The sequence below is a fragment of the Desmodus rotundus genome, chromosome 10 (assembly GCF_022682495.2).
Source record: "Desmodus rotundus isolate HL8 chromosome 10, HLdesRot8A.1, whole genome shotgun sequence".
Taxonomy (NCBI): domain Eukaryota; kingdom Metazoa; phylum Chordata; class Mammalia; order Chiroptera; family Phyllostomidae; genus Desmodus; species Desmodus rotundus.
The window spans coordinates 44972172-45112266 of NC_071396.1; the positions used below are offsets into that span (position 1 = coordinate 44972172).

General features: G+C 52.3%; 2 protein-coding genes, 1 long non-coding RNA gene and 3 pseudogenes across 9 annotated transcripts; 4 read left to right on the top strand and 2 right to left on the bottom strand.

The window, feature by feature from the left end:
• The first annotated feature begins 3599 nt into the window (after window positions 1-3599).
• On the top strand, window positions 3600-4740 carry LOC123478150 (large ribosomal subunit protein eL21-like; annotated as a pseudogene).
• LOC112318063 (E2F-associated phosphoprotein pseudogene) lies at window positions 4730-6117 on the bottom strand (annotated as a pseudogene).
• A 208-nt stretch (window positions 6118-6325) lies between these two features.
• LOC112318086 (organic cation/carnitine transporter 2) lies at window positions 6326-29593 on the top strand. 3 transcript variants are annotated; one of them, XM_045183916.3, is made up of 11 exons: window positions 6326-7012; window positions 13280-13383; window positions 18883-19037; window positions 20016-20034; window positions 20125-20187; window positions 21367-21493; window positions 23157-23257; window positions 24863-25077; window positions 26506-26688; window positions 27700-27835; window positions 28188-29593. In XM_045183916.3, exons 1-11 carry the CDS (start codon window positions 6620-6622, stop codon window positions 28273-28275), a joined length of 1584 nt encoding a protein of 527 aa, XP_045039851.1. In that variant the 5' UTR covers window positions 6326-6619; the 3' UTR covers window positions 28276-29593. The 3 variants fall into 3 exon arrangements, with proteins under 3 accessions (XP_045039851.1, XP_053768968.1, XP_024430911.1); XM_024575143.4 differs by having other exon boundaries at window positions 6328-7012; window positions 20016-20187; XM_053912993.2 differs by lacking the exons at window positions 18883-19037; window positions 20016-20034 and having other exon boundaries at window positions 6327-7012.
• Window positions 29594-37878: 8285 nt separating this feature from the next.
• Window positions 37879-90180, top strand: LOC123478162 (uncharacterized). Of its 5 annotated transcripts, none has more exons than XR_011650460.1 (5): window positions 37879-37989; window positions 76328-76670; window positions 76769-76800; window positions 77956-78344; window positions 90045-90180. It is a non-coding gene; the product is annotated as an uncharacterized lncRNA (long non-coding RNA). The 5 variants fall into 5 exon arrangements; XR_011650459.1 differs by lacking the exon at window positions 90045-90180 and adding an exon at window positions 79179-79748; XR_008425365.2 differs by lacking the exon at window positions 90045-90180 and having other exon boundaries at window positions 77956-79085.
• A 17604-nt stretch (window positions 90181-107784) lies between these two features.
• On the bottom strand, window positions 107785-115406 carry IRF1 (interferon regulatory factor 1). Its single transcript, XM_024575232.4, has 11 exons — window positions 115242-115406; window positions 114454-114657; window positions 113327-113418; window positions 112058-112157; window positions 111187-111363; window positions 110991-111040; window positions 110755-110887; window positions 110453-110575; window positions 109922-109971; window positions 109027-109162; window positions 107785-108735 (listed from the first exon to the last, which is right to left on the bottom strand). Exons 3-11 carry the CDS (start codon window positions 113411-113413, stop codon window positions 108611-108613), a joined length of 981 nt encoding a protein of 326 aa, XP_024431000.3. The 5' UTR covers window positions 113414-113418; window positions 114454-114657; window positions 115242-115406; the 3' UTR covers window positions 107785-108610.
• Window positions 115407-133494: 18088 nt separating this feature from the next.
• Window positions 133495-140095, top strand: part of LOC112318061 (cell cycle progression protein 1-like) — a 19299-nt pseudogene continuing 12698 nt past the window's right edge.

Genomic DNA, 140095 nt, shown 5'->3' on the forward strand with positions numbered 1-140095 from the left:
ACGCGAACAAAAACCAAACAAACAAAAAAGCCCTTCCACAGTCGACAAGACGTTGGATGATCTAGTCTGCCGAAGTCTCCCTGACCTTTCGTCCCATCGCTCTCCGGTCACTGTGTTCCAGGCACACTGGTCTCTCCTCTGCAGCCTGGCCATCCCCTGCGCTTGCCCTTACCCCACAGCCTCTGCACTTACAGCTCCTCCGCTTGGTACACTCTTTTCCCAGCTTTTCAAGTGATAGGATTCTCACCAAGCCTTGCCTCTCAACAAAGATACCACTTTCTTAGACAAGTATCCACTTGTCTTGCATCTCAGTTAGCCACCCTCGGTCGTTCTTTATATCATCATCCTCTTTTCTCTCTTCTCGGCCCTTACCACCACAAGCATACCTTGTTTCATTGCGTTTTGCTTTAGTGCTCTGCACAGATGTTGCATTTTTTTACAAATGGAAGGCAGGACCCGCCACCAGCAAAAAGGTCACAGCTCACTCTATTTCACTACTCGCTGTAATGGCAGTGGTCTGGAACTGCAATATCTCTGAGTTATGCCTGTATTTAAAATTCCTATTTATTTTTTCAAGTTTATTGTCGGCTTCTCCATCCCCCAACTAAAATGTGAGCTTCAGAAGAACGAAGAGTCTCTTTCCTCAATTCCTAGAACCCAGAACAGTCTGGAGCAGATAACAGTCTATGCAAATATTTACTGAATGAATGAAAAGTAAGTAACATTAGTAACCCAGTTTTCCTTCTACGTCACGTAAATATATAAAGCCCTTTTGGGAAAACATATCTCTAACATTAGCTATTTCTAACATATCGGGAAAACATATCTCTAACATTAGCCACCTCGCATGTCTTTTCCATCCACTCCAGAATGTGATAACCAGTCTCGAAAAGGCAGGCAGCATATTGTATTTCGCGTCTCACCGAATGTGGACACACTTGAAGGACTCACTCCCTTCTAGGTACGCATTCCCGCTGCCGCTCAAGTCGGTAGCGATGTGTAATTATTTATATGGAATTTAAAAACTCTCTCCTGTGTCTCTTGAAGCCAAACTGTGGGTTTCCACATTGGAAATTGCACATATTCAAAGTAAAAGTCTGGACATCTGAGTCCTTAAAAAATTGCTCGGAGTATTTGATTACCTAACTTTTCTAGTCTGCAGAAAGTTTCGAGGTCCACTCTGCATGTGTCCAGGACCAGACAGACTGCAGCTCCAATGCAGGATCACATAACATTACAAGCGTGATTTCTCTGGTCGACCCCTATCTCCCTCCAAGTCAAACCCAAAACCACAGCTGGGCTCATGAATACAGACCTTTCTGTCCTTTTTTTTTTTTTTGAGATATATCTGCAGTGGACACGTGGGAAAGAGCGAATGCCCACTGAGGGGAAGTCCTGCTGTGCCGAGGTTGGCTGCAGCTGCTCTGCTGTGCCCCCTTTTTTTTGAGTGCTATTGGGCACGGGTGATGACCACATGCCACTAGAAATGTTGTCGAATGAGGGGGATAGACTCTGGTTCCTCCACGCTGGGGCCGTGCTCCAATGTTCTGGGGCCAAGACAAACAGTGTCTCGCAGAGATCCTAGCAAAAATAGCTATTTCAGATTGTACCCAAGGTTCCCTTTCCATAAAATCTGTGAGGTCAACAGCAGGGACTGGGCAGACCAGACCCTCGGCATCGTCCTCCACTCTGATGCTGAAGCTATAATATTGGACTTAGTCTGGACCCTCTACCCTTCTCCCAAAGGAGGAGTTCTTCCTGTGCAGAAGTTTTCTCTTCCTCAGGCAAGTAGGTGCTGACTGTTCCAGCCCACATAACCTACAGGCACATCCAAATCTATGAAGAACACTTAGTTCATACGGTGCTCCTTTAGGGTCAATAATCAAAATAAAACTAATAATTACAGCTAATATTAATTCAACATATTGTTTAACAATCTGTATATTAGTGATTTATTGCTGCATAAAGAAATCAGCTCCAAATTTAGTAGCGTAGGACAACAAACATTTATTATCCCTCACAATTCCTGAGGGCCAGGAGTCGGGGAGCCTCTTAGCTGGTGGCTGTGGCTCAGGGGCTCTCATGAGGTCGCAGTCAAGCTGCTGGCTGGTCATCTAAGGACTCGACTGATGCTGAAGCGGCCACCGACAGTCTCGCCTACTTGATGGGCAACTCAGCTCCTCAGTGACTGTTGGCAGGATTCTTCATTTCTTGTCGCCGCCTGGGCCTCTTACGACAGAGCAGCTTACTTCTCCCAAAGAAACAGGAAGAGAAGAGTGTGGGGGGGCATTCAAGATGGAAATCTTGTAAAATATAATCACTAAAGTGACAAAACATCCCTTCTGCTATATGCCAGTGCTCACCAGTCCTGGTACAAATGGGGAGAACCTACAACAGGGTGTGAACAGCAGGAGGCAGGGATCACCGGGTGCTATATTGAAAATCAGCTACCACATCTGCGGAGTTTTACTCCATTTATTCTAGGGTTCTAACCCTGAATCTGCTCTCTGCCGTATACATGTTTTATTTTCTCTTATATATAAAATAAAAGCATCCTAATTCAGAATCTTGAAGGTTAAAGGGCCTCAGGGAACCCGATTCTCTCAGATTCAGAGTTCAATCTCTCTTTTAAAAGGTGTGATTTAAATAACAATACCACTCAGATATGTAGTAATTACTGCCCCACCAAGAACCGGAAGGCACCTTCCCAGAGTGCTCTGTTCTGTGCTTGGGGACAAGCCATCTATGACAGTTTTCATTTCTTTTCCTTAAGATCTGCTTTTTTGGCAGACTGTTGAATTATTTTCGAACCCTTTCAGGAGTGTTTTCTGATGCCCAACTTGTATTTCTTAAAATAAGGTTTTTGGGGTTTTTTTTTCAACTTGTTCGATTTTGTCAAAGGAACTCAAAAAGAACCTGGAGGCTTTGGCTAGAAATAAATGATGTTTACTCAAAAGTCCTAGGTTTTGGAAATGGTAACACAGCGAGGCAAAAAGCCCAGACGTGCTCCAAAGAAGAAAGAAATGTTAAAAGTTCTTGTAGTAAAAAGTACATTATTAAGAACTACTGGTTGATTCAGGATTGGCCCAGGATGGTTATCAGTCGGGGGGTCAGGAGAATGGATGTCGGATGGTCTGGTCAGGAGGCCTTCAGAGGGTTACCTGGAGGTCTGTCAGACGTCCAGAGGTGTATCCAGGCATTGACTCAGGACTGGAACAAGTTCAAAACCTTTCAGTCCCCAGGCTGTCAGAACAAGAATAGAATCATTGCCTCATAGCTCAACCTGCTTGGTTTCAGTAATTTAGCAGGACTGACTGTATTTCTTCACTGTCTTCCTGGGCCTGGACCCAGCTCAGCAGTCTTCTCCTAGAAGCTCTCACTTATTTTGAAATACTAAGACAACTTTGAGAGCTGCTACAAGGAACGTGTTTATGTTTAAGAAGCTTGGTTTTCCTTTTCAGTTAGTTCCAGAAAAGGACTGTTCCTTGAGATAAGGTGGTAGAAAGAATTGAGTACGTTTCTGAAGACACAGCACACCCTCTTCAGGAAGCAGGAATACTGAGCAGCGAGTGCACACGAAATCACCAACGCCCGTGTTAACATTTTTATCCTAAGGTTTTAACATTTTCCTCGGCTTTATGGGAATGTTATATTTCCTGGTGTAAAACGTGCCGGCAAAGCTAGCTTCCCATGCTCTTTCTAGTTTCAATTTAGAATGTAATCCCCACTGAAGTGCTTTATCCAACAGATTACATTTTTAAATGTACCGTTAGTTCTCTTTCTATCGCTAAGCCTCTATTACTATTAAAAGGAATATGCTGCAATGTTAAGTTTAGCAGCATTAATTCTTAAAGGCCTTAGAACAGGGCTGCCCAACAAGACAGCCTGTAGCTACATGTGGCTTCTGGGAGCTGAGAGTGTGGTTAACCAAACTGAAATGTGCTGTGTGCTCACACACTGGCTTCCTAAGACTTTACATACACATATGAGATAATTTAAATATATATCAATGATTTTTTTAAAGTGTAGGAATGTAAAATGTCTCCACTTTTATATTGACTACATGATAAAATGATAATGTTCTGGATATATTGAATTAAATAAATATATTATTAAAATTCATTTCACCCATTTCTTTTTTTTTTTTTAATTCTAAAGAGCTTTAATTGATAAAAAGCCCCAAGTTTGCCAAGTCCATCAAAAAGAGAATGAATAGCTTTTTTTCCCGCTGGAACCATCTTCCAGTAATTCACCAAAATGACTAACACAAAGGGAAAGAGGAGAGGTGCCCGTTACATGCTGTCTAAGCCTTTTAGAAAACACGGAGTTGCTCCTTTGGCTACATACATGCGAATCTACGAGAAAGGTGGTATTGCAGATATTGAGGGAATGGGCACCGTTCAGAAAGGACTGCCCCACAAATGTTACCAGGGATAAACTGGAACAGTCTACAATGTCACCCAGCATGCGGTGGGCATTGTCGTAAATAAACAAGTTAAAGGCAAGATTCTTGCCAAGAGAATTAATGTACGAATTGAGCATATTAAGCACTCTAAGAGACAAGATAGCTTCCTGAAATGTGTGAAGGAAAATGATCAGAAAAAGAAGGAAGCCAAAGAGAAAGGTGCCTGGGTTCAGCTGAAATGTCAGCCTGCTCCACCCAGAGAAGCACACTTTGTGAGAACGAATGGAAAGGAGCCTGAGCTGTTGGAGCTCATTCCCTATGAATTCATGGCATGACAAGTGTGAAAAAAATAAAAGACTTCTATACTGATTTAAAAAGGCGGGGGGAATGAATAATCAGTCCCAACAGAGCTAGGGGAAATTTTTTTTTTTTAAAGAAGGAGGGATGAAACTTGGTAACTATTGTCTTTCAAAAAGAATAAAACACTGCTTCCTCAACTAACCCCTCGGAATGTTACTTAATGTGAACGGGCAGGAGGAAAATAACTGTCCATATTTGCCTTGTATACAGTATTGGGCAATTAAATGCCAACTCAGCTATGTAGGAACGGCTTGCTAAAACGCTGGAAAAGTGAAAGATGGCATCCTTGTTGCAGCCTGCCACGTCAGTGGAACATTCGGTGCACGTCATGGGAGACAGGGTTCTCCTACTTCTGTCTCTGCCTGCTCTGGCAGCATCTTCGCGATTAGACCTCATCTTCTTACGGCCTTGCTTTTTCTCCTGTTCTCTGGGGTTTTGTGTCTTAGAACCTCCTCTTGCTTGACAGAACAGGTTCATCACACTCTGTGTTGAGTTTTGTATGCTTCATGCCTTTGACAATCAAGACACAGTGGGGTCACATGGGCAGGGCAGTTCAAGACAGCATCTCCTTTTGGAACAGGCTGCTGTTGTTGTTGGCGTGGCCTCTGTTTTCCAAAACCAGGCTAAGCGTCTTCTCCGTGCATCAACCCTGGCCTGACCTGTTATCTTTTTCAGGGTCATGTAGCAATTCATTTGTTGGAATCTTGTGTCATTTATTCTTTCTTTTTTTTCTTGGCTACCTGTGCTGCTTTGCCTTCAAGCTCAGAATCAAAATAGATATCATCTTAGTACTTTGTCAGAGCTGCTCCACCTTTCCCATTTCCTAAGGAAGACCCTGTTTCCAGGGAGGATAATTTGTCCTCCATTGTTGAATGGTGGAATCACAAATGTAGCTACTTACTCTATTGCAGAGTGAAGCTTTAGAATCATCTAGCTGCTTTTTAAAAAATTATTCTTTTATTGCAAGTCAACTCCTGAGTTAAGGCATGGGCAGAAACAACTAATCTGAGAATAGTTAATCCTGGGCTGGGATCATCAATAATCTTGCAGTTAAAAATTTACATTTGTTCTCACACGTTAAAGGACAACAAAAGGGCTTGCTTGTTCCAGAGCAAAACATGGAAAGGGCACTTGAATTAGAATTCAAAGTCATTGCTCCCAGCCCCTTCGTTGAGGTAGTTAACGGTTTCCGTTTGAAAATAATCCCTGTCTCTCTGACGTGGATGGGCGGCGATACGAGTCCTAACCACTGTGAGACCCTGGGCCTGTTCCAGTACCCGCGTTGGCCTCGGCAAAATGTTGGGAGACGGAGGCGTTATTTTTAATACTGTAATTGAGCCTCGCCGCCCGCTCGCCAGTGCGTCCCGGCCACCCCCCCCCCCCGCCCCGGCCCCCCGGTTCCGGGCTGGGGCAGCGAATTTGGCAAGATCTCAGACACCAGGAGCTACGATGCCCTCTGAGCCCGAGCCAGGGCTCCTCCGGCTGGAACCTCAAGGCTGAGCCCCAGGTGCACTCAGCGGCAGGGCCCGCCCACCTGCTGTCACGTGCCGCCCCAGCTCCGCCCCTGTCGGCCCCGCACTGCGGGGTGCGAGGGCTGGCGTTGCTGCCCAGCCCACTACCCTCCTCGGCCTCACCCTCTATGTAAGGCTGGAGGCTGCGGCCCGGCTGCTACAGCGGCGGGAGTTCCCGGTCAGGCTAGCTCTGTGGACAGTCACCAGCCTCGTCCCTCGCTTGGCCGCCGAGTGAAGGCCCGGCGCGCACGCGCACACGTGCGCACGCCCTCCGCGCCCGCGTCTGCGCGCGCCACCGAGTCCCCCAGCTCCGCGCCCGGCGCTGGAGGCAGCGGAGGTTGGCATGCGGGACTACGACGAGGTGACCGCCTTCCTGGGCGAGTGGGGGCCCTTCCAGCGCCTCGTCTTCTTCCTGCTCAGCGCCAGCATCATCCCCAATGGCTTCAACGGCTTGTCTTCCGTGTTTTTGACGGCGGCGCCGGAGCACCGCTGCCGGGTGCCGGACAGCGCGAACCTGAGCAGCGCCTGGCGCAACCACAGTGTCCCGCTGCAGCTGCAGGACGGCCGTCAGGTGCCTCACAGCTGCCGGCGCTACCGGCTCGCAGCGATTGCCAACTTCTCGGCGCTGGGGCTGGAGCCGGGGCGCGACGTGGACCTGGATCAGCTGGAGCAGGAGAGCTGCCTGGATGGCTGGGAGTTCAGCCAGGACATCTACCTGTCCACCATCGTGACCGAGGTGGGTACTAGTCCCGCGCCGGGGCCGATGACCGGGGTGTGGGGAGGGCCTTCGCAGTCCTTGAGGTCACACGGTCCACCCCGCGCAAGGTGCTTACCGATGTTGCCAATCCTGTTCCCCCAACACACTGGCGGTGATCATGCATCCTCCAGCCAGGTGGCTCAGAACGCTTTGCGCGTTGACTTCCAGCCAGAGATGCCCTCTGACAGCAGGGTGTCAACCTGGCCATCTATCCTGATGGCCATCGCGGAGAGGGAACCAAGAAGGCCCTGCGAGGTGCTCCAAGGCCCTGGGTGGTCAGACTTCCTCCAGTTGGGGTGAGAGTGTTGAGCTGAGCCAGAGCCAGGACTGAGGGACTGTTGCCATTATTCTTCTAGCCTCTTGGCATCTGTCAGAGAGAAAGGAAATTCACCTTTTCTTTCCTGAACTTTTAAAATTAAGGGAAGCATGTATATAAAACTGTTTCTTGCTTCTTTTTCCAGTTACTCCTTCCCCACCCACCCTCACCCCAAAATGACAGTCTCATCATGCCCTCTAAGGAACTGTTTACTTTCTGCTCATGGTTAGTTATCAACCTGTTAGGATCCCTGCACCTGAAGATCTGTTCAGGGTGACTTGTTGACCTGAAATGCTGTAGCTAAAGCGTACAACCTTCGTTCACAGGAAGTGGGGAGAAAGTGAGTTTCTCACTCCCCAGCCCCTCAGGGTTTTGTTTTGGGTGGCTTTGCCTATCCCCTGCTGAGAGTCGTTAGAGCTGGATGTGTTGTTAATGGGTGAGTGTGGGTGTGCTTTGCTTCTTACGCACTGGCTCGCTCGAGTCTCAGCAGAACTCAGCAGGCAGGGCAGTGAAAGAGCCTCCTCGATAGGCACCAGGGCGTACAGAGTGTTCGGATCAGGGATTTGCAGATTAGGGAAGGCTTCCTGGAAGAGGAGGCCTCTCAATGAGGCCCCAGGGTGTTCAGCTCAGCAGATGCCAAGTCTGGAACAGCTAGAAACAACCTAGATGGAGGTCAGAGTTCAGAGGGAGGGGGCTGAAGGAGAAGCCCCACAGGGATCTCACAGGTAGTGACATCATTCCAGTGTCCTGAGGTGTTGACTAAAGAGGCACTGAATGGAGGTAGCTGACTGTGCTTTGTGGCCCAAGAGACCACAGACGATTTCCTGTTATCACAAATCCTCAGTCCCAGACCCAAGCCAGTCACCTTCTTGAAAGCCAGGAAGAGCTGTGGAAGCAGAGACTGTCCCTCTGATGGCAGGCAGAGGTGGCAGAGGGAAGCCATACTCCAGGACACAGGAGTCCCTGCAAATGCTGCTTCTGGCTGCTCGTGGAAGGAGGAAGTCAGAAGAAGCACGTGGCATCTCTAGGTTTCACCCTGACCCCTGGGATCCCTTGGCTTACTGTCGCCATCTGCTCTTGCTTTGCTGCCTTCACCCTGCCCTCGGCTGAGGGTGGTGGCCGCGCCAAGGAGTTCCCAAAGGCTGGCTGTGCCAGAGGGTCCTTGAGCTGTGTTGCTACCAATGTCAGCTTTTCCATTTTTATATATAGCCTATTTATTTCACCGTCTTAGCAGTTTCGTAAGAGCTGTGTGCCCTTTCACCTACTGACAGGTTGTCAGTCTTTCCTGGGAGGCCAGATTAATACCTTACTTAGCCCTTTGTCTGGAGATGCTGGAATGCCTGAGCTGACATTCAGTAAACAGTCACTGTTGGAAGCTGTTGCATTGACATTCCGACTCCGTTTTTCTAAGGCTCGTTTTCTTTCAACCCAGGCCTGGCGTGCTGACCACTGCAGCTAGTCCCACGCCTGCTAAACGTCCCCAGGCCTGCTGTCTGCCCCACAGCGTGTGTGGAAGTGTTACAAGGACGCTGGTATTGAATTCCTAGTCGCATTTTTCAACAGGAGACGAAAAAACCTTGTGTCCCCTGTGTGATTTCTGCCTTTGTTGAGATTAAAGTGTGGGCTTGTAAGTACTAAAGCTGGTGGTACATTTATACCTTTGCATTTCCTGCAGGTCCCTTTCTGATACTGGCTACAGAGGCTGGGTACGCAGGACAATTTTTGTTGAATGGATTAATGAATAATTGAAGAAATTTTGTCTAAAGTTTGAGAACCGAAAAAGAAAAGGACAGTTTCATTTATGGAAGGGAAACTTGAGGGAGGTTGGAAAGCATTGACTGAAATATTTTAAAGGCAACGTAATCTCCCATCCCAGGGACTGAGGCTTGCCCCTACGTGGGTCTGTGACAAAGGCTTTGGGACTGGCAGAAAGAAGGGGGAGCTATTTAGGAAATGAAAGAGGTTGTTCCTCCACATTCTAGGACCAGTTGGGGGCCCCCCCCACTCCCCCGTGCTTCTAGGCTGGCCCCTTTTCTGACTTCTCCGTCATCCCTGCAGTGGGGGATCAGCCACCCCACCTCGCGGTGCTGCTCCAGTCCACAAGTGCTTCTTGGCCCAGCACTGCCCCTGCTCTGGGAGCCTGAGCGATTTCTCAGCCTACCTGGCCCACCTGCTTTTTGGTGTCTCCATAGCCCAGCCTGCAGAAAAGAAAGGTTCCTTTGCACCCACGAGTTGGGGTCTCTTCGGCCAAGTCCTGGCAGTCCTCTTTGTCCCCTTAACCCCTGCCTGTCTCTGCTTCCCAGAAGCCAACCCCCTACTCCCCAGCCCTTGCCAGAATGCTGACTCACCCCCTGTTGTCCTAGAAAGCCTCTTTCTCCAGACTCACTTTTCTGGCTGCTTTATGTCATACACAGATAGTCTTGTGAGGTAGGCGAGCCCCCACTGTTGTCCACAGCCCATATCACCTGAAGGCAAGGCCGCGTCAGCCGGGGAGGTGGGGCTGGGCTGACTCTGGGGGGGACAAGTCGGAACAGACCTGCAGTTTGTACGGCACTGCTGTGCCCTTGCCGACTTCTCGAACCCGAGGGGAGCGCAGACCCTTCGCAGCTCGTGGTAAGCCAGAGCGGCCCCTCGCTGGGCACGTGCAGTCCCGACAGGCCCGTCTGGTCACGAGGAGTCAGACTGAGCCTTTCTCTGGGTGTCTGAGAACCCCGATCCTGGGTCAAAGTCCTGACAGCTGACTCAGGGAAGGGGCTGAGGAAGCAAAGCAAATCTGTACTAGATCGAGATCGAAGGTCAGGGTTCATCTCGGCTGTGGGCAGGCAAGCCCAAGACTGTACTGTGGTGTTGAAGATTCACAGCCCTTTGCTCTTTCGGCTGCTCGCTCACTGCATACCAAACAGCTACTGAGCCTCACCCCCGCCGGGCTCTGCCAGGCATTGGGGTGGTTATGGTGGCAGATACCGCTTCCCCTTGCCTTGACAGCCTTGGGGCGGGGATCGGCCGTTCCCTGCAGCCGGAAGCAGAATGAACTTGGGTAGGGTCGACAGCATCCAGCAACAGTGGTGCCGACCAGTGTGTTTGACCACTGAAGCGCTCAGGCTGGGAACATCCCAGGGAAGGGCTGCTGCCCAGTGGGGACAGCCCGTCTCTTTACCCTTCCAGCCAGCTCCCAGGTAAGAACATTTAGTTCCAGAAAACGACATCATCGCTCTACTTCCCATAACCAGGAAGCATCACTGATTGCATACTGTGTACAAGATACACACTTCTCTCTCTCTCTCTCTCTCTCTCTCTCTAAAAACTTCAACAACTGTATGGAGGTAGAAATGATATAAAATAAACCGCACGCAACTAAAGTGTGCACTATGAAAAGCTTCCACGGATATGAAAGTCACACTTCTTGCGAAGAAGGGGCACCCTGTCTAGGCCTCTTGTCAGAATCGCTCCCAGATTCTTTCAGGCGGGGTCCTCACAGTGCCCCCAGCTGAGGGGTCACGATGCTAGACTCGTGGCCTGAATCTTAAACCCACAGACTTGGTTCTAACGTTGATGCCTGTGATCATCAGCCTGTACAGCTCATCCCGTGCACCAGGTGGAGGCATCGTGAGCTGGGCTGGAGCTGCTTTAGTCACGGCTGGGGAGCTAGGAGCTCAGTGTAGGAACTCTGGGTTCCTTTGTAAGCACAACTGGCCCAGGGTACATAGCCTGCACTCTGGGCTTCTCATCCCACCCCTCCTAAGGAGGGTTCCGGCCAAGTGCCGGAGCCCACTGCAGTCCATCTGGTGGTTGACAGGTAAGTGGATAGGCTGGCCAGGAGGGACCTGGTTTGTGTCTGCCTCTGTGTTCATTTTTTGAGACCTATTACTTTTCCTGATCCTACACACAGCCCACCCCCTCCCCGGTGGCCAGTAGGAAGTGTTAGCCCACGTTTGCTTTTGGAGGACCCAAAACCAGGCCCCGAGAGCCGTCAAGAATTGTCAGTGGTGGGTGGAGAGACCAGGCACCCCAGGGAGTGGCACACTGGCCCAGAGTAGGGGCGGGTTGGACCAGGTGGCAGGGCTGAAGTGGTGGGAGCTGGGGGTGGGATCTGAGAGCCTGTCCCAACTCGAGCGCTGGTCACCTGATCTCCTTGTCAGCCCGGATTTCTCTAAAAGCCTGTATCGGGAGACCTGACGTGGGTTGGGGGGACTGCACCCCCAAACTCACTGTAGGATTTCTAGTCTAGCCCAGCTATATTATTCCGAACCCTCATGAGAGAGCTATTGAGAAACAGCTGCTGAGTCCTTACTCATTTTTGTAGAAAAACCTCTTGCCACAAAAGCAGCGTGTGCTAGCTGGGAATAGATCCCATCGCACGCAGGAGCCGCAGCGGCTGTGGCCCGGGCCCGCGAAGCTCCGCCTGCCACCCTACCCAACACCCAGAGGCCAGCACCCATCCCAGAGTCCCTCAGCTCTGACATCCCGCCACTCCTGTCCTGGCTTTACCAGCCACATCGCAAGGGGCTGGCTGGGCTCTGGCACCACTGAGGCCGCGGAGGGAGCAAGGCTGCCATCACCAAGCATTCAGGCCTTAGTGCTGAGATTCTGGCCTCCTGCTGGCCTGGACTTCCCCTAGATGGAGGCGTTGGAGACCCTCTATTCTTCCCTGGGGTAGGCCTCCCTCCCTGTTCTCAGCCTGGGTGATCCTTATCATTGGCTACAGGAATTTCCATGTCCAGCCTGAGGGCTGCCCCACCCCACCCCTCTGAGGTGCCCAGGGGCTCTGTGCCCACACTGCCCAGCTGGGCAGAGAAGCAGGCTTGTTTTCCTTCTGCACTAGCCTGGAAGAGATGCCTTGCTCTTAGAAGCCACACACTCCCCTGTTTCTCTGTGTTACTGGGGAGCCTGCAGACTCCATGGAGGGCAGGCCAGCAGCTTGGCGCCAGGCAAGCAAGGGTCTGAATTCCCTGGCGGGTGGCCCTCTTGGTTACTGCTGAGCGCCATGCCATCTCTCTGTTCTGAGAAACATTTTTCTGGGAACCACCTTTCCTGCTCTTGGCCCCTTGTTCGGCAGGAGCGACCTCACATCTGAGTTGTCCAGCTGCTCCACCACGCCCGCGGACCTCTTTGTATGGTAACCGTAGATGAAACTGTGCATCGGGTGCGGGGGCACTCCAGCTGTGCAGCCTGTTCCCTACCCCACCCCTGTTTTACCAATGAGGAGACCGAGGCACAATGTGGGGGGGACTCTTGTCTGGGGGTGGATAACCAGTTAACAGTAGAATAGAGGCTCAAACCCAGTTTCTTAACTCCCAGCTCAGAGCTCTTGGCTGTCGCTGGGCCTGGTGTTAACGCAGCTTCAGGAGCCCCAGCTCTAAATATTACCAGAAGGACCCAGAAGTCATAGGCCCGTGGTGGGGGCCTGAGCAGAGCCGAAGGAACAGCTGCAGATGTGTGTCTCAGGCCTCTGGCCTCAGTTCCTTGCTGGATGCCTTGACCCTGGGAGCCCCAGAGCCCTGCCCCCAAACCACTCCTGTGCGGTCCTGGCTATGACCTGACCCCACGGGAGGGGCGCTTTGCCCGTCCACAGCCCTGCGCCCACCCGGGTTCTTCAGAGTGACCGTGAGAGGCCTCGCCTTCTCCTGGACTGGAATGTGGGCAGAGCACTTGCTCCCTGCCTCCCTCTTCCTCAGAGAAGAAGCAAAACAATGGGACTAACAGCCATGAAAAGCCGGATGGGGAGGGAGCCCAGCCTCCCTGCGAGGGGGTGCCTGCCCCTGAACGGCTGCCCAGATCTGCCACGGCTGCCTGAACGAACTCACACAGCCACGTGGTCATGTGAACAGAGCGCAGGCTTGCAGGATGTTCTCATTTCATTTTCCAAGAAAGCTTGAATCTCAAACATGTTTAAAAGGAGTGAGTGATACATCCCTTTGCTCCTCTTACAGTGGAACCTGGTGTGTGAGGACGACTGGAAGGCCCCACTCACGATCTCCTTGTTTTTCGGGGGTGTGCTGGTGGGCTCCTTCATTTCGGGGCAGCTCTCAGACAGGTAAGGTGGGTGTCAGTCTGCTGCAGCTGTGGGGGACCCCGGTGCCGAGCAAGGAGTGTGCATGTGCCTGGCGCCCGACTTCAAATGGTAGCGTCCTTTCAGGGCCTTGTGTTTTAAAAGAAAGGGAAGCCCAATCTACAGTCCAGACGCCACACCAAGTAAAGAGAGCCGACACCCTCCTCTCCCTAATTCCTGCTGAACAGAACAGCCCGAGCTGAGTGTGCGCAGGCGGCATCAGCTGGGTCTGACCAGGACATAGGCCATGGTTCACCTCCACGCCAGCCAGGCTGGCCCTCCCCAGGTGAGCACGACTCTTTCATGTCCCCAGGCGTGGGAGAGCTGGACACCACACACGCCGTATCGTAGATCTTAAGGCGCACTACGATGGCCGCCGCCGTGTTCCCAAAGCCACTCACTGCTGTCTGCGAGCTGGGAGGAGACGTCAGGAGCCAGCAGTGGCAGCAGGGTGGGCAGGACTCGGGCCCACAGGGCCGATGCCCCTTCGCTCAGCCCATGGTTAAGGCACTTATTTCACAACAAGCAGGAAATGTGCTGTTTTCACCCATAAGTAGGTTATTTATAGAATTCCAAGGCTGTTAACTCATGGTCCATTCATGACATAGGGAGTTCATGCGCTCTTGAAATTATAGGCAAAATTTTAGAGATTGTACGTGAGCATTTTTCTGGAGAGAGGTACGGGGTTTCCATGACATTCTCAGAGGGGTCTGTTATCTTGTTATCTCTCTACCCCCGAGCTGCAGGGTCTGTCGGAGAAGCTTGTGGTGAGAAGAGTGACCTTCAGCAAGGTCCTTGGCCACACCGTCACCCAGTGGGGAGGAGTCCCAGCTTTGCCCCGGCTGGTTCGGGTCTCTAATAGAGAAGTTCGGGACGGGATTGTCGTGCTGCATGAGAACAAAGCCATCCTACCCTGTAGCACGGATTCAGGGTGATGCTCGGCTTATTGTCCTCACCTGAGAGTCTTTCCTCGTGAGAAACACGTGCATTTCTCCCTAGATGGTTTTTCTCCAGAGTATCACCCAGCAATTAAAAAAAGGAGGGACAACTTCCTATTGTCACCAGTAAACACTGAGTTAAGTAGTCTGTGACCACTGATTAGTGAGTCTAGACGAGCCGTAGACGCTTGCCCCTTCCCTGGAAAGGCCTGTGCGTGCCCAGATCCTTAACCTGGAAGCACGTATCAGCAGATCACTGATACTTATTAACACACACACAGCACCTAATATGTGCCAGGCACTCTGAGAAGCACTGTACAAATCAAATAATAATTGAACCTTCGGAACCCTGTGAAGGAAGAAGTATTAGTATTCTCATTTTATAAATGGGGAAAATGAGACCCAGAGGAGCTCAGTGACTCGCCCAGCGTCACAGAGCCGGCGGGGGCAGAGCTGGCACTTGGGCCCAGAGAGTCTTGGTCCTCTGTTTTGTTCTAGGGCCCCGCTCTCCCAGACCTCGCCTTCCAGCAAGGCAGAATGCGTTAAACAGCTGATTGAGGGGAGCACTTGTTATCCTCCGCAGCAGTAAGTGACACAGCAAGGTGCAGGTGCTAAGAGAGGGTCTGACAGAGGAGGCCAGGAGAGGCTGCCCCGAGGAGGGGAAGCATGTGCCGGGAGCTGAAAGACAAGTACAAGTTCACCAGCTACCGGGGTGGAGAGAGGGAAGAGCGTTCCAGGGGCAGAGAGCAGCACAAACTCAAGCCTAGACTCAAGAAGAGGCACGGCGCAGGTCAGGTCTGCAAAAATGTCCTCCGTGGAGGTGTGGCGAGTTGTCGGAGGCGAAGCGTCGGGGCAGGCAGAGGCCCGCGCACACGAGCAGACGGGCTTAGCGCATGAGAGTTAGCTACGGCTCCAGTCGTAGAGCCTTGGGGAGCCACTGAGAGTTTTTTAAAGCAGGAGTGTGACGTAATCAGATTTGCGATATTTGAAAGGTTATTCGATAACTTTGTGGAGGGAGGATCGACAGAGGAAGCCAGAAGGATTGTGGAGAGACTAATGAGGAGATCATCACAATGACTTATGCAGGAAATGGTGGTGGCTTGGAGCAGACTGCAGGTGGTAGCGACCGAGTGGAATGGTGGCAGGCAAAGCCAGCGGGATGTGGCTGTGGGCTGGATGCAGGAGGTGAGGAGAGGGAGGGTTCCAGCCTGTACAACCGGGTAGGTGACAACACCCTTCTCTAAGCACAGAACTCTGAAGAGGACCGAGATTGTGGGAGAAGGGTGAGGTCAGTGTGAACATACTGAGTTGGGAGGACTGCGAGACTCCTGAGTGGGGGGATTGAGTATGCAGTTGGAGGTGTGGGTTTGGTGCTCCGTGAGAGGTTTGGGCTGCAGAAGCAGACTTGGGAACCATCAGCTCACAGAACCCTCATCACAGCCCCAAACGGGGACGAGATTGCCTGGGGAGAGTGGAGAGTGAGGAGGGGGTGCCCGTCCAGGCGAGTGGCTCGAAGTCCCCTCCCTCGGGGCTGAGTGGCAGCTGGGACTCAGGAGTTACTTTGCGGGCAAGAACAAGGAGGAGTTAGCCCAGGGTCAGACTCGAGTCTCCGCAAATTTTTCTGGGCCAGCTGTTTCATGGGTTAGGTGGTCTCCAGGGCTAGCCTGAGACCCTGGCGACCTCAGGAAAGTGTTCAAGTTCCAGAGATCTCCCAAGGAGACGGAAACAAAATTAACGAGTATGTGAAGGACTACATTAGCCTTCAGAAGTGCTAGTTTAGTGTCTTTTCCAAACTTTAAAAACATTTTCTCAGCAGATTGCTTTTCAGTAGGATCTTTTGAGCCCAGTAAAGAAAGAGCTGTAAGTACGGCGGTTCTGGCTGTAGCCCCTGCTGCCAGCTCCCAGTGCCAACCCCTCTAGCTTGTCTGCACCCCCCGCGGGAGGCCCCGGGCTGTGTGTGGGGGGACAGTTTCCCTTCTCATTACCTCTAAGTAAGCCAGTCCAAAACCTAAGACAAACAAATTACCTAAGAGCAATAGATTCATTACCTTCACCTGTTGTCTAGGATACCAACAGTGACTTGTTATACAGGACAAAGGTTTCGCCTTCATTCTGGCATATGAGTAAGGCTGAAATTCAAGAGCCATAAAATAACCCTGGGTTGTCAAAGCCTTTTATGTGATATCGAGTTACCTTTACGTGCAGGAATTATGAGAGGCACAGCCCTGGGAAGAAGTACACTGATTATTTCCTGGTTTTGCAGGCATGTGTATTTGTGATGTTTGTTGACATACTTTAAGAGTGAGTGTTTCTGGCCCCAGCCCTGGACTGCAAAGGGGCTGGGGCTGTGTCAACGTTCCCTGGTCTTTCTCTTCGCCACCATCCCAGGGAGCCCGTGGGTGGGGAAGGCAGGGGTAGAGGTTACAGCTGGCTGCCTGCAGCAAGGGACTGCCCTTGGGTGGCTTGTGGGGTGCTCCTGTAACAGGAAAATGCCAGCGGGGGCGGGGGAGGACACGGTCTCCACCTAGACCAGGGCTTCTCCACCTTGACACTACTGATATTTTGAGCCAGAGAATTCTTTGTTGTGGGGGTGGGGGGGCTATCCTGGGCATTTTAGGGTATCTAGAACATCTCTGGCCTCTGCCTAGTAGATGCAAAAAAAAAAAAAAAAAAAAAAAGCTCCCAAAACTAAAACAACCGCACTGCACAGAGTAAAAGCACCAAACTCTTCGCCTTGGCTGCAAGGCCGGTGCAGGGTGGCTCCCACCTACCCCTGCAGTCTCCTGGTGACCAGCCGACACCAGTCACGCCGGCCCCTGGTGTTTGTCATGCTCCTCCCACACACACTTTGTGCTCCTCTCAGTCTGAAGCATCCCCCACCCCGCCCAGTGGCCTTCCTGGACCCCCTGCAGGATGACCCAGGGCCCCCGGATTACATCCCTCTGGTTCCTTGCACCTTTCCTCCAGAGCACCCGTCAGAAATGGCGATGTGGTTAACCAATGTTGATCTCCCCGCTGTACTGGGAATATTGTTGAAAGTTTGGTACCCTACTCCCTCTTGTCCACAGGTACTTTTTTTGGACCTCATTTCAGTGTCCCATCATCAGGGAGACCTCCCCTAAATCCCTGCACCCCTAGCCCCTACCACGGTCCAGGGCAGCTTCCTTTGTTGTGTCCTTGTGGACCTGGGCGTTGCCCCTTCATGTCCACGCCTTCGCGTGCACCTGAGCGTTCAGTAACGGGCTGTTCAGTTGAGATGCGAGTGCTGCCTGTCTCGCCACCTATAGACTGTAAGCTCCTTGAGGGCAGAAACAGCATCTTTCTTCTAACTCAGATGTATCCCCAGTGCCTAGGATATAATAGATGTTCAAATAAACATTCATCAAATGAAAATGGGTGTCGCTGCCCTGGCCAGATTCAAGCTGAATCTGGTAGGTTGAATGAACTAGGCTGACTTGTTCTTCCCCATTTGTGTGTGGCACTGTCTTTAAAACCAAAAAAACAAAAACAAAAACAAAAAACCCCCAACAAAACCCCAACATTTAAAAAAAATTTAAATTAAGCACAGATACAGAAAACCACATAGAACAAATGCGTGGCTTGATGACTTATTCCAGGAGAATAACCTCGTAACTTCCACCAAATTAAGAAATAGACCTTTGCTGGCCACCAGGAAGCCCTGTCCATGTGTCCTAACCCCACACGTAACCAACCACCAGCCTGACTTTTATCATAACCGCTTCCCTGTGGGTTTTAGTCTCCTTTAACTTAGGGACTCGCCCGCCATCCCTGCCTTTGCCTCCTAGTTGGTGTTTGAAGAACACTTCCCCCGGCTGGACTCACTGATCGCAAGCTCACGGTGCGGTTCAGCAGATTCCCTTCCCTCTGTATTGCTTGCAAGTTGGCAGCTAGACCTATAGACGCGATCAGACGCGGGTTCAGTCCCTTGGCAAGGCTGGAGGAGTCCTGCAGTGTCAGTTGTCTCTGGATGGAGCGACAGTCACTAAAACACAGTGCCCGCATCTGTCCACTGGTTGGGGCTGTACAATGCGACGTTCTGGTTTGATCACTTCTGTTTCATGCAGCGGTTGGAATACTTTTATGAAATGCTGCTTGTGCTCGTCTGTGGTCGGTTATTCACGTAGTTGGCACCGGAAAGCCAGGACAAACGTTTCATCCCCTTTATTTACCAGTTTTCATTTATCATGAATCGTCTCTCCATCACCCTCCAAAGTAAACTGGTTCTTTTTTTTTTTTAATGCACTCTAAGTGTATGGTTTTAAGCAGCATAAGTGTGTTGTGATCCTTTGCGATCGCGAACATAACTGTGGCACTGCCTTTGGGGGCACCCCGGCGCCCAGGCTCCATGTTGGTCCTGAGGGTGGGTAACAGCATAGGGACTGGGAGACTGGGGCTGTCCCTGCGCCAGAGGCCCTGGCAGCCCTGGCCCGCCCCTCCCTGAGTGGTCCTGGGGAAAGCCCCTCTCGGTGGAGTGCATTCCTACCACCTCCTCCCAGCCGGTTCTGTCGCTCCCCTTTCCTCCCAGGTTCGGTCGGAAGAACGTGCTGTTCGTGACCATGGGCATGCAGACGGGCTTCAGCTTCCTGCAGGTCTTCTCCAAGAACTTCGAGATGTATTCCGTGCTGTTTTTCCTCGTAGGCATGGGCCAGATCTCCAACTATGTGGCTGCATTTGTCCTGGGTACGGCCATCAGGTTGGAGCTGAGTACTTGGTCCTGTGTTTGACCAGCATCCAAACACCCACTTCCAGGAGACAGCTGTGCTGTCCCCCAAGGGGAAGTGGCCTCTAGCAACACTGACCAGGGCTTCTGGGAGAACCCAGCTTGTAGGCAGGGAAACCTTGTCCACCCGTTACCCAGCCTTGGGCCCCACAGCACAGCAGCCTAACCGCTGCATCCCAGTTCTTTCCTGGCCTCTGAGGTGTGGCGCCTTGGTCTCATTGGTACTTGATGGCCATTTTACTAGAACTCACCCATGATCCTCCATCAGAAAAGGGCCTGCCACTGCCCAGGGGCTGAGGTAGCCAAGGAAAAGAGAGCCGTGCATGAGGAGCAAGGGCCAAGGAAGAAAACTGCCTCTTCTACAAAACACCGTGGCCAGTGGACTTCACTGGCAAGAACGATCGATAGGAGTAGGCTTCGCGCGTGGGGCCTCTGGGCTTCAGCACAGAGCTCAGGCTGCAGGGCTCTGGGCTGTTCCCGTGGAAGAATGGCCAGTCTCCCTGTTGGCAGGAATCTGACTCCAGCTTACTGGCCTTTGGGTTCCCTGGGTCGTATTTCCAAAAGGATTCTTTCTTTCTCTTCACATTTGACAGAATGTTTTTCCTTCGAGGACAACAGTTAGCATGGGCAGCCTTAGCAATGACCTCCCTTTTGATGAATTCCTCCTCGTGCGAGGATTAAATTTTGAGGCCTAACGTGCCATTTTTAGCATGTGGCTTCAGGGAGCGTTGACATTTTCAGGAGCCAACAGTCACTGACAGGTCACAACGAGGCACCCCCGGCAGGTTGGGTCACCCTGGGTTCAGAATCCCGTCCGTCATGAGGGCTTTGAAACTTAGAGATAATTCTGGCCGCTTTCTTGTTGTTATATAAAAGATGATTTACAAGGAAACAACCTCAATTAAATACTAACACGACACCTCCCTTGTTTTGAACAGGCACAGAAATTCTTGGCAAGTCAGTGCGTATCATATTCTCTACGTTAGGAGTGTGCATATTTTACGCCTTTGGCTACATGCTGCTGCCACTGTTTGCTTACTTCATCAGAGACTGGCGGATGCTGCTGCTGGCGCTGACCGTGCCGGGGGTGCTGTGCGCTCTGCTCTGGTGGTGAGTGTGGCTCCGTGCCCCGGGGTGACCACCCACAGGACGTCTTCCCTCTAACCTTCACTAGGGGGCGGCAGCAACCCACAAATCCCCATTTGCGCTCTCTGAGACAGGAAATGTAAATTATTTGTAAGTTGTTTCAGAATGTTTTCTCCACACCCAGAAAAGCCAAAGACAAAACAAAATCCCAAGACATCAACAGACCTGTGTCCGGCCCTGTGCTGGGGCGATCGGAGTTCAGGGAGAGGAAGGATCAGGAGCTGCCAGACCGTGGGGTCCTCCTTGGCTGCCAGGAAGTTAGCAGAACGCAGGGCAAGGCAGCTTAAGCCTCTGCTGGCTGGGTGCTGCCGCCGGGCCTCCTGACAGGCGCTGGGAAAAGAGGAAGAGTAAGGGAAACAAGAGTCCCCAGGGTGGCCGGCCACACAGGGAAGCCAGGCCCTGCCTGAGCCTCCAACACAGAGCAGTTGGACCAGTAGAGAGGACGCCACTCCTTACCAGGGAGGGGGTGTGCCAGAGGTGCTGAGGCGGGAGTGGCCCCCTGTAGGTGGGGTGGTGAAGGCACTGCCCCACGTGTGGCGGGCAACACTTCAGAGCACAAGCGTGGGGCCTGGTCGTGACCGAAGGGTGGGAGCTACCTGGTGAGGCTGAAACTTAGCTCCACACAGTCTCCAAAGCACCCAGGTGCCTTGTCAGTGTAGGCAGAGTCTGACGAGTCAATCGGATGAATCTGGTGGGAATGAGGAAAAACTGGGGGCTAAGAGTCCTGTGCAGAAACTTCTGCGGATGCCAGGGACAAGCAGGGATACAGGTGGGCAAGGGTCTGGGCCGGCCGGAGCCTATGGCAGGAGCCAGGCTCCAGGAGCCCATCTTGGTCTGGTCTCCTTAGTGCCCAGCAGGTGGCACCACCGTTCCTTGGAAATGGAGGTGGCCAGCCAGGGTCCCAATCCCATTGTGGTGGGCAGGCCCCTCCGAAACCCATGCACTCCAGCGTACTCTGAAGCTCACCCTTCAGGTCATCACCGGGTGTGGTAGGGACCATCTCTTTGGTTCTGGCTGGGAAACACCAAATACGCCCCCCCCAAAGCTAGCTCTGGTTCTGAGCCTCCATTTCCCACCTCCACTTAGGCTGCACCTGCTCTATTGGGCAGGAATGCCTCAGTGAGATTGTTCCTTGCACTTCAGGTTCATCCCTGAGTCCCCCCGATGGCTCATCTCTCAGGGACGATTTAAAGAGGCAGAGGTGATCATCCACAGGGCGGCCAAAATCAACGGGATCGTCGCCCCTTCCACCATCTTTGAACCAAGTGAGGTAAACACCGCCCGGGAGCGGGTGGGAGGGTCCCGGTGACCGTGATCTGAGGCCAGCACCACAAAGGCTGGAAGCCCTCCCCTCACACGGGAGCCCAGCCCTCTCCCTGCCCGAGCCACAGCCGCCCCGGGCAGGCCTTGTCACATTTCAGAAGCCGAGAAGGCGCCCACTGCCTAAATCTCTGCACCTTTCCCGTGGGTTTTAGGTTTTCACACTTCTGCACTTCTTTTCCAGGCAGGTGTATGGTCATACCGTTACTTTTAACAATAAGCATCCTTTATGAGCAATATCCTTCCACAAAGCTGGCATTTTGGGAAATCGCTATTTCTCATACTGTAGGCAGTTTCTCATCATAAAAAGATAATGCAAATAAAATACGAAGCAAACACAGATTTGGAGTTAGAAGTGCTCTGTCTCCTCCCCCCACCTCCACCCTGTGGTTAGCTGTTGCATGACCTCGGAGCCAGGCCTTTGCGCCGTCCAGCCCTTCGCCCTTCCCCACCCCTCCCTGAAAACCCTGTTCTCACGCCACGAGCAACCTCCGGCTCTGCCTACAGCCTGGGTCTTGCTTCCCCTTCTGTCTCAGCTTCCACCCAGAGCAGCCGGCAGTTCTCTTCAGTCTCGTGACAGCGCAAAGAGGTCAGACACTGTCACTGCCGGCTGCCACAGCCCTGGAGCGTGTGTCTGGTCTGGCAGGAAGACAGGGGACTGGCTGCGAGAACGGCCGCCAGCCTTCCTGCTGGAGTGTGCAAAAGGCATGTTAGAGGCACTTGAGACTCAAGATGCAGGCCCGGGGCTGGGGGAGAAGAGGGGCCAGATACACGCAGCAGAGAAGCCGCTGGCCAAGGCCAGCCCTGCCGACCTCCCGGAACGGATTGGAAAGAGCTCCAGGCACGAAGGTCCGGGTGGGAGCAGATGGCAGAGAGGGCTCTGAAGTGAGACAGCTTTCAGTGGAGGGTCCGTCAGGTGAGCCCGTGAGTCCCGCTGGCAATCTTGAGGAAATGAGGCTATTTCAAGGGATCCATTAAGTCTAAAGCTGACCTTTTGTTGAACTGCTAACTCGGGGAAAACAGGCTCCAAAGCTGGGTTTGCTTAAGAAAGAAACATCAGTGTGTTTAGACGTGTGGTTTATTAATGTCCTTGGCTGTGCTGAGTTTCATAGGAAGCTACTCCGGGTGAAGCTGAGGTCAATTTTCCTGTTTTTCTATCTGAAATGTTTTTGCTTTTGGAAGTAGACCAGTAACTACATGGTATGAAGACTGGAAACATGAATTCTTTTAATACAGCAGATCAGTAGACTCCATAGCCCCGTCTCTCTCTGACCCAGAGGGCAGGGACCCAGCTGCAGGAAGGGATGCTCGAGGCCTCCCTGGAACGTGGCCACCCTCAGGTGCTGCCTGACGGAGCTGTCAGCTTGGGCCTCACCTGGGCTGCGTCCCCTGAGGGGACTGGTCACCTGTTTTTCCTCTTCACCCTTGATCACTAATTTGTTATTGACAAGGCCAGGGGAAGTCTTCCGCTGCCCGAGGCTCAGCCAGTGGACTTACTCTTCTTTTCAAGAAAGACACACAATCTCCCCAGCCCAGAGGCACAGACAGCGAAGCTGCCAGGGTTTCAGGCATGTCGTTGGCTCTCTGAGTCTCCCTCCTTCTCCCTCCCGCAGCTCCAAGACCTCAGGTCCCAGAAGCAGCAGTCCCACAGCATTCTGGACCTGCTGCGGACCCGGAACATCCGAGCGGTCACCGTCATGTCCATAATCCTCTGGTGCGTGAGTGAGACCCGCCCGAGGCTCCGGGCACAGCCCGTGTCGGTGGCTGGCCCGCCTCGAGTTGGCAGGCATGTCTCAGACCAGCACCGAAAGCCCATGTCACCCACAAGTGAAAGGGATGTGTCTTGCCATCAAAGAAATGGGCAGGACACAATTCTGGGTAGAACTTCAGAAAAGGGGAATGGAATCTGCTGTGGGGACTTTGGGGAGGAAGTAGGGGACCGCTGGGGATCATTCCAGGTCCTGAGGCAAACCCTTGCTCACTCTGGGTCCTGGCTGAGTTGTTCCTGTCCCCCTGGGCCTCTGACGGTGGCTGAGGACGACAGGCGAGGCCTTCCAGAAGGCTCTAAGACCCCGTGTTCTTTGAGCTACAGAGGCTGTAAGTACTTCCTGGGATTGTATGTGGAAGTGCAGGATCCCTCCTTCCGGGGTGTTTGGAGACTGTCCTGGAAGCGGGGCTGCGGCCTGGATGTCCTCGTCAGGTTCCTTCTGACGAGCGAGGCATTTCGCCGAGTGTGTCAGAGAGGGGGTTGAGTTGGCAGAGAGAGGGGACACAGCCAAGTATCGGAGAGCGCTTGCTCAGTGACTGGACTCTTGGGATTAGGGGCCTCTACCTGATGCTGCTCGGTGAGGAAGGCAGACTTCACCTCAGAGCCCTTATTGCTAGTCAGCCCGTCTTTGGGCAGCCAGCCATCTGGCCCCTAGGGACTACAATGAGTCACCTATTTCCAAGGAATGGCCCAGGATCCCGCAGGGCAGTGCCCCGCCCGGGAGCCGCCCACAGACAGGGCAGCATTCAGCCCGTGCCCGACTCGCCAGTGTCCCACTCTGTGGTTGCCCCAGGCACTGCCCTGGTTCCGATTTCTCAGGAACTCCTGCACGCGCCCTTTCCCCTGCTTGTGCAGCCGTGGTTTCAGCCTGCAGAGGAGTCCAGTCTAACCACAGAGGTCCAGTCTGCAGAGAGAATGCCTACTGGGCACGGGCCAGCCAGGCACCCCGGGGTGGGGTGTGCAGATGAGCGACCGTGCGGCTGTGCGACGGGGCGCTCCCCTCCCCTCTGAGAGTGTGGAGTCGGCGGCCTCTGGCCGGCCTCTCCCTGGCCGGGTGCCACGGAGGGTCTGCTCTGGCTCTTCCTCCAAGTGTTCTAATGCACGACTGTTCCTTGTCCGATCCTGTCCCTCCAGCCCTGCCCCTCCCCACCTGCTGTCTGCTCCCTGACTCATTCCCCAGCTGCTCTGCAGTTACTGGGTTTGCGGATGTCCAGAGAGTCGGGAAGTAGGTGTCGTGAGAACTTCAGCTTAGGGTTTCTAGAGCCGATAGGTTGGAGCTGAATTTTTCGTTTGTTTGCTTTGTTTTTTCCCAAGTCTGTCTGACTTGTACGTGTCTCTTTGCTGTTTGGGACGCACTGAAAGTGCTCTGGCCTGGAGCCCACACCAGGCTGGGGGGGTTATCTTTGTTCTCGGAAGTGAGACTCGCTTCAACCTGCTGTCCTCCTGAAGGAATCGTTCTGAATTTCCTGCGATAATCATATCTGAAAAGTCGTCCCGGGTGGGAGGCACCCAGGTGGACGCTGCTCCTCCAGCTTCTGCTCTCTGTTTCAGGATGACCATATCGGTGGGCTATTTCGGGCTCTCCCTGGACACACCTAACTTGCACGGTGACGTCTACGTGAACTGCTTCCTGTCGGCGGTGGTGGAAGTCCCGGCGTATGTGGTGGCCTGGCTGCTGCTGCAGCACGTGCCTCGCCGCTACTCCATGGCCACCGCCCTCTTCCTGGGCGGCAGCGTGCTCCTCTTTGTGCAGCTGGTGCCCCCAGGTAGGGGCCGTGTGCGTCTGCGGTCTCCGCTGAGTCACTCAGTCTCTAGCAGGCTGTCTCCCCCAGCCCATAAAAGGAACAAAATCATGCCATCATCGCTCACCGGCATATCTTCCTTCTTGGCCAAAAGATCAAGAGACAGTGTCTCCTGAGACCAGACAGCCCTTCTGGCCTGGGCCTGGGGGAAGCGGGCGCAGCAACCAGGTGGGGAGGGTGGTTAGTTTTACCGTTGACCCAAGTTGGTGTGGGCGTATTTGTTTTTCTCTGCAGGGTCAGAGGGAGCAAAGACAGCCGTCCCCATTACTTATTAACCTGGCCCTTAATTTACTCCACGAGGAACTAGGGAATGAGTGGGCGGGCCCTGCGCTGGACCAGTGACAGGGGAATGAAAGGACCTGCGGAGCCCAGGGCGCTCCTGCAGCTGCCACACTGGTTGAGAACACGGGCAACAGACAAGGAAGTAGAGCTTCGTGCAGTGCAAATCGTGTTACTTTTATAACGAGGAGGACTGGGAGAGCTGGTGTATGCAGGGCGGTCACGGACAGCGGTCCTGGGGAGGGCCGGCGATCGGAAACACTGGAGACCGCTGTGGAAAAGTCTAGGGACAGAGCCTGTGGGCCAAAGAGACAGCAAAGGCAGCGACCCTGAGGGGGCAGGGAGCCTGGCGTGTGTTCGAAGGCAGAGAAAGAGCTGGAAAGAGATGAAGAGTGGGGAGAAAGGAGCGGCCAGGTCACAGAGTGGGTCGCCTAGGCCATTAACAGACTTGATTCTTCAAACTGTCTTGGTACGGCAGGTGGGGGAGACAGCCCAGTTGACAGTGACAGAACAGTGCATGGACTCCCTGTGGCACCCAGCGTTGTCACTGTACTCATGCGATCGGTGGCCTTAGAATCATTCGTGGGTCCCTGAGGCTGGCAGCATAGCCCAGGAACAACCCCCACTGTGGCATGGCGGGGGAGCCCAGGACTGTGTGCAGGTTCACGGCCAAGCCCGGGCGACCCACAGGCCACTTGCAGCCAGCAGGCAGAGCGTTTCCAGGATCCGCAGGCCTGAACTGTCAGGTCTAAGCAGGACGGAAGCTTGAAGTGAGTGAGAACGGAGCTCCCCATTCGTGCACAAGCTGCTGTTAGCCCCACAGCGCCCGCTGCTCACGATCCCCTGATCGCGGTGTGTCGTGGCTTCTGGCCAGGGATGCAGGCTTGCTGGGGCTTGAGGGGCTCACTCCACTGGTCCTCGGGCAGAGGGAAAGCGCATGTCCCCACACAGCTGCAGGTCCCAGCCTCCTCTCAGGAGTAACCACCTGGAGGGACACGTTGGCTGTAGCAATTTCAAGTTATAGAAATTGCCTGCCCCCCAAAATTGCAGCTCCCAGTTGCAGTGTGCCCTGGGTTGGTGCCTTCACCTACTCTCTTCCCTTTGCCTCCCCAGAATGGTACTACCTGTCCACTGTCCTGGTGATGGTGGGCAAGTTCGGAATCACTGCCGCCTTCGCCATGGTCTATGTGTACACAGCCGAGCTGTACCCCACCGTGGTCAGAAACATGGGCATGGGGGTCAGCTCCACGGCGTCCCGCCTGGGCAGCATCCTGTCTCCCTACTTCATCTACCTCGGTGAGTCCCGTGGGGCGGGGGTGGGTGGAGGCGCCGACGAGCTTCCCTGCAGGCTGGGAAGGGCCTGGTACCAGGACGGCAGGTGCACACGGCAGGTGGGACCCATCTGACTCTGGGTCTGTGCCTGGGGAAGGTTCTTGTCCAGGTGCGGGGGCTGCGGGGGCAGCACGCACTTGCACATGGAAAACAACCCATAGGCTAGCTAGCAACTGGTGAGAGAAGGAGCCTTGTTCCTGGTTTAGCACCCCCAGGCCTTCTGTCGGAGAATAGGAGCCCCCCATCCTAAGGAACTGTAGAGCCGCTGAGGGAGGCAGTGTGCGTACCTGGAGAACTCTCTTCTCAGAATCAGAGTGTAAAAGGAACGGGAAGAGGGACAGAGGTCCATTCAAGACGTCTGATGACCTGAGACTTCTTGTGACTCGGAGCACGTGGCCCAATGGTTCGGGCCATGTGAAGATGGGCCTCGTGCCATTTTCTGTAGCAGGGCGCCACTTCCTCTCCCTCCAAGCTCTCTTGTCCTGGCAGCTGCCGTCCCCCGCACACCCCTCACTGGCACATCTCTGGGGAGGGGCGCACCCAGCTTCAGAGTACCCAGAATGCTTGGCGAGCATCCTCCATAGACCTGACAAGCAGAAACATCTTGCTTGGCCTGTAGGCAAATCGAATGGGTTGTAACATACCTGGGGAGGTGGAGGAGCTATTTCTGTCCCTGGACGGGTATCTGGAGTTCTTTGGAAACCCAGCGTTGGGAAACAGGAACGGTAATCACTGTGGCTCCGTGCCCTCCCCTGCGCCGTGAGGCAGTGCTGGACCTCTGGGCATGTCGGTGCCGACCCAGGTGCTGAGACCTGTCTGGGTGCCAGATTCCAGGCTGGCACCTCAGACTGTGGGACACGTGGAGGTTGAGAGGGCAGGTGACCCCCCCTTTAGAGAGTCCTGGCAGAGCAAAGGGCCAGAGGGCGACCAGATCTGACTGCACCCTGGCTTCAGCCTGTGTCTATTTTGCCCTAGGTGCCTACGACCGCTTCCTACCCTACATTCTCATGGGAAGCCTGACCATCCTGACAGCCATCCTCACCTTGTTCCTCCCAGAGAGCTTCGGCACCCCCCTGCCAGACACCATTGACCAGATGCTCAGGGTCAAGGGGTAAGGCCTCCTTCCGCACCACACTGATGTTCTGGGGCTGGGCCTGGCAGGGAGTTCCCCGAGAACTCTCAGAAATGCCATGGACCATTTTAGCCGTGGGAGGTTTGGCAATGGCGAGGAAGTGGAGCTCTGCCCCCTCGGGTTGGGCACAGACCACCACGTCCCCACAGCCGTCCCCACAGCAACAGCGGCTCTGGGGCAGTGTGGGGACAGGAGAGACCCTCAGGACCTGCTGCCTGACTTTTCCCCGTCTGCAAGATATCCTCGGTTCTAGGTGTGGTTTATTTGTTTTGAGACTGGAGGATGTCTCTTTAAGATTTGTTACTACCATGTGTTTTGCTTGTTTTTATAGAATAAAGTACAGGCAAACTCCAAGCCACACGAGGATATTAAAAGATGGTGAAGAAAGCCCCACGGTCCTTAAAAGCACAGCCTTCTAGTGCCCTCCCGGGAGTGAGCCAGTGAGGAGGGAGGACCGCGTCCTGTCAGAAGTGGTTTGCGTGGACACGGGGCCCTTCAGGGACGAAGGTCCTTGCTGTTCATCCTGGTGGCCCTGTGTCTGACCTGCTGGCAGACGGGCACCTGGACTCGGAGGCCTCGTGGGGTCCTGGAGTGCCACCTTCCCTCCAGCCACGCTGTGGCTGTCCACAGACAGCTTCAGGGACGTCCTAACACAGTGAGGGGCAGGGCACCGCCCAAGAAGTGAACTCGAACCAGTGGGATTCAGAAGAACCTGAGAGGCACCTGCTAAATTTACATTTTAACTTCAGACTTCCTGAAAAGGCCCCCCCCCCAATAAGACAGGAGGTCTACATCCAACCCCCCAGATCTTTCCCTCTGAAGGTGCACTTTAAAGGAAAAGATGTCATTTCACAGGGAGCTGGATTTTCACACTTCCTGGGTAACTGGGGGGGCCGCTGCTCCGGGGCAGGGCCTGGGGAAACCTGCAGGGAGTTAACGCGGAGGGGCTGAGGGGCCCGAGCAGGCACAGAGCACAGGCCAGCACGCGGCTGTGGGAGCGCCTGGGCCACTCGGAGGGACTGCTGGGTAGACTTGTTTACATCGGATCAAAGCACCGGGCCTGTCCAGGCCCGTAACAGATGCCCCACGGAACCTACCGTTCTCGTTTTCACTCCGGTGAGTCAAACCCAGCTGTCACGGTCTCCACGCATGCTCTGAAGGAAGTGCATCGGTGAGAAAGAGACAAGCCAACTGGTCTCTTCTCTCAAAACTATAATGAGGTTTTGTTGGTTCGTGTGTCGTCTGTTCGTTGTTGGTTTGTTATGCTTTCTTCTCCTTAAGTTATTTACCCTTCAGAATAGACTTGGGGAAGACTGGCGCCACGGTCTCCTGGTCCGCGTCTTTTTTTGTTAACCCAGAATCACTCTGGTAATGGTCTGCAGCTGCCACCCGGGCAAGGCCTTAGCACTCTCAGCCACCAGCGCTTCTCGGAGTCCCCGGAGTCCCAAGACAGACGTCGTCGTGTGGCTTCCTTCTGTGACACCTAATCACGGGGAAAATTACGAAGAAGAAAGGTAAATCATGTTCACAGTTTTTCGGAGTTGCTCGCTTCAGTCACGTGACATTGGGAGCTATTTGAGTTCAGTGGAACCGCCTTCGCTTTTCCGTTACCATGGTTACCGTGGTACTCCTGCAGCATATGCTTCACCTGGTTCAAAACCACATGTTTGGGAAAGCTACTAAAGTGCCTTGGGAAATGAAGATGTTTTAATAAATAAAATGATTTTTTAAATAATAGCAACTGTCCACAACTTTTATTTCCACCATTTGGTGGCCCATGCCACGCTATCCCCTGACTTTTCTCTGTCACCTCGGGCTAATTCTAGCAGTGCTTTGTGATTAGCCTCTGAGGCTGAGATTAACCCTGGCACGCTAGAAACCTTCACTCAGTTGACTGACCGAGGGAGGACTGAGCCAGCCTTCTCACACACGCGTCTCAGTCTGGGCTCCCCCGGGAGCAGGGAGTCAGACAGCGCTCTGTGCAGTGACGTGGGAGCAAGATTCCAGGGAGCAGGAGGAAAGGGCGGGGAGGAAATGGGGAAGGGGCAAGACCTGCACAGGGACGCATTTTTCAGGTTGGCCAGCGCCATGGGCATGGCTCCAGCCGGCCAGAACGTCTGAGGAGCCTGAGGAAATCTACCTCCAAACCACCTGGTGTGGGTAAAAGGGGGAGCATTTCCATACCAGCGTCCACCCCCCATTCATCAAAGGCAGCCCCAGAGATCAGCTCCGTGCAGGCCCAGGTTGCGCGTGCCTGCGTCCCAAATGGGTTCTGAGACCACGGTGAGGCGTTGTCAGGCCGCGTCCGGTGGGCCAGGCTGCCTGCCCTGAGCTGGTCTGCGACAATGGCTGCAGCGAGTGGCGGTGCTGAGAGGGCTGGGGTTGGACGTGGGGCACGCACACACATGCAAGGTGTCACGGGGCAATTAGAGCTGGAACATGCAGACAGATATGCGTAAAAAGCTGCACTGCTGGGTAGAGAACTCAGAAGGCATGATGCGTAACGACAGGCAGCATCAAACTCCGGGGAAGGACGGAGGCGGGTCCTCTCTAATCCGGGGCTTCTCTGCTCTCCTCAGACCCGGGCCTGTGCCTGGCCCCTGGTTCCACAGCGGCTGCAGAACATGAATCACAGCCCCGCCTGCCCTTTCTCCTGTGGCAGGAATGGTTTCTGGTTCTTAGCGTCACTGATTCCAGTGGTTGTGGCCTTCTGGGAGCCACAGTCAACATCACCTGAATGCTTAGAGCTTGTATTAAGGGAATGGTAGCCCCGGGCACGAGCCAAGTACCTGGAAATGCAAGGCCTCTGTCCCGGCCTCCTGGACTCCCGTGTGGCTTGTTTCCCTCCGAACCATGACTTGGGCACGACTGACCCATATCCTGACCAGGGCCCTCCTCTCAGGGAGAGAGGCATGCGTAACCTGTAGTCGCAGGGGTGGTGGTGAATAATGGGGGGCTCAGTGAGTCCCTGGGAGAGTCAGAAGCCAGGTGCCCATAGGAATACCAAGGATAGAGCAAAGGAAGTAGAGGAACAATTAAAAAATATTCTACCACAGATCAAAGTGAAAAGAAAGGATTACCTCATCGTCTTTTCCTACGCTTAGGGACTAGTTCCCGTCTCCATCAGAGTTCCCGGAACACTCTCATAAATTCCGGAGGGGCTGATGTTTGCCAAAGAGAATTATTCTGCTCGTCTCCTGGTCTAAGTGCTGTGACCGAGCTGGGCAGAGGGCCCTGTTCTGTCGGGTAGCAAGCGGCACAACACACCTTTCCCCAGGTGCTTCACACGGCGCACCTTCCTGAAGGGCTCTATGCTGACACCGCGTGGTGTGTAGCCGTACCTGACGGTGCTGCCGAAAAGCCCCCGGGGAAGCACATCTGTTTTCTCATTTGGTCTCCATGAAAATCGAATGAGATCGGTAGAGGAGGCCCAGGACGACCAAATCAGAGGCTGCTCGGCAGAAAATCACGTGTTTCCGGAGTCTCGGGCAGACCCGCCCCAGAAGGTCTCACCTTGGGAAGAAGGGGCCTGGTCTAAGGGACAATTGTGCAAGAAGCTGCCAGGGACATTGGGACACCATGTCTCTGCTGGGCCAGCCAGAGGGCAGCAGCCAGGCACCCGCCCGTCACTGTTACCCCGGTAGCTGTCTCACATGAGAAACTGCATGGACTTGCGGGGGTGCGGACCACACTGTACATGCGTACACAGACTGCCACACGCGTGCAGTGTGGTCGGGATGGGCAAGCATGTAATAAGGGGTTCCTATCGAACACATAGAAAGAATCCCTCCAACTCGAAATTGAAAAAAATGAGCCAAACACTTGAGTAGACATTTCTCCAAAAAAGATAAACAAGCACATGAAAAGATACGCTAATCATTAGGAAAATGCAAATCAAAACCACGATAAGATACCACTTCACATCCATTATGGTGGCTATCATTAAATACACGTATACACACACATATGTAAAACAAATAACATGGGTTAGCGAAGATGTGGAGAAATTGGATCCCTCATGGACTGCTGCTAGTGGGAAGGTAAACTGGTACAACCGCCATGGAAAACGGTATGGCATTTCCTCAAAAAATCAAACACAATTACCACCTGACCCGGCAATTCCACGCCCAGGTGTGTGCCCAGCACATTGAAAGCAGGGATTCAGACTCACCCGGGCGCCTACATTCACAGCGTTACTTACAACAGACAGCGGAGGAGACGTCACACCTCCATCAGGACGAGTCGTGAACAAATAAAAGGAGGGAGATCCTGGTGCATGCCACAGCGTGGATGGGCCTTACAAACGTGCTGGGTGAAGCAAACCAGACCCAGAAGAGAGAACGCTGTGTGATTCTGTTCATATGAGGGACCTAGGACAGTCGAATTAGTAGAACTGGAAAGCAGAATAATGGTTTCCAGGGGCCGAGGGGAAGAAGTGGTGGGAGTCGGTGTTGAGTGGGGACAGCGACCGGTCGGAGATGAAGCAGAAGTTCTAGAGAGGGACGGGGGTGCCGGCTGCACGGCAATGCGGACGCGCTTAACACCGCTGCAATACACACCCACATGGTTAAAGTGGTAACTCCCCTGTTGTGCGCAGTTCACCTCAACGATTCATGGATACAGAATCACAGATACAGAGAACATTTTGATGGTTTCCAGTTGGAAGGGAGGCCAGGGGGATGGCCAAAAGAGGTGAAAGGACTAGGAAATACAAACCGGTGGTTCTAGAATACTCACGGGGATGTCAAGTGCAGCAGAGGGAGCGGAGCAGCCGAGGAACATATGCGCATGACCCGTGGACATGGGCGACGGTGTGGGGATGGCCTGAGCGGGGCACTGGGTGGAGGCGGCAAGGGGGGAAAAGTTCAGACAACTGTAGTAGCACAAACAAGAAAATATAATATAAACAATAATAATAATATGGTCATTCCTCCTGACCTCCCTAATGTAATTGTCAACTCTACAAAGCATTCGTCCTTATTCCAGCCTGTTTGTTTCCATGAGGGAAATGACAACTGCCTTTGGGAGAAAACAACAGGCCTCCTACCCCCAAGGCACTTAAGTAGTACGTTCACTTCACATTTTGTAGTTTGTCTGTTTTTTAAATTTTGACAGATATGTTCACTCATTTGACCTTTCACGAGAGACGAAGCCCTCAGGAAAACATAACCCATGATTTACAGACCTACTTCTTTTTTTAAAAAAAGATTTTATTTATTTTCAGAGAGAGGGGAAGAGAGACAGAAAGGGAGGGAGAGAAACATGGACGCAAGAGAGACACATCGATCGGTTGCCTCTCTTACGCACTCCGACCAGGAACCAAACCCGAAGCCCAGGCATGTGCCCTGACCGGGAACCAAACCGGCGACCATTTGCTTTGCTGGAACACCCCCAACCAACTGAGCCACACCGGTCAGGGCTTCTTTCTTTTTTTTTTAAGTCCACACAGACCAGTGGTTCCTGGGCTTCCTGAAAGCCTGCTAACAAAACATGTAAATCACGTCCGGTCGGCTTCCACACTCGAGCGTGGGATGGGTGCAGGCCGTCTGGGTCTCCGAGCTGACCCATGAGAGAGCTCCGTGTTAGGTGATTTTGTTCGAGTCCGCTTCAATGGGATGAGCCAGTGTTGGTCTGAGCGGCTCTGCCCGCTCACAGGGGATTCACCCAGACAGGCTGCCCGCCACTGCAGTGTCTGTAGCAGGGTCTTCCCATGGCGCCCAGCTCTCCAAGGGTGCCTTGCTCAGGGAGACAGCTCAGAGCAAAAGCACCTTTTGGAGTGCTAGCTTCTTTTCCTCACAGAATGACAGAGATTTCCATCTGCGGTGCCAACTAGGAGATTGCTTTTCTTCAGGAACACTTACAAAAGGCTACTCATTTTTCCCAGAAAACCAGGGCCCCCGAAGCAAAATGACTCACCTTCAGTTGTTCGAGAACTGCTCACTCCCTTTCTATGTTTTGACTTTTGCCTCCTCCTCAGGAAAGTTAAAGGATATTTTTGCTCTCGGTAGGTCATATTTTCCGAGAGGCAAACAGTTCTAGTGTTGAGCGCTAAACTGAAGTCTGGAAATTATCCGCCCCACAAGCATGTCACAAGGCCAGGCACTAGCTCGCACAGATGACCCAGCTGATGGTTTCAGAACAAAGCACAAACATGTATCATGTATGGGAACGTCGATGTGGAGGTTCTCTGCCCCGGACACGACCCCAACATGTGCAGAATCAAAGCCCTCCGAGACTTGGTCCTTTTCCAAGATTCTCCAGCTCAATCAAGGGCATCACTGTGTCAGCGTAGGTCCCCCTAGGGCAGACACCAAGCAGTTCTGAGAAGGTGTTGGCCACCCGGATGGGACCCGCAGAGGACAGACGGCCTGTTGGAGGAGCCCCACCTCGGGCAGAAATGACCCGGCTCTGGTGCCCCCACTGTGCTCACTCACTGGCTGGGAGCAGCCAGAAAGTGCGGCCTCATGCGAGCTCGGCAGTTGGTCGGAAGGGGCAGCAGCTGGCAGCTGGGTTCTTTGTAGTCCCTCCCCCTGGAGAGACACCTGTGACCCACGTGGCTGCCACAACCACTCACTCATTATGCTCCCTGGGAGTCCTGCCTCACCCCCTTTCCCCTTATCTCTAAGACCCAATCCATCGCCATGCTTCTGACCCTTTCACCCTCTAAATTTCTCTTCATCTCCTCCACCACTACCACCATCATCTCGCTCCCAACTTGTGACTGTTTCAATCCATTCGCCACACAGCAGAGCAAAGCTTAACATCAGTGCTCATAAAGGCCGAAGTCCTTAGCGTGACCTTCAAGACCCCGCTCGTTACAGCTATTGCCTTACTCTCTAGCCTCCTGTGGCTCTCTCTGCTCCCTTCGACCTTTAGGCATCAGAGAGAAGATACGGGTTCAAACCCAGCCCACTTCCAGTTCCCCAGTGCTCCACGTTCTTGGCCACCTCAGGACTTTGGCACACGCTGTTCCCCCCACCGCACCACCATCTACCTCTTCTCCAACCTCCTCCCCCTTTACCCAGTACTTTAATCCTCATTCCTTTGTTCCCAATTCAGACTACATTCTTCAGGGAAGACTGACCTGACCCCTGACAAGTTCAAGTTCTTTCGTACTCCCTCTTACAGAACCAACTCCACTTCGCAGCATCTAGAATAGTACTGATTACGTGGCTGTGTGACTGCCTCCCTCAGGTGTTTCTGAGAGCAGAGACTGTGTCTGTTTCTGCTTAGTGAATCCTAGGACTAGCAGAGTGGCTGCACTTTGTACTTGTCACAGAATATTTGTTGAATAAATAAAGTATATAAAAGGGTTATTTGTCTTCTTTTTTTTTTATTTTGAGTCACACACTAGGTGTTTCCTTCTCTAACCACCACATTCGATTTCTCTGTTCATTCCTATTGCTCTCCTGCTGTGTTGCCTGATCTTCCCAGCCCTTGGAATTTTGGGTCTTCATGAATGAGCATTTCAGCCCGGATACAGTGCTTGTTCCAGATCTTGCTATTTGCACAAAATTTGATTCTAGAGTTAGAAGGTAAGGGAGGGTAGGAAGGAAAAGAACGTGAATTTTTCCCAAAGAGTTGAGATACAACATTGCTCCTTGGAAGTTGAGTTATACATCAAGCCAATCAGAACAAAGCTATACGAAATGCTTCCATAGAGAGATATAAGGACTCCAGGACCCAAACAGTACTGTTACACTTGGTAAGGCCTTGCTCTAGCTTAAAAAAAAAAAATAAAAGAAAAGAAATGTGTCCACCTGAGGAGGTACAGCCAAGGTAGCATGATGACGAGACGCAAGGCAGCACAGACAGAGGGCCCACCGGGCATCCCCCCAAGGAGGAGAGCCAGCTAGGCCAGCGGGAATGAGTAACCAGACCTCCTACCACGTAGTCTGACCTTTGGTCTGGAGAAGACACACTAGTCTGTGCGAGGCTGATCTCATTAAACATTTAAGTCAGATGATTCACCCTTCTGATTCTGATCTCAAGTTTGCCCGCTGCCCTCCGGCCATCAGGCTACACGCTGCACCTTAACGAGAGCAGAGCGCACTCACCAGGCGACCTGACGAGCTCGAAGTTCCTGACAGTTCGCTTCTAACAGGAACGGCTGAGCTCCAGGTTCCGGAGTCCAGTGGCCTTCGTTTGGGCCCTGACTCTGCCACGCCATACACACTGACTGGGAATTTCCTTCAACCTCCCCCTGCCCCAAGCGAAAAAAACACCACAGTACAGCACGTGATGACAGAGACAATTAAATAAAGCGATGTAGGTAATGCCCTCAGCATAGCGGCGAGAGACAGTTCATGAAATCAGTACGTTGGCTTCTGATTATATACAATGTCGACTTGTAATCAAAGCTGGAGCACTGATCCCACAAGGCCGAGGACCAAACCTGGACCCTGGGAAGTCCCCGTGATGACAGACTCCAGGCTCGCCCTCGCCCCGTGCTCACTCTCTGCTCACTGGTGTGACATCTATGATGGGCAACCGGGACCTGGCCTCATCTTCTTGTGTCTCCCCCTCTTTCCCTGACCCTCATCTCCCAGGCGTCCTTTTTGTGCAAAAGCAGATTTAGCTCTACTTTGCTCCTCCGGAGTCAAGAATTATTGTTCGATAACAAGGAAGAACCTCCAAGCCTTGCCTTGTTTTTTGTTGTTGTTGTTGTTGTTTGGGTTTTTTCCTTTTTCCTTCGTACTACAGAGAAAAAGCATCATCTTCTAGAGGGGAAGTATGGGCTTTTGTTTTTCTAAGGCCATCTCTTGGCCTGCCCCACTCGCCCACACACACTTGAGGAAAATACTGCCAGGACCCTGGGAAGCCACCACATCAGCCACGGGCCTCCATCACACGGGGAACGCGCCGGAATCACAAAGAGGCACAGAAAAGGGACTCCAGCTGACTAAGCAGCTTTGGTTTTTCTGCTGCAGTTATCGGACTGTGTCTGACAAATACGAACAAACACACACGGCAAACAGTGCTTGGAGTCTGGGGTCTTGTCGGTGTTTTCCAAGTAGAGATGCTTACAAAAGTATTTGCAGACCTCAGAGGAGGGGGCTGCACAGGGCTGCAGGGACGTCCTCTGACTCCCATGGGAGCTGCACTCTCTGCTCTGATGCCAGCTCGGCGGTGGCATCCCTACAAGGCTACTCGTCAAGCCTGGTGCAAGGTGCCTTCCAAAAATGCTGCAGAGCCCCCTCGGTCCTTCCAAGGAAAGGTAACGAGGTCCAAGCTTTGGCGAAACTTTCTTTCCTATTATCACAGAGACCTCCAATTTTATCCGCTGACCATTAAGAGAATGTATACCAAGCATCCAGAAAAACAATGACTTGGTCGCTGTCCTGGAAGAACCCACCTAGAGCCTAAGATAAAATACCAAGTATTTTCTCCCTTACATGGTTTCATTTAATTCCTACCACCCCGCAGTGGGTATGGCTATTATCCCCATCCTGCAGGGAAAGAAACTGAGGCTAAGGGAGTAAATATGTTGCCCGAAATCACAGAGCCAGTAGGGATAGGGCCGGGGTTGAACCCTGGAGTCTCCGAACCTGGGGTATCGACACTGCTTACTGGGGCACCAGTAAGACCAGGAGGTCCAAACCTTAAGCTTGTTGTTCCAGTCTTTCTTATCCCCCATTTCCCTGACACCATTGACTTCCGATTTCTCCGCTGACCCAGGATGAGGAGTCCTGGTACCTCGTGCGCCAACTTGGCAGAAGGACCAGGACGCATGCCTGGGCTAGGGAGCCGGGCTGACCCCCTGGGGTCTGCGAGGAAAAAAAACGGCCCCAGTTCGCTCAGCGCCTCCAGCCGGGATCCACCTCCTCAGCCAGAAACCCAGGAAGGGGCGCGGGCAGTCTGGGCCCGGCCGCCCGCCTGCCCGGCCCCCCGGGGAGGCCCCCGGCCAGCACTCCGGCCCGCCGCGCGCAGCCCCAGGCCCCCGCCCTGGCTCCTGGCCCGCGCTCGGGCCCGCCTCTCGGCGGTTTTCGCTTTCGTTTTCCTGCCGATATAGTCGAGGAAAATGAAAGTGGCCGTGACCAGGGCTGGCGCGGCTGCCGTCGGGGCGAGGGGCGCAGAGTCCGGCGCTGGCGGCGGACCGGGGCTCGGGGCCGGGGCGCGTCGCGCCGCTGGAGGTAAGCGCAGCCCCTTCGCGGTCGCCTCGCGGGCTCCTCCTTGCGGACCCGGCCGGCGGGGCGCCAGTCGGTCGTTCCACGCGGGCCAGCGGCCCGGGGTCGTGCCTCAGGGCTGGGAGGGCCTGCGACTAGGCCCACTGCGGCTCTCTGGGTTCGGGTCGTCCAGGCCGGGCTGGAAGACTGGGGGGAGCTCCGACAGACGAGCCAAGGAACAGGCAGCCTGGGGTCGAGGTGGGACCGTGCCAAGGCAGGCCACTGCTCCCAGGACACGTTCCCTTTTTGTGGGACACCGAACGCCCCTCCCCGTTCCCAGCACACGTTCCCCAACCCGGGTTTTGAAAAATCTAAGTGAGAGGATGGAAGCATGTAAAACGCCTCACCCAAGCTCAGTGGGGAGAAAGGCGCTTATCATTCATGCCTTCTTATCTGTCAGACTCCCCCTCTTCCCCACCCAGCTTGTCCCTCCTGCTGTTGACTTTCTGCGTTTCTCAGATCTGGTGCACTTGGGTGCCCCTGTGGTGCCCTCCAAGCGTCTGGCAGCTCCCCTCTCTTGGTCCTAGGCTTGGAGAGCAACTAGGCCAGGATGCCTCCCCTCTCCAGGGCCCTGCCCATGTGAAGATCCGGGCTCCTTCTGCAGGGACCCCCACACCAGGGCTGGCATAAATGGCCAGAGACAGGTGCCCTCAGGAACCCAATCCTGCCCAAACTAGGAAACTTTCTGTCCACTGCATCAGCCAGCAGAAGGGTGAAAGATGAGGGCGCTGGTCTGCCCTTGGCCACGTGTGGTATGAGGGATGTGGGTGCCCCTCCATGCTGTAGAGAGAGCCCTGCCTTTGAGGTGTCCTCCATCCCCTAGCAAGAGAAGGTGTGTCAGCAGGTGGCTCACTGGGCCAGTTGTGAGGCACAAGCACAGAGCAGATGAGGCACCGAGTGGTGACAGCAAAGTGACAAAATCTACAGGCTCTCGCCTTGCCTTTGAGTGATGCCCGACTTTGTAGCCAAGAGCCCCTTTCTACTGTACTTTTGTCTCAACAAAAAAGAATTCGGCTGAATCACATGGATCTGATCATAGGACCCATCACTGAAACAAAACTGAGATGTTCGTAAGTTTGAAAACAGCCAACCATCTGAATTTAACAAAGATGACTCAGAGCCCTAATTTTTAAAACATGGAGTTCCCCTCTGCCCCCCTCAGGAGGGTGGTGAGTATTCATTACTTTTAGAAAATACCGCCTTTATCATGAGCCAGAAAATCGGATTCTTTGACTTTGTGACTAACCTTCACTGAGCTGTTCCTTTTCTTCTGAATTCCCCAATGTCCTTTGCTCTCCCTCCTACTAACTAAAACTGAACTGTCACAGATGATTCTCTCCCTTTCCTCTTGAGGGGGACCAAAGTCTGCTACCCCAAAACATGCCTTTTGGGATATTGACTTTAAGATGGCTATTTTGAAGAAACAAAAGACTCTGAAAGAGCCTTCGACCCTTTTCTGCACACAGGAATTCCAATGGGAGAGCCTGCTCCAGGAAGGGGGCCCCTAGCGTACTGACCTTGGTGTGTGTGTTCACCTTGGCATTGGTGAACTACGTGTGGCAGACTGGGAGAACTCTAGCAAAGCCAGTTTGTTGGGCTGCCCTCTGTGTCCCGTTGATTCCAGGTGGCCCAGCAAGAATTTGTGGACCACATGTCTCCCTATGAATTGCCTGCTTTCCCTTTGAAATCCTAGGCTTCTGCCTTCCTCCCTCTAGTCTAGAACGGCAGGCATACAAGCCTCAACTGCCCTGTGCATCCTCAGTCTTACACTCTTACGGACCCCCCCCCCCTCATATGCAATAAATGCAGGCATTTTCTCCTGTTAATCTGTCTCATGTTGATTTGACTACTAGTCCAGCAGGAAGAACTTAGAAAGTGGGAGGAGAATTATTTTTTGCACCCCACACTCTTCCATTCCATCTGAGGGTAGGAGGGAGCGGTACAGTGGACCCCATCCCCTGCCTTTTCACCACCCCAGCTTCTTGCTTCCAGGTTCCTGAAAACTAGATGACTCAGCTGCAGACCAAGCAAGTCCCTGTCTTTCCCACGCCTTTCCCTCCTCCACCAGCACATGGTGACCTTTGTTATTACATTTTTTCACTAGAAAGTAATGCAAGCGATTTCATCTCTTTTCCTCAGCATGTCTCTCATTTTGTGATGTCCTCCCTTTACCCTCCACTTCTGTCAACACCCTCCTCCCCAGGCTCACACACACTTAGGGAGCCGTGCCGGCGTGTTTGTGGGCTCTTCCAACCGCCTTTCCTTACATCTTCTCAGAAAGTGTGCGTCTTCGAAAGCTATGCCATGTTTTGCTTTGGCTGTTCTTCCCCAATAAACAGCATTGCGCCACGCATCTCATCCTGCCTGTGCTTTTCCTTCAGCACTGTGGTTTTCGGCCAAACCGCATTGCTCTATGTAAGTCCAGCCCATTACTCCCGGCTGTCACATAGTTTCCTACCACGCGTGGACACCACAAGTACTTAACCAGCCTCCTGAGGGAGGCTTTGGGTGGCCTCTCGACTCCTTGCTTCCATAAACAGTGCTGCAGCAAACATCCTTTCGGGTGTCTCCATGCAGTCTTGTGCAAGAATTCCTCTGAGATGATTGATGGATAGATAGATAGATGGATGGATGATGGGAGATTTCTGGTTCTAGGACATTTGCATAATGTCTTTTTCTTAAAACCACTACTTTGTGCTGCTGAATGGCCCCATCAGCTTCCTCCCCCTGGGAGTGCATGAGGAGCCCTTTCCCCGGCACCTGTCAGCACTCACTACTACCTGCCTCGTTGTCGTCAGCTGGTAGGTGAAGCAGTGGTCCGTTCCACTGAGCGTCCCGTCCTATTGTCTCGCCTCTAAGGGATTGCCTAGCCCACTCACCCGCCCTTCTATTCTTTTAGGTTTCTGATGTTTTTCTCTCTGGTTTCCATGTGGTTCCTTACATATTAATATCCTTACATAATAAAATGCGAATCCTTCGTCAAAGGTAGATGCTGTGAGTCTTCTCGTCTTGTCGCCCGTCTGTTAACTTCACCATGGGCTTCTTTTATTAGTAGCCATAGTGTAATCGAGATTAATCTGCGTACCATGAAATTCACCCGTTTATGCAGTGCTGTGGCTTGCAGTCTGTGTAGAGAGTGTGTAGCTAGCACCACCATCTAATTTCAGAATATTTTTATTATTCCACTAGCAGTCACTCTCCCATATCCCTCAATATGCTCCTCCCCAGCCCTAGGCGAGCGCGAATCTACTCTCTCTCTGTACGTATTTGCCTGTCGCTTGACATCTCATGCAAGTGGGATTATACAGCACGCGGGTTGTGGTGACTGGCTCCTTCTCTCAGGGCCACGCTCTGGAGGTTCGTCCACACGACGGCATTTACCAGCGCATACTTTGCCCATTCGTATTGCTCAGCCGTGTTTCTTCATACGGATAAACACCCTTTTCTTAATTTACTCACCAGCTGATGGGCGTTTAGGTTGTTTCTACTTTGGGGCTGTTACGAATTATGCTTCTGTGAGCATTAATGAACACATTTTTATGTGAACATATATTTTCAGTTCTCTTGGGTGCATACCTAGAAGCGGAATGGCTGAATCATGTGGTAACTCTGTTTAAACTTTTAAGAAACTTCCAGGCTGTTTTCTGAAGCCGCTGCAACATTTTACAGCCTACCAGCGGGGCTCGAGGGTCCCAGTTTCTCTTCGCCCTCACCAGCGCCGGTTGTCTGTTGTTTGCTTTTAGCCGTCGTAGCAGGTGTGAAACGGTAGCACATTATGGTTTCGATGTGCACTTCGCTGGTGGTTAGTGATGTTGCGCACTTCCTAGTTATTTGTCTGTCTTCTTCGGAGCAATGTTTTATTCCGATCTATTTTTAAAATGAGATTATTTGTCCCTTATTGAGTTGTGAGAATGCAAAACACAACTTCTTCTTGTATTATCATTAATTAATTTCTGTATTATTTATCTGTATTACAACTGTACACCTGCTTCCACCCAGTCCTGTAGTCTTGGTATCTGTCCCTTACAAGATGTATGAGTAACAAATAGTTTCCCCCTTTCTGTGAGTTGGCTTTTCACTTTCTTAATGGTGTTCTTTGAAGAAAAAAAAATCAGTTTTTTTGAGGTCCCTCTGATCAATCTCCTCCTTTCTTTCTTGTGTTTTTGGTGTCATATCTAAGAAACCCTTGCCTAGCTCAGGTTCATGAAGAGTCACTTCTGTGCTTTCATCTAAGAGCTTTTGTAGTTTTAACTGGATAATGTTTAGGTTTGTGGGCTACTTCCCTTCTTTTTCAACATAAATTTTTAAACTTTAGGTAGTCTTATCCATCATTTTTCTACTTTTAATTTTTGTTATCTTATTCAAGAAATCCTTGCCTACCTGAAGATTGTAAAAAAAAATTTTTTTTTCTGTATTTGCTCCTACTGACTTTAGAGTTTCTTCTTCTACATTTACATCTTTAATCCAATTGGGTTTTATTTTATTATTATAATGGCTTTGTTATATATCTTAAAATGTACTTTTTCTTCTTTTTCAAGCCCTAGTTAGCTTGTCATGGACTTGTTCTTCTATAAACACTTTAAAATCTATTTGGAAAGTTAACAAAAAGTCCTTCTGAAGTTTTGATTAAATCTATGATTTAATTGAAATCATAGATCGATCCAGGAAGAACTGATACCTTCTAATGCCCGGCCATCTCACCCAGGAACGTGGTGGTCCGCCTCTCCATGTACTCACGCTTCCTTTATGCACTTGAATCGAGTTTTAAATTTTTCTGCACGGACTCTTAGCATTCTTTTTTAGGATCATTTCTTGATTGAATAATATTACTGTTATAAATGGTATCTTATTTTGTTACACTGTTGCCTACTATCCTGTTCCATATTTTCTCTCTTTTTTGGATGGGGGTTAGTTACTACTGGTGTGGAGAAATACAATTGATTGTTTTTCCGTGGATTCTCTTGAGAGTTCTATGGAAATAATTACACTCGTTGCAAACACTGATAACTTTTGTCTCTTTCCTTCCGACTTTGTTTGTTTTTCTTCTTTATTGTTTCCTCATAGTGGCTCCTGCCTCTGTGGTTGTGTTACATGGTGATGGTGATAGCAGACATCCTGGTTTTGTCCCATCCCTTAAAGAAAATAGGTACAGTTTCTGTATGAAGTATGCTGTTAGCTATAGGTCTGTAGACAATAGCCTTTATTAGGTAAAGGAGGTCCTGTTCCTTAGGACCTGAGATAAAAGGAAAATAAGTCAAATCCCATGTATTACTTTCTAATGAAAAATATAGTAACAGTGTTTGGCGGCTACACCAAGGAATAATCCAGCCCCGCAGGAAAGAGGTGGGGAAGACCTGCGTGGGCTTCTAACTCTGCTTCTCTAAGAGTTGTTGTTATTGTGGCTTTTTAAAATCATGAATCAGTCGTTGAAATTTGTCAGGTGGCCTTCCTGGATCTGGTGGGATGACCATGTGATCCTTCCCCAATTCTCCATGTATTCTTAGGGTATATGATGGCAGCTAGTGTCACAACTTCAGCGTTTCAGTGGCTTACACCAGTGCAGCTACTGTATCACTCAGGGCCAGTCCGCCTGTGTGGGCGAGGTGGGAGGCTCCTCTGCACTCGTGGCTCAGGAGCCCAGACTCTTTCTAGCCATTGCTCCTCCCGCTGCCAGGACCTGAGTCCTTCATCGGAGCCTCTGTGTTGGCCAGAGATGACCAATATCACTTGTACCAGCATTCCATCGTCACGTGGCTGCACCTAGTTGTGAGGTGGCTGGGAGGTGCAACGGTGACCCCGGGCGGAAAGCAGAACAGAGCCGAGGTGAACAGTACTAGCTTCTCCCACAATCCATTCATGTAGTGACACACATTAAAAGATATTCTGACTTCGAACTCATTTTTATTACTTTGTCATGATATATTCTTTTTTTAAAGATTTTATTTCCTTTTAGAGAGAGTGGAAGGGAGGGAGGAAGACGGAAAGAAACATCAGTGTGTGGTTGCCTCTCACACGCCCCCTACTGGAGACCTGGCCCTCAACCCAGGCATGTGCCCTGGGAATCGAACTGGCGACCCTTTGGTTCATAGGCCAGTGCTCAATTCACTGAGCCACACCAGCCAGGGCTTCTGTTAGCTATTCTTGATCACTGTCCCTAGAGGTTTGTCTTTTTATAAAGAAATACTTTGGGTTTTTTAACCACCTTTATTTTTTTGTCCTCTGTATCCTCTACTTCATTGATTCTTTCCTTATATTTATTATTTCATTCCACCCTGTTTTTCTGGTTCCATGCTGCTTGTGATTCAAACAATGTAGACACTTACACAGTTAGGTAGGAAAGCCCACTCCTATCTCCAATAATCCCTCTCTTGATAGGCAACCACGGTTACCAGCTTGGTGTGTTTTTGAACTCTTTTCTATATTTATACATTTTCCTACCACTTTCTACCCTGTGTAAGGCACGGGCCTCTTCCTGTGGTGCACACACACGTCTACTACAATGGAATGTCATCACTTATGTATTCACTTTTCCATCTCTGGGCGTTTAGATGGAAAGTCTTGGTTTTTTGACAGCGGAATATAATTCATTCATATTTATTTTGATCTCTGATAAGTGTGGCCTTCTTTCTGCCATCTTGTTTTGCCATTTATTTATCATGAGTTCTTCTTTTTTCCTTGTGACTTTTTCTGGATTTATTAAGTGTCTTCCTTCCTTCTTTCCTTCTTCCCTCCCTCCCTCCCTTCCTCCCTCCCTTATTTACTGACTTTGAATTCTGTATCTTACTAGGAGCCTTTGAATTCTGTTCTTAAGCATAGATACACTTATATTTTCCTAAAAATAACAAAATTCATCAGAATCTCTAGCCTCCTTCCAAACATAAGAAACTTTTTAGCATGTTTTTAATTATCTTCTCCTCCCCCCCTTTCCCCCACAGGCACATACACGCATGGGTGCCTGCCCAGAATTATTGAAATAATCTAGAAGCTTCCCATGTTTATTAACTCTTCATGCTTCAAAATACAGTTTTCTCCTTCTATTTGCAAAATCTTTTCTTAACAATTGCATTAATGTATAACCTGTTTGTGCAGTCGCCTGTCCAGTACCAGGATAGGGAGGCTTCGGCATGGGTTTCTTTTCGTTTTTTTTTATTGACTTATTGAAAATTTGTAGTGATTTGTGTCTCATGAGTAATGCTTCTCTGGGTCTCTGATTTCTCAAAAGCATGCTTTAGAATCCAGGCTCCTCTGGTCCTCATTTGACCTTTGTTGGCACAAAAACATCCTGAACTACTTGCAAATGCCAAAGTCTCTTCGTTGCGTTGTCCTGAGTTTACTTTAGCTGGGTTAAAAAGTGCAACATCAGTTTGTGTGGACTTCCCCCTCACTGAGGCTTCACGTAATGGCCCTGCCTCAGGATCAGAGACCGGCGAGAGGGGAGTGAGAACAGCTCTTGAAACTTCAGCTGCTGAATATGTGACACTTAAGAGCTTAACATTTGAACATTTTCATTTAGCACACTTGCTATTTGAAAGGGAAGTCCAATGGGCACTCTCGTAGTAAAATGATGGTGAAACTGACTTGGGTGGTGTTCATCGCAGCTTTTTAAAGTGTCCATACCGCTTGTCCCCATCATTTTCCCCCCAGTAGTGCTTCCTGAGACACGTTCCCATGTTGGGTTCTCTCAGACGGTGCAGAGCCATTCTGGGGGGAACACACTTGCAGCTCTGTCTAACCGTGACTCACCCAGTGAGAAGTCACTCCTGCTCTCCCTCTTCTGCTCAAGCGCAGGAGAAGAATCTCACTTTGGTGCTAGTGTGTCTTTAACGCCTCTCTAAATCTTCCTAATCTCCCTTTTGATATAAAAGAATGAGCAGAGGGATGGCCGTATCTTAACTGCGTTTCAACACGCTGTTTTGCTTTCCACTGTATTTATTTTTACGGTTGCCTTTATCTATGACATATCCCATTTGCAATAGTACATAAGGTTTGCTTTTAAAACACACGTATTGAAGGGGAAAATGAGTTGATTTAAAGAGAAGTGTTAAGAATGGTACAGGGCTACGTGATGACGGCGAACTGCTCACGGTGATGTACTGAAATGCGCGAACCACCACCCCAAGGAGCAGTCAGCGCTTCAGACACAGACTTGGGGTGGAGGTGTTCTTCCACAGGGGGCTGCTGCTCCCCGGGTGACATCTGCTGTCACAAAGTTAGGAGCCACTCAGTTGTCCGGCAGTAAAGAATTGGTTAAGTGATTTTGATACCTTTCCATGATGGAATGCTGCCAATGATTAAAGAAGCGTATTTAATGACATGGAAAAATGATATGCTGCTAAACGAAACAAAACTAGTTGCAAAAGAAAAATATACACAGTATCCTAATATTGTTAAAAAGAAAATACAGCCCTGGCTGGTGTGGCTCAGTGCATTGAGCTCTGGCCTGTGAACCAAAGAGTTGCTGGTTGGATTCCCAGTCAGGGCACATGCCTGGGTTTCAGGCCAGGTCCCCAGTAGGGGGCGCATGAGAGGCAGCCACACACTGATGTTTCTCTACCTTTCCCCCTCCCTTCCACCTAAACATAAATAAATAAAATATTTTTTTAAAAAAGAAAAGAAAGTATAGATACACACACACACACTAAAATTACTGGGAAAAAAGATTGGAAGAAAACATTTCCAAATAAGTTCTCTCTGGATGGTTGGGACTCCGGAGATTTTTGTGTTCTCCAATAATAAACACATGGCCCTTCTGTCCCCGGAAAATCAGTGCGTGCATACGTATATCTACTTTTTAATTGACCTGTTGCAACCTTGATGGGACTGCCTGGAATTTGCCATCTGCAGGCACTACTAGGTCTTCACCTGCTCCTGGAGCCCACTGGGGCCCCTGAGGCCTGATGCAGAGCCACCTGGGGTTGGGGGGGGTGCGTAGTGCCCTCAGCCTTCCTCGTGACCCCTCGGCAGATTCCAGAGCACTTGGTCTTGGTGGGTATGTGTTTATGCTTTTGCAGAAAAGCCGGGAGAATACATCTAAAATTCTCTGGAATCATTTGCATTGCCTTTCCTTCTCAACAGCCCTATTCGGCAGGACCCAGTCAGGACTCCACTGGCTCAGTAGGTCTGGGTTATTAGGCAGGAGTGGAGTAGATGCTGAGAGAGGGTCTCCTAGTTCGCCATTTGTTCTCTTCCTTTCGTTTCTTTATTATTCTACTGCCCGTGAAATTGTGGCGCGTTGGATACCGTCGTGGTTATGCATCACCTGGGTAGGAGATGTGCGCATTGAAATTTCAGTGCCTCGTTTCCAGGATTATGAAATCCCGGTGTTTGGAAGAAAAAACGTTCACTGCTAGGCCTAACGCTTGGCAGGAACAATCCTGCCTTTTGTCCAGTAGAAATTCCCGGGCTCTTGTTTCTTAGAGCTCGTCCCTGGAAGCCCCTGGACTCCTTTGTGGGAATGGGGTTGGCAGGTCCCCATCAAGTGAGTCCAGGAGTGGTCTCCTAGCCAGGATGAGCCAGCCACGTCGTCCTGAGCCTGGAAGGAGCCTGGTGGTGCATTCCAGGAACATCTGCCAGATTGCAGCAAGACCTCTGACTGGCTGACTCCTCCCCTCCTGGGGTCCCTCCACCCCTCTCCACCCTCACTGCTGCCATGGTGGTTCAGGTTCCCACATCGCCTGCCTGGATAACACAGTGACCTCCAGCTGGTCCCTGCCTCACCTTCCCCTTGCCTCCAGTGTGTTTCCTCACAGAAGCCAATGTGCATTGGTCTCCTGTAGCTGCTGTAACAAACGAGGCTTTCCCAGCTTCTAGAGGCTTCCTGCGTTCCTTGGCTCAGGGCTGCTTCCTCATCTTTCCAACCCGCCAGTCTTTCTCACACAGTATCACTCTGAATCCCATCTCCTGCAATCAGATCTCCCTTTGCCTCCCTCTTATGAAGACCCTTGTGATGGCACTGGGCCCTCCTGGACACTCCGGGATAATCCCCCCAACTCAAGATGTTTAACTTAATCACATCTGCCAAGTCCCTTTGTAAGGGGACATATTCACAGCTTCCAGGGATCCAAACATCAACATGTCTGGTAGGGCCCTTATTCAGCCAAGCCCATGATGTAATCCTTTAAAAGCACACACATGCAGCCACATTGCCTCTCTGCCAGGCCCCTTGAGTGGTGCTGCCATTCTCAGAGGGTAGGGACCTGTCTGGGCTGGGAGTACCATGCCAGAGCTGCCTGAGCCCTCCTCCACCTTCCCCTGCCTCCTCTCTCCCCATGCCACCTCTGACTCGCCGTTCACGACCCCGCCTTTGCACATGGTGTGCTTTCTGCCAGGGATGCTTCTCCCCACACCCCCACTCCAGGCCTTCCCGAGCCCTCAGACAAGGTCAGGCCTCCCTGGGATGCTCTCAGAGGCACCGGTGCCATTCCGTGATCACACGTACCACAGGTTAACAGCTTAGCTTATTTAGGCGATCGTTTTATTCACAGGTGCTTCTCCTACGGGAGTGGGGAGCACATCTGCTTTCGCCCATCACTGCCTCCCAGCACAGCTCCTGGCTGTGGTAGGTGGTTAGTACTTGGGAAAGCCGGGAATGAATGAATAATGAGTGCCTGTGAACAACCTTGTCATCACTGTCTCTCCCCTTTGTCCTGCTTTGTTGTCTACACAGCATTTGTCACCTCGTCTAGTGCCACCTCCCTCTGCCAGAGCAGGGACTTTGTCTTCGGGTTCGAGCCTCTGTTCCCAGGTCCTAGAGCGGGGTCTCGTCCCGGGCGGGCACTTGACAAATATCTGGGGAGTGGATGACCTGCAGGACGCTCAGAATCTCTCACGGTGCGTTCATGTCTGACCCCTCTTTGACATCGGTATCAGCTAGGTCTTCATTCTAACGATCCCACCCAACTCCATCACCAGGCACACTGGCAGAGATCGTCTAAAAGACTTACCTGTTTTTGTGAGGAGTAAGTGAGCTAATGGATGCAAACCAGTTAGAGCACCATCTGGCACGGGGTAAGCCCTGTGTCAGAGTCTGCTGTGGCTGTTAAGAAATACTTGAGTTCTTGATCATTTAGAATTCTTACTGTGTCTGTTGCCACTCTGCGATGGGGGCCCCAACACAGACCTGAGTGACTCCTCCTGGCCCTTGCACCAGGATGGGACTCAGGTCTTGCAGCTGCTGGAGGAAGCCCCAGCCGGGCAAGGGCCTCATTGGGGCTGCACGAGCCGCAGCGTGTGCTTGTTCTTGTTTCGCCTGAAGATGGCAGCACACCCTGGACTGCTCCGTACGTCAGGGAAACGAGAAAATGGACTCCCTTCTGGTCCCCCGAGTGAGTGCCAGTCACCTGCAGTGGGTGAGTTTAGTTAGGGCTTGACCAGAGTTTTCTGCATAGTTGTTCCACTTCTTTTTTTTTTTTAATATAGGGGTTGGTGTAAATCACACATGCTGGATTTTGAGGTAGTTTATTGATTTTCACAGTTTGTTTACAAAAGCAACAATCACAGCGGAACCAGAAATATTATGAGAATGTTACAGAATGGATGGGGGCCCCGGGGGTCACCCTCTGCACTGTGAGTATGGTGGCCCTTCCCCTCTGCACCGTGGGCCCATCCAGGAAGGCGGTGCCCACCCAGAACATGCCCTTTAATTCCACAAGCGTGTGGTCAGCGGGAAGCGCGAGGTGTTCTTTGCAGGGAACTTGTGGTCTTTCTTCCAGTTGTTTGGAATTTAAAGGACCAGTTTCTCTGTGCGGGAATAGAATTGCATGCAAAATGATTTACTGTCTAATAGGAAGTTAAAGTCAAAAGATATTACACCCAGTTCTTCACATCACTTGAGTTTCCTCAGTTTTGTCTTTTAAAAAGTACAAGAAAGAACTCTGTTGGTCCTGATGTCGCATTCGAAATCGTGTGGAATTAGTTTGGGTGGAGGGCTGAGTGAGGACTTTTTTGCAGATGTATTTATTTACAGGTGGGAGGGGAAGAAGAGGCAGGGAGGAGAGACAAGGCAGAGGGGAGAGTCTGGGTGACCTGGGACACCCGTCTACTGTTGGTGCATCTTCCCCACCACCCACTCTGGTGGCCACAGGGCACTGGCCGCTGATAGCATGGCTACTGCCCGCTGTCTGTGAGCCATGCACGTCCCACTGGGTTCCTCCGAGTCCGGTTTCACTCCACTTCTGACTCAGGAGGCACCGGTGCTGGGCTGTTGGTTTTTAGTAAAGCAGGTGTGGGAGGACAAAGCAGCCCCTGGGGGACTTTGACAGACACTCCTAAAAACATTTCCGGGCTGTTTGTTGTGTTTTTTTTCTTCAGCACCAGTTAACAGTTTTCCGTTTAACTGTGTGTTCCTTCCTGAAATGTTGAAGTGAGGCTTGTCCTTGTGATTTATTTTGAGCATCGTTTTTAGGGCGTTGCTCTGTCCTGGTCGGGTCTGGGTTGGAGATAGAGATATTTTTTTTCTTCCCCACGCAGACCAAGCACGCAGAAATAGGAGTGATTTGAATTTGTCTCCAATTTAATTTATTTCCATATCTTTCATTTCCTTCCTTTGGGAAGTAGAGGGAATAGTTGGGGGCATGGGAACTTCAAGCCGAGTCAAGTCAGCAGGGATTCCTGTGTACTGTGTAGCGCCCGGGAGGGGGAAACATCCTGAGAGAAGAGACAGTTGCCCTCAAGGATCCCATGCTCCGGTCACAGGTCAAGCCTTGGCGTCCAGGGGGGCACTGGAAATATGGGGAACGCTCTGTAAAGTGTGTGATTGTCTGACCGCCGTGCTGCACACCTGAAACTAATACAAAATAGTATTGAATGTAAACTAATTGAAACACAAAATTTAAAAAAGAGATCTACATTTTTTAAAAAACTCAGTTCCTTCCTGTTAGCATGCAGTGGGTACAGCGCTGAGTGCCCAGAAAAGCCCACGCCAGGGAAGGCTTTGCCAGGTCGGCCCCGGGGCCGACTCAGATGGGAGAAAAGAAGGTTCCAGGCACCCAGGTGGGACGGAGCAGGAGAGTCGGGAGGGGTCCAGAGACATCACACCGAGTAGGTTGAGTTGACCCCATTTTGGTGGTGGTAGGATTTGACCGTGAAGCCCCCCCGCCACAAAAAAAATTGACTTAAATATCATCAAGAATGGAAGTAAAGACTTTTGAACAGGATAAGCTTCCTGTTTAAAGTAGGGACTTTTATTTCCGTGTTACACCTGAGAAAAGCAGTGCTTTCATATTGTCTTTTCAAATAATTCTCCAGGGTCACGTGGCTGGTGGTGGGTGGACGTGCCAGACGCCAGCGTTCCCCCCGTGTTATCTGCAGAGCGCCGGTCGGCCTTGGGCTTCACCCAGCTCTGACCTTGTGTGACCCTGAGAGACTCTACACGACCCAGAGTGCCTGTCAGCGTTCGTCAGTGTGCTGCACCGGCTACTGGGAGAAGGAAGGCTTTGGGTTAGTCACTTCCCAGCCTATCTGAGGCCCCGGCAAAGCAGGGGCAGGAACCCCGCCAGGCCTCCGTGGTCTGCACAGCAACAGCCCAGACAAGTCCCGAGAGCTGCAGAGGCTGTCGGGGAGTTTTGGAGCCTTAGGTCCCGGGATGAGTCTTCCCTCTAAAGCACAAGCCTCAGGGCTGATGGCAATCGGGCAGGGTGACAGCGCAGCTGCAGCCACCTCGCAAGCTGACTCTTGTTACCGCCCTACTCCTCTGGCCCCAGCAGGAGAATGTGAGCACTTGGTTTGTGCTGGAGTTTTCCATCGTTCTTTGTTCATTCCTTCACAGAGTATTCAGCAAATAGCGAAGCACCTAAAAGGTACCAGGCACCACTCGGGGCTGTGGGCTGACGGCAACAAGCAGAAGCCAAGCCCCTGCCCACACGGAGCTTCCAGTCCCATCTGGGAGACAGACAACACTTAACACAGTGTCGGGGAGCAGTGGGTGCTCTGAGGAAGGTGAAGCAGGGAGACGGCACAGAGAGACAGGGCAGTCCAGGAAGGCTTCTCTAGGGAGGGGGTGTTTGAGCAGAAACCAGGGAGCAAGCCGTATGGATGTCTGTGTTCCAGGTGGAGGAACAGCAAGTTCATAGCCCTGAGATGGGATTGTTTGGGGGAGCGACAACAACGAGACCAGTGTGTGGGGAGCCAGCTGAGCAGAGTGGGAGGAGCAGAGGCCACAGAGGGAGGAGGGACTGGCCACCAGCCTTGCATGCCACCCTAGGAAGAGCGGATGGTGCTCTCACCCAGCTCTCAGGTGTGTTTGAGGCGTGTTCCTGGCTGCTTGGCCTCTGACTCTGCAGTCCTCCCCGAGAGCCTTCGGAGCTACCCAAGATCCTTCTGTACACAGAGCCTCCTTTCTGGCGATGTTATCGATAGTTACCGTCAGTGCTGCCGTCTGCCGCCTGCCGCCACCAGCCCTCTCCCATACAGAGCTTTGCCGGGAGGGGAGGAGGCCCAGCTACATTTAGAACTGAATGTTGGCCAGCCGGGTAGTGAAATAAAGTGTGTGTTTTGGGTTAGAAAAGGCATTGTTGTATATTAGGCTAAAATGTTGACATTTCAGTTGGAAGGGCTCCACCTTGGCACAAACGGGCCTTTCATCATCATTGTTCCCGCCCCCAGGAGCCAGGAGGCCCCGTTCTGTCTCCCTCCTCACCTGCCAGGGGAGGGCCGAAGCTTGACCTTTCTGGTCTCACCTGTAGAATTTGGCTAGTCATGGCATGCATTCCTGCCCACGGAGAGGGGGAAGGAAAGGTGTGGCTTGTGGGTCCTTCGCGTCGTGGAGGTCTCTGATTCTGTGCACGGATTCCACAGGATGTTCTGAAGGGGGTCACGAGTGTTCTACACATCAGGCCGAGGGCTTGTGGTTTATATTTTTGTTACACTGCCCCCCTTTTTCTTTCTCTCTTTCTTTCTTTCTCACTTTTACACCTGTCCTAGATCTTTATGAAGTAATTCTGTATGCCACAGTGGTTAAGAGCTTGGAAAAACCAAAGGCGGTCCCCCTTCCTAACCATGTGACTGGGGGCTCCCCTGTTCGTCTGAAAATGGGAATGAAAGTGCTCACCTCAAAGGCACTCTGAGGATAAATGAGCTGATGCGTCCAGCACAGGGCCTGGCTCAGAGCAACACCTCCATGAAGGTCAGTGGCGATGACGATTGTATATGATTATTCCCCTTTAAGAGGAAGGAAAGCCAAGACCAGGGAGGTTGAGTGGCTTGCTTAAGGTCATGTGGAGAGTTAGAGGAAAAGTCGGATAGAGAAGCCTCAGCTCAAGGGGTCCTGGGCCAGTGTTCTCTCCCTGGAATTCATTTTGCTGTCCAGGAAAAAATATTACTATGCGAAGACAGTTCTGAGTTGAACGCTTTGGCAGCTGCTGTTGGCTTTTGTAGGGGGTTGGTGGGCGGGGCTTCCTCAGCACACAGGAACCTTAACCCTAGGCATTCAGAGCTCCCCTGGGAGGGGCATCTGTGGGCAGAGGACCTGGAGGGTGGGGGTGGTGACCCTCCAGTACTCCCCATCTTCTTTGCTCCACACTGGTCAGATCCTGCAGACCCCCCACCCATCCCTCTCCCAGCCCCCACCCGTGGGCATCACAAAGACCATACCTAGAGTGGGGAGGGGGCTGGCACAGGCTTGTCGGGGGCTGGTGGGCACTCTAGAACTCGCTCTCCCTGCACAAAGCTGGGCCTTCACTGCTGTGGCCAGACTCTGGCTCAGACCCGGGGACTGGGTGGGGGAGGCATGTCCCAAGGCCCTGACTTAAAAGAGGCCTGACTTTCGTCCCAGGGGCAGGGGCAACAGATGCCCTTTCTGGCTGCCCGGGCCACCGTGTCACCTGAGGGTTGTTCCCCCGGTCTTAAGATTCACAGTGGTGCCCGTGCCCCAGGCAGATTAGACTTGAGGACGAGCCAGTGGGTTTCCCCAGGAAATGGGCAGTGCTTATACTTTTGCTGCAGAAAGCATGGCCCAGTGGAGACGTGGGTTTGAATCCCAGCCCTGCCTCTTTGTCTGTGGGGACGTGGGTGGGGGCGCGCTTCAGAAATTATTCAGCCTCCTCAACTCTCAGTTTCTACATCTGTAAAATGGGAACAAAACTACCTACCTCACGGATTTGCAGTACAAATGAAATAAAGTAACTTGTGTGAGCTGCTTAGCACGTGCCCGGCCGCTATTTTTATCATCCTCTCGTTGTCATTGAGCGTATCAGTGGGCTGCACCAGTGTGTGGGCGGAAGCAGCTTTCGCATCTGCCATGACATGGGAGCCTAACGTGACTGAGCCGAAGAGCTCAGACCCCTTTGCCGCATTGTCACTTGCTGTCATTTCTGTTACTCGGGTGGATGATTAGGCTCCTGCCATGGTGTGATGACATGCCATTTGCTTACTTCCTGGCTTTTTATCTGTTCTCAGCGTTCTTGAAGGAAAAGATTGTTATGTAGCTCAAGTGTAGGAGGGTTTACTGTACTAAAATTTTACATATATTATCTTCTTTAACTCCATGACTCACATAACAACCAAATGAACGATGCCGAAGGCTGCACGGCTTCACACAGCCAGCCTGGCCTTCGCAGCCCAGCTCCACAGCGCGCACTTGGCCTCCCGCTATGCCCCCTGCCTCCCTCCGCAGGTCCATGTGTGGCCTTGAGAGCTCAGGAGTCGGCTCCATGCCCCGGCCCCTTCCAGACTGAGCTGTGCACAGGGGAAAACCTGCCCCGCTTTCCTGAGAACACTGTGGGCCCTCCTTTGGTGGCCACTTCAGGGTCTGCAGGGACAGCGGCTTCTTCCTTGGTCTTCTTGCAGGGTCCCCATGAGACCAGCATCCATCCTCGCAAGTAGTTAGTGACCCAGTCCAAGCAGGTGCTGAGTGAGTCCTGGGCAGACAGGAGGACAGTGGGGACGATGTTCTGCGGAGTGTGGGTGGCGGGGCCTTCGGCCACTCGGACCATGGTGTGTGGCCTGGCCTGCAGTGCTGGAGTGACTGGTGTGACAGGCAGGGGTAGATCCGCTCGAGCCACCGAGGGGTTCTCTAGGGTCTTCAAGCCTTGGGGGTACCTTCATTCAGCAGGCATTTATTGAGCACCTACTGTGTGCCTTGAGAGACCTTGTGAATGGTACCTCACATGGGAGGTGATGCAGGGCTGCCCCCACCTGCGGGCAGGGCCACCAGTGGCCACCAGGGAGCTCTGCTGCTCTTGGAAGGATGTTGCTGTTTGTGTGAGCGGCTTCCATGACAACCAGGAGATAAATACCTGAGGTTAAGTAAAGCTTGGAGCAAGATTAGGTGTCTGGATAGGGTCAGGCCTACACTGTGATTTGCAGACCTTTAAGTTACCAGAATCTTCTGGGTGGCCTACTCAATATACTTAATCAGTTTGTTAATTAATTAATTTAGCTCCCACCCTATTCCAGAAAAGATTCAAAGTAGCTCTAAGCAGCAGGTGTCTTGGAGGGAAGAAAATGTCCTAAGTTTGCTCTGAGTAAAATGTTGGGGTGCAGGCCCTACGTGGGTCCTTTACCAGCTGCCAGCTCAGCTCAGCTGTGAGGGCTCAGCTCCCAGGGCTGGCTGCCTGGGAAACACAGCTTTTGCCACCAAAGCTGGTTTACAGCAGTTCTGTGATCACCTTCTGGTCCCTTTGCAACAAGTGGCCCCAACACCTTCCTGCCTGCGGCAAATCATGTGACTTAAAAGAAGCAAATTTGACCTCAATTAGTGGGTGCAAACATCAGTCCCTGGCATGAGCAGGAGGCTAAGTGCCATTGGTCGGTTCAGTCTCTGGCGTTAAAGGGTGAGTGCACTGTGCAGGGTGTGATAAAGGCTGTCTCCCACAGTTTATGATTTCCAGGAAACCGGAGGACTTTAAGGAATAGCCAGGGCAGGTGATAGACTCCTGGCCTGGCCCTCCACTGAGCTGGCAGAGCAATTTCTGCAGGAGCAGGAGAGGCGGGGTCCAGGCCACAGCTTCTCAAGTCTAGTCTTGCCCCACAGCAGAGCCAGCAGCCACACTGCCCCGCCCCGTGAGACAGGGCCACTCTCTGCATCCTGCCAGGAGGCTGTGTGCACTTCCTCGGGGTGGCAGTCGTCTGTCCTCAGTGCTGACCATTTTGCCTGTTTCCTGCCAGGCACCAGGCCAGCTAGGAGCCCTGGGCACATTCTCCTATCCATCTGGGCCACCAGCAGCTGGAGCTGCTGTCACAGAAAGCTGGAGGAGCCCTGCCAGCATCTGGGGCCTGCAGACACGTGGGCCGAGATGCCTCAGCATCTGGCCACAGGGAAGCTGTAGGCAGGCAGCATAACCCACCTTGGCTGAGGAAAGGAACTGAGGTCCCCTCCCACCCCCCAGGGCCAGGAGGGAGGTCCTTCTGAGTGTCTCTGGAGCACTTACTCTAACGGCAAAGGTAGAAGGCATGCGTCATGGTGGATCAGAATGCAGCAACAATGGCATGCGCGTATCTGACAACCGTTCAGTGAACACAGTGCGTGCAGCACAGCCGATGCTGGATGCCTGGCATGCAGCCGTGAACGGACACGGTCCCTGCTCAAATGGGGCTGACAGAAAGTAATGACACAAATACTCAGTTATATGGTAAGGCCAGAAATAAGTGCTGTACGGCACATTACAGTGCACTGATATATAAGCAAGTGACTGAGTGACCACTTTGGACTGGTCGGTCGGGGACGGCCTCGAAGGGAGGGGTGTGTAAGAGGATGTTCGAAGAAGAAGCCTGAGGAAAGAGCAAGTGAATGGTCATAAGGTTGCCCGTCCTGGCTGCTGTCGGGGCAGGAGAGCCAGGGGGACAGGAGGTCAGGAAGAATGTTCTAGAACATATAGCTTGGCTGATTAGATGCTTTTGGATTTTGTGACACTTGTTTTGTTGAATTACGCTCCAAGCATTCGTTCAGTAAACCTTCACTGAGGCCAGGGCACCAGCACAGTGTGGTAAGAGGGTGATGGGGGCGCACAGAGGGGAGGAGACACTGCTCCCTGAGGGATGACACCTGAAGGGTCTTGGAGGATGAGGTGATGTTAGCCAAAGAGGAGCCGGTGTGTGCTCCGGGCAGAGAGTGGCCCGTGCAGAGGCCCGGAGGGAGGGTCCGCAGACATGAGAAGTATGCTGGGAGTGGAATAGGCGGCTGAGAAGGCTTTGCCTTGGATCCTATACCAGACACTCAGAAGAGCTTGTGGTGTTAAGACTGATTCCTCAGGGGCCAAGTCGGCAGCAGGCAAAGACTTGGGGAGAGGACACTGAGGACCACGAGCTCGGACCACTCTCAGGGCCTCCCTTCCCACAGCAAGCCACCCTGTGGGAGGACCAGCTCGTGCCACGCAGCCATTCCCACCCTGGAATAGCACATTCACCTGACCCAGGCACCCAGAAGGGAGCGTGAAAGTGTCGGATCGTCCACGTGAACACATCTGACCACTTGCTTTTGGAGGGAAGAGGCACGGACATAAAGCCTGCTAACCTAGAAGTAACAATAAGGTTTTGCATGTCGGGCGGGAAGGCCTACTTTGCAAGTCTCACGGGGCTGTAAATTGCAAGGGCACCACTGTGGTGTCCCTGGGAATGCATAGTGCAATTGATCGTAAAGTAACAATCCTGCGTCCACTCCAGCCTGACGGGGAACCTACGCTTTCTCCCGTTTCTCTCATTCTTTCCTCGTACCTTCTCCCGTTTCCCCCTCGCATCCCCAGCCCCTGAGTCCCCGTTATCCTTTTTCACGCACTCATTACTTGGAAGTCACCTCAACCTTTCATGATCTGTTGAAGACCAGGAAGTAAGCAGTGAGTCAAAAAGGCAGCCAGAATGAGAGGGAGGAAAGAAGACCAAAGTCCAGAATTAATTAGCATTTATTGAGGACTTGTGGACTTGTCTTACTATGTTCAAGGTACTGTGCTAAACTCATCACATTCTCTGTTTTATCTTCCCTAAAATTCTTCCGTTTGCCCCTCCAGCTCTGCTGTCCACCCTCTCCACCTGCTCTGTGTCCTGGAGGGCTGACCCGTAGTGCACTCCAGTACCATCTCCCTGGCCTCTGGCTTCTGGCTAGGTTTGGCCAATGGGGGTACTGTCAGATCAGTGGACATAGGAATTCATTTCCCTGGGTCCCCTTCGGGTCACTGCAGGCCAAGTGCATCCCCCACTGGAGCCCACAGGTCCTGGCAGACCCCCATTCCCGTAGCTGCCATCATTTCCACACCCCACCCCTTCAGCTAGAGGCAGTAACAGCTCCCCACGTGGCTAGCCCTTGAGTCCTCCCCTGCACCACGTTGGCCCCCTTAAGCCCTCCCAGTCTGAGTGTGCCGTCTGTTTCGTACAAGACCTGACAACGCCATAAACCACAGGAGGTAAGCACAGTGGCGTCCTCGTTGTAAGACAGGGAACCCGAGGCTCAGAGAAGCTCTGTAACTTGTCCCAGAGCACACAGCTCCTGAAGGGTAGAACTAGGAGTCAAATCCAGGGTGTGTCTAGTCATTATATCACTTCGCTTCCCACGCCCTCAAGGACCCTTCCCCCAGGCTCCACGACGTGTCCACTCACGCTTATATTTTGTTTCCTAATCCACAACCATTTAAAAGGAGCAAAAGTTAAAAGTGGGGGTGAAGTCAGGCTTTCAAGGAAATAGTGAGAAGTGACTGGTAACAGTCAGAGATGGGGAAAAGGCATAGTAACTATTGAAGATAGGCGTAAGCCATAAAAAAGAGGGAAATCTTACCTTTTGCGACAGCATGGATGGACCTAGAGGGGATTATGGTCAGTGAAATGAGCTGGTCAGAGAAAGGCGATAACCATATGATTGCAATTATATGTGGAATCTAAAGAACAGAATAAATAAACAAAATTAAAATAGACTCATAGACACAGAGACCAGACGGACAGCTGCCAAAGGGGCGGAGGGTTAGGGGACTTACTGAAAAAGGTGAAGGGGTTAAGCAGTACAAATTGGTAGCTACAAAACAGTCACAGGGATGTAAAGTACAGCATGGGGAATAAAGCGATAATACTGTAATAACTATGTATGGTGCCAGGTGGGTACTTAAAATATCAAGGGGATCCCTTTGTAAAGTTTATGACTGTCTAACCACTATGCTGTACATCTGAAAGTCATACAAAATAATATTGAATGTAGACTGTAACTGAAAAATTTAAAAAAAATTTTTGTTAATGGACCTAAGAACTTACAAAGCCTTCAGGGTCAGTCCACGCTGGCCATGCCTTCTGTACATTCTGAGGGACGGCAACACTGACGTCACAGGGCTCCAGAGCCCGGAGTAAAGTTCTGGATTTGCCAAAAGAGTTGATTTGTGGTTGCCTGATTTTCCCCGATACTGGTCTTTATTTTAATGGCCCGTTTTCATGCTTAGTTTATGATACCCCAAGCAGAGGGAAGAGGTTCTTTTCAGTTCTGAAACTGCTGATTCAGTTTGCATGAGGATATTACTTTTTAAGGAACTTTCAAAAACACCTAAAATTTAATCGTAGCCATAGTTCAGCCAGAGAATCCCTGGGTGCAGAATTTTCTTCACTTTCCAGCATTTACAGAAGCTGATGTCACTTGGGGTTGGAGGGAGACTCTGGGGAGAACAGCCAGGAGCCACTCAACAGGCAGACGGGCCTTTACCGCGGGACTGTCACTGGGCAGGAAGCATTTGACTGTCCTCTCTGATGGCACGGCTGGCCGGCCCTTCGAGATCTTAGCTGAAGGAGCCCGTAAGAGGGCTGCTTTGCATTGATTTGATTATTAGCAAGACCGACCCTTTTAGAAAAAACTTTTACATTGGTATTTATCTTGATAATTCTGTTCACACGTATGTTAGACACTGCTAGTTGCTTTCTAGTATCCATCCCCCACGTCTTCCCTAGTAACCAACCCAGTTTTTAGCTGAGCCCTTTACTACCCAACTCAGTGACTCTGTTTTTCAGGCTCCCATGCAGCTAGGTGTGGCCATGTGACTGAGTTCTGGCCAATGAGATATAAGTAAAAGTATTGGGGTGGGACTTCCAAGAGGACCCCTTAAAAAGAGAGGGATATGCTCTTCTACCCACCCTCTCTTTCTCCATCCTATGGCCTTAAATGAGGGCAGGTTGCCTAGAGCTCTAGCAACCAATATGGACCATGTGCACTGCACCCCAGGGATGGGGTGGAATGAGGTGGAAGAACCCTAGGTTCCCTAAGGACTCTTAGGGACACCATACCAGCCCTGGACTGACCACCTCTGGACTTTTTTTTTTCTTAATGTGAGAGAGAAATAAACTTCCACCTCTTTTTTTCTTAAACATATTTTATTGATTATGCTATTACAGTTGTCCCCGTTTTCCTACTTTGCCCCCCTCCGCCTGGTACCGCCCTTCCCTCCAGCATTCCGCCCCCCTTAGTTCATGTCCATGGATCACACGTATAAGTTCTTTGGCTTCTCCATTTCCTATACTGTTCTTAACATCCCCCTGTCTGTTTTGTGTCTACCAATTATGCTTCTTAATCCCTGCACCTTTTCCCCCAGTTCTCCCGGTCTGCCTCCAGGTTGGTAACCTTCCAAATGATCTCTATGTCTATGATTCTGTTCCTGGTCTGGTTGTTTGCTTAGTTTGTTTTTTTAGATTCAGTTGTTGGTAGCTGTGAATTTGTTGCCATTTAAGTGTTCATAATTTTGATCTTCTTTTTCTTAAATAAGTCCCTTTAACATTTCATATAATAAGAGCTTGGTGATGATGAACTCCTTTAACTTGACCTTATCTGGGAAGCACTTTATCTGCTCTTGCATTCTAAGTGAAAGCTTTGCTGGATACAGTAATCTTGGATGTAGGTCCTTGCTTTTCATCACTTGAATACGTCTTGCCAGCCCCTTCTTGCCTGCAAAGTTTCCTTTGAGAAATCAGCTGACAGCCTTATGGGAACTCCTTCATGGGTTACTCTCTGCTTTTCTCCTGTTGCTTTAAAGATTCTCTCTTTATCTTTAACCTTTGGCATTTTAATTATGATGTGTCTTGGTGTGGTCCTCTTTGGGTCCAACCTGTGTGGGACTCTCTGTGCTTCCTGGACTTGTACATCTATTTCCTTCACCAAATTAGGGAAGTTTTCTTTCATTATTTTTTCAAATAAGTTTTCAATTTCTTGCTCTTCCTCTTCTCCTGTCATCCCTATGATTCAGATGTTGGTACATTTGGAAATGTCCCTGAGGGTCCTTATACTATCCTTGTTTTTTTAAATTCTTTTTTCTTCTTGCTGTTCTGGTTGAATGTTACTTCTTCCTTATGTTCCAAATCGTTGGTTTGAATCCTGGCTTCCTTCCCTTCACTGATGGTTCCCTGTACACTTTTCTTTATTGCACTTAGTGTGACCTTCATTTCTTCCTTTATGTAGTTGCTGTGCTCAGTGAGTTCTCTGAGCATCCTGATCACCAGTGTTTTGAACTCTGCATCTGATAGGTTGGCTCTCCATTTCATTTAGTTCTTTTTCTAGGGTTTTTTTTTCTGGTCTTTCATTTGGGTCATATTTCTTTGTCTCCTAGATTTGGCAGCCTCCCTGTGTTTGTTTCTGTGTATTAGGTGGAGCTGCTTTGACTCCCAGTCTTAGTAGCCTGGCCTATTGTAGCAAAGGCACCTGTAAATTCCCTGGGGCAGAGCTGTAGGTAATCACCAGGGCGGGGCAACCTGCTTCACTGCTTTGTGGCTCTGTGTGTGGGGAGAGCTCAGAGGAGGGGCTGTGCAGCTGCCTGGCTTATGGAGGTTTGCCCAGCACTCACCCCATTTCCAGTCACTTCACCCACTCCTGTATGTGACTGGTGCCCTTCAGCTATTGCTCTGGAGTTGAATCCCAGAGTGAGTAGGTTTGTGTACGTTCTAAGTCCATGCAGGCCCTTTAAGCTGAGTCTCCTAAAAATCTTGCAGTTTCTTCCACTGCCCCAATCCCCACTGGTTTTTACAGCCAGAAGTTATGGGGATTTATTTTCCCAGTGCTGGTACCCTGGGCTGTGCAGTCTGGCCTGGGGCTGAGATCACTCTCTCCCAAGGTGTCCCAATTTTTGTCCACCACACGTGAATGTGGGATTGTCCATTCCACCACCGCTGCCACCTGTCCACGCCACGCCACGTCTCTGCGCCTCTCTGCCCATCTCCACGACTCCACCCCTCCTGGCCGTCTGGACGAATGTGGCTTCTTTAAATCATTGGTCGTCGGACTTCCATACAGCCTGATTTTCTCATGGTCCTGGGTGTTATTTGTTTTGAGATCTAGTTGTAGTTCCTCCTATGGTTGTGTGAGGAGGTGAAGCACGTCAACCTACCTACGCCTCCATCTTGACAGGAAGTTAACCTCCAGCTTGTTTAATGCTCTGTTTTTTGTTTTTTTTTTTTTCTGGAGAGTTTTCTTTTGTTACTAATCTGTTTTTTATGTATAAAGCATATTTTCTGTCTGTAAATACGGTGAATATTCTCCCTGTTTTTGCTTGCCTTTTATTTTGTTTATGAGCTTTGTTTTTGAAAGACAAGTAGTTATTTTCAATGTTCAAATTTTACAGACTTTTAAAATGCTAGTTGCTTTTGTGTTTAAAGAAGTCCTTATCTGTTCAGATCAGATAAATACTCACCATTTTTTTCAAGGTTGTTTTCTATGATTTCACTGTTTACATTTAGCATTCTAGTTCATTGGGGAGTGCCGGCTGGAGAGTTTTGAATCTTCTGTAGTCGTGAGTTTCCAGCCCTGACTACTCTGCTGAGCTGCAGGAAAGGGGCCAGCGTCATCTCTCACTTACGCTGCCTGTCCTGGCCTGAGCTTCAGCACTCATGCCCCCTCCTGCTACCCACCTGCCCCCCAGGACAGTACTCTGGGCCTCTGGAACTTCTGTCTTTACCACCCTGTGTTCCGCTCTCTTCCAGCTCAGTCCTAATTCCTGTTTACCTAGACTGGGCCACTGACAGACGTTCCAGCTCTCCCGGGAGCTTTTGTTATTGTTTTCTTCTGGGAAGGCAATATGAAGAATTTTTAGATTTTTTTCCAAGTAGACACGGTGCTTTTTAAGTTAAAATTTTGTTTTCCGATAGGAGAAATGAACCATGCTTACCATCTCAAAAGTTGGAAAATACAGAAAAGCACCAAGCAAAATAAAAATAAAGTCAGAATCTAGCCCTGGCTGGTGTGGCTCAGTGGATTGAGCACTAGCCTGCAAACCAGGGGGTTGCTGGTTCGATTCCTGGTCAGGGAACATACATGGGTTGCGGGCCAGGTCCCTGGGGTGGGGGAAGGGGCATGCGAGAGGTAACTACACATTGATGTTTCTCTCCCTCTCTTTCTCCCACCTTTCCCTTCTGTCTAAAAATAAATAAATAAAATTTTTATTTTAAAAAGCCAGACTCTATTGTTTCTACTTTGTAAAAATACATAAAAAAGTGAAAGCCCTACCAGCCCAAGGAGTGACCTGTAGCAACAGTTGATGTGTCTTCTTCCCAACTTATTTAGACAAACAGATGCAAAAGACATGCATGTGCACGATGTTGTTCATGAAAATTGGATCGTGCTATCCATCCACCGTGTTCAGCAACCGGCTTTCTACAGACAGCAATAAACTGTGTATCTCCTTCTAACACAGTACAAAGAGACCCACTGCATTCTTTTTAAAGGCTGCATCGTATCTCCTGCAAAGATGTGCCATTATTTCATTTCCCCCTCTAGGGAAGAACATGCCGTTTCCACTGTCATGCCAGTACATACGAGGCCACCATAAACATTCTTGTCGTTATTCTCCTACGCATTTGTGTTACTGTTTCTGTAAGATTTCTAAAGTGGGGGTTGTTGAGCTCAAGAGTGCATACATGGTAAATTACAAATGCTGCCAGTTGCCTGTCATCAAAACCTTGCACCAATAAATGCAGTGTCTTTTTAAGCGGTCTTTTCACCAGCTCGTTACCTCCCCGCTGGTTCATTTCCCCACTCTGCTGCTGAATTACTTGTGCAAACAACATCTGATCACAGCTCCTCCCGTTCAATGGCTCCTCACTGCCAACAAGATCAAGTTCAGACACTGAGCATTCATCCAGGATCCTTCTCAGTCATTTTGGGGCCTCTGGGGAGGCAGACACTGAGATAGACTTTGAAATGCAGGAGACTGTTGGGAGGGAAAGCCTGTGAAAGGGGAAGGGAAGGGAGCGGAAGTAGGCTGGGAGAGGGGCGCCTTAGACTGAGATCAAGGTCTAACCTCCCAGGACAAGAGAGGAGGGAGGAAGGAGGATTGAGTAGGAAGACCCCCGACTGTGAGGCAGCTTGAGCACTGTCTCAACCAGTCTGACAAGCACAAAGATTGCCCGTGAGATGTAAGAGGACTCCCGCTTTGGACAGAAATGGCCCTAGCAACCCTGCCATAGTCTGCCATTGGCTGGGAGTTTCCCAGGTGACAACTGGGCCTTGACTTGAATGGTGGGGCAGATCCTGAAGCTGAAGGCTGTCACTCCGGGCAGCAGGTTCTCTGAAGGACACTTACCCGTGGCTGACATAAACCGCCGTCTGCCTCTTCTCTGCTCTTTCCCTGCTCCCAGACCCCACACGGCCCCCTGTCCACACCACCTCCCATCCCCAACCCTGGCCTTTGCTCACTCAGTCCTTTCTGCTTGGAATGCCGCTCCTCCCCAGCTGCACTCATCAAACCCCTAATATGTTTCCCAAGCCCACTCAAGCCCCTCCTTGGGCCGCCTGCCCTGATCGCACGGGCAGAATTAACTGCACCTGGCGCCTGTGCTGCTCCTCCTAGATTAGGGTTTCCCAGGCTGGAGTGTTCTTTTCTCAGAGTGTTATCCCCTCAAAACCTTGCATGGTGTAGGCGCACAGTAAAGGGTGACAATCATTTTCCTGCTCCTGTCTAAGCACCCCCAGGTTGCAGAACTCCAGCTCCCACCACAGAAGCGCACAGTCAGAGGCCAATCAGTGTTTGTTGAGTCGTCCGGGACCTCACACGGGTGGGGCAAGATAGGCAGCAGGTGCTGGGGAGAGGGTGTTCACGCACCCTCTATTGTTGGGGTTCATGCACTGTACTTTGGAACCAGGTCAGAGTTTTAAGGCTAGACCGTGTCCTTCCTGGTTTATGTTTTCCTTTGGAAAGACCCCAAAGGCTTTTGTAAGTCATTGTTTTAATTGCCTCTGGGCACCGATGGGAACTTTTGGGGGGCTTCCCTTTTTCAACCACATGTTTATGCATTCAGAGTTTGTAGGTCTCTGCCATTCCTTCTCCCATGGGTGTGAGAGGGGCCCTGCCACCCTGGAAGGAGATCTCCAGGTCGGAGGAGCAATCGTTTTCCAATGCGGTGCTCACAGAGTGGTGGGAGTTGGCAGGGGTGGAAATAGTTTTTCTCTTCCTCTTTCCCACACCCACTAGTTAAAGAACTTGCCTGGGAGGGGCCTGTGGGAAGTGGCTGAGGGTTTCCGGGGCGGGCGCAGCAGGGCGGACGTCAGGGCTTGAGGGTGAGGGTGGGTGCAGAGAACAGAGAGGAAGAACCTCTGGACCAGTCTCTCCACCCTCCTTTAGATGTCTCTTGGCTGATGTCCCTAAGCTGAAAGGGACTAGGACTGTGGTGGCCACACCCTGTAGGCTTCCTTCAACCCCTCCAAGCTGGGCCCTTAGGGGAAACCCTAGCAGGTGAGGGGATGTGCCCTTGCCTTCTCTATGAGGGCGACCAGTTTTAGTGGAAGCAGAGGGGCTGGCTCCAAGCTAGGAGTTCTTGGATGCTTTGTCCTGTGGGGAAGCAGGTCATAGCCCTTATCACTAGGTCTGCAGGCCCCCCCCCCCCCTTCAGGAGCTGTGAAGCTATCCTCTCCCCTTAAGTGGTATCCAACTGTGCTCTCATCAGATTGTTTTTTGTTTTGGGGGGTTTTTTTACAAGAAAAGTCTGTGATCCAAACCACTGCTTTAACCCAAATAAGAATAGCCTTTATAACAAAGAAGAGGATGTTCGCCCTGGCTGGGTTGCTCAGTTGGTTAGAGTGTTGTCCTGATGCACCAAGGCTGTGGGTTCAATCCCCAGTCAGGGCACAGACAAGAATCAAGCAATGAATGCATCAATAAGTGGAACAACAAATCAGTGTTTCTCTCTCTCTCTCTTTTTCTCCCCCCTCCACCTTCTTTTCTCTCTCTAAAATCAATCAATAAAAAAGAAACTTAAAGACGTTTTTATGCAATAGACAGATTCTAGTTGGGTTGCCTGTACTGAGGAGTGGAGACCCCAGGGGGATTCTAGAAAGAAGCCCGGACCATCACCTTCAGGCTTCAGTTGATTGTGCCCCAGGAGCCTCACGTCCCCTTGGAGCCAGAGCTTTTGGTTCAGAACTTCTGGTTGGCGCAGTTCCGAGAGCTGAACCCCTGAGAGCTGGGCCATGCGGTCCATGCCCACCTCCCAGGAGGACAGTGGAGGGACAGAGCAGCCCGGCGGGCGTGTGCGGGATAGAAGGGAGCAGTGCCGGCCAGGCAGGCACGGGGTCTCTATGAGAATAGAGGAGTCCTAGGCTTTTAAATGAATTCCAGCACAGTCATTCTAAAACCCCCCAAATACCAAGTTCTGGGTAGATTCTGATCTCTATTTCAGGAAGACAGTTCTGATGTTTCCAGAAACCATCAGGAGTGTGTGGCGCACAGGAGTGGACAATGAAGGAAAAGAAAACCGGAAAAGAAAACCAGTAAAGGGGGAAAGTGCGTAAAAAGGAACTTCTCAAATAAGAGTAAAATATTGAACTCTGTTACTAAAGCTGAACTTGAGTGTGACAGCCTCTCTGATTTCGACAACCCCCTACTTCTATTTTTTTACATCCTGGCCACAGTTATAAGTAGGCAACCATGTCTGTTGAGACTTCCCAAGGGTTACATAAACGGTTTGGATGGTTTTTTGTTTTTTTTTTTTTAAACAACAGTTTCTGAAAACATGGACAAAAAATCCCACTGATTTAACAGTCTGATGCCTGAGCCAGCCCTGGGAGTCCCTGGGAGGCTTGAAGAATCACTTCCTCCTGCTTGCAGTGGGGGGCAGGGCCCTGGTTCCATCAGGAAGCTCCCGAGAGAGTCTGGGAGGAAGAGCTGTGCAGGGGGAGGGAGGGGGAGCCCTCAGGTCGCTGCTGCTGAGGACAGCTGCCTCCCGTCACCAGCAGGGCCGGAGGCTGGGTGGTGCAGGAGGCAACAGGCACAGGTCTTCTGAGGTCGTGGCCCTCTCAGGAGGGAGCGTGTGCTCCAGGAGGCTCTTCCAATGGGAGACTCGATAGGACAGTAGAAACAGCATTCCTGGGCCCCGGAGTCATGGTGGAAATCGCCTGACATTTTTTTTTTTAGTTCTCACCCGAGGATATGTTTATGGATTTTAGAGGGAGGGGAAGGGAGGGTTGAGAGAGAGAGAAACATCAACATGCAAGACAAACATCCTTCAGTTGCCTTCCACACGCGCCCCGACCCAGGATCAAACCTGCAAGCTAGGTATGTGCCCTGACCGGGGATCGAACCAGCCGCGTAGCCAGAGCTCCCGTCTTTCCCAAGGTCTTCGCGGCCTCAGTAGCCTTGAGGATTTCTCAAACCTGAGGGATGGGGCTTCGTCAGAGAAAGGCCTATGTCTCTTTTAACACATTCTAGTTGCCAGCCCTTGTCTCTACTCCAGTGGCCTCTGAAAAACCATCATCTAGACGGAAAAACTGACCTCATGTACCAGTGGGAGTGGCTTCAAGGAGAGACAGCAACAAGGCTCCCCTGCTTCAAAGTCAGCCTCCCCACAGGTTCCATCTGTAGCTCAGTTTTGCCACAGGGAAGGTATTTCCAGTTAAACATTCTCCTTCCCCAGGTGTTATTTTGGGAATGCAGGTAGCTAAAGATACATGATGCACAAGTGTAAATTAACTTCATCCAACTGATACACTCGAAAGAGGGCTGGGTGCCTAGCCTCTGTGAGGTAACACACCCCTTCTAGAATCTAAAAAACTAGACGGGACCTATTCCCTAGGAAAATACCCAAACACCCAGAATTGTGCACACCGTTTGGGGGCTTCAAGCACTCCTTGGACCCTACCCTGGAGTTCTGAGTTCTTCTTATGAGAGGCTGGGAAATGAAACCAGGTGGTTGTGAGGGGTGGGGAACCGGGACAGACCAGGAACCAGGGGGCTGTGAGAGATCACTTCGTGGTTTCCCCCAAGACCGGTAACGTGAACACATCAGAAGTGAATGTGTCACCTGGCCATAGTCACTGCCCTGCCCTGGAGAGAGGTGAGGTCTGTCCACGTCGATGGTGGGGACTTGTGCACCACATCCCAGAGCTGCCGGGGCCGTGTGCAGCGTATCTCCATGAAGCTGGTGGGGAGCAAGCGCCCAGGAGATGCTGCAGCTGGCTTTCTGCTGGAGGAGGCAGTAGACAACTTGTGTCCTCTGGTGGGTTGGGGTCCTCTTGGCAAGGTGACAGGGGCCAGCATCCTGCTATCACCACCCCCGGGCAGAAGAGGTGAAGGCTTGGTCACTCCCCACTGTATTTTCATAACTTGGAGTCTAAGACCTCTTCTGTTTTCTTTTGGGGAAGTCAATTTTAAGAGGCAGTTTGTGATTCCCGGGGTATTTAAACCGGGGGAAACATGGGGGAAGTTTTTGGACCTAGACTGCATCCAGCAGCACCTCGGGGATTTTGGAGGTGAGGTTGCATAATGAAACAAGCACAGCGATGGGCTGTCGTCCCATGCTTGCTCTGCGAAGCTCCTCCCATCTGCGGTGACTCAGGGAGGGCAGAATTTCCCCTTCTTGAGCCAGCTGGACCCGTGTTAACACTGTTCTCCCCGCAGGCTCTGGCACAGGGGAGCAGGAGCAGGGCCTGGACTAGGGGGAGTCTGCAGGGTGTCGGGGGCTGGACCCAGCTTAACACACATGAAGAGAGGTGGTCCTTCTCTTGACCAGTCAGCCAGGGTCTCCCTCCCCCACAGAGCAATCTCCAGCAGCTGGCGCGGCACCCCATTCCAGCGGGACCCCATTCCAGCGGCACCAGACCTGCTTGTGGAACTGACCACGGGCTGAGCTGTCACCTGCATCACGTCCCAGGACAAAGCTCCAGCGGGCATGCCATCCAATCAGACGCCATCCTCTCTGACACCCGCCATCCAGCTTTCTCCTTCACTTCTCTGTGCTTTTAACATGAGTGAGTTTTGTTGTTAGTTCTATGTTCACTGGATTTCTGGGTGTTAAAATAAAGACTTGTCAAACAGGATACAAAATGTACTCATCATAGATGAAAAGATAGATAAATTGATCTTTCATGAACTTTTGTTCATCAAAAGGACCATTAAAAGAGGGAAGAGCCCAGCCACAGACTGATATTTTCGGTGACAAAGCACGACAGAGGACCTGCACGCAGAGTGGTCACACAACTCTTTCTTACGAGTTAGTGAGGAAAAGACAGAAAAAATGAGGAGGAGCCTTGAACAGAAACATCTTCAGGTGGCCATGTAAATAGCCAGGAAGCAAAGTGAACTTACAAGATACCACTCTATACCCACCCAAATGACAGAAATCTTTAAACATCGATAATCCCAAATATTGGCAAGTCCTGATGCGTCGCGGTAGGAGTGTAAATTGATATAAACACTTTGGAAAACTGTTTAGCAGTGTCTCCTAAAGCAAAGGCTCCGCCATTCCATAAGCCAGCAACTCCGCTTCTAGGTGTAAACTCAGGAGCACCGAGCACAGATGCCGGCAGCATTTGTGCAGAAGCCCCAACGAGGACACGGCCCACGTGTCCGTCAGCACATTGTGTCATTGCCATACAATGGAACACAACACAGCAATTTAAACCAGAACAGACCATGGCCCCACCTAACAACATCGACGAATCTCACGGAGTTGTTGAGTGACAGAAGCCAGATGCTCAGAAAGTGCGAATCATGTGATTCCGTGCTGCTGGAGGACAGGACCACACGCTCTCTCAGAAACCTCAGGGACCAGCATGGGTCCTGCTGTGCTCAGTGGGACCTCGGTAGATGTTTGTTGACCGAATGAGTGAAGTAAGATGTGGCCTTTACCCCCAAAGGTGTCCTCAGAGTAACGTGCGTGCAAGCATGAGTGCGTGCGTGTGTTGGGGTGGAATCAGCCTGGGAGAGAGTTAACAAATGCGCCCAGTTCACTGTAAAATGAAGCAGAAAATTCCTGCTGCAAACAGGAGCTAAAACGAAGCCCTCCCACCAGAATGGGGCTGCGGGTTCTGGGAAGAGGCGTTCGCAGGTGCCTGGTGGACTAGCAGGGCTTCCTGAAAGGAAGCCCATTGAGCTGAGCTTTGAAAGGTGGTGGAGACGAGAACAGGCAGCCCGGGTGCAGGCAATGGTGTAACCAGGTGGCTGTCAAGCTTTGGCGCATGTCCGAGTCACCCAGATGACTGGTGAGAACTCGCAGATGGCTGGGCCCTGCCCCAGAGACCTTCTGGTTCTGTGGGTCTGGGGTAGGGCCTCAGAATCTGCATTCCTAACAGCATCACCCTGGTGGTGCTGATGCTGCTGGTCTAGGAAGACCACTGGCTTAAGCCGAAGCCAGCTGGCCCAGGCAGTGGCATCTCACCTGAGCCACAGTGCTAGGTAAGCGTAGTGCAAGGTGGGAGGGGGTAGGCAGGTGGACTGGGCCATGGCCTGGTGGCCTTTGGCTGATGTTGAGTTTAGACCTAATTCTATAGACTTAACTAGGGCCACATGGATGGACATGTGTGATAACGGGTCTCCGGGAAGTCCCACTCCAGGGTCTGAGGACCCTCAGCCTGCAGCTTAAGGCCATGCAGATAAAGGCAAGTGATAAACACAAACTGAGTTCGGCCTTGCAGAGACACGCCTGCAGAGGCAGGCACGGCTCACCCTGAGGACGAGCAAGGGTTGAAGAAAGGCATTATTTCAGTGCGACCTCACGACTCTTGCAGCCGCGGGATATGCGCATGCCATTTGCTGGCAGGGGCAACCAGGCTCGAAAGCAGCTGCTTTACTCTCTACAAAGGGATGATTGCTCTGAATTGTTCTTCCCCGTGGCCACAGTGCTCCCAGCTTCTCGAGGGCAAGGGTGTTCCACCACAGGCCCAGTCCCTTTCTGTCGCGTGGGAGACACCTGGATCCAGGAGACTTCCCCGCGTGGTCTGTGTTTGGCTCAGGGAGGGGAGTCAGTCGCCTGGGTGGGCTTTGGGAGGGAGGTGCACTCTGTGCATGCCACAGGTCAAGAGCCCCCGCCCCTCCCCAGGGCCATCCTGGTCGGGACTCTGGGCCAGCAGCACCGGCCCTCTCCTGCATGACGCAGGCACGAAAAGCAGATGCCATCTGTCATCCTGGGGACTGGCCTCCAGGGACATCTCCAATAAGCTACACTTACTGAGTACAACTATCTGCAAAATCATCTGGTAGGAACGGAGATGAATCAGCCACAGACCTGCCCACCAGGCCCCTGCAGCTCAGGGTGGGGGAGGCAGGCAGAGCCTTTCCTGCTCCTTCAAAGCCCTCCCACCCATTCCTGGTCCCTCCTCTGCAGCCCCGGCTTAGTTCTGGCTGCCTCCTCTCCTCACTCCATAGGAATTTGGGGTCACAGAGATGAATAAATCAAGATGCTTGTGGTCTGGGGAGGAGCCCTTCCTGTCCCATAGCTGGACACAGGTCAGTCCTGACAGGTACCTCTACTTCTGCAGCTGGGGCCGTGACCATCAGCTCTGGGCTGAGGGAACCCGAGTCCACTTGCTGGCCCGGCTGCACACAGACAGAGGGAGCCTGAGGGCCCCGCCTTTGCATCAGCCTGTCCCAGACCAGCCAAACCACAGGCCTTCGGGGGCCACTGCTGCTGCAGGCAGGACGGTCTGCAGGAAGATGAAATGGGGCTCAGGGGACTGCCGGTGTCTGTCCTGCTGACCCCCTCCCCCCCCAGGACCTCCCTCTTTCCTGGAATTCTGCCTGCCTTTTCCCTTGGGGCCATGGGACTGGCTTGCTTCCTCTACACCCCCCACTCCCATTTGCAGGAGAATCGCCTAGAGGAGAGCAGGGGAGAAGAAATCAGAACCGGGTTTAGATCTTGCTCTGCCACTCCTGAGCTGTGTGACTTAGGACAAGGCATCTAACCGTTCTGAGTCTGCTTCCCCATCTGCATAGTGGAGATAAGGGCCTTGCTTACTCCACGGTATTGTTCAGAGGCACAGAGGCCACTAGGCAAAATTCCTGTGTCTACACTGCCCTGAAGCCTGGCAGGGGAGTTGGACAGACGCACATGCACAGCGTGATGTGCTGCCCGTCCAGGGGCACGTTTGGGGGGCGAGAGTGGGCAGAGTGGAGCCAAGCTAATTCTGTCTAACCAGGGGAAGCTGCAGAGCTTGCTGCCCAGGCCGTTGGGCGTGTGCCAGGGTGGGGGCAACTTTTTAGGACCTTGCTGAACACCAGATGCTGTGTTAAGTGTTTCACCCATGTTTTAGTGAGTCCTCTGAACGAGCCCGTGAGATAGGTGTTATCGTCCCCATTGTACAGATGAGCAAACTAAGGCTCAGAAAGGAGTGTGCATTGACCTGACATAGTAAATATTTATTAAGGACCTACTACGTGCTAAGTGTTGCAGATATAACAGTAAACCAAACAGACCCAAGTCCCTCCCTCATGGAACTTACGTTCTGTGAAGCCACTTGCCCAAGATGAGCCTGGAATGTGCCAGAGCAGAGATTCCAACCCCAGTGTGGTGGCCCCTGGCCTGTGCTCTTCCCACCTCACCCCAGAACTCACTGCCCCTCGGGACATTGCTCCCTGGGGGACAGAGACTGTCTCAGATTTCAGGAGCAAGGCTGGCTCAGGGACCGGAGCTGCCCTTTCGGTAGGGCCCCGCCCCCAAGGAAGGCTGAATGCCCGGCTCCTCCGGTGTTTTCCCCAGGGCGGGGAGGCGGAGCTTCCCTAAGGGGATATCAAGGGAGGATGGGGTGCAGTCTGTGCCCCTCAGAGAGTGACACCCGCTTCCTGGCCACGGTGGGGAATCCCTTTGGATTTCACTGGGTTAATGGGAGGGGCCTCCTGTTCATCCACTGCGCAAGCCCTCCAGGGAAGAAAACAGGATGAGGGAAAATCAGAGGATTAAATCAGCCTCCGGCACCTGAGCGCCCTCTGGGCTCTGCTCTGCTCTGCTCTGCGCACCCGCCCCCCACCCTGGGCCTGGGCTGCCCCCTGATCTCAGGAGACCTGTGGCACTCCTACTGGGCGCTGATGTTTCCTCGTGAAGAAACAACCCGAGACTCGCAAGCCTCCCCCACTAAGAAAAAAGACACAAAATTATTTACTATTGCATTTACTCAGAGTAGCAGTCACTTGGAAGCAATCTAAATGGCCAATGTTCGAGTGTTAAGTAAAATATGATTTAAAAAAGTACATATTCAAGCCCTGACCCGTGTGGCTCAGTTGATTGGACCTCGGTCCACAAAGCGAAAGGTCAGCGGTTCAATCCCCAGTCAGGGCACATGCCTGGGCTTCGGGTTCAGTCCCCAGTCGGGTGTGTATGGCTGGGACATGTACCAGAGGCAACCGATTGATATCTCTCTCTCTCATCAATGTTTCTCTCTCTTCTTCCCTTCCCTCTCTCTAAAAACATATTTTTTTTAAGTAGGCATTCAATGACATATCATGAAGCCACTGAAACTCACGTTGGAGAAAAATGACGCGAGAAGGGTGCTCATACAGGTGTCGTCAAAGTTCACGACTAGAACCATACACACAAGTCAGAATGCACAGCTGGGTCTCGTTCTCTAACACATGCCCGTATCTCCACGTAGATGATGTCCAGAAGGGTGCGCACCAAGTGTGCACGTAGTTATCTCTAGGCAGCAGAATTGTGACTTGCTTTCTTCTGTTTTCAGCTTTTTCCAGTTCCTCCAGTAACAATGCATGTCTTTTGTAATCTGGAGGGAAAAAAATCCCCACGGTGTATCTTAGAGATAAGAGAAAGAGAATGTCATCTTTTGGCACTGTACTTAGATGCCCCAGGCCCCACCCAGCCTTGGGAGATTTGGAAGCCCCAGAGTAGCTGGGGAGGGACCAGCTCGAGAAGAATTGGCCGGCCACCACCGTCCGGGTCTTGTCTTAATGTCATCTCCCAGAGAGGCCACCTGACCACACGACCTGGCTGAAGGGGGCCCCTCCCACACTTTTCTCCTACCTTCACCCCCTTTGATTGTCTTCATTGCATTTGTCTGCATCCGAAGTGGCCTGACTGCTCACCTGTTTCCTTGGTGATTATTTGTCTCCTCCGCCAGAGAGAGCAGGGGCCCCGCCTCTCTTGCTCCCTCTGACTTACCATCTGGAGAAAGCCCAAGTGAGATCTTGCTTTGTAGGAACAGAGCAGCCCCAAGCTGTGGGCACTGATCCTAAGGCTGCACGTGATAGTAAGAGCATGGGAATAACTTCGTGGGAGTCTAGAAACAGGCAGAGAGCCAGCTCCCGGGGCCAGAGCTGTGTGAAGCTCAGCTACCTGCGGCCCCTGGTCCAAACTCGGTAACAATGGCTGCCATTTACAGGTGTTGCGGAAGTGCCAGCTTTGTGCTGTATGTTTTATAACTGAGTGGAGGGAAGGTAGAAGCAATTTTTCTTCTCACCTCTTCCCCCTTTGCTTCCAGCGCCTCTGCTGCGGCCAGCGCACTCTGTCCCCCAGCTCAGGACTGCGGCTCCTGTTCCAATCAGGTTCTCATCCCAGCCATTCCACTGAATCTGCCCTTGACCAGGATTACGTGCGACCGACTCCAAGATGCTAAATCCAATTATTAATACTCTGTCCTTGTATGACTTGACCTATCACAGTGGATTGCCCTGTCCTCCTTGAAGCCTTTGCTCCTGGTTTCCCTCCTATTGTACTTGCCACTCCTTTTTTTTTTTTTTTAAATCCTCACCTGAGGACAATTTTTTTCATTGCTTTTAGAGAGAGAGGACGGGAGAGAGAAATCAATGCAAGAGAGAAGCATCAATTGGTTGTTTCCTGTACGCGCCAGGACCAGGGATCATACCCCAGGACCGGGATAAAAACCTGAAACCTTTTGGGTTATGGGGAGATGCTCCGACCAGTTGAGCCACGCCGACCAGAGCACTATTCCTTCTTAGTCTCCCTGGTTGAGCAACTGAATGGGGCTTAGTCCTTGGACAGCTTCTCTGTTCACAGTCACCCCCTTGGTGATCTCACCCTAGAAAGCTATGTGCTGGCCCTGGCCGGCGTGGCTCAGATGGTGGGAGTGATATCCCATAACCAAAATGTTGCGGGCTTGATCCCCGGTCTAGGAGCGTACAGGAGGCAACCAATCGATTTTCTCTTCCACGTGTTTCTTTCTCTTCCTTCCTCTCTTTCTAAAAGCAATGAAAAAATGTCCTCAGGTGAAGACTGGGAAAAAAAAAACAAAAAACGAAAACAAAAGCCCTACCTACTGAGCACTCCGTAAAAAATCTTTATTTCCAGCCTAGACTTCGCCTCTGAACCCAAGACTCAGATATCTATCTGCCTGCCTACAGGCCTCTCCACTTGGACATCAAAAAGGTATCTCCTACTTACCAGCCTGAAATGGAGTTCCTTATCTTCCCCCAGACGTGCTCCGTCAGCAGCTTCTGTAGCTTGGTGACAGCAATTCCATCCTCCCCTTTGCTCGGGCCAAGCATCTGAGGCCTCCTCGACTCCTTGATTTCACACCCCACTTCAATCCATCGGCAGATCCTGTTGGCTCTGCTTTCTAGAAGCTGACACGTCTTGGCACCCCCATTCTACCTCTTGAGTCCAAGCCACCTTTGCCTCTTGCCAGGATTTCTGCCTGTGCTCTGCCTCTGCTCCCCAACTTATTCTCCATACAGCGTCCAGACTGATCTTGTTAAAATGTGCGTCACGCCATGCCACTTCTCCGTAAAACTTCCCAGTGGCTCCAATCTGTTTCAAAGTTCAAGTTCATACAGGGCCTTCTTCTAATGCTGTGCACACTCTGGAGCCTCTCACTCCCTCTCTGGGCCCCTGCCTTCCTTCTCTTTGCTCGCTCAACTCTGGCCACACCACCCTCCCCACTGGTCTTCACTGTGTCAGGCAAGCTCACCCCTGGGCCTTGGTTTGTTCTGTTCCCTTCATCTGGAAAGGTGCTTCCCCATTAATTCTCAGGGTTTGTGGCCTCATTTCTTTCAGGCCTTTATTTAATAATTCACTTTCTCAGATGTCTGAGCTCCCCTGGCCTCACTATTTAAAATTTTGGCACTTCTTCCCACCTCCTGCTCCAAACTCCCTCCCCCTCACCATCCCCCACCTTTATTTTTCCCCCAGAGCACTTACCTCCTACCACTACTAAGTATTTCATTTATTTATTTATCTGGTTGTTGGTTTTTCCCCGTAGACTATAAACTCCGTGAAGGCAGAGGATTTTGTGTGTTCTGTCTGCCGCTGTACCCCCAGAAGCAAGGACAGTGCCTGGCCTATAGTAGGTGCTCGATAAATAGCTGATGAATGGCCACATGGATAAAAACGTATGAAAGGACCACATGCTGTTTATACAAGGCCTCCAGACAAGGTGGGAAGAGCACTGGACTTCCTGCCAGCGTGGCAGCATTACCAGGCTAGTGAGAAAGAAATGCCCCGAGTAGTGAAGCCCCCTGTGTGGTGGTCATGGTGCCTGTGTCTGCCCTGGGCCAGCGTGCAGACACCTCCTACCTCCGTGGCTTCTGAAGAACTCCCCACAGGTGAGCACACCTCCCTCGGTTTCCGCCCAGCCTGCTTCGGCCAGAGGCCTCCCTCAGTGCTCTGCCTCAGCCATTTACTGCCTTCCCCTTTCCCCTAGTTTGCGGCCTTTTGGAAGAAAACAGTGGCCAGGTAAGAGAACAATAAGACTGTGTCTAGTTCGGGACGTCTCAATTTAAAAGGCCTTGGGAGGGATTCGGGGAAGACCAGAGTGCTGAAGCGGCGGCGATTGGATGAAGTGAAGATCCAAGACACTTGTGCTGACTCCCTGGATAAAGGGTGGGCACCGGGGACAGTGAGAACAGCTCACATGGAGGAGTGGATCATCAGGGTGGCTGCCCAGTCAGGAGACAGGAAAGCACTGTGGTCTCCCCAAAGCCGGTCTCCTGTGGGCCTCCTGCCCCGCCCACCTTCAGGCCCCTCCCACCTTCAGGCCCCATCCCTCACTTGGGAAGTTCTTCCCTGCCTGTTGAAGTCAGGGCAGGCCTTGGCCCAGTGTCTGGGCCTTTTTTTTTTTTTTTTTTAAGCATATTGGTTTGGTTCTAGATCTAGAAGGATATACTAGGACGTATTCAGCATGGAGGTTCCCTGAGTGTGTTAAATCACAGTCCAAATTTCAAAAACTGAAAATAGTAAATAATGGATGTGGGGGAGTATGTGCTGCTGTGTCCTGCTGAAGTGACTGGAAAGGAGCAGCTTTTAAAAATGTGTCCAGCCCTGACCTGTGTGACTCAGTGAGTTGGGCATCATCCACAAAGTGAAAGGTCGCTGGTTCAATTCCCGGGAAGGGCACATGCCTAGGATGCGGGGTCCTGGTCGGGGTATGTGGGAGAGACAACTAATTGATGTTTCTCACATCAATGTTTCTCTCCCTCTTCTTCTCCCTCCCATCCCTCTCTCTAAAAATAAATTAAAAAAATCTTTTAAAGAAGTAAATAAAAGAAAAATGTGTCTAGGTTTTGACCAAGCAATTTCACCCTCCGAAGTTGATCCTATGAAAATAATCAGCCCCGGCTGGTGTGGCTCAGTGGATGGAGCATGGACCTGTGAACCAAAGGGTCACCAGTTCGATTCCCAGTCAGGGCACATGCCTGGGTTGCAGGCCAGGTCCCCAGGAGGGGGAACACGAGAGGCAACCACACACTGATGTTTCTCTCCCACTCTTTCTCCTTCCCTTCCCCTCTGTTTAAAAATAAATAAATAAAATATTTTTTTAAAAAAGAAAACAATCACATTTGTGCAAAGGTGTACGTAGAAAGATATTTATAACTGCATTGTTTGCAATAGGAAAAAAGGAAACGGCGGAAAGTCCAACAAAATGGAATTGGCCATAAAATCTGGCACATCCACAAAGGGCTGGTCATGAAGCAGAATGGCCGAGGTGTGTATTTATTGACAAGAAGGATGTTTGTGTATATTGCTCAGTTCAAAACAAGAAAAAGAAAACTGGAAAAAGCTTCCAAAGCATGCAAGGAAACTAGCTTTGGACTCAGCCTGGAGGGTGGAAATCCAGATCAGTCTCTTAACCAGTTTGGGAACTCAGACAAGTGATGTGACTTCCTTAAGTCTCCGCTTCCTGCCTGCGAAAACGGCATAGCAACGCCAGCTTCCCAGAGTTGTGACGATTCGGTGGGATTCACAGAGCTGAAGGCTGCAGCCCAGGGTCTGGGCACATGGTGAGTGCTTAGCAGATGGGTACCCAGATGAGATGTGGACCAATAATAATGGGCTTACCTGTGTATCCACCTAGAAACAGTCTGGAAATTTATAAACAAATAGTGTTTTTTTTTATTTGGCTGGTAGAATTATGAGTGATTTTCAATTTTTTATTATTTTTGTACATGGAATACTTATGTAATGATGATGTAATTTAAAAAAGGAAGTAACAATTGAAAAGGTTAAAAAAATAAAAATAAAACACTGCACTGCAATTGGCGGGCAGGCTCTGGAGGGCTGGGGCAGAGGCAGGAGGAGGGACAATAGGAAAAGCAGTGGGTGACGAAGAGGACAATGAAAAAGTCTTTAGGCCCGAGGGCTGGTGCCCAAAGGGTGCACCTCGGAGGTAAGGCTCAAGCCCCCGCAGGCATGGTGCCCACTGCTGCCCCTCCTGGGTCGGGGAGCCCCTGCTAGGAAATTTGGTGCCTCCAGGCCCATCTGTCCTGTCAGTGGCGTTGAGTGTGTGCGGTCTCCTTTGGCTGCTAGGAGACCTGCCTCCAGCACATCTCAGGGGGGGTCCTGAGGCTCCACCCTGGCACTGGGCTCCTCACCCACCCTTAGGCACCCAGGATCTTATCCACGCCCAGAGCAGAAAAGGCAGGGAGTCCCAGTTGTTTGGTTTTGGGGAGTAAAATTATGTTCAGAGACTGGATTCTCTTTGCTAGTAGTTTACTTAACACAGGTTCACTAAGGGAATTGCACAGACCAATAGCATGCAGGCTAATATCTCTTAATAAGTCAGTAAAAATACCATTATCAAAAGCAATGATGGATTAATTATACTCATGTTCCAGGCAAGGGGAGATAAAAGGGGAAAAGTCGAAGTTTAATCGAGGTGCACCTTTACGCTCGGCTGACTGAGAGCTGATATCCAGCTGCCAGAGCAGAGAGTAAGAGTTCCCTGTTGCTGGAGCATGCTGCTAGGAGACAATGGCGCCAGTTTGAAGGGCAAGGTGATCTCCCTCTTGGCTGCTGCATGGCTTTCCTCACTGTCAATCAGAGTCACCTTCACAGAGACAAGTGCTTATGCCCCAAAGGTCTTCAGAGAGGTTTTAAGTCAGCAAAGAATTGCCTTGCCCAGATCAAAATGCTCAGGTACCCCTCAGAAACTCGCAGCATTTATGTCTGCGCATCCGCTGGCCACCGTGGCTGCTCCGCACGTCCCTGTGGCTGAGCCCCAGGCAGGGCTTCCCAGCCCCCGAGCTACTGCAGAGGGCTGACCAACGCCACAGATGATGACTTCCTGATGGTGACGACACCTGGCCCAACTCGCTTCACTCTTACCTCGAAACAACTCTACTCCAAACAACAGCTTTCCCCCTTTGCCACAAGCAGGTGAATTAAAACATCAGCCAAGTCATAAACTAGTGGTGTGAAGTCATCTCAAACCAACACACACCACTAGTGAATTCCCAGAAGCCCTCCTGAAAGGACAAGCTCCTCTTCTCTTTGGCAGCCTGGTATGGTCCACAGTCAAGAGCAGGGTCCCCAAGCAAATACACCCTGCTGAGAAAGGGAGCCAGTGACCGGCCAAGGGCTGCTGTGCCGGCTCCCACCCCCCACGCATCCCCACCCCCCTGCCTGCCGTCTGGAGCAACTCAGCATTAACGCTGCTCACACCCGACCCTGCCAATTTATTGAGCACTCTCGGGGCGTGGCCCGCCCACGTGAGTGAATTTTCCAAACAAATCAATTTAATTTCATCACATGCCAATTTTTTATTGTACTCATTTCAACTACTTTCTGTTTGCTCGAATGTATTAAAATTACACATGCACGTGGTTTAAATATCAGTAGTGCAGAGAGGCTCAGGATCCAAATCCCCTCCCCCCACCTTTTTCAGTCCCACTCTCTCTAGAGGTATCTCTTTCAACCCTCTTATTAGTTTCTATTTCTGTGTATATTGTTATTTCTTGATTTACCAGTTTTAGACATCTGGGGGTTTCCTGTGGTTAGATGGGAATTGCGCTTTGCTACAAAATCGCTCTCATCGCCACTCCTCATCCTCCCGATACGAATATGACGTGAGTTTGGGTCCAGTCAATAGTGAATGTGGACACGTTCTCACCGCCACGCTACAGAGTGTGTTCTGTGTCCTTGTGTTTTGGAAAAAGTTTGTATCAGTTCTTTGATAATTCCCCTCTATTGTATCTGTTGGGCTACTGGATTAACCTTCCGATTTTTAACAAATATTTTTCTCTTACTTTTCCTCCCCTTGCCTTTTGGGTTTACTTCCTCGGGAAACCTGCTTGATCCTCCAGCTCTTCTGTTGATTTTTTTTTTTTTAATTTTGGCCTTCCTGTTTTTAATATGCAAGTATTCGTTCTTGTTTTCTTTTGTTTTGTTTTGTTTTGGTTTTTATCGTTATTCAATTACAGTTGTCTGCCTTTTCTCCCCATCCCTCCACCCCACCCCAGCCGAACCCACCTCCCTCCCCTGCCTCCATCCTCCCCCTTGATTTTGTCCGTATGTCCTTTATAATAGTTCCTGTAATCCCCTCTTCCCACTGTCCCCTCCTCACTCCCTTCTGGCTATTGTTAGATTGTTCTTAACTTCAATGTCTCTGGTTATATTTTGTTTGCTTTTTTCTTTTGTTGATTATGTTCCAGTTAAAGGTGAGATCATATGGTATTTGTCCCTCACCACCTGGCTTATTTCACTTAGCATAATGCTCTCCAGTTCCATCCATGCTGTGGCAAAGGGTATAAGCTCCTTCTTTCTCTCTGCTGCGTAGAATTCCATTGTGTAAATGTACCATAGTTTTTTGATCCACTCATTTGCTGATGGGCACTTAGGTTGCTTCCAGCACTTGGCTATTGTAAAGTGTGCTGCTATCATTCTTGTTTTCTGACTGTTCCTTTTTCATAATCTCACACTCTCACTATATGGACCTACTGTCTCCCTCGTATCCCTTTGAAAATGTCATGTATTTTTTATTTGTCTGTTTAAGTCTTCCATTCTCTATATTGTCTTTGTTTCCCCTTTTTGTTTGTTTTCTCTCTCTCTCATGTTGGAAGCTTTCTTCAAACATCAGAGGTCCGGCCTGGCTCTTTTACTTATGGATGAAGCAATAAAACACTGAATTAAACCGTGTGTTCGGGGAGAACTTATGGGCTGGGGTCTCTCTGTAGGCAGCAAACCGGTCTTTTGGTGAGCAAGCCTCTGATATCAGACACTTTTCTCTAGAACTAGGTTTTCAACCTTGGCGCTAGTAATATTTGGGGCCAAAGGATTTCTCTGTGTCGGGCTCTGGTGCATCACAGAATGTTTAGCAGCATCTCTGAACTCCGCCCACCGGTGGAGGGCGGAACCCCCCTCCCAGAGCTGTGATAACCAAAATTGTCTATAGACTTTGCCAAATGCCCTGTGCTGGAGTTGGGGGGTGGGGGTGAGGTCTGCCCATTAAGACCTATGAGCCATTCAGCTTCTCAAGAGAAGCATTCCAACTCCTTGTTCAACTTATCTGTGACTGCAAGACCAGCCACCCCAGAACCTAGCAGCATAAACAACCATTTTATTAGGCCACACATCAGGAATTCGGAAAAGGTGCAACTCTCCTCTGTGCTGCAGGGTCTGGGGCCCAGGCTGGGAGGACTGGAATGACTGTGGGTCACCCGAACGGCTGGGAGGCAGAAGAGCTGGCGCTGAAGGATCTACCCCCAAGATGGTTCTTCCCTTGGCTGGGAGAGCTGGAAGACTGGGCTCCTCTGGGCCTGGTGATCAGAAAGATGACCCCTGGCCTGTCTAGCACAATGCCTGGGAGTCAGACCTCCTGTGGGGTGGCTCAGGGCTGCAGTCCAGCCACATGGAAGCCGCACGGCCTGGCCTGGCCTGGCCTTGGCCGTCAGTCACAGCGCTTCCACTACAGCACAACCTGCCCAGGTTCCGGGAAGGAGACAGAGCCTCACCTTTCAATGGAAGAAAAATCAAAAAAAAATTGCAGCCGTGTGTTAAACTCACCATATTCCAGTACGGGGTGATCAATGTATGCCTGGGGCAGGGAAGGGTGTGAAGAGGAAAGACACTGAGTCCTCTGTTCCTTCCCAGACTCGGCCCTCACCCTCCCATTTTCAGTGGCCATCAGCTTCTCTTCTGCCCAAGTCTCTCTGCTCAGTGTCTTCAGTCTCCTGCTGCGCTCGGCAGAGGGTGCGGTGGGGTCTGGGAGGATTCCCACCAGTTTCCCTGGTTTCTTACCCTACCCCCTCCTAAACCTGACCCCCACCATCATCATACCTGGTCTCCACCCCCACCCAGGGGTCTGAGCCATTCCAGGGTCTGGGGGTGCAGCAGCTTCCCTCCCTCCTGTCGACATCCGCCCTGCAGGCCCTTGAGGGACTAGCTTCCCTCCAGGCAGCCGCCATTCCTCCATCTGCTCCCCAGCCTCCCAGAGTTTGCTGGAATCCCTCCTCCGCTGCTCCAGAAGGTTCATCCCATTGTATTTCTCGACTGGCGTGTTAATGGGATTTCAGAGAAAAAGGAGATCAGGTGTGAATGGCCTGCCACGTTGCATGAGGCCCCGTTGCAGTTCTTTTGGGTGGAGATAACTCTACGTGTGTTAACTTCCCCCTGCCCTGGTGAAGCTTTGTTAAGTAGGACAGTGACCACATTTTACCTTTTTTTTTTTTTTTTAATTTACATGTTTACCTCGAAATTATTAAGCTAAGTAGGGCTCTTTGTCCCTCCAGGATGGGGACCAGGATCACTGCGATACAATTCCTTCAATCCTTTTTCATGGTCACCTCTGTCCCTGGCTGCCCCTTGACACATTTTTGTGTGATGAGGGTGCCACACTCTAGCACATTAACTTCTAAGTGACTCCTTTTGCACAGTTAAACCAGATGACTGTGCAGGTATTCCCCCTCCGCCCTGCCCCTGCCCACCGCCTGCCCTCCCGCCCCCACCCCTCCCGGCCTGACCTGGATGGCCTGCAGCCACCAGACTGGAACCCAAGGGCTTCCAGCTGCATGTGGCCAACTCAAGCCCCTGCAGGAGACCCCAGAATAATGTTGGGGTGCTTTATCCCCAGCTCCCTCCCTTGCCGGGCCACAGATCAGCAGGGATGGTGTCTATCACCCTAAAGCCACAAGGCCTCCCAGCAGCCGGTTCCTGCAGTTCTCCGTATTTCCAGTAACCACCCCACCCTCCCTCAGGCTGCCAGCTCCTGGGGGCTTCTCCTCCCCTGCTGCCTCCCCCAGCCCAGGCCCTCCCTAGGCCCCCTCTGCCTGGCCCTTGGAGTGCGCATCTGTTCCCTCTGGGACTCTGGCCACACCCAGAAACTCTTTCTAATTTGCATCTAAAACAAAAATAGTCCCTGCGTGGGCCCGGGAGTCCCTCCTGGGAGTCCCCCCATCGGACCTTGGTGACATCTCTGGGCTACTCAGGTGTTTTTAAAATTCACTTTCTGGTTTTAACAATAATACATCATAGAGGGCACTGGACTGGTGACTCCTCTAGATGGAGAAGTGTTACTTACTGGGGTGTTTTGAGAAGGAAAGTTAGCAGGTGAGTAAGTAAAAGGAAACCCGGAGAGGGAATGTATGACGACTTGTAGACTGGGAAGCATCAGCCGTTTTAGCTGGCCTTCCTGGATAGCAGATCCTTACTGGGTCAAGGTGAAGAGCGTGTTTGGGGGACATCCAGGCTGTGGGTGGGTGGGGTTCCCCAGATGTGACGTTAGCTGTCCCTCAGGTCAGACCCACTAGCCAGGCCTCTGTGCTTTCAGGCCAGCGACTGCTTTGATGCTTTTGCTCTGACAAGTGTGGTGTGCTGGTCAGCGATGAGGATCAGCTGGCTGCCAGAGAGGCCCACGGCCTTGCCCCGTCGCACCTCATGCACCTCACCCCCCGAGGAGTGGCCAGAGCCCGGGGGCCCTGGACCACCTCCGAGGTCACCCAGAGCGCCCCTCGCTGGCCCGCTGTTGTGTTTAATCTGCATACCCCTTTGAAGCACATGTTATGTACCTCTAGGGAACAAATAGAATCAAGAATTCTTTCTGGCCACCCACTTCCTGAAGCACAAAAAGGAAATATTTTATAAATGCTTCTTAAACCAGACAACAGGAAGGGGTAGTGCCCCTCTGGATGGCTGGCAGGGGCTGCCACTGTGGTTTTTCACAGATGGGGGAGGTGATGTCCCAGCCAGGGGCAGTCCAGGCACAGCCTTCATGGCTCCGGCCCCCTCTGGCCCCCTCAGGCAGAGCCAGGGCCCCTCAGCTCACCTGGGCAAGAGGAAAGGCCTGGGAGGAACCCCCATTTCACATGGAGGGGACCGAAGCCAGGGAAGGGGTAGGGAGGTACTCATACCCCAGTTTCCTTATTCCTGATTCTTTTACTTCTGGGGATTTTTTTTTTAATTTGGGGAGCGGGGGCTGGGCAGTTGGAGTCAGATTTGTTAGTTTTTAATGTGTGGTGGCTTCCCTTGAGTGATGTAACCTTTATCAGTTTAGCTTGTCTTCCTCCAGCCCACGCCACTCCGTGAGGCCCCGGCAAGCGTCCCGCCCGGCAGAGGTGCGTGAGACCCAGGCTCCGTCCTGTCCACTCTTGCCCTGCAGACGCGATGCTGGGAGGCGGACGCGCAGGGACACAGCCAGGGAAGCCAGCCCGAAGCCCTGTGGTGGAGGACCCAGGAGGGCTGGGGGAAGCTTCTGAGGCCTCTCTGCACGGCCCCTCCCGCAGCTCAAGGTCAATGCACTTCTGGGAGGACTGCTGGGGCCCAGGAAGGCAGAACGCCTCTGTCTTGCGTAAGCCCAAGTCCTGTCCTGGCCTGGCCAAGCTGCCTGTAGTTTGACCAGAGTATGCTGAAGATTGGCCATGGCGAGGGTGGCCGCCACAAACCACGCGAGGAGGAATAGTCTCAGCCCAGGCACTTGAGCCAAGGCCAACGCGGTCCTCAGTGCTATATTGCAAGTTCCTAATCTGGACCCAGGGGCCAGGGAGTTTGGGTATCATCTGGAACCCAGAGCTGGGTGTTACCCACAAACACGGACACCCTGAGTGAGTCCTACAGCCGCCCCTCCCCCCACCAGGTGTCAGAGCCTAGGCAGCACTCTGGCCCTGGGAGCCCTCCCTGGGAAGCCCAGCTGCCACTTCTCTATAAATGACCCTGTAGCAGCTGTGCTGAGTGAGCCACTGCCCTGGGGTGGGGCTGGGGCCCACCTTGTTCCCCTTATACACCAAACTGATGCAACCAGCTTTCAACAGCCACTGTCAGGGAAGAAACACATTACAACAGCGTGCTCCAGGGCTTCCTGTGCCCATGCAGGAGGCTTGCTCACATCAGCAAAGGGGGACCTCTTACCCGCACCCCCTCCCCAGCATCTCATTCCACCGGGGTGGAAGTGCCTTTTGTCAGGGCCCTTTGAGGCGTGAGTGGATCTGCTTTGCCTGAGAAGTTAAGCCAGTGGTTTCCAATCCTGGCTACACATCACAGTCATCTATTATATTAAAAAGTAATGCCCTGGCTGGTGTGGCTCAGTAGATTGAGTGGCCTGCGAACTGAAGGGAAACCGGTTCGATTCCTGTCAGGGACACATGCCTAGGTTGTGGGCCAGGTCCCCAGTAGGGGGCACACGAGAGGCAACCAGTGCATGTTTCAATGTTTCTCTTGCACCTCTGCACATCGATGTTTCTCTCCCTCTGTTTCTCTCTCCCTTCCCTTCTCTCGGAAAATAAAACTAAATAAAAAATATATTTTTTAATGTTGATGCCTGGGCCTTATCCTCACCCTAAAGATACTGACTGAATTGATCTGAGTTAAAAAATATATATGTGTGTGTGTTTATATACATATACATCCATATATATCCATATATATATATATGGATAACATACATGTAAAGAAAGAGAGAAAGGAAGGAGAGAAGGAAGGAAGGAAGAAAGAAAAAAAGTGTAAACCTTTAAGTGAGAAGCACAGTGAATTTCCACAAAGGGAACTTAACTCAAGTAACCAGCAACCAGATCAAGAAAGAGAACAGTGCCAGATCCCCTCGTGCTCCGAGGGGTGATCGCCATTCTCACTTCTAACTGCAGAAATTAGGTTCACCTGTTTCTGAGCTTGACCTTATATAAACGGAATCATACAGTAGGTGTACTTTTGGGTCCAGCTTCTTCCACTCAGCATTGTATTTGTGAGATTTGCCCAAGCTGTTGCTTATTTGTGTCGTTAGTTCATTCTCATTGCCACAGGGTATCCAACCATATGGATGTTCCTCAGTTTACCCATCCGTTCTACTGCTGGTGGACATGGGGTGTTTGGGTTGCTGTTTGCGGTTGGGGTTCTTCTAACCACTGCCGCTACGCGCATCCTAGCGGTGTCTGTGGAAGCATTTCTTTCGGGTCCGGACACAGAAGTGGAACCGCTGGGCAGGTATAGGTAGAGTACGTTCGGCCAAGAAACTCTCCAAAGTGACCGCACCAATTTACACTCCCCGCAGCGACAGGAGACAGTGAGGCTGTTTCACATCTTTGCCAGCGATTGCGGTTTTCTGTCTTTTTCCCGGGAGCTTTTTCCCCGGGAGCCACTCGGGAGAAATGTAATAACATCACAGTGTGGTCTCATTTGCATTTCCCTGATGACTATTGCAGTCAAGCACCTTTTCATATGATTATTGGCCACTTAGATCCCCTCTTTGCCCAGTGTCTGTTGAAGTATTTGGACATGAGTACTTTTAAGAAGCTCCTTAGGCGGCCGTGGGGGGCGGCCAAGGTTGAAAAGCCTCGAACGAAACCACAAGCGAGTATCTGCTGCTCTGTTTCTTGATGCCCTGCCCTTGATCTTAGAGGGTTTGGGATCTGAGGGCACCTCATGGACTTGGGAAAGACAACCTTCACCCCCTCCCCGCCGCACACACACCTTCAAGATGCGCCTACCAGGAAGAAGCAAGGGATTGGAGCTGGAGTTCACGCAGCCAAGAATCACTGGGGATGTGGCCTGCACTTCAGAAGGGTTTAGGGAAGGCCTGTGGTGTCCACAGCTGCCACAGACATTTCCTGGCCACAAAAATGACCCCTTGCTGGTCCCCCCGGAGCCCCAGGCAATCATGTAGAGGAAGTGGAGGGCCCCATGCCAGGTACTTCCCAGTTTCTAAGCCAGTCTGAACAGGACATAGCTCATGTGGGGGTTGTGGTCAGGCTGGGGATAGTGCAGCATGTGTGCTGGGGACCTGGGTGGGGCTGAAGGAGGCCTGCTGTCTGTGGGTGAAAGGGCAGCCAGTGGGGCCCTCCCACACGGGCCCAGGCCTGGCCCGCTTGTGCGTTCTGATGGGTGTGCGTGCAGGTTCCAGTTGTTGTTTTGCTCACCTGTGATGGTCTCCTCTATCCTCTGCTCCCCACCTTGGGGGCCCTGCTCCAGGTTCTTCCCTGCCCACCCCACCTTTGCGTGGCCCCTCTCACTTACGAGCTCCTGTGGCACTCAGAGTGAGGGCATGCCATGTGACTCCTGAGGGCACACTGCCAGGTAGCAAGCCCCCTCTGTGGCTCCCGCGTTCAGCTCGTTCTGGCCTCCGGACTACAGCCTCGTCCCAGGGACTGCGCGCACTTGTCTGCATGCCCCAGAGTGAGCAAAGCGGCATTTCGTAACTCAGTGACACGGTCCTTGAACTTGAGAAGGAAGATGCAATAAAAACACAAGCTACACACAGTCAGCATTTTCCTGCCCCCAGACTTGAGCTGTGCAAGCATCAAGCAGAGCCGCCCACTGTGGGCTGCGAGTGGGTCCACGTGCTGCGAGTCTGGTGGGTGGGGCTGTGCCCTGAGTCTCGGACCTCAGCTCAGGGCTGGGACGCTGGTGGTTGGCGGAGCACGGAAAGGGCCCTCAGGCAGAGGGGCTGTCAGTGCCCTGATGCATGGGCTTCACCACAGTGCTCGGGGTGAAGAAGAGGGAGCTTGGCAGTGCCCATCCCACCCGCTCTCTGAAAAGAGCAGGGTCCACCTTCTGTTGACGGAAGTCCTGCCAGCTACGTGACCTGAGATGAGAGGCAAGGAGGCACATGGGCAAAGTCGACAGTGTGGAGGCCAGTGAGCAGGGACAACTCTGGACTCTCGATTGTGCCCTGTCCCATGAATTGAGGCCTTTTAGGGAGATCGCTCTGGACATAGAACACGTGACGTCTGGTGGCCTAAGTGCAGGTGGTGGGGCTCCCTTGACCGGCTCAAATGGCAGCCTGAGCCAACCAGCGACCGGAGTGCTGTCTGAAGCCCAGAATAATAGCAGGAGGACATTCTCCATCAGTGTGGGAGCGTTCCAGGCGCTTCACACCCTTGTCAACGACTGGCATTTTCTGTGTTTTTCGTGTTGACCACCTGAGTCTCACAAAAAAGGGAGACCCCTCTCTTTCCAGTGGGCCTGCTTCCCAGCCTCTCCCCTTTCTCCAGGGCCCCTACCCAGCGATCATGGCTTCCCGTTCCCTCAAACCTGGGTCTCCAAATTCCCCTTCCCCATGGGCCCCTGCTCTGAGTGTCTGTCTGGCCCACTCCTGTCTCTGTCACCCATGTAACACGTCCCTCCAGCCCCGTCCGCACAGAGCACAGCCATGCTGTCTGCCTCTCAGGGCCGAGATTCTGGAAGGAGACTTCTCCCCTCTCCTCCTCAACCACTTGCTTATTCAGCAAGTATTCATTTCATCCTGCCAGTGCCAGGGTCTCCCAGAGAACAAGACCACCCGGCCCTGCTCTCGCGAAGCTTGTCATTGAAGAGGGAACACAGGTGTAAACAGACAAATGCTTATGGAATGGCAGTTGTGACCAGTGTTGCCACAGCCCAGTTCCTTTCTGCTTGTGCTGACATCTCACCTTTGAGGCCCAGCCATGCCACCTCATCTGTGCCGCCTTTCCCGGCACGGCACCCACATGACAGGGTGGCCCTATGGGCCCAGCAGCCTTGGGTATAACTGCTCCCAACAGGCTGAAACTCAAGGGCAGACACCAGACTATGGCCACCTCGGAGCCCCCTGCCCGGCACAGAACCCGGGACACTGGAGGGGCTCGGTGGACAGCTGCGAGCTCCTGCCTGGACTAAGCCAAAGTGTGTGAGCACCATAGGGGCTGAGAATCCACCGCTTGCTTTCTTTTTAAGTAGACTTTTGTTTCTTTTTATTATTATAAAGGTAATTTGTGTTACGTCACAATGATGTGAATTTGCTTAACAATACTTAATGATTAAGGTGGTCAATTGTATCTCATGTGCATTGTAACAGAGTTTAAAACCAACGTAGAGGATCAGTACGAAAGAGGGAGAGAGGTCCATTTTATCAGGAAGCAAAGGACAACGGATTTCACATAGAATTCGGTTGTTTGGACTAGGGAAATGCAAATGAAAATAAGTTGTTTTTGTCAAAAATAAGTTGTTTGGATTCGGGAAATGCAAATCAAAACCACAGTGAGATACTTCTTCACACCCTTTAGGTTAGCTGTTATCAAAAACGCCCAGAAAATGCAAGTGTTGGCAAGGCTGTGGAGAAATTAGAACCCTTGTTCTCAGCCGGGGGGCATGTAAAATGACGCAGTCACCGTGGAGAGCAGGGTGGCAGTTTCTACACAGGTTAAACATGGAATGACCACGTGATCCAACAGCTCCAATCCTGGGCGTGCACGCAAAGGGATTGAAAGCAGGATCTCTGAGAGGTCCTTGTACACCCATGTTCATACCAGTTTCGTTCACAACAGCCCACAGGTGGAAACAACCCAAATGTCCATTGGCAGGTGGATGGAAGCCACACACACACACAGTGGAATGTTATTCAACCTTAAAAAGGAGTGAAATTCTGCCACATGCTACCACGTAGATGAATTTTGAAAACATCGTGTCAAGAAGTGAAATGAGTCAGACCAGAAAAGACAAATATTGTCTGACCCCATGTCTGTGAGGTACCGGGAACAGTCAAATCCATAGCGACAGGAAGCAGAACGGCGGCTGCAAGGAGTGGGGAGGTGGTGGGACGAGGTTGGAGTTGTGTTGGGGATGATGAAAACTCCTGCAGCAGCATAGCAAGGTGTGTAGGAAACGTCAGGCCGCCCTGGCCGGTGTGGTTCAGTTGGTTGGATCGTCATCCCGTAGCTGAATGACTATGGGTTCAATTCCCGGTCCAGGCACGTACAATTCCTGGTCCGAGCACATGTGGGAGGCAGCTGATCGATGCTTTGCTCTCTCCCTTCCTCTCTCTTTAAAAAGCAAGGGGGGAAAAAATGTCCTCCAGTGAGGATAAAAAAATATTTAACGAAAAACTTAATGCCGTTGACTCACACACCTAAAAATGGTTAAAATGGTAAATTTTATGTTATGTATGTTTTACCATGATAAAAAAGTAATTTGGGTATATTATGGACATGCTAGAAACTATTGATAAGCAAAAAGGGGGGAAAGTTAAATCGTTCATTATCTTACCAGCTAGAGACACCTGCTGTTAAAATTTGAGTGTGTATCTTTCCATTCATTTCCTGTCCTCTTTCAAAAAAAAACCCAGTGTGTGCGTGCGTGTATCTGTCTGTCTTTGGAGACCACACTGGACCTATCAGAAGTCTCTTCTCTCTCGAGGCTGCTTCCTCCCCGCAGGGCCACCCAGAACAAGTTCATCCCAGTCCTGGACATCAACCCTTTGAGCAATTTCTGACACCTGATTTCACTACCCTGCACCTATACTGGGCTATACGTCCCTGAAAATGCCCATCTCTCCCTTGGGCCTGAAAGTGGCACCAGTGTGGGCCCAGTTACGGTCGAAGGTAGCAGGGAAGAGAGTGCCTCTCCCACCTTCTCAGACGCTGCACGTCTCAGCTGTGGCCGAGGGAGCATACAGGTCTCTTGGACGACACCGTCAGTGTTGCGGCTGCGGTGAGGGTTACAGGCAGCTAAGCCCCTGTGACTGTTGGTCCTGGTTGCACTTGGCCCAGGTCCCCGTGCCCTGCCTTGATGTCCTTGCTTCTTGGAGCTGGAGCTGGGCCTCCCATTACCCCTGATAATGGTTGATTCAGCTCCTAGAGCCAGCTTCTGCGGCCTGTCTGTCGGAGCAGACCTCAGGCCCCCAAGGGCAGACCCACTGTCCCCTCCGTGAGGGAGTTTAGAGAGGAGTCAGGGCCGCACAGCGCTGACCCCTGCTGTGCCCTGGGAGGAGCAGCCACGTCTGTTCTTGCTGCCACGAGAAGTGGGCCTCCTCCCCCGTCCCAGGTGCCACTCTGCCCTGCGCAGCTGTAGGTCAGCAGGAACGGGCCCAGCTCCCGGCGACGGGCTCCCTCCATCGCATGGGCTCTGCGGCACCCAGGGGCTGCCCTGCCTCCCCCACTGCCATCAGTGCTGGCGCCTGATCCATGCCAGAGTGGTCACACCTTTGCAGGTGCCCCCAGGCCCCCACGTTTGAGCCCAACTACAGCCTCCTTCCCCACCTTCGCCACCTGGCCCAGGAGTCAGGGCATGGCCAGCTTCACCAGCAGCGTGAGGTGGAGCGAGAGGCCACAGCCACTCAGGTTACTAAAGTTCACGTCTGTCCCCGCTGATTAGAAATGAATTTGCCTCCAGCTCCAGCTACAGACAGAAGACCCTTCTCTCTCGGCTTTGAGGCCTCCACAGAAGGGTTGATTTAAGAACCTTTATAGCCCAGTACTGAGAAGGATATCTTTTTATTGCAACTTTGATTAATGATTGACCCAACACTGATAGTAGAAACACTGAAGAACAAATTTGCCCTAGAGATTAGGAAAGGTCCACATCTGCCAGGCTTGAGGACCCGCCCACCTGCTCTCTCCAAGGTCAGATGAGGACAAGGGTGCAGTGGAAGCCCCAGCCCACCCACAGTCACACACACACGGGGCAAAACAGATATACACTCCCTTAAACTAGGCTGTAAATCACAAATAAACAGGGCAAGGGAGAAGCGCTAGGGGACTTAGGGTGGTTAGCAGAAATTTTCTTTCTTGTTTAGTTTCTATTAATACCTATTATACATAAGCCCCTTGAAGGGAAACTGAAGGGTAGGCAAGAGGGGAGCTGCATGAAAACTATAGCCGGGCTCCCTACAGACCTCCAGTGCCAAGGAACTGACATCTGGACCACACCCAGGGCCGGTGAGGAAGGGGCAAGGGCGCCAGAGAAAGTTCCACAGGCTCGTACTGTGGGGAGAGCCTGGCAGGCTCTGACTTCTCCGGTGGCTTGAGGCTGTGACCACCACGGTGGGGCCCAGAGGTCGTTTCAGAAGCCCTGAAGGGCTCAAACCCACCACCTCAGAGCCTGGGGGCCAGGAATTTTACCAACCGTGCCCACTGGGGACTCAGCAGCCGGCCCCCGCCCTCTGAGAGCCCAGGGAGCAAGATGCTGGCGGGGACACTCTCTCCCTCCCCTCAGCTCTTCTGTGGCGCCTCGTGGGAGCAGAGAGTTGGCAGGGATGCTGCTAAATGGAAACTGGAAAATGAAACTGGAAATCACAGACTTGAAACCCCCAGTGCCGGGGCTCCTTTTCCCCAGGGAGAGTCCCGCGGGGAGAGGGAGGGGGAGGAAGGGGCGGGCGCATACTTACTGAAGGCCACGAGGTGTTCCAGTGTTTTGTGAGCAGCCTGGCCCAGGGGCGTGGACCCTGCGCCTCCTTGCTGGCAGCCAGGCCCAGTGGGAGGGCCCCTCGCTGTTCCAGCTTTGGCTGAGGCTGTCCAGCTCGCTGTGGCCCTGAGGGTTTCCTCTCTAGGAAAGGCTAATTTCACGCTTCAGGTTGAAAAACTTTTCAGAGGTACTTTAGGAAGGGCCCTGGCTCTTGGTTAAGGTGAAAATGTTCAATCTGAAAAGGTTTCTCAGAATCAGGCATTTCTCACCAGCAGCTTCTTATTCTGTGGGCTGCCCCCACCCCGCCCCCGCCACATGCACAGGCAGGGCTGAGATGAGGACTGGAGGTGCCTGAGTTCAGCTAAGGATCAAAGATCAAACCCCCCAGCCCTCTCTCCTCTGGCCTCCCCGGCTCATCTGTGGGTCTGCTCGCTCCAGCAGAAACACCGGGAGCAGATGCCGGCAAAGGTGCCACACACGGCAATTTTGACACCAGCAGAGCAGCTTTCATGGAAGCCAGTTTCCAGAAGGGACTGGAATGCGGGGGAGAGGAGGGCAGTGGGGAAGGAGCCAGGAACTGTCCCTACCCCCACCTCCACAGCGTCTCTCTGTTCTTCAGGGAAGGGCCACCCTAAAGCCCCAATCCCACACAATCCTCAGATGAAGAGCGAGCCGCTGCACTTCCACGGCTCCCTGTGGGTCCGGCTGTCCATGTGATTTTGTCGGTCTCCCTCACTGGTACTGGCCTAAACCCGTGAGGCCCAGAACCTGGTATGTGTTGTTCACTCTTGCATCCCCAATGCTTGGAATAGTGTCTGACCCTTGGTAGCTGCCCCCAAAAGTATGCATTCAACCCTGGCTGGGGTGGCTCAGCAGTGACCAAAGGGTCGCCAGTTCAATTCCCAGTCAGGGCACATGCCTGGGTTGCGGGCCAGGTCCCCAGTGGGGGGCGCATGAGAGGCAACCACACGTGTTTCTCTCTTTTTCTCTCTCCTCCTCTAAATAAAAATTAAATTGCACCCCTTACACTTGCACCCCTTGTACTTGCACGGTCGCACGAAGACAGGCCGGGTCCATCCAGCCCATTGTCCTGGGTGCAGAGGCTTCTGAGGCCTCCAGGCTTAGCAGGGGAAGGTGGGGGGCATGGGGAAGGATGTCCTATGGCACGTTCTCTGTGGCCCTGGCTTTGCACCCCTTATCTGACAGATGGGCTCACACAGCCTCTTCCAGACAGGCCGGGCCATTTAGCTCCCCATGCTGCCCTGAAAAGAAAGGCCACTTTTAGTCGACAGCTCAGGAGACAAGATGGCCATGATACCAAAGAAGGGGGACAGTGAAGGATGAGTGCTGGCAGATGGCCCTCTGGAGGAGACATGGACAAGGAAAGCAGCCCTGACTTTGGCACACAGCACCTTTCAGTCCTCTTGGCTTTACCTTGTCACCTGCAAACGACATTTGTTCTGATGTCTGTGCCTCGAAAGGCAACGTAGCAGGAGACAATAGGGCAGACTTTGGAACTGGGCTATCTGGGATAAAATTCCAGCTTTCACGAGCCATGTGACTTCTGAGACAGTTACCAACTCTTTGCCTTATTTCTCTCTCCTGGGAAGTGGGGACAGTGATGGCAGGTTCTCTGAGCCCCTTCGTGCTCCTGACATGTGGCGAGGGCCCAGTTGGCTATGGCCGTTGCCAGCTCGGCCGGGCTTGTGAGGAGCCCACGGGACCGCAAACGTGAGCAGGGTTCCAGGATCGAAGGTGCCGTACGTGCAGGAGGAAATTGTACTACTTTGGACATACCGAAGACACAGCTTCCCTCCCACACTGGGGCGGGGCAACAGTTCTACACATTTAATGTTAAGCTAGAAGATGCACCGAAAGGAGGGGAGAGACTGAAACCGCCGACCGTTTGAGCTGTAGGCTGCATCGAAGCGATGTGGCCGGGGCAGATGGTGGGGGCCTGGCCAGGCCCACTTCCTCCCTGCACCTCGCAGGTCTTCCTCATACCAGCCACTTCCCAAGGCTGCAGGAAGTGGGGCCAGGAACACTTCGGGGTGCGATCAGGGAGGCCTGGGCAGGGGCCGGCAGCCACCTGCATGTGAACACAAGCCTTCCAGGTCCGTGGTGGGTCCTGAGGCCCCTGTGTAGTAGTAGCCCTGCCCTCTGTCTCTGCCCAGGCCTCTCCGACTTCTCTCCCTCGAGGCTGCAAGCTGCTGTACAAAAGGCGTCCAGCCCAAGAGAGGCAGGCTAGAGAGGAGAGCCAAATCTTTTCTCAAAGGAAATGAAGCTGTGGTTTCGAGACGTTCATTTCACATCTGTGGTTGGCGTTTCCCAGGGTTCTCAGAGGTGAATGCAGGGTCAGCTAGATGTCACCAAATAAGGTTCACCAGTGACCTTAGCAACAGGCCAGTTGCCTATTGGCTGCCACTGCTGCCGCCTGCCAATGCAGCCTCCTGGACTCTGGTGCTGGAGTGGGATGGGAGCCCCAACATGTTCAGGGGCCCAGCGGCTCCCTGTCACAAATCGCTGCCCTTTGAAGCAGCCACAGCGAGGCAGAGTGACCTGGACAAAGGTGCCAAGGGTCAAGAGTGCCTGGGTGCTGGGGTTCCAAAGTCCACCTGGCCTGCACTCCATGGACTGAGTCCTCACATAGTCCCAGATGAGCTCCCTCAGCTTGGTGGCCTGGTCCCAGCTTGCCAGGATGAGCTGCATCCCCTGCCCTGGCCACCATGTCCTGGCTGTCCACCTTGGAGACCCATAGTTCCCATTCCATAGTTCTGCTCCTTCCTCCTTTGGCAGGCACTCCACTAAGCTCTTTCTACACATTACCTCTTTTAACTCTCTCAACAGCCCTGCGAGCCAGTTAGGCCATTCTACAGATGAGGAAACTGAGGCTGAAGGAAGTCAGGTGACCAGTCAGCAGTTGCACCAGAAAGTAGGGAAGCCACAATTTAAACCCAATTTAAACAGGCCCAGATCCCACACTGTCAACTGGTGTACTCTATTGCCTGTCACTCATTGTCTCTGTGCCTCAGAGTCTTCGTCTGTGACATGACAATGATAACACCTACCTCGCAGGGGTGGGGTGAGGACTGCACCTACACACAGGAAGGAGTGACCTACCTACAGGAACCTAGTGCAAAGCGGTGGCTTGGCCAGAAGCACGCCTCGGCCCGAGTGGACCTGGCCCCTGCTAGGCGTGCTCCACAAGCAGCTTGCACGTTCCTCTCCCACGGGGTGTGCTGCCCAAACGCTGAGGTCTGTGAACCAGACTTCTCTGTGGCCCTCGTATTTGGTTTCCACTTCCTCATTCTCAACCTCCTCCCACCCCCACCCAGCTGCATCACTGAGGGACAGAGGCCAGAGAAGAGCTTGCTGCTGAGGGGCCCCGCCCATGGTGCCAGAGGAGGGGAGAGGGAGGCTGGGCGGCAGGGAGGGCAGGAGGTTCTGAGGGCAGAGGGTGGGCCAGGCAGACTGGCAGGGCAGACGCACAGGTATTTTACCGAGTATAACGTGCTCTTTTTTGTCCAAATTTTTGAGGGGAAAAATAAGGATGTGCCTTATACATGGGTATCATGGTTACATACCATGGGTAGATTAATCCCATGTATAATGAGCACAGAAAGTGGGTGCGCATTATACACGGCGAAATATGATACCTCATTTCCTCTTCCTCAAGCAGACCTGCATACGGGATCTGGGGGAGATGAAAATACACACACCCTATGACCCAGCCACCCTGTTCCTCAGGGGGTTCTCTAACCAAACTCTTGCCCATGGGCACCAGGCACCCACACTGCACTGGGCAAAGCCCAAGCGCTCATCCCCACTGGGGAACAGAAGCGGCCGTGCGGGGGGCCTGCAGGGAGGATGCACGCAGTATGGCAGCGCCGGAGTAGTGTGCAACAGCGCTGTCGTAGTGGCTGAGTCGCCGACACAACGCTTGGTGAAGCACACAAAAGAAGACGTGTGTGATTCCTTTCCCGAAAAGTCTAACAGCTGGCAAAACTGGGCTGTGTTGTTTGAGGGCACAGACAGAGGAGGCAAAACATATAAAACAGAAATTATTGTCACAAAGGTCAATCTGCCGTGGCCGCCAGGGGGGGTGTGCACAGGGGTCTTGGAGGGTGCAGGCTTGCTTGTCTCTGGACCTGGTGGTGATGATTCACGTATTTGTTTTAGAGTTTATGCTTATTAAACTGAACATACGTTCCGTGAGGCTTTTGCATAATTACTGTTTCACATTTAAAAATGTGTTATGTCAGGTCCAGCACTGAGCGGTGTGGCAAGTGGACAGGGAGTTGCGTGAGCCTTCTTTCCAGCCAGCTCTCAGGAGTGCCCCACTGCTGGCTGGACCGCAGCCGTCGCTGTGGCCTGCGGAGCCTTGCAGGGGATGGAAGATGAAGGCTGGTATGCAGCTTGGGATTGGAGGGCATCCTTTGACCTGTCACTCGGCGGGCGTCATTCAGTGTGTGCGGAAGCAGGAGGCTGGAAGCCACCGTGGTCCAGGCCTGTCTGGACTCGCGGGGACCTGAAGGGGTAGAGGACACGTGCAAATGACCATGCCTGAGACCAGCCCCCTCGGCCCCCATAGAGCGCTGATTCACTGGAGTTCCCGCCTCAGGATCCCCTGTACTGGGGATGCTGTGCTTGTTCATTATCTGCCATTGCACCCGCCAGGCCCCTTCAGAGCACGAGGAAGAACGGGGCCTTCATTCAGCCGTGGCTGGGACAAGACCCAGTTGGGTGCATAATAAGGACTCTAAGGCCACAGGATGAGGCTTTCCTGAGGCTTTTCCTCTGTCCCCCAGGGCACCTGAGTTTTCTAAGGTTGCAAGCTGGTTTTATCCATCCTGTTGCCCTGGCCTGGAGTGGGCGGAGCATGACCGTTACCGAGCGCCTGCGGTGAGAACCAGGGTGCCGGGCGAGTGCTGTAGACAGTAAGGTGTCACCAGCTGCCCGAGACGCAGCCCACCCGTCCCTGCTTCTCTGGTCCATCTCCAGAATGTGTTCTCCCTCAGCTGTTAAAGAGGACCCCCTGTTTTCTCCCCCAAGCTAAACAGCACCAGTTTCCCGATTGTCTTATAGCCCGCGGCATTCCGGTTTTCCAAGCTGGAGAGGCAGCAGAAGCGCCCAGATGTGTTCTGAGCTGGTGGAACCTCGGCAGTGGGTGGGAAGTTAGGGCTGTGTGCCTTGGCAGTCAGTGCATTCGAGCTGCCGTGGGGACGGCGGCTGGCATGGCCCCCGACACGGCAGGAAGGCTTCTGATCATCTTTCTCTCGCTGCTGTTCTCATGGCCTTCCTCCGGGTACTTTGTGATGTAAAGCTCCGTGAGGTAGCCCTTGTCACCAGGGTTATAGTTCTTCTCAACTTCCCTGGAGACTCCCTGAGAGCTGGCTTGTGGGCAGGCACTCCACAGATGTTAGCTCACATGATTTACTCTGTTGTTTCATTATTTGATGAACATAATTAATTCAGTGTCATTAACTGAGCAAATACTATGTGTCGGGCGCTGCCAGGTGCGGGAATGTGGCCGTGAACAGAATGGGCCCGCGCCTGCTCCCCAGAGCTCCCAGGCGCCCTGGGAAGGCTTGCGGATGGAATGATAAACGCTGGCTGAACTCAGCGTGATCACCACCGCCACCACCAGACAGTCGCTGGGCACTGTCCGTGTGTTCAGCTCGGAGCACACTGTCCCTGCCCTCCAGTGCTGGAAGGTGGGCGCTGAGGAAGGCCCCCCGTGGGAGTGAAAAGCACCGCTTGGACTGAACTGACGAGAGAGCAAGTCCTAGCTCTGCCACAGGCTAAGTTGCTGTGTGACCATGGACAAGTTAACTCGACCTCGCTGAGCCTCAGTTACCAGGAAAATGGGGAGGACAGGACAGACCTCAGAGGTCAGAGAGGATCAAAGAGGGCCCACCCCCAGGGCAAGTTCACGTTTTAGTCTTTGCAGCAGCGGGTTGCCAGAATTAAATGAGAGTGCTTTTGCCTGTGACCTAAAGTTAACAGCCATAACCGGCAGCTATTGTTATGCAGGAGTGAGAGGGAAGCAGGGGTCACTGCAGGCCAGCAGGCATGCAGAGGGCTTGGCCAGGCTTTGTTCTTCGAGGAAGGGCGGGCTCTGAGAAGGGCGGACTGAGCAGTGCAGGCAAATGCCAGGGGGCTTCTCCCAGGGCAGGTCTGGGAGCAGCCAGGCTGGCGAGGGAGGTGGTCTCCACCTCAAGGCCAGAGGAAGGACTTCTCTAAGAACAGAGAAGCCGCTGGAAGAGGAGATGGGCAGGGATGGATGAGACTCAGGTGAGTACTTTCTTGAGCTGCCAAGGGTCCTAGAGAATATCTTGGCCAGCGCCCGGTCTCCCAGTACGGGTAGGCTGGGAAGGGAGAGTGGTGCGTCTCCAAGGTCCCACAGCAAGGACCCGGGCCAGGACTGCCGCCTCTGCAGAACTGGCTCAAGTGACTCCTCCAGCCCACAAAAGGAAGTCCCTGGTACTTTTCACGTATACACTCTTTTTCCTGCAAACATAACTGTAGGTCGTTACAGAGCATCTTTAAATCAGAAATACGAAGAAGGAAACAGAATCACCTCATCTCACCACCAAAGGCACTCCCGGTGACTATCCTGATGCACTCCACCCAGGAGGTATTCCACACACAGTCACACACCGTCTGCTTGTGAGCCAGGAGCCGTGTGGTGCCCAGGCTCACGGTCCACCTCTCTCCCGTAAAATCGTGAGTGTTCTGTGAACAGAGGGATTGTTTCAACGCAAAAGAAAAAAAAAAAGAAAAGAAAAACTCTAGAAAATGCTTTCCTTAGCAAAAAAATAAAAAATAAAAAAGGTGCAAAGCCACAGTCTGTGGCGGTGGGGAGGACATCCTGCAAGCTGCAGGGCGGCCTGGCTCACATCCGGTGCGAGCTCCTCGGCGGCTCAGAGAGACAGGTCTTCCTCTTCTCCCCTGCGCAGGCTGCAGCCTCCTGCCTGCGGCCGGAGGGCTGGTAGGTCTGCACTTGCCCCTCCCTCGCCTCCCTAGGGTCTGGGATCACGGGCTCCATCCAAAAGCAGGTGGGGATGTGATTGTTACTGTTGTCTCAGTATGTGCAGCACAGTGTTCACTCAGGGGGGTGTCCCCCGAGACACGCCCCCCCGTGAGGCAGGTAAGATGACAACTGTTATACCCTTGGTACAAAGGGAGAAACTGAGGTACAGGGAGTCTAGTGGCTTCTCTGAGGCTGCACAGTGCCTCAGTGGCAGAGCGCAGACTTTACACAGATTTGGCTGACATCCAGTTTAGGGATTTTCCTCTGACCTTTCTCCCCTCCAGTCCCAGCTTTTCCTGCGGTGCGCTGCATGCCTGTAGCGAGTGAGGCCATGGACCGAGAGCGCCATGAGTGTGGAAGGCCTGTGCAAAGGACAACGAGGCCTGCTCAGGCATCCCGCAGCCCAGCCCTGCACTCTGCCTGCATGTGCTGAGGGGCCCGACCTCGGGGCGGCATCTCCAGCCGTGACTCAGAGCCAGAGCCAGAGCCAGCACCCTCGGGAGCAGCTGTCTCCTGTAGACATGTCCTTCCTGACCACCCAGACTGGGAGGCCCATTCCCTGCCCAGGTCTCCAACATCTCAGGGCCTCCCAGAGCAAACAGGGCCTCTCACCGAGGCACTGTGGGGCCCTGGGAGGCTGGCCCTATGCAAGGGATTTTGGGCAGCTGCATCCCTCAGGTGGTTTCTCAGATTTGCTGCTGTAACAAATTGCCATAACTAGGTGGCTTAGAACAACACAGAGTTACGATCTTGCAGTTCTGCAGGCCAGAAGTCTAAAACAGGTCTCAATGAGCTAACAAGGCATCAGCAGGGCTGCATGGCTTTCCAGGGGCTCTGGCAGGGAACCTGTTCACTGCCCTTGACAGTTTTGGAGGCCACCTGCATGCCGTGGCTTGCGGCCCCTTCCTCCGTCCCCACAGCCAGCAAGCCAGGCTAGTCACAGAATTCCACCTCTCTGGTTCTGATCCTTCTGCCTCCTCCTTCTCCATGGAAGGACCCTGGCAAAGACATGGACCCATCCAGATAATCCAGGATAATCTCTTTACTTTAAGATCACCTAATTAATTCCCTCTGCAATCTTATCCCCTTTGCCACATGATATCACATATTCACACATTCCATGCAGTAGGATGTGGACATCTTTATCCCACCGTGGACCAGTATTCTGCCTACGCTCTGGGTTGTCCAAGGGACCCATCCTCAGGTGTAGACAAAGCGCAGGGCCAGACCACAGTCAGGGTGTGCCAGTCACTGTCAGAGGTCCTTTCTGCCCAGGTCCCCTCCCACCTGCCTGCTCCTCACTCAGCTCAGCCTATCCTGGCCTCCTCTCCTCCCATCCTCTGCTCCCAGCCTGAGGTAGCGAGGAGCTGGGTAGGAAGCACCAGGGGTGTGGGCATGGAGGAGAGGGTGTAAGCCCTGGGGGTGGCTGTCCCAGAGCTGTAGGAGGCCCTGGGGGACTGAGCACTTCCCACCCGGAGACCCTGTGCCTAGGGTTTAGAGCCTCGCCTCTTGAGGACTCAGACACAGAAGGTTAAGGGCCACTCCAAGGCTAGAGGGGCGAGTGGCCAAGTGCTGGAGCCCCTCTACCTCCACATAGCTGGTTGCCCTTGGCAGGCAGGTTTCACCTGCCCCTGCTTCAGGCGATGACTCCCTGCCTGCTTTACTCGCTCCCTCCCTCCCCTCCTTCCCTGGCCTCTTGCTCAGGGAGGGTCTGGGGAATCTAAGGCCCAGCAGGAGTCTGCCCAGCTTGTCCCAGTTTGCCCAGGACTGTCTCAGTTTTAGCACCAAAAGCTCCATATCCTAGGAGACGCCTCAGTCCTGAGCAAGGTCCTTTGCACCTCCTAATCTACTCTAGATTACCTCTGCAGCCTGACGTCGGGCCCTTGGGACTCTGGGATGCTCACCTCTGCACAGAGGAACCTGGGGCTGAGGAAGGGCCCCAGCCCGTGGCAGGGAAGTGCAGACTCCCGCCTGCAGGGTTCCTGGCCGAGGTGCTGCTTGTGGAGACCATGCCTGTGTCTGCATGGGACAGAGTTCCTGCAAGTACACACAGGGGAATGAAAAATTGTATTTGCACCGGAGTCTCTAAAAATGTAACAGCCTGGTTACTTCTGGGTGGTACACTATGGGTGGCTCTGATTAACGTGTCCATTTACTCGTTGTATTTCTTACTCTGCACAATTCAACCATGTTCCTTTGCGTGTGCACATGTTTCATGAAAGAGGGTAACTGGCGGCTCAGCCTTCCATCTCCAGCAGTGCCACCGAGGGACACAGGAGGGTTGTGCCGCACGCCATGGGACACAGTGGTCCTTGTTCTGGGGCCTTGGCTCTGGCTGCCGGTTGGTCGCAGCCTGTTCTGCCTGAGGCTCTACTACAGGGACCGGGCCAGTTACCACTGTGTGCCCTCCCTGCCTCTCAGCCTGCTCCCCTGCACCCTGAGTCCAGCCTGGACTGCCCCCCGGGGAAGGACGCAGAGAAGCCAGGGGGGCAGTGGGCAGAGCAGATGAGCAGGTGCTGACCACAGAGTGTCGCTGACCTGGGGTTTGCAGGAGGCGCTCTCAAGTGCTGGTCCTGCCTGAGCCCTGTGAGGACACGGAGGCACTGGTTCTCGCCCCTGCGGAGCTCCCGGTCTGGTTGGAGAGCTTGGGCACCTCCACGTGGGGAATAGTAGACAGGGAGGGGACGGGCAGTGGGTGGTGGCGTTTTGCCTTGGTGGGCTGTCAGATAAGGGAGGGTGTCTTTGTACAGCCAGCAGCCAAACCTGGGGTCCTCCCAACTGACCTGAGGCGTGTCCCCCAAGACAGGGCAGACGGTCTCCTGGGCTGAGAACTCTGCTGCTGCCAGTTCACAACAGGAGGGCGGCAATGAACGGTCACCGGGCTGCTCTGAGTCTTGGAGAGTTGCACAGCCCTCTGGGCCCTCCTCTCTGCCCCACCCCCTCTGTGGAAATGCCTGGCTCCCATACCCACCTGCCCAGGCCTCACATGGCTCTCAGCACCCTGACCTCCAGCCCCTCTCCCCACCCGGGCAAGCCGAGAAGGGAGCAGAACCCTTCATCCGAGCAGAGGCGGCCACCCTTCACCTCCCCACCCAGCCCACCCTTGCCCCCATGCGGCCAGCAGGACAGAACTCCTGGACTTCTTAGTTTTAGAAAAGTCATAGCTCTTCTGGCATACGGGCTCCCTTCCTGTCCACTCCAGATTCCCAAATGCCACCGCTGTGTCCCATGAAGCTGGCTTTTTCAGAGAAACCTGACTCACCATCCCACCCCCCACCCCCACCCCAGGACTCCTGAGGCCTGGGCCACTGACTTCGCTCCTGAACCAGCATCCCGGGCAAACCCCTTCGTCTCTGAGCAGACGTTTAGCTAAGTAGCTCAGTGCTGTGGAAGGACTCCCTGCCCCTCCCTCACTCTGGGCGGGGTCCGGGCTGAGAGTGCAGGGAGAAGAGGCAGCAGCACTGGGCGCCCCACAGCCGCCTGGCTGGTAAGGGAAAGTAGAGGGCGGAGACCAAGAAGGGGACCCAGGCAAATGCGAGGCATTTGCCAGAAATAGAAGGAAGGGCCCAACCGGCTGCCTCTCAGCTGGGTCTGGAGGGCAGGGCAGGGAGGCTTCTGAAGGAAGCCCACCTGACCGTGGGGCAGCAGCCAGCCAGCCGTCAGAAGTGCTGGGTGTTCTCAGGGGTCAAGAAGCCGGAATTAGACTCAGGACAGCCCCCTGGTGACCCCCCCAAGCCCCCTGACTGGGAGCTGGGGTGCACCCCCAAGTGGTCCTGGCTGGTACAGTCACCAGAGTCCAGCCTGTGAGGACCCCAGGACCCCACAAAGGGTCTGGTTTTGAGCGGAACTGGGGACCTGGTGACTTTGCTCAGACAGACACCCAGACGTGATGAAAAGCCCCCTTTGACCCCTGGGGCTGAGATAAGGGCCAGCAGGCTGGAGTCCTGCTCACAGGCAGACGTGGGGCAGCTCCGCCTGCACTGAGACCAAGTGACAGTCAGCCTGTGTCCACCCCCCCTTCCAAGCTGCAGGTGGCCTCCAGGGCATAGGTGGGGCATCAGTCCCCTTGAGAACCAGACAAACCCTTCCCTGTTGGGGCCCTGGGGACTGTAGCGGCAGAGCCCTGCCACCTGGGGGGAGGGGAGGTCACAAGGGTGAAGGCAGGGGCGGGGTCCCTGCAGTTCGAAGAGCAGCTGCAGCTGTAGCTGCCTTCTCTCGGTGGCCGCCGAGGCTTTCTCGCCACGAGGGGCTAGTGCCGTGCTTTCAGGCAAGCTCTCCCAAACTTCCTCCCCACGCCTCAGTTTCCCCCTCAGCAGACAGCCTGAGAACGTGGAAGCAGTGGGCTCGGGCACAGGCAGACGTGGGTTGGAATCCAGGCTCCCCTCTGATGAGCTGAGTCATCCCGGGCAAGCCAGCTGGGCTTTGGTGTCCCCGTCCGTCCGGTGACTAGGTGCTGTGGTGGGTGCCGGGGCCACGGTGCGTAAGGGGTGCTTGGCATCGTGCTCGGTGCAACCGGAACACTCGGGGACCATGTTGTCATTACCCAGCCAGACGGTGAGGTCCTTTCAATTTCCACCCATTTCTGAGCTTGAGGAGCCATGTTAGGGATGGCGGACTGGACGTCTGCCTCTCCTCTCGCTTGGTCCCCGTGTCCTTGCTTTGTCACCTTTACTACCACCTCTGCTGAAATTAAACTCTTAGCAAAGGCTCTCTAGGTCTGCCTCACCCCAGAGCCTGCAGAAGTGGGGGCTTCTTCTCCAATTCCCCAGACCCAGAAAATCAGCAAAAAAGGGTGTCTGGGAGCTGCCTGGAGTTAAGAAAACCACGTGGCCAACCAGCTATTCCCTTGTGCTGCCTCACACTTGGCCTCCCCAGGGTGTCCTCGCTGACAAAGGAAAGTCTCACTCTGCCCAGAACTTTCCCTCCTGGAAAAGAGAGCACACCAGCTCCCTGCTCTCCCTCCCAGGCTCCTCGCCCTGTGACCGCGGGGACAAGTGGGAAAGATCAGTGCTTCCGGCTCCCTCACAACGGAGGGCTAGTCAGGCCCAAGCGAAGAAAGGACATTCCGTCTGACAGTGACAAAAGCTTCCTGGATGTTCCAGCAGGGCTCCTCGTTACCTGCTAGTGCAAGACAAGGATTTGGGGGTCTGTGAAAACTCTGAGAAAAGAAGGCCAAATGGCCCCAGAGAATGACAGCTTGGACGTGACCAGCTCCACCAGCCCAGGGGCATCACTCCTGGAGACAAGGACTCCACCTCAGCCAGGCCCGGGACTTCTCCTAGGACTTCAATTTGTCTTTGGCAGTCCTCACCAGAGACTTCCAGGGCGACCCGAGAGAGCGCTTACTCTGTGCTCGGTCCCAACTGCGAGACGTTGAAACCCACATACCAAGAAGGGAGAGTTTGCATCTGTGTCCCCTGAAGAGCTCTGTATGGGCAGCAAGCCTATCAGCCTCTAGCTCTCTTCCTATTGCCAAGGGAGCTGCATGAGTACACTGGCCCAATTACGGTGACACCTTCGGAGTCCAGCGAGGAATGCCTGTAACTAACCAGAAGTGCCTTTGAACTTCTGTAGACCTGGCATGAGTCCTGGCTGGCGTGGCAGGGCCCCACTTTGCCAGTTTACCCCATTGGAAAGTGGCCCTCGATGGCATGATATCCTCACAGCCCCAACAACACAGGGATTTCAACGACCTCCTAGCTCCCTCAGTGAAGAGCTTCCACCTTCAGCGCTCAGACTGAAACTCTTGGAATGACACAAACGCATTGGCAGGTCCGGAGGATGACCTAAATTTACTATGGCCAAGTGTGGCTCAGATGGTACTGCTGTCCGTCCCGCTGACGGGGCTCCTGTTGACTGTTGGGTTAGTGCCTGCGGCGAGCGGTCAGACTCTACTGTTCCTCCTATTGGGCGCAGGCTGAAGTGGCACGCGGTGGGACAGCTCACTGTGCGGGAGGGTCTGGCTGTCACCCACACTCCTCCTCCAGGCCTGGCCCCAGGGACCCAGCTCCACTGTGATGGGGGTGGAGGAACCGGGTGTTCTGAGGAGCTGGGCCCAGTTGTGCAGGGCTCCTGGGACCGGAAGAGTTGGAGGAGCCTGAGCATCCAGACTCCTGCTGGGCTCTGGAGGCCAGGCGCTGATGCCTGGCATTCCTCTCCCTTTTTGGTAACTTACAAAGCGATAAACGTTGCATATTAGAACTTGAGGCTTCCACAGGTACTGGGGCTTCAACATTCCCTCTTCACCATATTCTCTGTCGGGGCAGGGGGTGAGGTTGAAGGACAAGGGGAGAGTAGAGAAGCCAGAGCGGTCCCTGCTCGCTCTGGGTTGCATCCCTTCCCTTCCAGCCCTCCTCAGTCCCCTCTACTGGCTGCACACCACCCCCAGCCATTCTTAATCTAGAAAACCCATTCTTCTCGGCAAGGGCTGGGCCCTGGAGGAGCTGGAAAGGGCATCTTATCCGTCCCTCTGCCCAGAGGTGAGGCTCCTCTCGAAAAAATCCAGGTGGATCTTCTGATGGGCAGGGCTTGAGACTGGGCTCTCTCCAGGCATCCACATGCAGGATAACCCCCTCCCCCACCAGCAGGAGGCCATCTGCCACTCCCCGCACTTCTTTCCGAGGGTTAGGACCAAAGAGGGGATCACAGTGCAAGTGGCTTCTGGGACTAAGGGTATGGAAGATGTGTCAGCGGGGCTTGGTTTCCCTGAGCAACCCCCTCACTGCCATGGCCACATCCCTAGCCAATGCTGGTGATGCCAGCTGGCTTCCCTTGGCCAGCCCACCTAGTGTGGGGTGCTGTTTATGCCTCAGGGCCAGAGCCTGGGGGCAAGCGGGGGGAGACAAGCAAAGCCCACATCCAGACCTCTCACCTCCAGACATTCCTCATCTGAAGGGGGTTTATCCGAAGGGGGCTGTGCCGTATGCTGATAGTCCCAAACCTGCAGTTTTCAGAAACACTGTCCTAATGAAATATACCCTTTCAGAGAGATTCTGCATGCATTAGCCCAGCCAGGCCCTGCAAAGACGTGGAGGAGGGAAGCCTGCTTCCTGTAAGGTCATCCAAGGTCTTCCGAACACATTTGTGCACGGACCTGTTTCACAGTACAATGCAGGGCTGGCGTTCAGCACCGGTGGTTATTCTTGGCGGGCAAAAGAGTGAAAAACTCTCGAATCGGCAGGTAAATAGCCCCAAGCTCCTGCCCCTGGTGTTCTCTCGCCACTCCACCCCACCCCCTCGGATCTGCCCCCAATCCAGAATCTACCTGTGCTGTCCAATATGGCACCATGGCGATATAAATCTTAACTAGTGAAATTTAAAATTCGGTTCCTCCATGGCACCGGCCGCATGTCAGGTAGTCAGCGGGCACACGCAACCATCTGGCCCCTGCCTACCATACTGAACCGCTCAGAGAGGGCACAGACGGCCTCTGGGCCTTTTGAGCTCTCCCTGTTCTCATTGTTCATGACTGTGCTGTGCCAACTGTTAACTTTTGGGAGTAGCACCCAAGTGCACTTGCACTTGAGTTCAGCAGGACACAGGCTCTCTGGCACATTCCTCTGAAGAACTCAACACCTGATGCTCCCCAGCCCCCAGGAGCCCAAATTCACCTCACAGCCCTGGTTGTTAAGCCAAGGGTGCGGGCCTGTATTTCCAGGAGCGTGTCCCCGCGCCATGGCTGTCCCCGCCTCCTGCCATCTTCTCTGGGAGCATGATAGAAAGGGTTCTGCCTTAAGTGCATGTCACCTTACTCCACAGCCAGGCGCAGGCAGGGTGCCAAGAATGAGTCCATCAGGATGTCTCCACGGAAAGTAAAATCATCTACAATTTCTCTCTAAATAATAGGCCACACCTTAGAACAATGAACTTTTTATAAAAAGACAATGTACATATTTACACACATGTATGTCTGTGGTCATACATGACTTAGTGGTTAGGGAGTTTTTCCAATTTTAAAAGTCACACTGAGGTGCTCCCACTCCCCTCCCTGGGCCTGCTGAGGGCCGCCAGTGGGCATGGGGCAAGGCACTGTATAAATAAATGCAAGGGCTGAGAGCCCGGGGGGCGTTAGTGTACACCTCTGACCAGGACGTGGCAAGTCCACACGGAAAAGTGCCATGTTTCTCCCTCCAGCCCCTCGGCCTGAGCAGGAGCAGGGAGAGCTCCTCTGAGGCTGAGGGGCACCGTCCCACGGGACCCCATTTTCCTTCACATTTCACTGGCTTTGGAGCAGTCCCCAGGGCTCAGCTGGGAAGGGAGGCGTCTTTGGGAATAGGGTTCACTTAGTGCAATTGTCTCTTAGTGCAGAGCCAGCCCTGGGGTTGGTGCTGGGCTTTTCTGAGGTCACTGGGCTGTTCCCTCAGGCCAGCTCAGCAACAGGGAGACCCCCTCTCCAGGCAGCGGGGCTCAGAGGGAAAACCTGGAGGACAGGCTCCTGGCTGAGGCCTCCACCTGCTGCCAGTCTCAGAACCCCATCTTCCAGGGAGGCGGGACCAGCTTCACCCTGCCAGATCAGCCCAGACTCTGACCTGCCAGGCCCTGAGAAGCCACCGTCCCAAGGAAGGTGGCCCCATCCCCACTTGGTACTAGGGTCACACTTTGTGGTGCTTCTCTGCACCACAGCCATCACGATGCCAGGTCCCGCTCGCCAAGGAGAGCAAAAGGGGGCCGGGGGCCCAGCTACGGCGCACAAGGAATGGCCTGGATGGAGGGGAGCCGGACCGGGGGCAGCAGGCTATCCAGCCAGCTGGTGTCCATGTTCTTCAGGTCTGTGAAGACTCGGTGTAGGCTCAGCCCAATATCCCCTAGGAGATGTGAAGAAAGTTGGGTGAGGATAAGGGGTGGGAAGAGGTGTGTTCTCCCCCAACCCTGACCCCTGACGGCCACAGACACAGCAGTCTCTGCCGTCCACCCCATGGCCACAACATCCCTCATCTTTAGGCAAACTTAAGGGCATGGGAGCAGCAGCCAGTCTGCAAGCTGTCTGTACCCAGGTGAGTTGCAGAAGGGATGCTTTACCTCTGCTACTCCCTGGCCCGACCCCCAAGCCAACCCCCCCCCCCATGGTTCTCCCTTCTCCCCTAGGGGCTTCTTACCCCCAAGGCTGTCTGGCTCTTCCTTGCAGCTGAAGTCTCCATAGACAGAGGTGGGCTGGGCCCCAGGCTCGTTGAGCAGGTACCCCTTCCCATCCACATTTGTCGGTTGCCACTCGGACTGCTCCTGTTCCAAGAGCTGGGGACAGAGAGAAATAAGAGGCCATGAGCTCACTTCCAGTGCAGACTCACCTGTGCCCTGTCCGAAGTGAGCCAAAGCCCCCCAGCCCGGATCGCACCTGAATCTCCGAGACCCTCCTCTCAGCTGGGTTAAGGGCATGACAACTGGGAGTGTGGCTTCCAACAATGGCCAGCAAAGTAAGTCAAGAAAAACTAACCAGAAAAGCTGGAGATAAGGAACTATGCCCATGTCTCAATTTTGTTTGCTCCATTTTCTTTACAACTACTGTAAAGGCTTTTTTATATTGACTTTTTACACTGAGGCAGTAAAAAAAAAAAAAAAAAAAACAACCCTATTGGATTAATGTGCTTTAAAAAAAAAAAAAAAAGCCACCATATTACAGATCCCCAAGGCTGATTATTGAAACCTGATGCGCACTTCTCAGCCCGGCAGGGCTGGGGCATGTTGGGGCGGAGGACCGGGCCAGGACCTGGTCCTGCCGCGCTGACTCAGAGCTCTCTGAGGCCCTGAGGCTTGCCTGCTTCAGGACAGCCTGTTGGGAACCAGGCCTCCCTCCTGTCCTCACTGCCACAACGTCTGTCTGTCCCACCAGCCAAGGAGGGCAACGGTCCCCGCCACATGGACGTGGCACGCGCAAGCAGCCAGCTCACAGCAGTAGCTGCCTCGCCCCCGACCTGCAAGCTCTCAGTGGTTCTCTCTCTCCTCACTGAGCAGCAGCTACTTCTAAAGAGTGCCCAGGGAAGGAAGGGGCTTTACCTTCATGATGTCCTCAGGTAATTTCCCTTCCTCGTCCTCGTCTGTTGTGGCTGTGGAGAGGGAATGGCAGAGCGGTTGGCTGGCAGTCAGCCAGGCTTGCCCTGCACTTCCAGCCCCGTGAGGTCCCCCTGCCTCTGAGTATATATACTTCTCACTCTCTCTCTCTCCCTCTCTCTCTCTCTCTCTCTCTCTCTCTCTCACACACACACACACACACACACACACACACACACACACACACACAGGCCTCCCAGTGGACATCTGCCTGCCTGCCATGGAGATTCCAGAACAGATCACTGACCTAGTGACTCAGCCACCTCTTCCCACCCCCTCGCTTCCTTCCTCACACTGGGCTGCACAGGAGCCGGGAAAACCAGCAACCTTAGACCAAAATGCAACCCTCTTCCTCTTCTCTCGCCTACCGCAGTCAGCGCTGTACCAGAGGGAGTTCTGAGTGCCTTTTCTCCCCCAGGAAGCTCCTCCCACGACCCAAACAGCCAGGTAGGCGGGCTGGACCCCAGCAGAACGAACCTTCGGAGGTGGAAGGCATGGGTGACACCTGGAAGTTGTACAGGTCACTGGTGCTGTCCGGCACAATCTCCACAGGCATGTGCCAGTCGGGAAGAGTGCTGCTGACAGCACACGGCGACAGAGCTTTAGGAGAGCAGAGTCCGCAGGTCAGAGCCGTGTGCTCTCTTAGTTTGCAAGATACCCAGCACCCCCTCCCCTGCAGCCTGCTCCAACAGGCCACCCCCAAAAGCATGAGGCGTCCCAGGCCCAAGAGAAAGGGCCACCCCTCTCCCTCCAGTCCCTGCCAGGCCCGCCCATCTCACCTGGAGTAAGGGCCTGCTCCACCTCCAGGTCCTGCCCCATGTAGCCCTGAGCTGTGTAGCTGCTGTGGTCATCAGGCAGGGTGGAGCTGCTGAGGCCATCGGAGAAGGTATCAGGGCTGGAGTCCCCGTAGGACTGCAGAGAGAGAGAAGCTTAGGCCGGGCTGCTGTGGCATTTCTTCCACTGCCCAGCCCGACTTGCAGGTGGCCAAAGGCCGGCTGCTTAGGACCACACTCACCTTCCTCTTGGCCTTGCTCTTCACATCTCGGCTGGACTTGGACTTTCTCTCTGTGGGGGCAGACAGGCTGTCAGCCTTGGTGCAGGCACACCAGCCCCAGTTGCCTGCCTGCCTGCCTCCTTCCTTTCCCTTCCTCCCTCCCCTCAGGGGCGCCCCCTCCCTGAGGGCTTCCTGAGCACCCAGAGTCCTTGAATACCTTTCCTCTGGTTCTTGGTGAGGGGTGGGAGCATCCGGTACACCCGCACAGCTGAGCTGCCTTTGTTCCTGCTCTGGTCCTTCACTTCCTCGATGTCTGGCAGAGAGTTCATGGCACAGCGGAAGTTGGCCTTCCACGTCTTGGGGTCCGGCTCCTTCTCCCCTGCTTTGTATCGGCCTAGCGGGCAGGAGAGTGAAGGGGATCGTCAGGGCCATAGGCGGGGGGTCCTCAGCTGCCCCCTGGCCTGGGAGGAGGAAGGAAAGAGTTTACTAAGCTCTCGTGCTGCCAGAGACCCTCACTGGTCAAATGAGCAGGTATTCCTGTGTGACAGTCCTCGGGCCCTGGACCCTGGGCTTCTCCAATGCCCAGGCTTGTGCCCACACAACCCGCAGGGCCCAGCCAGAAGCACCAGAGGCCCACATACCCAAAGCACCCTGGTCCTGGACCGCAGCCAGAGGGTAGGGACGGGCGGAACATGGCAGTGGGCACAGAATCACTATCAAAGAGCAGTTACGGACAGGTGGGCTGACTGGTCTGAGACGGCCCAAGAGCCCCAGCCCCCAAGGATAAAAGGAGGCCACCAACCAGATGGGCCTTGGGCCAAGGACCTTGGTCAACATCAAGGAAAGTTAGGCCTGAGTCTCTCTTAACATCCCAGCTCACAGCTGCTTTGGCCGGGGAGAACTTGCATCCAATAAACCCCCTGGAGCCAGGGCCCCTCTCCCCAGAAACACAAGCAGGCCCGCCCCTGCCCAGCCCCAGATTCGGCGTGCCATCAAGGGAGCGAAGGAGCCCAGCGATGAGCCTCTGGGTTCACAGAAGCGCCTCCCCTTGTCCCCTCTCCAGGTCCCCCTGGGCAAGAGTCACACACCTGTGTGGATGGCCCAGCTCCGGAACAGACAGGCGTCCTTGTTGATGTCCCAGCCGTGCTTGGCGGCGTGCTTCCACGGGATCTGGAAGATCATCTCCTCCTGAACAGCACACACAGGTGCACAAGGTCGTGTCAGCTCAGGGGCCATAGGCTTTTAGCCCGAGTCTGCCCAGCCCCCCAGGTCTGGGAAAAGCTGACTTCCCCTTTCCACCCCGACAGCTGGCTTGGGCTGACCCATCCAGAGATTGGCTTAGACAGGCTGCTGCCTCACTCCGGACCTCTCCGAAGGGGCTATGGGTTCTGATGAACAGCAAAGACCTCCCTCTGCCTGTTACCGATGCGCTCGCTGGGATGCTTCTCTGGCTTGTCAGCGCCAGCGTGGAAACGAGAACTCTGTCCATTAGATGGGGCTGCTCGGGACACCTGGGGCTACCGGCTCCTACACGGGGGTTCTGGCCATACACCTGAGGAAGCCCTGGGCCAGACTTGGATGCTGACTACCTGTGTGACCCTGGCACTGTCACTGTCCCTCTTTGTCCTCACTGTTTTCTGTGACACGAGAAAACACAGTGACAGATCTAAAGACTAAGATTTCACTGTTCTCATCACTGGCGGTTAACAGTATGGACTTTGGAGTCAGACGGCTCAGGTTCAAGTCCTGGCATCAAAGCCATTATCTACCTCTCAGTGCCTCAGTTTCCTTAGCTGAAAATGGCGAGATTAACAGGCTCTACCTCATAGGACTATTCTGAGGATTAAGTGACACAATATAAATAACAGTAGCTGTTATTATGAATACTGTTACTACCAATTCTGCAGGGTCTGTACTGCCCTTCAGGCACCAGCAAGAGCCTTCTTAGGTCTGGGCAACTGGGGTGAGGTTGATTCTTGGGCCACCTGGGGAGCCAGTCACCCTCCTGCCAGTGGTGCCATCTGTCTGACTGGAGCCCTGCAGGTCGCCATGTGTTCCTAGGACTCTCCCTCAGGAGAGACCAGAACTTCAGCTCCTCAGATGCTGGGGGAGTCCAGCTGTTGGAAACCCAGTGACTTCCGGCAGGCACCCTGCCCTTGCCTCCAGAAGAGAGGAAGGCAGAAGTCAGGCAGGTGGGACCCAGGACTGGGCCTTGCACACTCCCTGCATGCAGGACTCGCTGGGAAACACATCTGTCTCCCCCCTATCACTTCCCTTTTTCAGCTGCATCTGAAGCTTTCGTCCCCCAAAGAACATGGGTTAAAATGAAGCAGAAAACCCCAAAGAGTTACACTCACTTTATTAATCCAGATCAGCCCTGGGATTTGGTTGGAATTAATCTGCATCTCTAGCCAGGGTCTCATGCGCATCCGAGTGATGGGCATATTGGCTGTAAAGAGAGGACAGAAGGCTCCTGTTGGGGGTCTGTTTGAGCAACCCCTGGCACTACCCTGCCCCACCCCAGGTCATCCAGTTACCCTCCCCGGCCCTCAGTCTGGTGGCAGGCTCTACAACCACGGGGGAGGAGGCTTTTGCTGAAATAAAACTGTTCTCCAAATCTTTCAGCATCTTAGACAAAACCACTTCTGCCCCTTCCCTCACCCCCTCCTGGACAGTTCTGGAAGGAGACAGGCATGCCAAGTGATAGTTGCAGGAGGTATGTGGATGAAAAAGAGGCAAAACCCGGAGGTATCTTAATACCAGAACTTTTCTCCCCTAAATTCACAACCTTTGGAAAGGGAGGGGCTTCTTTTGCTGGATGCCAAGAAATCTCCCTACTTGAGTTGTTGCCCCTAGCTGTGCACTTTCCCTAATGGGAGAGCGGCTACCCTGCCCGGGAGACATCCTCTCCCCTACCCCTGCCCACTTATTCTCCAACTCCCTGACAGCCACAGCGCAGAGGCCTAAAGGCTAACCCTTTCTTCCCACAGCCTGGCTCCTGTCCTCGGCGAAATGACCCAAAGAACACCTGTAGCTCCTCCTCCCACTCCTCCGGCAGGTCCACCAGCCACCCAGGGTAGCAAGTCTCAACCCCTGCCACCTGCACAAACAGCCTGAAAACTGTGGCCTGAGCGCGGGCATGGGGCTCCCACGCACGGACGTACACTGGAGTGCCCGGCACGGCTTGTGGATGCGCGCAACGCACATACCCGGCCAGCGAAAGGCCCCGGGCGGCTCTGCGCACACAGATCTGCGAAAGCGGCGGGGCGCCCGCAACCGCGGCGGATGGGCGGTCCACGCCACGGCCCGCCCTCCCCGCGTTGCAGCCCGCCGCTCCTCCAGCGCCCTCCGGAGCCCGCGCGGGGACCAGGCAACGCCGCGCGCCCGCGACTCTCCCGCCTGGGGTTTTCAGCCCCCACTTCCTGGTGCCCCGCGCGCCTTTGTTCCCTGCCACCGGTCCCCCCAGCGGCGAAGGCGGGCTCACCTCTGCAGCGGGCGCGATCCGAGCGCTGTGTCCAAGGGTCCCGACGCGGCGAGCGCGATTCCGGGTGGGAACGGGGAGAAGGCAGAGGATGCCCGGGTCGCGGGGCCACGGAGGACAGCTGGTTTTGTCTGGACACGGCTCCCGCTGGCCTCTGCTGGCCGGAGCCCCGGCGCACAACCAGCCTCGACGAAGGAGTGGCGCGTTCTGCCGGGGCAGCGGCGCCGGACAGCGATCTAAACACTTAGCGGGATTCCCCAGCCCAGGCCCGGCCCCGCCTCCCCGAGGCCGCGCGCGCGCCCATTGGCCGGCGCCGCCCCATCATTTCGGGGAAATCAGGCTGTTGTAGAGCTAGTGGCGAAGGGGAAGTACAGGCCGGCTGTTATCCCCACCCCCTCCGCCGCCGCCCCGGCCGGCTCCCCTCGGCTCCCACTCCACCCCCACCCCGGCTCGAGGGCCGGCCGGGAGAGCCGAACGCTCCTCCCCGCGATTACTCCCCGGTCGGCACTCTCCCGGCCCGCTCGCTCTGGAGGCCGTCTCCTCGCCCTCTTCTCGGGGGCGGGGGAGGGGGGGGTGGAGCGGAGAGGACGGCGAGGGCGTCCGTCTCCGCAGCGCAGGTGAGGGGCCAGCCGGGCACCTGCCGCCTTCTTCGGAGTGGACACCGGGGTTGAATTCCTGAAAACCAGCCTGCTTCCTCAAGCTCGCTAGTGGGATGTCAAGCAAGGGGCGGGGGGTGTTCAGCCCTCCCGATACCCCCTTCTTGAGGGGTGACCCACCTACAGGGCACTCACCTGCCCTGGGAAAGCAAAGGAGCCCGAGGAGCCGCCTGGCGAGAAGAAACCGCACGCAGACTGGCGCTGCTGGCACCGCTCGCCAAGGGACTCGGGACTTCACTGTCTTCGGCTGCAAAAGAATCACCCTACCTCGCTGGTCTACAGAGATAGAGAGATAATATCTGTTAAGCACCATGCCCCACTTGGACAGCAGATGCTGTGTGGTTTGCGAAATCCCTAGCCAGGGTCTAGTAGTGACGGGGAGACGCCTCTCCCCCTTCTCGGTCTACTTCCTTGGGACTGCCCCGCCGCTGGCCTCAAGGAAAGGGAAAAAAAAGGACTGCTGAGTTGGGGTGTGGGGGGGGGCAGCCATGGGTTTCTCCTAGAACTACTGCCTTAGGCTGTCTCCACTGCCTCACATGGCCCTCGGGTAGCAGCTCCTCAGTAGAAGCCTTGGTATTGTCTCTGGGTCCCCAGGGCTTGGCCCGGAGAAGTTCTGGGCAGCGTGGGGGAATTTCTTAGAGCTGGCCATGGCCATATGCATCTAGACAAAGGGCTGGGGAGCCCAGGTCCCAGCCCCCAGGCCCCAGACCCCTCGGGAAGGGCAGCTGGTTACCTTTTGTGCTTACAGCTAGACCTTGCCTTACCTGTGTGCTGCTAGGGGCTGGGCTGAGTGTTCGTTTTCCACCCAGAACCCTGCCCTAGCAGGCTCCTTCCTTCACTTCCCTAAAGGTGCTGACTCAGAAGTAAAGGCTCTCTCTGGCAGGGATGGTGCGTCAGGCCCTTCACCCAGCTCTCCCTCACAGCAGCACCCAGTTGCCATGATGCAGGCTATAAATAGACACATTGATGCAGCCTTCCACCATTCAATCACTCCACCACCTCCCTCCCACAGAGGAAATGGATGGGTTAAGCCAATTCAGGCGGTGGGTGCAGGAGCTGCAAGAGGCAAAGAGGCAGGAGGAACTGTGAGGAATGAACCCAGCTGGGTGTTCAGCAAAATGGAACGTGCTGAGAGCCAGGAATGGTTGGGGTGCGTTAAGTGGCAGGTGAGAATGGGAACCCACCACAGAGACCAAGACCTCCTGAGCAAAAGAGCAGAAGCAACCGGCTCCTGAGCTGGGAGGTTATTCTCTGGGCAGCAAGTGCATGCTTGTCCTCTCCCTAAGAACCTGACACAGCCACTGAAAACTTCAGAATGGGATTAGGGAGAGGAAGCGTGCATCTCACACGTGGTCTGACAAACTGACCAAAATGACCCCGTGAAGGCAACAGGAGACTGTAAAATGTGCTTTAAAACAGAAAATCACCTGTACAAAATGAGCCTCTTTGCATGTCGTGAAATGCGTTTCTGCAATATCAGTTGCAATGGGTATATATTATTCTACCATAAGGATAAATAAAAATTTACCCAATTAATCCCCTCTCATAGGACATTTAGGTTATTTCCATTTTTTCATAATGCAAACAGCACTGTGTAGCTAAATCTTTGCACACATCAATAATTTTTTGCTTAGGAGAAATTCCCCAATGTTAAGATTTACCAATGAAATTGCCATTTACGTCTCTGAAGTGTTCTTTGACTTTTCTAACTTCTAACTCTAGGGATTCTACTGTATCCTGAAGCCTGTAAGAGAATCTCCTTATCAGTATTGGGGGTGCTATACTCCAAACTGGTGAAAGAAGGCTACACCTGGTTGAAGTACCTCAAACTTTTATTGTAACTGCTCTTGATCAATCCTATTCTACGATGCATCCCATATTCCCTGTAATGCTAAGCAGAACGCAGAGCCTTCCCTAGGTTTTCCTTAGTAATTCAGGGCTGGCCCTTTCTCCTCTCTGACTCAAAATACTCATCCTCTGTGATTGCAGGCATCCCCTCCGGGCAGGTGATGTCCAAACTCAAGCTCTGGTGGACTTCTGGACCCTTCCTTACAACTCTACCCAGAGTCACACTCGTACAAGCAGAACTCCCGGCCTCCCCTCCCATACTGTGTCCAGCAGCTTTCTCTTGCCCTATTCCCAGCTCCCTCTCTCCTGAAGTCTTGTTCATCTTCCACCCCTCTTTGCCTCACCTGGTCCTCTGGGGCTTTCTTCCACTATACCAAGCCGTATTTTCACATTCCAGGAGCAGACCATGTTGCCATAGCCTCCCTGGGGCCCACACTTCCAGGTGCCTCTGCACTAGGGTTACCTCCCTAACTTGGACCATCCCCCTAACATTCAGGTTCACCCAGGAGCCTTCTGAGTTCTCCCTGACTCCTCAGCCCCACATTTCAAATCGCTGCTCACTCTGGTCCCAAAGGTCCCATTCCAACCTTCTCCCCCACAGCTCCCCCACCCTTGGCAATAACTAGAGGGCAGTGGAAGGGAACACACAATTTACGTCCAAAAGCCTGGGTTCTTGTGCCGTTGCTATTTGCCTGTGACCTTGGGCAAGTTTCTGCCCCTCGCTGAGCCTCAGTTTCTCACCTGTAAAATAGAGATACTCTAGTCCATCCCCTACTTGTTGTGAAAACAAAATTCTATAGACTGTCAGTCTCCTTGCTGCACTATAAAACATGAGTCAAGTGACGTTGTTTTATTAACAGAAATGCATGACTCTTTCAGTGCATTTCCGCTCTGTGAGCACGTCTGGTATTCTCCCCACCCCCATGTCTTTGCTCCTTCCATTTGATCCTCCACCCTGACTTAGCAACACTCCCCGCCCCTCCCCCTCAATTTCAGTCCTCCCTCTCCCTCTCCCCCTCCCCACACTTCCATTTCAGTCTCCGTTTTAGTGCCCAGAGCAAATGCCTGTTCTCTGAAGTACCCCCAAAGCAACCAGCTACAAGTCATTCTCCTCCTCAGGAGCTCCTCACCCTTAACTTTCCTGTTGCCTTTTCTCCATGTATCACATGCTGGGTGGTGACCTGCTGGGGAACTCTGCATTTTTCTGCAAGAGACCTGACTTCCTCACACCTACAGCTGGAGTTAGCTGGGGCTTAGCTCTGGAGCAGGGGCTCCCAGGATGCCTCCTATCCACGCTATGATTCCCCGAGCTTGGTGCAGCTGCTCTGTACTGGGCCCTGGGCTGTCCTCGGCTGGTGGGGGCGCCGACTACCCGGAGGCAAATGAGCCCTGTGGGAGCCCCTTCCCTGACGGACCAAATTCTGTCCCCTCCCTCAGCCTCTCAGAACACACTGTTCCCCCCTAGGTGGGTCCAGTTAGTCCTGAGGTGCACGACCGATGAGGCTTTACTAGGTTTTTGAGAGGACAGCCCGGGGTCCCTGGGGGGTCTGCTACCCAGAGAAGTGGTCACAGTGCCCAAAGCAGATGAAGCCCCGGCAGGCATTCCAGACTTGCAGGTCCAGAGGGAGGGCTCTTAGATGCACCAAGTTCCTCCCAGACGCCACCTTCTTTTTAAGTTTTCATTTATTTATTCTTAGAGAGAGGGGGAGAAAGGGAGAGAAACATCGATGTGAGAGAGAAACATCAATTGACCTTCGTAGGCAAACTGACCCCCAACTGGGGACTGAACCCACAACCCAGGCATGTGCCCCCTGACTGGGAATGGAACCAGCGATCCCTCGCCTACTGGATGATGCCCAACCAACCCAGCCACACCAATCAGGTCCATCATCTGTTTTCCCAGCAAACCTGGGAGACAGGCAGAGCACAAGTCAGGCATAAAGTCATGTAAAAGTATCCAAAAGGTTGAGGATAGAATCCAGGCGGCCTGCGAGTTCAAGTTCAGGAGAAAGGAAGATGTTTCTTAATTTATTCAAAAATACAAATCACACTCCTGCTCTGGGTCAGCTCCAGCTTTGGCCCTGGGGATATGCTAGGGCACGAGTTTATCCCCTCCCCCCCTCACAGCTCTGGCAAAAATGCTATATGACACAGCAGAACAAACGTTGTGCAGTTATAAAAATCCTAAATGCAGAGTGGGAGGTTGCAGCCGGCTGGGAAAGCACTAGGGGGCCCTGCTATTGAGAGCGGCAGCGGAGTCACTCCAGCGCCCCGGGCTGTTCCGGAACCCCGGAGGGGGAATGGGTGTCAGTGTGGGCTGCCGCTGATGCCTTGTGCAGTTTCATTTCTCATAAACACTGCGTTGGGAGGAAAGAGGCCTCAGCTCCCCGTCCACCCCGTGGGGGCCCCCCGCGAGGCGGGGTAGGAGGGCGTATTACGTGCCCCAGCGGCGGCCGCGACCCGGAATGGACCTGGATGAGAGCAGCACCCTCCCCCCTTCGCGAATGGGTCCTGCAACAAGGCCTGCGCTCGGTCATTAGTCCAGAACGCCCTTGGCAGGCTTCTTGGCCTTTATGGGGGTAGCTGTACCCCTACTTCGCCCTGGGCAATCCCAGTCCAGGTCTGGAGCTCCTCGCTTCTCCGCCCCACCCCGTGACCCACGCTCGCGCTGCCCGGGCCTGAGCTGGGGTGTGTGTGTGTGTGTGTATTTGGAGGGGAGGGGGCCCAGGCTCTGCGGGCCAACTTCCACATTCCTACTCAGCCCGGCCTGGGGGTGAGTTAGGGTGAACGGCCGGCTCCGGGCTGGCTGGCTTCCTGGAAAGGGAGGGAAGGCAGGAGAAGAGGAAAGCCTGCCAACCTCAGTGCTCCGGCGGCCGCCTGTGGGCGCCCCTCCTCCCCCCCAACCCCGCGGGCCGCCCCACCCAGGCCGGGCGGCTCACCTGCCCGGTGCCCGAGCCACTTCCTCCTCCTTCCCCGCCCAGCCTCCCGCTGCGGGCCTGGGTTTGCAGCCTGCGCGGCAGCTCCAGGCCCCGCGACCTCGGGCAAGTTACGCAACTTCTCTGTGTGCATTATCCCCACCCCCGCAAGATGAAGCCCTAACACCTCGGGGTGCAGAGCCCTCCGCAAATGCCCCTGCCTTCCCTATGCCTCCCGGGCCGGCAGACACACAGTAGGCGCACAGAAATGGCGCCCACCTCCGCTGCTGCAGGGGAAAGCCGCGTCAGGTGGCCCCCAAGGGGCACTCGTAGTCCGCCGCGGCCAGCGCGACTCGGGTTAGACGCGCAGCCCCGCCGGCGGGGGTCGGCGCCCGGCGGAGCCCGGACGCTCCAGCCGCCTCCCACCTCCGCGCAGCCGTGCGGGCGGGGGCGCAGCGAGGCAGGGCCGGGCGGGCCACCCGGTGCTGCTCGGGCCCCGCGCCGAGGGCGGAGCCTGGGTTTCTGTTTCTTGCAAACGCCGGGGCGACAGGGAAATCGAGGAGTTTCCGGGAACAGCGCCGGGAGTGCTGAGGTTCACGCGACGGCCGGGGGCAGGGGACGGGCAGGCGTCCAGTGTCGCGGGCCAGTGGCCCTCTGGAAGTTCCAGCAGGAGCTGGGGAAAACCGGCCCCGGAAAAGCCCCACCCGAATGCAGCTGCCCCCACAGAAGTGGGCGTGGGGGGCGGGGAAGTGAGGGGGCTGTGTACGCCGGGCTGAGGCAGGTGGAGTCAGGAATGGAGCGGCTCCCTCAAACCTTTGAAGTCCCAGTTTTCCCACTCACTGTCACATCCAGTTTTATTGTCTTCACAGCTCTTATCGCTGCTGAGACTATCCCATTTGTGTACTTTCTTTGTTGGGGGATTTCTCGTACGGAATTGGAGCCCCAGGGCAAGGCCGTGCCTGCCTAGCCCAGCCTGCTGGGTTCCCAGGGCCTAGAACCCAGCTAACCAGCAGGAGGGTCTCGGTGAGGATTTATGGAATGAGTGAAGAAATGCGGTGAGTCAGAGGCATCTAGAGTGCGCCTGGTGGCCGTCTGACCTAGTCCAGGGGACCCCTGGGCCCAGCTCTCCTGGTCCTGTAGCCCAGTCAGGTCCCTCGGATACCCTCAGTGGAAGGAGGCCTCAGGCCCTTGGGGGGAGCCCCCTGTGGCTCCGAGAGCTGCCCTCCAGATGGAGTGGGGTGGGCAGTGAGCAGGCTGTGGTCATGGCTCAGGAATGCTGCCTGTGGGGGTCGGCCACTTCCTCCCCTCCCCAGGGCTTGCAGCTCAGCCAGAGATGTTTGTGGGTTGAGCCTGGGTTTGAGCCAAAGAGGCTGGGAGTTTGGGATGGTGACGCAGAGTCCAGGACCCTCCCTGACCTCTTCAGAACAAAACTGGGGTCAAGGTGGACAGTGTCACCTGCAAGCCCTTCTCTCCTAAATTCTTGCACTTAAGACCCCAAGTCTGTGATGGGGAGATCTCCTTTCTGATAGCCCCAAGACCGTGGCTCTTAGACAAAAAAGTAGAACTTCCCCAGTCCAGAAGAGCTGGGAGTGGGGCAAGTAGCAGCGGTAGTCGCTCTGGGAGCAGCCAGCTAGCTTGTGGAGAGACAGGCAGACAGACCCTCAAGCATTCCTTATCCAGGCAAGCATTGACTTCCTCTGGCCCAGGCTCAGGATCAGGTGGCAGGCCAGGGAAACTCCAAATGCTGCAAGAATGGAGCTTGTGCTGTGAGCACAGCCCCTGGTGACCCTGGTGACTCAGCCTGGGAATCCCGATTCCAGGGGCTGCCCTGGAATCAGGCTCAGGACAATGGAGTGTCCTTGAGTGGCCTAGTGGCCATGACAGCATTTTAGTTGAAGCCCCAGACCATACAGGTTGTCGCCCCTCCTTCTCCTAGGCCCGCTGATGCTGGCCATCTGCGGAGTCTGAGCAACGTCTTTGAGGCAGGGAGCCTAACCGTTATCCAAGTCCATAAATTTGACTCGGGAAAGCACCTGGTCTTCAGAGTATGTTTGAAGTCCTATTTCAGAAACAGTAGATGTAGCTTAAGCTAGAAAACATCAACAGGAACATTCCTTTGTAGCTTGGACTCAGCGAGAGCTGAGTTAAAGGTACATTCGTGGAAAGAAAGTAGGGCAAGAGTTAGGAGAAGAGTAGGATGGCCTGGTGGGTACTCTGGCTGAGCACAGCAGGGGCCCTGTGAACCAGTGTGGGCGGGGATGGATGGATGTATGGATGGCTGATGGATGGATGGATGACAGATTCCGATTGTCTCCGCAGTGTGCACATTTTCCCTGAGATGGTCTTGGCAATAAGACAGTTTCCACAGAAACAATGGATACCCCAAAGGGGGAGGGGGAAGCCCTGTCTTCCCTGAACAGCACTGTGGTCATTTCTGTCAGGGTCTGTCCCTCCAAGGGGACCTCGGCTCCCTTTCTTATTGCCCAGCTCACACATGTGGCCCCTCTAAGTCCTGCAAAGAGACTGGGAGTGTAGTGACAGGGGCCAGCCAGCTACAGGACAAAGGGGAGGTTGTGTTAATATCAGGTGGGTGCCGCTGTCTCTCCCGAAAGGTAAGTCCACGAAGGGGCCTGGTTTAAACAGGACCTCCGCCAGGTGTGAGAGCGTTCCGTCTTTCTCTGCGTGCACGTCTTCAGGGAAATATCTGTTGACTGGCTGATAGCAGGGGTGAAGCGTCGACAGAGACCCACTGGCTTGGATGGTGTGGGAAAGAGCATCACTGACTGTCCTCCAGCTTGGCAGGTGACAAGCCACAGTAAATAGGTCACCATGTCAGATGGCCAATGTGATGGGCTACTCTGGGAGTATTTCAGAGGACTGAGTCCATATTGGGAGGCAGAAGGGATCAGGGTGTGTTGAGAGGAGCTCTGGGCCGGCCGGGGGGGGGGCCCTCTGATGACTGGTCACCCCCAGGAATCAAAAGCCATTCAGCCTTCTTCAGGAACCTTTGGGAATGTGGGAGAGGGCTCCCTGCAGCCTCATGTATTAATCTGCTTTCAGGAGAGCAGTCAGTCCAGAAGGCTGAAGACTCGGGGCCATCCGACGTTCATGGAATGTGGCTCAGCCCCGTGCCCCTGCCGGCCATGAGCAGCCGAAGTCCCCACCACTCATGTGGGTGTGAGCTCTCCGCACGTCACATGCACAGAGCCCATCCCTGGCATCTAGCACAGACCTTGAAAACAGTAGGCCCTCTGATGGCAGAATGACAGCTGTGCGTCACACCTGGAGTATGAGGCAAAGAGACCAAAATCCTGGGGTGTGGGGACAGGAGCTGTTTATCTTGGCAGTGTTCACGGATGGCTACTCTGAGGACGAAGCATTCAGCAGGGTCATGAAGGAGTCAACGTTTAATAGGCTGGCGTAGCAGGCAGGGGCGGCGGGGGGGTGCATTCCAGGATGCAGAACAGCCCAAGGAAAAGCCTGGAGGCAAAAGTGCAGGGCAGATCCTGTTCGGGGTGTGGCACCCCAGGAGCGAGGCTGCACCAACGGATGGGGGACACACTGAGAAGAAATTTGAATGCTGTGCCCGGGGGTCTGGGCTTGAAACTGGCAGACAGGGGAGCTCCTCGGGCAGGACGCATGTGCTTCCCCTTGTGGGGAACAAGGGTCTGTCCTCAGGTGTTTGTTGAAGTAAATTCTAGGGCCAACCCTGTGAGGGTAACTGGGAGTCTGACCTGGACTTTAGAACTTTCTGTGGCTGCCAGGGGGAGACAGTCTCATGGGCCCCAACATCTGAGGAGATCTTCTCAGGGGCCAGCTCTGTACTTGCTCTGTACTTGACCGTGAGAGTGAGCGCCTCCCTCAGTCTTGCACCCAAGGTGCCCGCTCTCCTTACCCTGTGGCGTCCCGGAAGCAGGGGACAGATAGAAGGCAGCTCAAGTGGTCCAGGTGGGTTAGGGCTGTGGCCCTAGCAGGTGGGGAGAAGGGGGCTGTTTCACAGCAGGGTCGGAGGACAGAATTTGGGGATGGCCAGGATGTGGGGTGGGTCGGAGCAGGGCTCTTCCGAGGCCCTCTCGAGGTTCCCCATTCTGGGAGCAGTGTAGGGAGACCGGCCCCGACTGTGTGTCTACAGCCAGGGTGAAGGCAACACTCGGAGCCTTGGTTTCCAGCCTAGCTTATGAATCTGGGGAATCGAAGGCACTGAGTTAAAGAAAATGGGGCAGGAGGTAGAAGGTCACAGCCTACCTCGGAACGCCCCCATCGTTGATGACTACAGCTAGAGCCCGGAACTGTACACCCAAATCGCTCTGGCGTGCCCTTTGGGGCAAGGGCCCCGCTGCTGGATGAGGCCGGTCAGTTCATCATCCCTCTGCTGTCCAGCAGGACCAGAGGCCATCCCAGGGCCACCTGTGTTCCCCAGGGATCAGCAGTTTGGAAGCGTCAGACTCCAGGAAGCTCTGACCCTGTGGCAGCAGCGCCCCCTGCTGGCTAGCATAGACACCCCTTGCCCTCTTGATGGGGAGGGTATAAGGGACTGAGGGGAGGGAGAAGTGTGCAGGGACAACGCTGGCTCTAAGGGCCGGGGCAGGAATCGAGACTGGACTTTGGTTCAGGTAGATAGGCAGGTACGACCTGGTAAACGGAGCACCTGTTTCCTGGCCAGTAGCCTTTAAACAGGTGCCAGATAGTAGGGACCCGAGCGAAAGCAGGCAGAGGTGGGTTTTCTGAGGTGGTTACTAAGGGAGGCCATCATGGCCAGGCACCGCTGCATCCTAGGCTGAGTACACGTCTCCTCAGGAGGGCTCAGGTGTCCCCAGGCTTCCCCCAGGGCAAGCCCCTGGGGCCTCACAGAGGATCTGGCCTGGGATCGAAGGCCAAGGGATAGAGGCCTTGTGAAGGGGCAGTGCCCTAGGCATTCTAAAAAGCGGGAGAGTCAGCCCTGGCCAGACAGCGCAGTTGGTTGCAGCGGTGCCCAGTACACCAAAAGGTTGCGGGTTCGATCCCAGGTCATGGCGCCTACAGGAAGCAAACGATCAATGTTCCCCTCACGTCGATGTTTCTATTTCTGTCTCTCGAATCAATAAACACGTTCTCAAGTGAGGATTTAAAAAATAAAGAGAGTCATCCCCAGACAGAACCTGCCCCCAACTATTCAGTCCAGGCTGGGAATGGAGGCAGGGACCCGTCAGGAGAACAAAATCAGAGAGTCCATGAGCAGCTGCCTGGTTCCTCAGATTCAAACCTCATCAGGACACACCCCGTCCTGCCCCCGGAGCCCCAGGCCAGGACCTGAGACGCAGGACTGACCCGGAGTGCTGGGTGAGCTGGACAGAGGAGTGACAGGTCTCCCTGTGTGCTGCTCAATCCCTTACTTCCCAGCTGAGAAGCCCACGACAGGGCCACCTCCTGGGCAGCCACGTCCCAGAAATTTCTCCCACAAAAAAATGTGGCTTTCCCTGATAAGCCCTGCCCAACCATGCCCTGCCAACTGGAGTCCACACCTCAGATAAGAGGCTTCTGGGAGTTTGTTTACCCCTGACCCTTAGTTACAGTGAAGGCAGGGCCCTTCCCTGGCTCCTGGGAGCCTGCCAGGGGTCTTGACCGCAGGGAAACTTCTCTCCCAGGCTGAGGCCGCGTGGTGGGCCTGCTGTTCTCTTTAGGACTCAGGGAAGCAGCGCCTCACCCTGCCCCAGGTGTGGCCCTCACCATCCACCAGGGCAGCGTACACTCCTCAGGGACTCCTCAGACCACTCACCTACCGGGCTCTCAGGGAGAGGGGAGGCCTACAAGAGGGTCCACGAAGAGAAGGACCTGGTGCTGAGTGTCAACACTGCCCACGAACCCTGGGTGCCGTGCTCAGCCAGCAGGCCTGGTGCCACATGGCCTGAGAGAGGGTGGGAGCCAGGGGAGCAACAAGCTGTCAGCAGTTCCCGAGGTGGGGAACCCGCCATGCTGAGGATTGTGGGATGGGAAAGTCAACTTGCAGACGCCAGGATGTACAGGGGCAGAGTGAGCCGCAGGTGAGGCCGAAGGGTCTCATTTCCTGACAAGCTGTGCCGGCCAGCTGTGCGTTGATTGCATCACGTGCATTCCTCGAGGGCCTCACAGCCCCGACAACCAAGGGCCCGACAACCAAGGGCCCGACAACCAAGGGAGGCTCTGCCTTGGGTGGGAACCCACGCCGGAGCCGGCGACGAGGCAACTCTGTCACAGGGCCCCAAAACACTTCTGAAATAATTTGATCTTCTCTTTTAGGCTTCTCTGTGAACTTGCTCTTGTCATTTTCCTGTATGTGTGTCTTTACTTTCCTTCTTCCAGCCCAGGGATGCTTTTTGACCACTGTTACCACGGGGATGGATTACCTGATAAATTCAGAGAGCAAACATTTACTCTGTGGCCAGGTGCCAGGCACAGAGGTAGGTGCTGCGGGCACAGACATTCAACAGGAATTTATTGAGCCCGCTTGGGGTGCTAGGGACGGCTCTTCACAGGAGGGATGTAGAAACGCCGACTGAGTCCCTGCTTTCATGGAGCTTATTCTAGAGGGGGCAGCCAATGCACGACGGGGAAAGTGTCATTTTGTGATAACTATTCTGCCAAGAAATAAAATAGCATGATGTCATGTCTGTCTGAAGTGGTGACACTTTAACTTTCTAAGTGACGGAAGAGTCAGGTACGTGTGGCTCCAGGCAGAGGGAACAGCTGGGGCAAAGGTCTTAGGAAGGGAAACTGGTGTGTTTGAGAAAGAAGATGAGCATGGCAGCAGCATGGTGGGCAGGTGGGGGGATGATGAAGATGGGTCCAGGGAGACAGGCAGGGACGGGGGCTTGGGTTTTGTGCCACAGGCATGGAGAGCCTTTGAAAGTGTTATGCACGGAGGTGAGGTGATGCAGAGTGCGTTAGTATGACGCACCGGCTGCTGTTTGTAGCCTGGAGTGTAGGCCGGTCCCAGTGTCGGATGGTGGGCAGAGGTGTAATGGGGACCACAGTGAGAAGGTATTTTAAGACCAACAAATGAAGCAGAGAATACACTGAAGATCATATCAGTTTGCTGTAGGGTAATTTACTTACAGGAAGTTTGGGTCGGAGCAGAAAAGACGACCCAGCAGTCTGCACACATTATTCTCCGCTAACAGACCCATTAACAGTAGTTTTTAAATAGTGTGTCTTGAGTGCTGATGATTGGCAGGGCAAAGGGACAAAGAATGCGGGAGCCCCAGAGGCCATAACTCCTGGTAGTCTTATGATAGATGATTCTTTGTAATAGAGACTATTACCAGTTTGATATGTATTTTGGTTGTCATGGTATTCAGCTGTTACTAAAAACATATTTATGGCTTCATTTGAAGGAACATGGGTATTCAGCAACTAGAAAGTTTCGATATGCTTGCTGAGGACAGAGAAGCTGGGACCTAAAAAATGGAATGGAATCCGAGACACAGAAATGGAGTTCGTTTTGTTCACATCTATACCTACACACCAAGTCTTTCTGCAGGCGTGGAAGCAAGAAGGTCGCGGTGGAGGCTGGAGCAGGAGAACGATCCAGAAGAGGGGACCAGGGTGGTGGTGGTAGCAATGGGAGGAGCAGGGAATGGATCCCAGCAGAATTTGGAGGGGAAGCCAAACAGAGATAAATAAAATGCAGTGGCTATAGATTGGGAGAAAATATTTGCAAATCATAGATCCCTTACAGGACTTGTATGTGGAATATATATAGAGAAAATACTTACAATTCAATAATAAAGCAACACATTTTTTAAATGGCCCAAAGATTCATATGGATGTTTCACCAAAGAAAATATGCAGATATACAGGCAAATAAGCATACGAAAAGACGCTGATCATCAGTAGCCATTAAAGGCACGCACATTAAAACTGCAGTGAAATACCTCCGCACGTCCACTTGGAAGGCTGAATGAAAAGGACCGCGCCAAGTGTTGGCAATGGCGTGGGGCCGCTGTGGCTCCTCAGCTGTTGGCAGCAATGTAAAATGATACAACTGCTTTGGAAACATTTTGGCAGTTTCCATATATATATATATATATATATATATATATATATATATAATATGTTGTATATGGTATATTTTATATATATGCCATATAACCTAGCTTTTCTATTCCTAGATGTTTTCCCAAAACAAATGAAAGTATGTGTTCATACAAAGACTTGTACTTGAATGTTCAGATGTTCATAGCAGTTTAATTCATAATAAGCAAAAACTGGAAACAACAAAAAACGGCCATGAACAAGAGAACGGATGGGTTGTAGCATAATCTATACTCGGCGATAAAAAGGAATGAACTAGGTAACATGGAGGAAACACATTCCGCTCTGTCCCACCACATGCAGCAATGAAATCTAGACAGGGTGCATGAAGGACTCTGGACAGAGTAAATAGTAGTGGCTGAACTGGGGAAGAAAATCAGGATTTGGAGTGCCATTGAACTGGGGTGCGGTTTCCTGTTTTCCCTCCAGCACCCTCTGGGCTGGACGGAGAGCCATCTGAACCTGAAATCGGGCGAGGGCGCAGACGGGGGAAACTCCAGGAGAAGCCCTTCAGCTCTGGTTGGAAGAATGGGAAAGGAACTCCGATGGTCCGAGAGTGAGGAAATGCCTCCCTCTCCTTATAAATTGTCTTCATTCTCTCATGCTCCAGCCCCCTCACATGCCTGCTGCGGTGCCCTCTGAGGCTTGCAGGCCCCTAAAACTCAAAGGGAGAGAAACTTGGATTGGAGGTGTCTCAAGGGATGGGGACAAACTCTGTTACCTGCTGTTGCTCTTGCTCTCGCTCTCGCTCTCTCTGCATCCTCTTGCCTCTTGGCCCTGAAAGGGGGCAGGCACAGTTGCAGGAAGTACGCTGCAGAACAAAGTAACCAAAACTCTAGCTTTTTGACTGAAAAGAGGGGCCCCAGGGAGATAGTGGAGGAGGAACTCAGAAAACCGACTCCATAAAGTCGTTTATAAACTCCTGAGCTCACCTCCAAGCTGAGCAGGCATGGATTTGAGCCTAAGCAGCATACCAGGTACTCAGAGGTGAGCTAAAGGATAAACCACCATCCTATTCTCAGACTGACCACTGGAGGGCGCCCATGTGGGACAAATGAAAACAGCGCTGCAAAGGGGTTGAAAAAGGAATTAACATTGAAATCACAGAAGGCGGGTCAGAACTTCTGACCTGAACCCAACAGTCAGCTGCCTGTTAAAATATAAATTTCAATATTTTCCATAGTATTCAAATAAGACTCGGTCTCATGAAATTCAAAATGTCTAGAATTCAAAACAAAATTACTTGGCATACGAAGACCCAGGAAAAGCTCAACTTGCACAGCAAAGACCATCAAAAGAGGCCAACACCGAGATGTCGGAATTAAGTAACAGACTTTAAGACACTGTAATGAAGCTCCAAGAAATAAGGACAAGTACTCTTGAAATGAATACAGAAAGGTCTCAACAAAGAAAAAGGAGACATAAAAATAAAGACATTTTTTAAAAAAGGACTTAAAATACAAGATTTAAAAGTTAGATACTCACTAGATAAGCTCAGGAGCAAAATAGAAAATAGAGGAGACAGTCAATAAACTTGAAAGTAGGCCGATATAAGTGATCCAGTCCGAATAACAGAAAAAGATTTATTTATTCATTTATCTCTTGTATTTATTTTCGCTTGTGAAGCATGAGGTTTTATTTATTTTTAATCATATTTTTCAATTACTGTTGACATACAATATTATGTTAGTTTCAGGAATACACCCCAGTGATTAGACATTATAAAACTAAGTGATCATCCCAATAAATTTTGTACCCATCTGGCACCATACATAGTTATTAGAATATTATTGACTATATTACCTTTTCACCCACCCCTCCCTCCATCTGGCAACCATCAAAATGTTCTCTGTGTCTATGAGTCTGTTTCTGTACTGCTTGTTCATTTATTTTGTTTGTTAGATTCAGTTGTTGAGAGAATGTATTTATTGCCATTTTATTGTTCATATTTTTTATCTTCTTCTTAAAGAAGTCCCTCTAATGTTTCATGTAATACTGCTTTGGTAGTGACGAACTCCTTTAGCTATTCCTTGTCTTGGAAGCTCTATATTTGTTCTTCGAGTCTAAATGTTAGCTTTGCTGGGTAGAGCAATCTTGGTCATAGGTCCTTGCTTTTCATCACTTTGAATATTTCTCTCCCTTCTGGCCTTCAAAATTTCTGTTGAGAAATCAGCTGACAGTATTATGGGAGTTCCTTTTTAGGTAACTAATTGCTTCTCTCTCACTGCTTTTAAGATTCCTTGTCTTTAACCTTTTGCATTTTAATTATGATGTGTCTTAGTGTGGGCCTCTTTGGGTTCATCTTGTTTGGGACTCTCTGTACTTCCTGGACTTGTATGTCTATTTCCTCACCAGGTTAGGGAAGTTTTCTGTCATTATTTTTTCAAATAGGTTTTCAATTTCTTGCTCTCTCTCTCTCTCCTGGCTCCCCCATTATGTGAATGTTGGTACACTTGAAGTTGTTCCAGAGGCTCCTTACACTATCTTCATTATTTTTTCTTTTTGCTGTTCTGATTGGGTGTTTTTTGCTTCCTTATATTCCAAATTGCTGATCTGATTCTCAGCTTCATCTACTGTACTGTTGATTCCCTGTAAATTGTTCTTCATTTCAGTTCATGGATCCTTCTGTTCTAACTGGTTCTTTTTTAACTGGTTTCTAGGTCTATTTTCATGCTATTGAAGTTCTCATTAAGTTCCTTGAGCATCCTTATAACCATTGTTTTGAACTCTGTATCTGGCAGTTTTCTTGTCTCCATTTTATTTAGTTCCCTTTCTGGATATTTCTCCTGTTCTTTCATTTGGGACATGTTTCTTTGTCTCTGCATTTTGGTGGCTTCCCTGTGTTCGTTTCTATGTATTAGGTTAGAGCTGCCACGTCTCCCAGACTTGGTAGAATGGCCTTGTGTAGTAGGTGTCCTGTAGGGCCCAGTGGCACTGCCTCTCCAGTCACCTGAGCTGGGCGCTCCAGGTGCGCCCCTGTGTGGGCTGTGCGCACCGTCCTGTTGTAGTTGAACCTTGAATGCAGTTGGCCTCACTGGGAGGGATTAACGCCCAAGTCGATCGGCAGAGAGGACTGGCTGTGACTACAGTTGAGTTGATGCTGTGCTGGAGTAGACTCTACAGAGCAGGACTTGCTTCACTGGGGCTTTGGTGCTCACTGAGTCTGTCCCTTGAGTGTGTGACTCGTGGTGGTGATCGGGTTGTAATCAGCATGGTCTGAAACTATTCACCAGGTACACTGGTTCTGGGGCCTTCTGGGAGGTACAAAGTCAGCCACTGCCGGTGCCCTGCCTGGGGCCACCTGGCACGAGCTACAGAATGATCTGCAGGTGGCTGCTACTTGTGCCGGGCTTGGAGGGGCCCGGGAGAAGCCCAGCTGCAAACCAAGGCTGCCTCTAGTGCCAGGCCTGGGGCTACTTAGCAAGAGGTAGAGGTTACACAGAGGCCAGATGCTGCTTGTTTGAGAGATTTTAGGAAAGTCCCTAAGAAATTTTAGGAAAGTCTGAAGCATGAGCCAAGACAAGACATTCATATGGAAAAGCCACTGGAAATAGCGTGGGAGGCCTGCAGGTTTGGTGGGGAGAAGTCTCAGGGAATCACCAAGGTGGGACAAAGAGTGATAGCCAGGTTGATGTACAGACTCAGATATGGTGCTGGCTTGCCATCTCGTGGGGGAAGGGCTCATCAAAAGATCAATGGCCTCCGCCAGCACTTTTGTGTGGGAGAAAGCTGTCCCTTCCCCCAGTTCTTGCCCTTTACGTCAGACAATTTAGTTCCTCCCCAAATGTCCCTGGTGCCTTTCCATCTGCTGTCCCAGGGCTGGAGCTCAGAGGAAGTTAATCAGAGTAAGTCCTTGTGTGGGCCCTTTAAGAGGAACTGCCTGGGACTCCAGAGCCCTCTGTCTCAGCCTCAATTCCTGCTGCTTCTCGCAGCCAGAAGTTACGAAAACTTCTCTTCCCAGCACTGGAACCCTGGGCTTGGGGGCCTCGTGTGGGGCTGAGACCCCTTGCTCCTCAGGCAGGATCTCCACTGCTAAGATATGCCTCCTGATTTTTATTTGACTCCTAGGGGTGGGACCATCCCGTTCCACGTCTCCACCCCTCCTACCCATCTGAACTGGCTTCTTCTTTAAATCCCTAGTTGTAGGATTTCCATTCAGCCAGATTTCAGGCGGTTTTTAATGATGGTTGTTCTGTGGTTTAGTCGTAATTTTTATGTGGTTGTGGGAGGAGACAAGTACGACATTTACCTATGCTGCCATCTTGACCAGAAGTTCAAGAAAAGGGTTTTTTCTAATAAATAGAACCTCCAAAAGAAAACAACCCACATGGTTTAGCTTTCACACCATTGCAGTTTCATAAGTTTATCAGTTTAATAAAGTAACTAACAGATTAGTTTCATTATGATACATTTGGGCATGGAATTCTTTGGTTTATCCTGTTTGGGTCTTGCTGGGTTTTGTTTGTTTGTTTGTTTGTTTTTTATCTTTTCCTCACTGTTATTTATATTGATATTGGAAAAACTGGATCACCTCATGCAGAAAATATAAATTTGAATCTTTAAATTAAGGTACATACATTTCTTCAGACATGATGCTATTATACACTTAACAGACTACAATAGACCACACTCTACTGCATATGCACTGGGGAAACAACAGATTTGTGTGACTTGCCTTATTGAGATATTTGCCTTATTGCTTTGGTCTGGAGCCAAACCCGCAACAGCTCTGAGCTACTGTGCCTGCACCCCCATGTTCATTGTATCCTATTCACAGTAGCCAAGACACAGAAACAACCTAAGTATTCGCCAGGGGATGGATGCGTAGGGAAGACGTGGCGTATTTATACAATGGGATGCTATTCAGCTACGAGACAGAAGACAATTCTGCTATTTGCAGCAGCATGGGTGGACCTTGACGGCATTATGCTGAGTGAGATAAATCGGACAGAGAAAGACCCACACTGTATGATGTCTCTTATATGTGGAATCTAAAAAAACCAAAATCCTAAAAGCAAAGAGTAACATGGTGGTTACCAGGGGTTGGGGAGCTTGGGGGTGGGAGAGATGTTAAGTTCCAAACTTAAGCAACTGATGGATAAGTCCCGGAGGCCTAACACACAATACAGTGATTATAGAGAACAAAACTACGGCATAAACATTAATAGCTAGAAGTGTTAGCTAATGCTACTATGACAATCGTATTGTGACATAAATGTATCAAAGCAATATGTTGTATATACCTTAAATTTATGCAATGTGTATTTCAAATATAACTCAATATAAAATAATAAAATAAAAACTTAATGCAGGAATCAAAACAGTGTGGTATTGACACAAACATAAATATATGTTTATTTAATTTATATTTATAATGTATGGAACAGCATGGAGAGTACCAAAATAAACCCTTACATTTACCGTCAACTCATTTTCAATACAGGCGCCAAGGTGATTCAATGAATTAACTCGAACTGGATCCCTACATTGAAATAGATTAACTGCAGATGGTGCTGGGACAATGGAGTATCACATGCATCAGGCAGGGCTGACACACTCTCCCACCGCACACAAAAATGAACGGGAAATGGGTTATAGACCTACACGTAAGAGCTAAACTGTAAAATGTTCAGAAGCAAACATAGGAGACCATCTTTCTGACCTCGGATTAAACGAAGATTTCTTAGCTATGACTCCAAAAGCATACTACATAAATGAAGAATCAACAACGCGATTTAAAATACAAAACTTTTGCTTTTTAAAGTACATATTGGAGCCAGCACGGTGGAGCGGAGGTGGCGCTGCCCCTTCAGACCCGGAAAGTGTCTGAAAATCCCAGCGACAGCGATTCATCCAGTGGTTGGACGGCCCTCAGTCAGGACGGGTCTGATACAGAGAAGGTGGATTCTGAACACGGGACAGCCAGTGACAGCTGCTCGCTCAGCCCGGACTATCCGTCCTCAGAGCCCCCAGGAGCGCAGGGAGCACAGGGAGAGGGCAGGCGAAACGTCACGATGTCAGTGGGAGAAACCGCTTATCCAGCTTTGGAGGAAACGAAGTTAGTCCTTGAGGGAGAGGAAGAAAAGTCCCCTGCAGACAACGTCTATTTTGGAACTGTCAGTGACAATTCTGATATTGTTACCCTCGAGCCACCTAAGTTAGAAGAAATTGGAAACCAAGGAGAAGCCAAAATTGTTACAGAAGCATGGAGGCCAGAAGACTTTAATGTATACATTCTGACAGCCAGCAGCTGTATTTTCATCTCAGTCTAGTGCCGACAGATCCGGTAGGGACGAGACCAGCCATCATCCCAGTCCCACCTGGAGGCGACCCTGAGCTGAGGGAAGACCGCTTCTGGTGCAGAATCGGAAGAAGGACCGACTGCTCACTGAACAAGAAACTGGCCCCTCCGAGGAGCTGTGTGAACGCCGTTTCAGGAGTGGCCTCGGTACGTGCGTTATATTTGCTCTGATGATCGTAATCAGCTTGCGATTTGGGCGTTTCCACGGCACAATTCAGACGGGAGCATCAGCTGTTAGTCACAAAGATACACGAAGAGTAATTGAATGATGAATGATATGAAGGCTTATCTCTCCCAATGTCGCCAGAAACAGGAATCTGTTACAGAGTGCAAGTCGTTGAAGGAAAACCTTGCCCAGTGCTGGGCCCTTACTGAAGCAGAGGAGATGTCCTTTGACATTCAGAGCAAGAAACTTAACTCAGAAAATCAGTATTTAAGAATATCGCTGGAGAAGGAAGAAAAACCTTGTCTTCCCTTTAGGAAGAGTTGGAAACTACGAGAACTGATTAGGATATGGGAGGATAAAGGGACACATACTGAATTAGTTACGGAAAATCAGAACCTTCAGCAGCATTTGAAAGAAGAAAAGCAGAAAACGCACAGCTTCCTTAATCCAAGGGAGACTCCGTCGGGGGGAAGCGAACTTGCTGAGGAGAGGGAGTGACTGAAAACCACGGCCTTAAGGGTGGAAGGTCAGCTCAGCTGTAGGCGGTCTGCTGGCAATCCAGGCTCTCCCCACGTGCTGCCTGAGAAGGGGAAGTAGAAATCTGACGGGAAAGCCTCCCTGAGGAGGTGGGGGGTGTTCACTTTGAACAGCAGCGCTCTGATTTGTGGGGAAGAGTGTATATTGAGGCAAGATCAAAATGGAAAAAGAGAAACTGATGGAGAAAAGCAAGGGAGCAGAGGAAACCACAGCGCTAAAAATAAACCAAAGGAAACATTTTTGGGTTCAGTTAAGGAAACACTGGATGCCTTGAAGACTCGTACCAAGGAGTTTGTGAGGCGTCATAAAGAAAAAAACTGAGCAGCAGGCGAAAGAAAATCTGAACAAATTCTCGGATTCAGCTAAATCCACTTTCAGACATTTCAAAGACACCACCAAGAGTATCTTTGATGAAAAGGGCAACAAAAGATTTGGTGCTACAAACGCAGGAACAGATAAAAAACCAACAGTGTTTAGTGAATATTTATACCCACAGTATAATACAAAACCAGAATAACAGAGGCCCTACCACGCAAAGAGAGGGAAGGAAAAGAAAGCCAATTCACGATGAAGAACTGAGAAAAAGTGCAAATTCAGAAATCTAGTACTGAACATGGCTGTAGCAAAAATCAAATTCTTTCAGAAAAGCTTGTTCTGTTGTATTTGAATGTGCTCAACAGGAATCCGTTAACTTTGCAAATAGAAAAGTACCTAATCCTGGAAGGATAGATGAGTTTAGGCAGTTAACTGAAAGGTAACTTAACAGAAAAACTGAATACTTTTCATCAATGGCAAGAACTCGATCAATTCATCAATAATTTTTAAAAAGATTTTATCTAGTTATTTTTAGAGAGCGGGGAAGGGAAGGAGAAAGAGAGGGAGAGAAACGTCAATGTGTGGTTGCCTCTCGCACGCCCTCTACTGGGGACCTGGCCTGCAGCCGCGGCAAGTGCCCTGACTGGGAATCAAACCAGTGATGCTTTGGTTCACAGGCTCAATCCATTGAGCTACACCAGCCAGGGCTCATCAATAATTTTTTCCATACATGGTCAGAAGCTCTTCACTGACTTTGTTAATGATGTCAAAGATTATCTTAAGGACGTGAAGGAGTACCAGGTAGGCGATGATGGAGCGTTTGAGAAACTGGAGGGATGGATGGATACACACGGAAACTTCCTTGGTCACAGATGCCCACCTCCATGTGGCCCCAGGTCAGCTCACACAGCTCCATGTTACAGCAGTTTCTAACATCGATAGACTGGATAGCATTTTATCATTTGATGAGTTTCTTGGGACGTTACTATTTGTAAAGTACTTTTTGTAAAAAAAAAAAAAAAAAGTACTGTTTGTAAAAGTACTTTATTGCCAGAGGGTTTAGAATAAATTAAATGCAAACACATAGTTTCAAGTTAATTGCTATTACAAATTGAAAATTTCATGTAGTCAATTTGACTTGAGCAAATAGTTTAATTTCTACCTTAGAAATCAGTTACGGACCCTGGCTGGCGTGGCTCAGTGGATTGAGCGCTGGACTGCGCAGCAAAGGGTGGCGGGTTTGATTCCCAGTCAGGGCACATCCCTGGGTTGCAGGCCAGGTCCCCAGTGGGGTCACACGAGAGGCAACCACACACTGATGTTTCTCTCCCACTCTTCCTCCCTCCCTTCCTCTGTCTCTAAAAATAAATAAATAAAATCGTTTTAAAAAATCAGTTAAGGATATATAAATCCTATTTTGTTTCTTTTCATTTTAGTCTATATGAAAAGGCATTCAGTCACCTTAAGTGAGATTATTTTCCTTTAGTCTTTGATTTACTCACTTTTGGGAAGGTAGGTGTGCACCACACGACTTCAACTCTGCAATCGGAAGAGCTCACAGCTAACCATTTGGATGTCCCACTTATTTTCATTTGTCGATTCCACCCGTCAACTAAACTATGACCTTTAATACACGTATTACAGAATTATTGTTGGTACAGGTACAGACGTGATCAAAGAGGCCAGCCTGGCAAAGCCCCAAGTTGTAACGTGTGTGTGCGTGGCACACACATTACCAAACCACCAAAATTAACTGTATCCAGTGCTTATCAGCTCTATATTCCGTAACGTGAAACTTGACTAATCTTCGAATGTTAGCTTTATTTTTCTTGCATTTGCGATGGCTATCTTTTTGAATAAAAGTAATGTGTCTATAAAATAATGAGACCGATTCTGGTGAATTTAGTCCTGAAATGAATATTTGGTGCCAAAAACGAGCGAAGCACTGTGAGGCCGCCCGAGGGAACACATGGAAAACTCTTGCTGTGAAGGAGCTCACGAGCTTTTGGAGAGCTCGGGAAGTTCATGAAATGGAGGCATAGAGGCCTTGTATACAGTGGCCTCCGTCTGGAGAGGTGTGGGAAGGCTTCGTGAAGGAGGTGGCCTTTGAACTGAGCATGTTTAAAACTGGCTTTTGAAGGAGAAATGAATTTGCCAAGCAGCAAGGCCAGGACCTTCCAGTCAAAGTTCCCTTTGACTGGGAGATCGGAAGACGGGCCACTTCAGGTTGGCCAGGCAGTGCTGGGGTGCAAATAGAAGAAAATATTTAGATCACGAAGAGCCTCGTTTCACGGGCAAGGGCTTGCCTGACTGCATTTTGGACCACGGGCAGCGGCCTGGAGGGTGATGGGTTGGAAAGGGTGATGCCGAGATGGCCTTTAACACGGTACAGACCTGAGCTGACGGGGATGAGGGAAAGCGGGGAGACGGGTTGGAGTAACACATAGTAAGTAAGACTAGTGGTATTTCTTGAGAAGGGGAAGTAGAAAGTAACCGTGGTTTCCAGGTTTCTGGACTGGGTAATGAGTTGCATAGTGAGATCACCAAGAAAAGGAAAACCAGAAGGTTTGGGGTTAGGGGAATTGGAAGTGAGAATTGTGCCTGGAGGCACCTCCTGACGTCCAAATGGAGAGGGTTAGCTGGACGTTAGTTGTGGTGTGACTGTCTCTCGCCCAGACTTGTGTGTGTGTGTGTGTGTGTGTGCGTGTGTGGGTGGGTGGTCTAGGCTGGAGGTCTTTCTCAGGCTCCCAGGGAGCACTAACATGTAAGGGGGGTTAGGAAAAGGAGGCCCAGAGAGTGACAGGCCCAGAGACTGGCATCATGGATGTCCAAAGATGACCTCAGGCAAGAGGAATGTATGTAAGTGTGTCAGACACAATAAAAAGGACTGGACTTCTTGGCTGGGGAATTGCGTGGCCGCAGATGATGTTATGGGCTGTTTGTGTGACACTGTTGTCACACGACAATGATTAGAGAGAGAGAGAGAGGAACGCAGTAAATGCAGGCATTGTTTGTGAGCCGTGGCTGTAGGAGAGGAAAAAAGGCTTCGTTTTGTTTGCAGGGGATGTGCACACGTTTCTGCTGAGGGAGGAAGCCAGCGCGGGTGGGTTGATTTCTTTACAGGAAAGGAAGAAAAATAATGGAAACGTATCCCATTATTTTACTGTCACATTTCTGGGGTTTTTTTCCCTACAGGATGAAAGTATAATGCTGAGTCTTTCTGGAATGGTTATACTATGATTATACTTCAGATTAATTTAACATCCTTTTTCAGTGTTCAGATAATAGATTAATGGAGATAAATAAATAAATAAATAATGCAAAGACATCATCGAGAACATGGAAAGTCAAATTAGAGATTCGAAAATATTTACAAGTCCTGTACTGGATAAAGGACTAACAGGTAAAATATATAGTTAACTTAGGAGATGGTGGGTGCTGGGGAACAAAAAGATGAGAAATGAGAGAACGAACAGAAAACAAAATATTAAATATCAGGCTAAAGTCATAACATATCAATAAATACATTTATGCCAATGTTTTAACATTATTAGCCTTACATTACTGCATGAGGTAAATGCGAATTAAAACCCTCATGAGGTGTCACTACACGTCTATCAGAATGGTCAAAATAAAAAATATTGGCGAGACGAAGTGCCGGTGAGGCGACAGCAGCTGGAATTCTCATATTTTACAGATGGAAATACAAAATGATACAGCCAGTTTGGAAAGCAATTTGGCAATTTCTTTATAAAGTTGAACATACATTTTTGGGGGGGTTCTTTTTTTAAAATATATTTATTGATTAGGCTATTACAGTTGTCCCATTCCCCCCCTTCACGCCACTCCATCCTGCCCACCCCCTCCCTCCCACATTCCCCCCTATAGTTCATGTCCATGGGTCGTACTTATAAGTTCTTTGGCTTCTACATTCCCTATACTATTTTTACCCTCCCCCTGTCTATTTTCCACCTATCATCTATGCTACTTATTCTCTGTACCTTTTCCCCCTCTCTCCCGCTCCCACTCCCCTGTTGATAACCCTCCATGTGATCTCCATTTCTGTGATTCTATTCCTGTTCTAGTTGTTTGCTTAGTTTGCTATTGTTTTTGTTTTAGGTGTGGTTGTTAATAACTGTGAGTTTGCTGTCATTTTTACTGTTCATATCTTTTATCTTCTTTTTCTTAGATAAATCCTTTTAACATTTCATATACTAAGGGCTAGGTGATGATGAACTCCTTGAACTTGACCTTATCTGAGAAGCACTTTATCTGCCCTTCCATTCTAAATGATAGCTTTGCTGGATACAGTAATCTTGGATGTAGGTCCTTGTCTTTCATGACTTCAAATACTTCTTTCCAGTCCCTTCTTGCCTGTAAGGTCTCTTTTGAGAAATCAGCTGACAGTCTTTTGGGAACTCCTTTGTAGGTAACTGTGTCCTTTTCTCTTGCTGCTTCCAATCTTGGGTAATGTAATTATGATGTGCCTTGGTGTGTTCCTCCTTGGGTCCAGCTTCTTTGGGACTCTCTGGGCTTCCTGGACTTCCTGGAAGTCTATTTCCTTTGCCAGATTAGGGAAGTTCTCCTTTGTTATTTGTTCAAGCAAGTTTTCAATTTTTTGTTCTTCCTCTTCTCCTTCTGGTGCCCCTATAATTCAGGTGTTGGAACATTTAAAGATGTCCTGGAGGTTCCTAAGCCTCTCCTCATTTTTTTGAATTCTTGTTTCTTCATTCTTTTCTGGTTGGATGTTTCTTTCTTCCTTCTGGTCCACACCGTTGATTTGAGTCCCAATTTCCTTCCCATCACTATTGGTTCCCTGTACATTTTCCTTTATTTCTCTTAGCATAGCCTTCATTTT

What these genes read in the sequence shown, in the direction of transcription:
- IRF1 (XM_024575232.4), bottom strand. Translation starts at nt 113,413, where the DNA reads ATGCCCATCACTCGGATGCGCATGAGACCCTGGCTAGAGATGCAGATT. An exon ending in TACCTGAGGACATCATGAAG is followed by an intron (nt 109,163 to 109,921) that starts GTAAAGCCCCTT and finishes CTCTGTCCCCAG; the next exon opens with CTCTTGGAACAGGAGCAGTC. An exon ending in AGAGCCAGACAGCCTTGGGG is followed by an intron (nt 108,736 to 109,026) that starts GTAAGAAGCCCC and finishes CACATCTCCTAG; the next exon opens with GGGATATTGGGCTGAGCCTA.
- LOC112318086 (XM_024575143.4), top strand. Translation starts at nt 6,620, where the DNA reads ATGCGGGACTACGACGAGGTGACCGCCTTCCTGGGCGAGTGGGGGCCC. An exon ending in TGTGGCTGCATTTGTCCTGG is followed by an intron (nt 19,038 to 20,015) that starts GTACGGCCATCA and finishes TGTTTTGAACAG; the next exon opens with GCACAGAAATTCTTGGCAAG. An exon ending in GTCATGTCCATAATCCTCTG is followed by an intron (nt 23,258 to 24,862) that starts GTGCGTGAGTGA and finishes TCTCTGTTTCAG; the next exon opens with GATGACCATATCGGTGGGCT.